This window comes from Gobio gobio (genome assembly GCF_949357685.1).
Source record: "Gobio gobio genome assembly, chromosome: 25".
Classification (NCBI taxonomy): Eukaryota; Metazoa; Chordata; class Actinopteri; order Cypriniformes; family Gobionidae; genus Gobio; species Gobio gobio.
The window spans coordinates 15943852-16088030 of NC_137121.1; the positions used below are offsets into that span (position 1 = coordinate 15943852).

General features: G+C 37.5%; 3 protein-coding genes across 5 annotated transcripts in view; 2 read left to right on the forward strand and 1 right to left on the reverse strand.

Annotated features, from left to right (window-relative positions):
- Positions 1 to 20206: 20206 nt before the first annotated feature.
- Positions 20207 to 23394, forward strand: dbx1b (developing brain homeobox 1b; the record flags this gene model as incomplete). Its single annotated transcript, XM_079810027.1, has 4 exons — positions 20207 to 20564; positions 20725 to 20826; positions 22163 to 22365; positions 22459 to 23394. 4 exons carry the CDS (start codon positions 20207 to 20209, stop codon positions 22744 to 22746), a joined length of 951 nt encoding a protein of 316 aa, XP_079666153.1. The 3' UTR covers positions 22747 to 23394.
- Positions 23389 to 107511, reverse strand: nav2b (neuron navigator 2b). 3 transcript variants are annotated; one of them, XM_079810024.1, is made up of 39 exons: positions 106914 to 107511; positions 101453 to 101570; positions 100923 to 100975; positions 99559 to 99631; positions 99230 to 99476; positions 96376 to 96444; positions 95899 to 96038; positions 88309 to 89263; positions 88105 to 88214; positions 83645 to 83756; positions 81022 to 81372; positions 71898 to 72020; positions 49468 to 49597; positions 46196 to 46487; positions 43910 to 44549; positions 41913 to 42296; positions 41640 to 41705; positions 40814 to 40965; positions 40200 to 40376; positions 38091 to 38143; positions 37462 to 37485; positions 37007 to 37081; positions 33806 to 33889; positions 33507 to 33627; positions 33251 to 33417; positions 30575 to 30747; positions 29782 to 29856; positions 29077 to 29230; positions 28808 to 28955; positions 28621 to 28718; positions 28441 to 28536; positions 28178 to 28346; positions 27856 to 28091; positions 27506 to 27660; positions 27321 to 27392; positions 25948 to 26144; positions 25708 to 25826; positions 25417 to 25620; positions 23389 to 25316 (listed from the first exon to the last, which is right to left on the reverse strand). In XM_079810024.1, the coding sequence occupies exons 1-39, from the start codon at positions 107142 to 107144 to the stop codon at positions 25191 to 25193; spliced, it is 6969 nt and encodes a 2322-aa protein (XP_079666150.1). In that variant the 5' UTR covers positions 107145 to 107511; the 3' UTR covers positions 23389 to 25190. The 3 variants fall into 3 exon arrangements, with proteins under 3 accessions (XP_079666150.1, XP_079666151.1, XP_079666152.1); XM_079810025.1 differs by lacking the exon at positions 29782 to 29856; XM_079810026.1 differs by lacking the exons at positions 29782 to 29856; positions 41640 to 41705.
- A 32030-nt stretch (positions 107512 to 139541) lies between these two features.
- The window catches only part of mpped2 (metallophosphoesterase domain containing 2b), a 20571-nt gene continuing 15933 nt past the window's right edge, over positions 139542 to 144179 (forward strand). Inside the window, exons 1-3 of the mRNA XM_079809379.1 lie at positions 139542 to 139856; positions 141720 to 141932; positions 143749 to 143930. Coding sequence (XP_079665505.1) covers positions 141805 to 141932; positions 143749 to 143930 — 310 coding nt within the window. The 5' untranslated portion in view covers positions 139542 to 139856; positions 141720 to 141804. The remainder of the gene's footprint in view (positions 139857 to 141719; positions 141933 to 143748; positions 143931 to 144179) is intronic.

Consider the following 144179-nt stretch of genomic DNA (forward strand, 5'->3'; position numbering starts at 1 on the left):
TCTTTTCCAAGCAAGAATTTCAGTGAATAATGACTCAAATTTGAGTTTTTACATCACACGTTGCTTCAGAAGAAGAATATAGCAAGTTGTATGGGACACTTTTATGATGTTTTTTCTCCTTTTTGGAGCTTGACAGCTTCAGTCCCTTCCACTTTTATTATATGAATATCTCTTTTTGTGTTTAATATTTTTAATATTATTTTAGTATTAGTAATATTTTGTAAACAAAGTGTTACATTATGTTTTTGCGCAAACAAAGCACTCGTGTCACTTCATAAAATTGAGGTTAAATCACTGGAGTCACATGGATTACTTTTATGATGTCTTTACTACTTTACTGGGGCTTAAGTGGTAGTTGTGTAGGGTGTCATATGGGTTTGGAGCAGCATAATTGTGAGTAAATTATGACATAATTCCTTTTTGAGTGAATTATCATTTACAAAAAAAATCTTAATGTTGCTCTCTCATTTGTAAATTAATTTATAAAATTATAAATGTATCAAAAAACAATAATAAATTGAACTCAAAATTGATTTAAATGCATGCATTTATTTATACATTTCTAAAAATATATAAATATTTTAAATTAGTGAGCATATTTCTGCTTGTTTGGTTTATGTGCTGAAACCTTAAACAAAGGCTTTTTTCATTAGCTCTTGCTGCTCACTTCAGATTCTCCGTGACTTCAGTCAAGTGAAGTTACTACCTCCGTTTTTTTAATATACTGCACTTCTTGCCCTCGTGAACCTGTTGAGAGCCTCTGAAAGGGACCTGAGGAGTGCTACTGGTCCCTGAAAATAGTGCTGACTGTCGGGCCGAAAGGGGGAGAGTCTGTTTTTATTCAGTGCCTAAGATAACAGCATACAGAATGATAGACTTCTCTGAATTGTTTGTTCCTCTCGCCCATTGTTCTTCCCTCCATTCAATGAGTCTCTTAGCCGCACTTGAGGGGGGCCGTCACAGGTAGGAAGGCAACTGAGCTTATTCCCAGCACATGCTTGATTGCCTCCTTATAGACTCTCACTCTCAAGGCTCTGAAAGGCCTTGGCGGCCTGGTGAATAAACTACTGCTCGCTTCCATAAACTTTTTCTCCTCCCGAATTTTCCGAGGATGTGAGCAGAGGAGCTCAGAGCCAGGCTCGGGGGAAGCGTCTGAAAAGGGAGTCTGTTTGAGAATCAAAGCCCTCTGGGTCCACCCTCTCTGCACACGCACAAAGGACGAGGGTGCAACAGACCCTGCCCACCGAAGAGCAAACTTCTTGTTTGCACCACCGCAGGTATGGCCTGTTAAACCACGTAGCGAAACTAACATAGTCATGAACAAAATATCTAAATGTGCTTTATTTCTTGATGACATTGGTTCTTACTAACTATTGTGCTTCTGTTGGCAATCTGATAGTGGATGAAGCTTGAATGAAGATCTCATTTTACATTCAATTAGCTCTGAACGTATACATATGAGAAGCTGTACAATGAGTGATTGTCGAAATCAGTCCGTCTTGACTGTCTTGTCTACTTCCTGTGAATTGTTCTTCCCTTGTTAATGAGGAGAGACTAACAGTGGAACATGCTGGGCTTTAGTACAAGATCTTTAACTACTTTAAAGACATGTTAACTATTACCACCAACGTCAAAGGGTTTTAAGCTAACAAGACAATGCGGATGCCGACAGACGCGCTTTTACAGAACACATGAAAGGGATTGAGTCATGTCATGCCAAAGAGTTAGACAAAGAAATCACATCAAATCTTATGTAAAAAGAACAACACTTGCATAATAGCAGTTTTGGACCTTAAACTGATTGATTTGCTCAAAAACAAAAGCGATCAGAGAAAAAGCAATCCGCCTTTTTTTGACTAAAATCATAGAATCACTTTGAAATCTGAAAATATTGTTGCCATTCCGACTTGGCACCTTCTGGACTTAAAGGGTTAGTTCACCGAAAAATAAAAATTCTGTCATTAATTACTTACCCTCATGTCGTTCGACACCCGTAAGACCTTTGTTCAGCTTCGGAACACAAATTAAGATATTTTTGTTGAAATCCGATGGCTCAGAAAGGCCTCCATTGGCAGCAACGAAATTTACACTCACGAGGTACTAAAGACATCGTTACAAAGTCCATCTCACTACAGTCATTCTACAATCATTTTATGAAGCGACGAGAATAGTTTTTGTGTGGCAAAAAAATCAAAATAACGACTTTATTCAACAAGTTTCGGTCTCCCGCCTAGGCCTTTGATGTGAACTCACGAAGCACCACGACACATGCGCGAGAATATCACGTAGAGCCGGCGTTCCAACACATGACCCGGAAGCGAGGAGCTTAGTTTACAAGCAGAGGAAGACGCGCTGTATCTAAGCTGTTGAATTCTATTTTGATCGTGCTTTAGGTCTTGCCATAGTGCTCAAAATGGTGCTAAAGTGTGCATTTCCTGGATGCCCGAACCGCCGACTCTACGTGATATTCTCGCGCATGTGTCGTGGTGCTTCGTGAGTTCACGTCAAAGGCCTAGGCGGAAGACAGAAACTTGTTGAATAAAGTCGTTATTTTGATTTTTTTTTCCGCACAAAAACTTCTCGTCGCTTCATAAAATTATTGTAGAATGACTGTAGTGAGATGGACTTTGTAACGACGTCTTTAGTACCTCGTGAGTGTAAATTTCGTTGCTGCCAATGGAGGCCTTTCTGAGCAATCGGGTTTCAACAAAAATATCTTAATTTGTGTTCCGAAGATGAACAAAGGTCTTATGGGTGTCAAACAACATGAGGGTAAGTAATTAATGACAGAATTTTCATTTTTGGGTGAACTGAGCTTTGGTTGTGGCCACATATTTAAAGTGATCAGACTTACTTAGTGGCATAATGAATGAAATCTTAGTGAGAGAATGAAAGCAGTAGTTTGAACGCTTATAAAAAATCTATAAGCTGACTAATAACTGTTGTAATGTATCCACATGTAGGATATTGATTTCTGACACGTGCATGTTCTTCACCTGTGTTGTAAAGATGTCCATGAGAACATTTTAAGTGGGTTTGATTGACTGTCTTTGAGATGGAATAGACTCTACTTAAACATTGTCTTTGGTCTGTGTTTAGCTGTTGGACTGTGACCTCTCCATCTGTTCAGGCTAGTCTGGCCATTATTTAGACACTAGCTTCTTTCATATACAGGATACACTCTGTCCTCAATCAGTGAAGAATTTGAGTTTAACTCTATGCATGATGTTAAATTAAAGCAGATTTGTAAATCAGTTAAACTGACTTTGTACAACATAGGTATACTTACTACCTTAACATTTAACTTAATTATTTAAATGGAGAGAAACTGTGCTTGTTTCTGATTTGTCAATTATGACATTGCGCATTCAGTCACAGGTGTGTTCAGGTGCATTGTTGGCGCGTTGCTATCTTGAGGCAATTTTTTTTATGTTGCTTGGAGTTGGCATACAAAAACAGCTTGATAGATAGTTAGATATATAGATGTCACACACAAAACTTGCACACAGTGCGCAATGAGCTCCTTTTCGCGTCTTGTTGTGCTTGAAAATTTAAATGATCAAGGCTTGTTGCTTTCTCATTTGTAAATTAATTTATAAAATTTTAAATGTATAAAAACAATAATAAATTTAACAAACATTTTCTCAAATCTAAGGTCCCTATCATACACCCGGCGCAATGCGACGCCATGGGCGTGCTGGTCTGAAAACGAGGTGTGTTCTGGTGCATTGTTATTGTGTTGCTATTTTGAGGCAACTGAAAACGACTGCGCCATTGACCAACAAAAACCTGGTCTAAAGTCAAATAGCGCAGTATTTTTTGTGTTATTTAAAGGGAGTGTTAGTAATGTTAGTAATATTCGCCTATATAGGCGTGTGCACAACGCGTGTACACTCTGCTTATTACACACACAGGGACGCGCAGCAGCACACAAACTTTTTTAAATATTCAAAATAGAAGGACTCCTCTCTGGAGAAGCGTTCAATCTTTCGGCTCGCAAATTCCGCCATGGTGCAAACACAACTGGCTTTTAAAGGGAATGGGAGATGAGACTCTGATTGGTTTATTGCATGTTACGGCCAAAACACACCCATGACTCATTAAGAGGCTAGGTACAATCCTTTTGGACCATGCGCCTGGCGCGCCGACCATTTTTTCCGTTCTATATGAGGCCATTTTTTTTATGTTGTTTGGCATGCAAAAACAGCTTGATAGATAGTTAGATATATAGATGTCACACACAAAACTTGCACACAGTGCGCAATGAGCTCCTTTTCACGTCTTCTTGCGCTTGAAAATTTAAATGATCAAGGCTTAAACTTTCTTTTTACAAGTTTTCTGAAATGTAATGTTTAGATATTCAAATGAGTCATTATCTAATTAAATATGCACTCATTTGCATAGATTTCTAAAACAAAAATCTGAACATTGGATAAAGCAGGTTCAAAATAATTTTTTGACATATTAGAGTCACAGATTTTTACAGTGGGGATTTTGGATATCTCCTTTTATCACTACATAAATCAGAAAATACTGTCAACAGTCAGAAAAAAATAAAAACATTTTTAGGAATAAAATAAATAAAATGTGGAGTGAAGTGGAGATTCATGGCTCAGTGTAGAGGAAAAAAACGAATTTTAAGAAAACGTCCCTTTAAAGAAACAAAAAGATAAAAATAGGTAACGCAAATACAGACGCAAATAGATGACGTGCAATAAAAGATACACTTAAAAGTGTATTTTGGTTGTTTTCTTTTCACCACATAAAAACAGATTGACAGGTGCATGAAAAAACTGTGTTTTTGCCTTTAGTGTAACGCCTTAAGTGGTGTATTGCTTTAATTGAACACACACACTCACACCTTAATGAAATTTATACTTGTGAAAGCACTTCCAACATGATTCATCGCTAAATGACACCGAAGACCACACCGGACCGGACCATGGTGTACAATGACTGACAGCCTGAAGAGTGACATCATGAACCTGGAAACCCCAAGCAGTGGCCAAATCCCCTCAAGATCACAGGTTCCCTCTGCTTTAAAGCCACTGTTTATAATCTGACTTATCACTGAGTCACTCAGGGTTGATGCAGAAGATTAGGAAAAAATCTCAAAGAAATATGAGAGAGCAGCTTTTCATGCCTTTTGTTGGTGGCCTTGACCCCATGTGTCTTCCCAGTCGAGAGAAACTATAAGCTTAGATCAAGGAAAACATTAAAGGGAGAGAGCGCGAGAGAATAAGAAGTAAATGTATTCATAAAATCAGTAGGCCTCTGGGAATGGGATTTATGTTGCGCAAGCTGTTACCTTTCCTTATGGGAACCTGTTTAAGTTGTCTAAGTGAGAGAAGCACTGACGAAATGTGAACAGAAATGTTTTTGTGTTGTTGCTGAATGTAAAGCATAACGCAAAAAGAGAAGTTTCGGAAGGAATTCTTTTCTGTCCCATCTGGAGCGACGCTTAATGGATAGCGGATCCCCCCACATACACCCCCCCAAACCCCATCTCATTCAAGTGAAGTTGTCCATTAATTAATCTCTATGTTTTTCTCTCCAAACACTTCTTCTGTGGTTTCTCTCTCCTTTCATGGTCGTTTTACACACACACTCGTGAGCAGCACTATGGGAAAGAAAGCCCTATAGTCAGGCACAAGTGTCTTAATTAAGGCAGAGAATCGCAAGCAGGCTCAGCTTATTTGGGATTCCTTTCTTGCATGCCGAAAGAAGCCAAGGAGAAGTGTGAAGTTGCACTTTAAGTTCAGCTTGTTTGCCGCTGCCAGTATAAGGTCTTAATAGATACAATGACTTGGAGAGGTTTTCAAATTAAAACTGGCAAGACCCCTCCACTGCCCATGCCATTCACTCTCATTATTTCCAATATGAGGAGCTGAAAGGGAGAAGAATACAGCATCTTCAAAGTCCCCCTTCAAATAACCCTTGTTGGTAATTAACGGTGTGGATAGGTATCGTCATGGAGAGCCGAGGGTGAAGGTTCTGGGTGTCTGAGTCTCTCATTTCAATCGCTGTGAATTAAATACTGTTTCATTTCTCAAGGAAGCTTTCCAGCCTTTCTAGAAATCTGACAATTGTTGTGGAATTAATGAGCGGAGCTCAGGAAGACTGACAGCACTGCCTCTGAATATGCATATTGCTCAGAGGTTGCTTTTTCGTAGCTCATGAGATCTGAAATCGTCAGTTATGTTTCATTTTGGTATATTGTAAAGGGTAGTTCACTCAAAAATGAAAATTCTGTCATTAATTACTCACCCTCACGTCGTTCCAAACCCATGAGACTTTCGTTCATCTTCAGAACACAAATGAAGATCTTTTTAATGAAATCTGAGAGCTTTCTGCCCCTCCATTGACAGCTTACGCAACTACCATTTTCAAGCCCCAGAAAGATAGTAAAGACATAAAAAAAAATAATACAGTGACTCCAGTGGTTTAATATTTTGTGGTACATTATGTTGTTTGTGCAAACAAAAAACTCGTGTCGCTTCATAAAATTGAGGTTAAACCATGGATTATTTTAATGATGTCTTTACTACCTTTCTGGGGCTTGAAAGTGGTAGTTGCGTAGGCTGTCAATGGAGGGACAGAAAGCTCTCAGATTTTATTAAAAAGATCTTCATTTGTGTTCCAAAGAGGAACAAATGCCTTACGGTTTTGGAACAAGAAGAGGGTGAGTAATTATTAATGACAGAATTTACATTTTTGGGTGAACTAACCCTAAGTATATTTCATTAAAATTAAAAACGGATACAAATAGAGATTTTTCAGTAGAGAGTTATACATTTATTGTGAATGTCATGGATTAGATCATTTGAATTTATTGAAAGGATAGCCACTTGAGATGGGGGTCCTAAAAACACAAACAAAATATTGGAATATTTGGAAATCTTGGAAGAGTTTGACGAGAAATGTTTGAGTTCATACTGGGTTTTTGACAAGTTTAAGGTTTGTTATCTTGGTGAATCTAAGCACAGTTTAAGACGTTGTTAAGATATTAAAACTCTGGAGGAGTCACATGTGGGAATATTTCTCAGGAGAAAATCCTGAGAAACAACAAGAGACCTAAGATTTATTTTGCTTATTTTTTTATTTGATTTACTCCTAATTTAATTGCATTGTTGTCTCTGAGAAATAATTAAGATATTAAAGACATTTCTGATACCGGTTGATATGTTTGTATTCAGTACACTGCCGGTCCAAATTTTGGAATAATTACGATGTTTTCATGTTTTTGAAAGAAGTCTCTTATGCTGCATTTATTTGATCAAAATACAGAAAAAACAATAATTGTGAAATATCAGTTTAAAATACCTTTTTTTTCTATTTTAAAATCTACTGTGATGCAAAGCTGAACTTCCAGCAGCTTCAGTCTTTAGTGTCACATGATGAAATCATTCTAAATGCTGATTTTGTATATATTTATATAATTATTAGTACTATATCATTATTTGATCATGATCTCACTTGTTTCAACCAGAATCCTGCTTAATATTGCATGTTACTTGAAGAGTTTACATTTCTTCTCAAAACAACAGTTTCTCTAAAAACAGTCTAATAGTCTTGTGGCCAAGTCTTTGGACGTAACTTGGCTCAATGTCTATTAAGAATACTGTTCTCTCTGAGACGACGCCCCTGAATTCATCCTCATTTTCACTCATCTTTTCAAACTGCCCCTTTTGTTCAAATCAAGAGATGGGAGAAACCATCAGTATGTAAATTGCATGCTCATATGAGATTTGCTCATGCTCATGTCTATTGAGCCACCCTTTCCATTCCCAGATTTATCCCTAAAAAAAGAGAAACAATTATTTGGATGACAAAAGAGTGGGGGGTAACGACCTGAACGCACGCAAGAGAAATCACATTTGTGGGGGAATTACAGAATAATTACACATATGCCCGGATTGCCAGCATTCATGGGCTCTGACAATATTTTAAGGATTAGAGATGTTAGTGGCGCGGCCCTCTGCCAGAGAAGGAGCTCGCAGATGCATTCAAATGCAAAAGCATACCGTTAGGAGGGGGTAATGCCGTCTGTCTGTACCGCTCGATACACTTTTGTGAAGGGCGTCCCATCCAACAGATTCGGCCACTTGATGCCCAGATCTGCTCTCAGAGAAGGAGTAGTTAACAAAGACAGACAGCCTCTTTAGGATGAAAGTAATTATCTTGAAGCTGATAAAAGTACTGCTTGACTGAAGCCTGAAAACTATAGCATATTTTTGTTTGAACATAATCCTAAAAGTTGAATGCATGACATGGAACAGTTTGATTTGGAGTGAGAAAAAAAAAAAAAAAAACATTGAAAAGATGGCGTGTTTTGCTGATTTCCAATGTCCTAAATCAATGGAAAGGCCGAAAAAGTAAAATTAATATTCCAGGTTCAACTCAAGTTGACTGCATTTGTGGCATAATATTAACCACCACACAAAATAATCTTATTTTCTTTAAAAATGCAACAATGGAGGTTACAGTGATGATGAAAGTGAATGAGGCCAATTTATGGGGGATTTAAAAGCAGAAATGTGAAGCTTATTTTATAAAAGCTCCTAAATTATTATTATCCATTAACATGTACACTACTGGTCAAAAGTTTGGAAACATTAATGTTTTTTAATGTTTTTGAAAGTAGTCTCTTAATCTCACCAAGGCTAGTTAATGTAAATTGTAATAATATTTCACAGTATTACTGTTTTTACTGTATTTTTGATCAAATAAATGCAGCCTTGGTGAGATTAAGAGACTACTTTCAAAAACATAAAAAAAACCTTTCTTAATGTTTTGAACCGTTTGACCAGTCGTGTATATTATTTAAGCTGTAAAGCGGTTTGAATCATGTTTAGTAATTTTAAGAGTTTTAGTGTTTATGACGTTAACAAAGTTATAAAATTGGATATAACTTCACACAGAAAAGGTTAGTAAGGGATTTTTATCACACTTACATCATGATAAATTGCATATTGTGTAGGTCTTGTGGATATACAATTGAAATGGTGAGTATTGTAATGTTTTTGGATCCATTCACTTCCATTGTAAGTGTCTCATTGTAACCCAGATTTTTTTTTTCAGTGGCAAATCCACAAATGCCTAACTTGTATTAACACCCGAATATTCCTTTAAGGCTGATAATAATCACTATTTGTATTTACACCCAAAACCTTTTTTTTTTAAACAAGATATGACTTTTCAAAGTTTTTAAAGCTGCAAGCAGCAGTATCTTCTCTGTACGGTCCATGAAATTTCCTCATTGTTGATGTTTAGACATGGAAATGTAAGGCATTCATGGGAACTAAAGCCATGAAAAATGGATGAAATTACAGTCTGTTCGGGTGAAAGGGCCAGAGCAGGCGAAGCACAAAGGCAGATATTCTGGTGTTAAAAGTCTGGTGGCTCTCTAACAGGTGAAGGCCTCCAGTGTGTGGCGACGGCACGTGAATGTGACCGGACAACAGGCGTCCTGCTGGGAAACCACAAAGAGGGAGCAAACACCATAACCACCAAGACACTGAGCGCATCAAGTGCCGGCTTTCACTCTCGCCTAACCTTTGGACTTCTTCAAGTGTTACAGATATGGCACATTTTGGCAAACCAGTAACAGCCAATGGGAGATGAATGACCAGTGAACGCTTTCATTTGCAGAGACCCCTTTTCAACAGGGGCTAATATGCGGAGAGCAGGCATTGCTTGGGAATAGCCACAAGTTCCTCTTTGCTTTTTATCTCTCTGTGTGTGCATGTGTGTGTGACGGCAACCCTTGAGAAATCTGATTTGGGGCCCTCACTGAAAGGAAGACAGGTTGAGCGTGTGTTATAATCTTAGAGAAGGTATGGTGAACATGACACGGCTCTCAAACTGAGAGCAAAACATGCAAGTGATTGCTTTCTAAAGAGGACTGTTTGTTTTTTGTCTAATTTGTTGTCTGTACTTTTGTTTCAGATCTGTTACTTGGAAAAGGATATATAGTAATATGATCATATACAATGAATGATATAATCTAAGAAGTTCTTAGAAATGTATTCAATGTATTCATGTTGATTTCATAAAATAAAATACAACACACAAAAAAACCCCACAATTTTCTATAACAGATTTTATGACTTAATTATCATGGTGTAACTATCATGTAAAGTATTAAGTATTATAATATTTTATGTTCACTTTGAATACATATGTGTAAGCAATCATTATTTTGAAACATTTTTAACATATTTTTATGGTACTTTTTTTTTGTTTTCAATATGAAATTTTGAGTCGTTTTTTTAAATCTCCTTTAAATGGGTTATTTTTTTTATGTCTTTGGCACAACAACAAAATGGCTTACTGTGTGTTGGTGGCAGCATGCTGACTTTAATTTGGCAGACAAAATTGGTCTATACATTTTAAATAAATGTCATATATTTAACATATATTGCAGCTATAATATTAATTATAGCCTGACTTTTTAAAATAATTTTAATTAGACTTTTTTTATTTTAATTAGACTTTTTTTTCTACAGTCTCAGACAGTTATACCACCTAGACATATATTAATTCAAGATTTAATTTAGAAATTGAAAACATGTTCATTACAGGACATGTAAAAAAAAAACCCTGATGATATTGGGAATGAAATTAAGGTATGTCAGTATATCTACAGTAATGCTATAACTTGGTACCATCAAACTTCATGTTGCGTTTCTCTGATGTTGCAAATAACATGCTCTTCTTGTCTTCTAACAGAGTGTCTGTCTAACATAGACATGTCTTTACTGATGGCCTGAGCTCGGCATCACAGACAGCTGCACAAAAAGTCTCTCCGTACCGACTCAAAACATCAGTGGGGAGGGGAAGAGACTTTCTGGCCTCTTAGAGGCAGCCTCTTGAAGTCGGGTCCGACAGTCAACTTGGGGTGTTGATTAGTAACCCCCTGCCAGAGGACGAGCTCGCGTGCCTGCACCATTCGCCACCTCCGGTCGAGGTCTCCAGCATGCCACCCTTTTGAGAGCAAGTCAAACTGCGGCCTGAAATGCTGCGGAGAATAAAAGTCCCCTGTGCAGCGGTAGACATCCAGCAGACTCCCATTCAAGCTCTCGACCTCCATGAAAACGGCAAAATCAGAAACGAAACTTTCGAACTCCGCATCCCGTTCGACTGCAGGAGAATGGCGGGCTTCCATTTTCACAACTCCCCCCACTGATCCTTTTGTTCTCACTGTGGCCCTAATAGTCTTTAGATTTCGCTTTGACCCAGCAAGGGTTATACGCTGAAAGAGTCCCTTTTGTCCCTAGTCTTGAGAATGATAAGGAAAAAGGGAAACATAGTCAATAAAATTCCAAAATAAAATCCAAAAAAGAACAAAATGACAAATCTTTTAATATGAAGGCACAAAAAAAGGGTGTGTATGATTATTACCATCCTTGAGTTTGCTGATGAATACGCATTTCCTCAATTACAAGTTATCGGCTTAATGGCTGTCCTCAGCATATAAAAATATACAGGAGGATCTATGTTTTATTCAAAATCAGATTTATTATCTGGATAAGAAAGGGTCCCATAAAAATGTTAGGACGGCCATTGAGAGTCCCCTGGCCCTTTGTGAGTGGGACCCCTCCTCATCTGAAGAAGGAATGATTTCATGACTGACTGAGAATGAAGAACAGCCTCAGTTCTCAAGTGACTATTTTCCTGACTCTCTCTCTCACTCTCTCTCTAAGCAGTAACACCTACATTGTATGCAGAGAGACAGAAAGCATTGAATGGCCTCAAAAAGAAACCCCATTCACTTCAAGGCAGCTGGGCAGGCCAAGTGTTCAGCCGGCCTCTTTACTCATGGATGGGTTTTTGTGCAAAGCTTGAGGAGAGGCCTCCAGCGCTCCTTCTTTAAGGAAAAGAAAGACAATAAATTTGTCTTGTGAGCATTACTACTGCTCAGTTATTCCACATTATACTGTAGCCAATTTACAGTTTTATACTTTTCCTGTGGCCTTTTTGGTTGATTTGACCTCATTTTCAGCAATGCACTTCCAGGGGCTTGAATAAGTGCCAGTCTTAAAAGAGGGTCTTTTGAATGTATAGGGGGTCAAAGGTCTCGCAGGAATGTATAGATCCTTACAGCCATCAGTCTTGACCATCAGTGGACAGCAGAAAATAACACTGAGTCCGGAGTGGCTGTTCACTTTATGAAGTCCCCTCAGAAAAGAAGAATTGAGGTCCCTCTTTGGCCTTTTTTCCTGTTCTTTTCTTTCTCTACCTCCACTTTTAAAGCATTGTGCTTCTCTTGGCTTCTGTCTTCTTTCACCTATGGAATCTTGTTTCCGCCTCAATTACAAAAGGTAATTGTGAGATAAAGTTTAAAATAAGAACTAAAGTCACACAGTGAGATAAAAAGTCAATGCTATGATAAATTACAATTGCTATTTGGAGTTAAGAAGTCAAACTGCAAAATATAACATCACATTATGAGATATAACGATGCAATTATTAGACACTAAGTTACTGGGAACTATAAAGTCAAACTTGGAAGACATAAAGTCACAATTGCTATTGCTAGATATAAAGTCATATTTTAAGATATGAAGTTGCAATGAGAAAATTGCACAATTGCAAAATAAACATTTACACTGAGATAATATTGAAGTCGCTCAATTGGAAGATGTAAAGTCGTTCTATAAAAAGTCAAATTGCGATGTCGCAATTGATATTACGAGAAAAAAGTCACTGTTATGACAAACAAAGTTGCAATTGAGAGTTACAAAGTCCCAACTGGAAGTCAAAAGTCACAATTGGAAGACAAAGTCACCTTGTGAGATATAAAAGCCAGAATTATAAGAAAAAAGTCGCAACTCGCAAGTACCTCGTTTTCTTTAAGGCGGAAATAGACTTAGATATTTACCACATTTGGAGGGAGAGATTAAAGAGAAGTCGATAGTATACACAAGGACATCCAGGGAATTTCTCACTGTAGACATCTTTAAAGACTGATTCTACAAAACCAGTTCTGTAATATCATTTCCTCTTGTACACTTAACCAGGATCCAGCTACGGGAGTGATTTGAGTCAAGTACACACCTGTTGCTGCCACATTCTCTCTCCATAAGGAATTATTTCTTGTGGAGATTAACATTCATCTGTCCTGCACACATCTCCGCACTTTCTGAAGAAGTGGCTTTAACTTTGATGTGTGCCAGAAACACGGCTTTTGGGGTACCGAAAGCTTGTTAGTCTGAGCTTTCTTTGGGCCCGAGAGGTGGGAGGCCAATATTGCGCACCTCTTCAGGAAGTGTGCACTGAAAGCATAGAGCAGTGGGGATTCCGGCTGGATTCCATAGGACCAGCAGGCTCCGCCACTGGCATTATCTGCTCTGGGCAGGAGATCCCAGGCCAGAGAACCCCCACTGGTACTTCCCCATGCCTTTCAACCCCACGGCCTGCAGCACACAGAGAGGAGATTAGGATTAATCTCAGGTCCGACATGCTGATATTAACACCACCTCTCCCACCCTTCGCTCTCCGAAGGAAGAAGGAATACCGTTGCATCTGTTTTTGGAAGTTGAGGGTGGTGAACACATGAAAGTCTAGGACATGGATTATGCCATGTTCTAGAAAATGGAGAGCGGTTCAAAGGTCTGGCTTTATCCAAGAATGAGGATGGGGAATCATTCTTACACCAGTCAAAGTGGTGTCTAGTTCATGATGAATATTTAAACTCAGGGTTGGTTTTTAAAGCACTATGATCCAGTAACTTGTATGTTTTCCTCAAGACTTCTTTGTCCCATCTGTCTTTAGACCTTAGAAGGATTGAGGATTGAAATCTGCGCGTTTACTTTAGCATCATCCAGTATTTATACGATTTCTTTACCTTTTAGCGATACCTGTACGTACTACACAAAATAAAGGTTCTTCAGTGGTTCTTTGGAGCAACTTTTTGAGAACGATTTCATAAGCATGTTGGTTTCTGGGTTATTTAAAGAGGATAACACTTTAGTATGGGGAACACATATTCACTATTAACTATGACTTTTGCCTCAATAAACTCCTAATTTACTTCTTATTGATAGTTAGTAGGTAGTTTTTGCGGCGTTTAAGTTTAAGGGATGGAGAATAAGGCAGAATAAGAATCAGAATAAGGCCTTAATATGTGCTTTATAAGTACTAATAAACAGCCAATAACCTAGTAATTTGCAATCTAATAAGAAACTAGTTAAAAGTGAGAATTGAAGCCTAAAATAAAGCGTTACCAAAAGTTTTTTGTGGAACCAAAACTGGTTGCTTTTGGTTCTATTTTTAAGAGTGTGGTCGTTCATAAAAAGAAGGGGATTTTTTTAAAGTGATTATTACAATTTTGTTTTATAAAAAAATTCAAATGTAATCCAAAGAATATGTAATTACAGTTCAAATGAGGGCTCAACAAAAGAGAGATTAAAAAACCTGAAACGTAAAAAAAAGTCTACAACGAAATTCCATTCAAAATCACCACCGTGTGAGAGTGCACGTCATTTAAGGCGAATTACACCACTGTAGCACATTCGCTTTGTTGTCCGACTCGACATATTGCTCCAGCAGTGGGAAAAAAGCTAAATGTCATAGTCTAACTTCTTCTCACCCATACCCCTGTTTGCTTATCCCTGTGAGAAAACCCACTCCTTCACAATGTACACGTTTATTTCGCACATTAGCGTACATTTCCCCCCTTTTAAGGCCTGGCCAGGGAGAAGAGCAGGAAAAGGACCCACACACACACACACACACACAGCCAGGCATTGAAAAGGCAAAAGTTCTTTGCTATTATGCAAATATAGCAATCTGTAAATGGTTGAGTGAGAGTTATATTTGAATTAAATGAGGCTTTGCCTTTTCATAACGCTGAATTGCAAGCCAAAGTCTCAATACAGAATCCCCACGCCAAGGCCATGCATATTATGCATTTGACGAAATGTGAACTGACACAAATACCGTGGCTCACTTTCAATCCGATTACTCGGCTAAACCACATCAATACGAGCCAGCCAACGGGCGCTGGCGTCCCCCATTCAAGTGGCCAGCGAACAACCCCGGCTCCTCCTCAGTACACAAGCGCCTCGGCTACGTCTGCTTTGCCCCATGTTCAACTTATCAGGCGTACTCAATAGGACCCTTTCGACAAGGTTCTCTCCCCTGCTCTCTGAGTTCAGTTCTAAAACAAAGCTAAAGATTGTGCTGATGGGCTCAAACTCTCAACACCACCCTATACAAGCGTTTAGCGTTAAATAGGGAGTCCTCCCTCCAAGCACTGAATTTTTTTTGTCCCATTTTAAGCTCATTTAGTGGCTTTAACTATTATGAGCATGCATCAGCAAGAAAAATGGCACAGGTTAGCATGACCAAGGGTCATTTTATTTGCAGCATTGATTGCTTGTTAGCAACAAGCCCTTAATTTAAAGTGATCTTGACAACCACGAGGATTGTTCCTTTTTTCAGGCTGCATAGCAACGCTTGGGCTTCACCAGAAACACCATTTAACTAGGGCCATTTACAAGCTTTATTTAAAAAAACCTGCCAGGTGCTGAGGACTCTTGAAGAGATTTGCCGTAACTGTGAAACTTTATGAGATTAAAATGAGAAGAAAATACATTTGCTACATTGATAGCCTGAGCTCCCATGACCGATTTAAACCTAATGAACAGATTCTGAGATTTTTTTTTCATCTCAAAAGCTTGCTGTTTTCTTTTAAATGCACGGTCAATTACATTGATAGATTTTGTCTTGTAATGTATTTAAATAAAGTCTTATCTTTAAGAGAACAGAGGATGGTGATAAATATATTATCCATGAAAAAATAATAGATTTTTAATTTGGTTCCAGAATTGTCCAAGCAAATCAACCATCACAAACCCACACATTATTTTCATCATGCTTGTGTAAAAGCATTTAATGCAAACAATTTGTAAAGATTTGTTCTGAAATTAAAAATCATTTTCTTTCCTTTAAACAAAGGTGTAAAAGTTTTAAATTTATTGTATATCAGTTATTTTATATATATTAGTAATTTTGGATTTGGTGTAGCATTGTAAGTTTTCTTATAGTAATTTATACACTTCAGGTATTTTAGATGGTAATATCTTTAAGAGCATGAAGGTTTCTGCTCTTAAAGTTTCCTAGTGCTCACATTCAAATTGTTAATCCTGCTTATAGAAAGCCAAACTTTTTCGCAATTGAATTTTCATGTCATCTAAAGCATTTTATTTATATGGTGCCAACCCAGTCAAAACTAATTATAACATTATTACCAACATTACCATGTATAGCTTTTGTATTTCATGATGTAGACCTGTCTAAACAAGAATGTAACATTATTTAGGGAGTCACATTGGGTTTTTAGTTTATATTGAGTTCAGTGAATCAGTTCTGTGTAGCTAAAGACTTAAAGGTGGGCTAAGTAATGACGACAAGGACGCAGTTCAACAGACGCTTCACTTTAACTTACTGTCCATATCGTCAACATATCAGCATCAGAGTAGCCTATACATAATGTATGTATAGAGCACTTCCCGCTGGGGGCGAATTAGACAGTGTTTTTAGGGGGTCAGAGCGCTCTTATTGACGCTGTAGCACATCTTTTTAACGAACCAAAGATGATTCAGAAAGAAACGCTTCTGGGAGTTTACTGTTGCTGTAGTAACGAACACAAGCTTCACGCGCATCGTATCGACATAAACCGCACGCTCTCATTTCAGTGTTGTTTTTAAAGTTGTGGATATTTGAGCAAACCATTTGCTTCGTATGTTGTTTAACAACATTATGTTAACGTTAAAAACCTCTTAATTCAACTGAACTGTGCACGCGTATTTAAACTCTTTTTTAATTTTTTTTAGCATAATCCGTCCAATAAGTGGACGTCCTTGAAAGAGCAGTTAATTTAGGCTACTTTAATTTCTCAGGTGATGACCAATTTCATATGCGGCCAACATTACAACAATATTTTAATTGTTTGATCAAAATTATAGACAATTCAGTAGTCGCTGAATATTGGTGGAGACATGTTCCTATAGCGTCTCCAACTCACATGGAGAATTTGACTGAACTTCATTGTTAGAGCTGTTCCTAAAGCGTCTCTAGGTAAATTATATACGCCCTTGGTTGAAATGGTATAGAATTAATAATTATTTAACCCAAAACATGCTTCGAACCCAAATTAAGCCCAAGACTTAACAATGTCCTTCAAGTGAATGGACAAAAGTTCTCCTGTTGCGGATCTGAGGCTGCAGAGACATGTTGCGCTAAGGCGGTCCGACAGAACAGGTGTCTGACGCAAATCAAAACGCTTTGTGCTGAGGCTTGTGTTGGCTGCGGCGTTATGTTTAATGCAGAGTTAATATGAATTTAATGCTTGTCAATGCTTTTCTGTATTTTGGCTCTTGGTTAATCTCCTCAGTGTTCTGCCGGCCTCGGATCGAGAAACAGATGCTGGGCCAGTCTTAAAGGGGCTTGCACGAAGCGAAGGGACGGATTAAGGTGTTAAAACCAGACTCAAATGCAGCGTTAAAATTTGGTGTAAAAATAATAATCAATGATATTAAAAAATAATTTGCAACAGGCTATTATTACTCTGTAAAAACTACATTTACAATAAATAGTTGTGACTTAGCCTACCGTTCCTAACTGTCCTCGATTTAATTAGCATAGGCCTATATAATATTAATAGGCTATACCAAACTAGATACATTTCCGTTTATTTCCACCAATAAAATAACACAATTTAAATTTGACTGCGAACGTCTATAACAGTATAACAGCAACATATAGGCCTATTTTTTATACATTCGTTTTGTGTTAATAATAATGACATTTTTAAAAGTCTTGTAATCATTGCATTGCCATTTCACTAAGTTACTAATAGTCCAATAATAAAGAATTCTGATAATAAAATGAAACCAAATAATTTTCGATTGATGCTGTTGAGCTGCTCACGAAATGCAAGGAGAAATGTATGATCTCAGCGAGCCATTATGCAAAAGCGCGCGCGTCAATGTGTGCATGGAGGAGGGAAGGCACATTTATGTGGATATAATATCTTAGAAATGTGTCTTTAATGGGTTTAATTCAGCGCCCGACCAGCTGCACTCCCTCTATTTGGTAAAGAGAAAACAATCGTGCCATGGCTTGGAAAGCAAGCAGAAATTAGTTTCGGTCACCGAGGCTAAGCTATATTTCCTGCAAACCATCTGCTTGATAGGTACAATAGAGGGATTTTCAAGTGCAAGAAAAAGAATAAAGTGCTTTGAACGTGCAGAAGTCCTCTTGGGTTTTCTGAAGGTGATGAGGTGTCTTAATACGACTGCCCAGGGCGGTGCTAAAAACAACTGATGCAAATCTAACGGTCGCAGGCTATTATTTGGTCAAAAATAGGAATAATTACATGCTAATCACTCATGGTCCTGTTATTTGCGTGTTGATAGATTTTAATAGGCTACTTGTTTAAGCAGCAGAAAAGGCTGTCAACAAAATAGCATTTAGTTAAGAAAATGTCAATGTGATTCAAGTGATTGATAGATTGAAAATGATAGTAATTAATATAATAAAGAGACAACTATTATACATTCAGGGTTTATGTTTGCCAACATGAAAACATCAATAGAAAACTTGCAAAGCCAGGGATACTGGGCCGTAATGTGGGGAATTACATTTGTCCCAAAATTGCTTGCGCTATGCCACTCTACACACACAGCGATGCTCCCTCACAAAGACCTCTCTTCTTTTACGAAGATGGTTGCTAAGACTTCTTAAGATGGGCTAAGAGGGCTGTCGAGCTGATCCCGTTTGAAAAAAATCTGAAATATTTTCTAAAGACCCAGTATTACAATCCATTTGTGCGAAAGAGCAACGCCTGGCGCATAATTTCATGGAGATTTACTCGACGTGTCATCGCTCGGACTCACGCGGACTATATCTTCCCCTCGTCTTTTTTCCCTGTCCAAATCAAAGCGCACGAGTTGACTCCGCGGAGATAAATGTGAAGGTAGCTGCAAGAAAATGAATGGTTAGTGGGACAAATCCTGACAGAGAAGCGGTCAAACGCCATTAGTCACAGGTCTTAGCCCACAGGCCTCGGGATTCACCTCTTTTGGTGCATCTGACAGAAGAGAGCGTCTGTCCCAATAAAAGCCTCCTAGGAGAAATCCTTTTGTTCGCACCTTTTCTCGTTTTATAATATATTTTATCGGTAGGCGTTGGCCATTTCCCCCCGCGGTTCAGCAGCAAAACTTGAAAGGTTGTGCTTTACCATAGCACATTAAACCTTATCCACGTGTGGCGCAACATGTTCTCTGACCCAGCTCATCTCACAATAAAATTACTCTTTTTTTACTCTCAACTCAATGGAAGAAAATGTGTGTGACCTATGAAGCCCAGTCAACTATGGGTGAAAGTAATGTTGTCTAGTTTTGTTATTCAGGATCTATCTGAAAAGATGGCAATATACGTGGTTTGTATTATTTACTTATTGTACAAACAATGAAGTTTAAATTACGCCCAAAACTACATTTTAAAGGTTGTTTTATGATCATACACCAACTTTAACTTTTTTGTCATTCCTATTTGAGTTATCACATTTTCTTTTTTAATATGAAAAAAGGCACTAAATTGAAGTTTGAATAAGACTTAACAGGTTGTAGCACTATTTTACTTCGAAGTATTCAGTTAAACTGATTGTTAAAAGTTTTTTTTTGTTCTGTTACTGTTTTTTTCCCCCAGAGCCTGAGTTTCCTTTAATTTATAATTTGTCTCAAGATGTAGAATACCTAAAATAAACATTTCATTGCGTTTATAGGCAAAGAAGAAAAGTTTTGTTTTGTTTTTTTTGCAATCTTTGTAACAGCATGACTTTGATTACTATGACTAACTATTGAGAGCCTTATTTTTACTCGTAAAAGGCCGTTGTCTGTGGTTTGCTTGTGGTGTCTAATCCAATCCGAATTTCTTCTGTCCAATCAGGGCGCGCCGCCTCTAGAGTAAACGGAACTCACGTGGAGAATTTGGCTGAACTTCATTGTTAGAGCTGTCACCCATGAAAAGGCTTCTCCAGCGGTCCACTATAAAACCCCTGGAAGTGAGAGAGACGGACAAGAGCTCCTTCATTCTTCTTTCTTGGACTCTAATCTACGCAAGTCTCTGCAGTGAGAGCAGTAGCACGTGAATTCCTCGCTGTCATTTTCTTTAAAAAAAAAAAAAAAACGGTGCAATGATGTTGCCAAGTGTTATTGCGCCACCTGCTATGTATCCGAACTTTCTGCGGCCCTCGGCGGCTCTTTCCTTGCCTCCCACTTTACATTCGGCGTTCGCAGCGCACTCGAGTTTCCTGGTGGAGGACCTGTTGCGGATCAGCAGACCTGCCACCTTCATGCACAGGAGCATCCCGTCCCCATGTGCATCTCCTCCGGCCACAGGAGCCACAACTCTGAACAACTCCTCCGCTGTCCATATCGCCATGTCTACGTCTTTGCCAAAAAGATCAAGCTCTCCACAAACATCAATTTCCAACGATCCAAATTACTTGAAGTTTGGAGTCAATGCGATTCTCGGGTCAACCACACGAAACGGTAGGTTTCTCCTATGTTTATAACTTAACGTAATTGACTAATTTCTTAAATAGGCCTATTTTTGTTAGAAATTTGCGATGACAGTCATCATTTTGCCTACTTTTTTGTCACATTCAACTGCACTTCATTTAATTGATGTTCGCTTTATTTTGTGTCATAGTTTCACCACCACCTTCAGTGCATGGGATGACTGCGAAAACATTCCCGTTCCCATGTTTTGACGGCTCATTCCACCCATTCATCAGAGCATCATATTTCCCAGGTGGGTCAACTACACTATTCATTAAAAAAAAATCGCTGTGTCACTTCTTAATTCGGTCAAACTGATGGGCTTTCAGAATCTGCATCCAATGCTGGAATTTGTAGGACATTGTGGAATCAGTCTCGCTAATTTGATGCCCTATTTAGCAAACGCAGTGACTGCTGACATTTTGCACCGCTTCCCCTAATCCACAAATTAGCCGGAATTGTCATGGTCCCAATTTAAGGCGGGTCCACTCTCACAAGCAAACTGTTGGCTTCTCTTCATCGTTGCCTTTTCCCACCGAGCCAGTGTACTTAGTTACTGATTGGCAACAATGCTTTCAGCACCATGACCAATTGGTCAGCTCCCTCTGGGCAGCCACACACAGACCCGTCGTTGACTTGAGCATGCTGCTGATAGGCATTTACCAGTCATGGACTAATTCCCCTATTAGCTTCCATTCAGTGTTTCAATATTCTCACAAGACCACATAGCGTGTGGGGAGTCTTCACGGGATGACCCAGCATACGTTTTGGTCTCATGTAGCAGCATGGAAATGGCTTAACAGGGTGTAGTCTTAATTAGACTACTGTGTTTTCAAGTAGTAGCACTGTAAATGGACTGAATTTACTCTAAACAATTTAATGATTGCAACAACTGTATGTGTGTATGTTGTTCATCGCTAAATCTATTAGGTATACCTCAGAGAAACCCAATAAAAGTGGGTCTATTTTGCGTTAAGCTTCATGTCCATCACTCCAGTGAATGAGGGCTACAAATAGCCTTGTGGATCGTGCACTCATTCAGACCGACGATAATAGACTGATTCTTTTCACCGCGGTGTGAATACGTCAACAAAACAACTTGAGCAGTATGAATGGCTTTTCGTGTCCATTTAATGAAAATATTTGGGGGCAAACATAGTCCCCCGCCATCAGTATTCTCAAAATGTCCCTGGCATGCCGTTGTGTTTAGTTTTTAAGTGTAAATCTCTTTTGTGGCCGTAATATATGGCTTTAGTGGCCTGTCCTAAGCCTTTTTCAGTCAGTTCATTACTACACAATTACCGTCCACGCTTCATTAGCACCTCTATCTTTCACTGGAGCGCTCTGAATGACTGCTCGCCCTTGTTACCATACCAATGCTTTTGGGAACCAAGCAATGTGCTAATTAGCTTCCTCGTTCCGTATCACTCAAACGGGCTGGTTTAAAAAAACATTAAAGCCCAACGTTCATTCCACACCCAATGAATACTTCCTGTTTTTAGAAAAGCCCAATATTTGCTTATTTTGAGGGAAGCGTTGATACGGTCGACTTTTAAAATAAGCTCAGTTTGGTTTCTTTTTACTTATAGCCTCTTCCTCAGCAGTGCCCATTCCCGGTACTTTCGCTTGGCCACTCACAGCTCGAGGGAAGCCAAGGAGAGGAATGCTTCGACGGGCAGTGTTCTCCGACGTGCAGCGGAAAGCACTGGAAAAGATGTTTCAGAAACAGAAGTACATCAGCAAACCAGACAGAAAGAAATTGGCGTCGAAACTTGGCCTCAAAGACTCTCAGGTAAGCCAAAGCTGTCCAATATGTTTGTGTCATACCTTTGTGGATGTCTGAGGTAAAATAGTGGCTCATGTTGTGCTAACTCTTTGTTGTCAGGTAAAAATTTGGTTCCAAAACCGAAGAATGAAATGGCGCAATTCCAAAGAAAGAGAGCTTCTGTCGTCGGGAGGCTGCAGGGAACAGACATTACCGACGAAAATGAACCCCAATCCTGACCTGAGCGACGTTGGAAAAAAGTTCGAAAACGACGCGGGTCTGAGAGAAAGCCCGCGCGCGCCTATCTGTCACGAGCTCAACACAGATTTACATTTCCAGTCGCCTTCCATTTCAAGCAAGCACTCAGACTTCTCAGAATCAGAGGACGAGGAAATAACCGTGTCATAATCATTAAACAGACTATGTCATTTCCAATGAGTTATGTTTATGCACAAAACCGGAGAAAAACTGTCAGAAATGTTGTCTTGTTTGACACGGTGGCTGTGTGAACTTCATTGGAAAGCTTTCAGTTGAAGAGAGAATGTTGTAACCGCTGCGTTTTTGGCAGCTTGTATAGTGTTTTGTATGAATATTTTGTATGGAATTTTTATGCTAAGATTGTTATAATCTTTCTTAATGATTTGGGATACTTGTCTATAATCTTAAATACGTAGATGGCACATTTCTAACTTAAAAATCTTATATTATTTTGTATACTGTTTTTGTAAAAATGTATATAGGCATACATGTGGGGGAAAAAAATATTTTTACAAATTAAAAATCCAAAGCAAAATACCAAAATTTCATTTCCTTTCTGTGTTTGTCTGCCTTGAAATTAACATTTTATGTTATTTACATGGCCATACATATAGGCCTAATAATGAGATTTTTGCATAAATTGAAAAGATAATTTTTTTCTTAATTTACAAACAATATTTGTAAGTGTCTGGAGGCAGTCTGTTTCAACAAACTCCTTAAATTAAAAAGAAGTGATAAGACAAAATGGATCACATTTCCCAGTACATGGACTTCCAATAAAATAAATGAATCAATTTGACAACTTGTTTACTCCTTTCTCAACTTCTGTTGAGACAGCGACTGTTGAAAGCTTGCCACTGAATAACTGACAGAAACTGATATTTGAACAGGAAAATGATCACATTTATTCCAAAAAGGATCACATGCGATCACTAGACTGAAAAAGATAATTAAATGAACAATTTTAAAACCATTTCTCTTAAAGACTACACCAACAAACAAAATACAAGGGAAATATTTACAATAATATAGTACAACTGAAAATATACACAAATAAAATCAAACTCAAGTCTTATTTTTTTTTAAAGACCTGCCATTTATGTAAAATTAGACACTATTTGCCTCTTATTATTTTCATTTAAACTTTCAAATGGCTATATTCACACAAATGTTTTCACATGTAGATGTGTTTAAAGTGGGGGAAAAAAATCTTGGCAGTACTTGAAGCATAGCAAGATTATTTGGCGGGATAGAACACCGAAAAACACCAAAAGGAAAGAAATACTGTATAAGGTCTATTAAAAAGTTTTTTTTTCCAGAAAATTACATTTTGAGGGGGCAAAAAACCCTACATTTTCTAAGTGAACAAAATGCAATCTTTTAAATAAAGCATTTCCCAGTAATCCATTTGGACCTCATGCTAATGTTTGCCACATTAATACTGCTGAGGGGGCCACTAGACACGCTAGCCCTCGATTCAGACTAAAGCACATCACACAGACCCATGTGCCAGACCTTTTCAAATGTAAGTATAACTACCCCCCCAAGATCTTCAGTGCGCACAGACCTCAATGATGCACACAATAGAAGTTTCTAAAGTATTTTAGAAAAACATACTCTTAGACTGAACAAAAAGGACTCGCATTTTATTCAGTTTTCCTCAATTATTTGGAAAGAGGCTGGGAATAATTTATAAAAGTGAGGTCTGTTTTGGCTTCATTGTAAGTCTTCCTAACATTAACAGGGTTTCTTTGTATAATACCACCGTCTCTTGATGGATGTCTGTGATGGATGTTTTGTTTATTTAGATTGTTTGATAGAACTTTTTGTCATCAGAACCAAGTTCAGTAGTTGACTAAAGAGATTCTGCCATGAGGAAGTTAAATATTCTTTGAATATAACAATATTGCATAGAGATTATTGTACTACATTAAGAGGCACAAAATATTCTCCTGGCACATAATTTACAGTATTCACTTTGATATTTTCAATACTTTTCCAAACATCTCTTTATGATAAGAACAAGTTACCAAAACACTCTTTTGTTGCCAAAAAGCAACCACAATATAGCTCACATTACACTATATTTCTCTGTTAGGTCTCACAGATATAGTGCACCATTTGAAGGCAATAATGTCCTTGCATTATTTGTATTTGTAGAAAGTTAGAAATCAAGACATAAGCTAGCCCATTTCAACTTATTACACAAAAGTTGTAAGGCATTGTTATCAAGTTCAGCACCAAAGAAGTTCACTAGTGCATTTAAGTCAGGCAACATGAGATCCCATTAGAAAGTATTATATGAAAATAAACATGACTTGGCAACAGTGTTGAATTTGAACTAGGTTGTTCTCCTTATTGAACAGACTTATACCGCCATCTACAGTCCGTTTGGGGAAATGACGCTCTCTGAAGCTCTTGAGCATGTTTTTTTCTTACATTTCAGTTGCTGATTAGTGTCTTACTGTGCAATGGGGATTTTCAGGGTTTCCAGCACCCTGTTTTGCAGGTTACCAGCACCCTGTAGTTTCATAGAAAAGCCGGATGTGATATTACAAAGTCTCCATTTCGTAATTTAACATTTTAAAGTGTTTTCACAGTGTAGATTCTAGTGAAGAGTCCAGCATGTCATCTTGGTGACTGTTGCTGGTGGAATCACTATCGTAGCTCTCCGTTCCTGTGCAGTGGGCCGTCTCCTTCAGCCTCATTAACATATTCATCTGTGGTGATAGGAACTGTTTATTACAAAATATCAATACACACAGCCACATACATCCGAGATATTTGGGTTAATATGAATGAATACAGATTAAAACTCACCAGTGGGTCTTCTTCTGATTTTCCCTGAGCAGGCTGCTTGCCTGGGCTGACCTCCTGAGATATATTGTACCCGTCGAACCCTACGTCCTCTGGCCGAAGTCTTAGAAGGGAATGCCATTCATGTTGCTGTGGACTTGCCACCCAAGGGAAGCTCTCCATCACCCACTTCGCAGGGTCCTCCCATGCTGCCTTTCGTCCATACATCTGGAGATCACATGGGCATGTGCTCGTTTGCTTGCTTTAGCTCCTAGTACTGCAACAGATACTACATATCATGGAAGATTCCCTTACCTGTAGCCCTTCTCTCACAGCCTCCAGCATGTAAGGGATGATGGAGTAGTTCCACAGATCAGTGAACCACACTCTTGAGCCTTCTACATCCATTGGACAGGACAGGAAGAGCCGAGGTCCTGCGGTGATTTGATTTATATATTTATTTATTTCATTCTTAAATTATATAAACCATAGAAGGATTTGAGAAATTCTCAGGTTGGCATCTGGGTGATTGCGACTGGCTGTGGCCTCACTCACCTATTGTGACATCAGAAGAACTATGTGTTTCCAGAAAGCGGTTGAGATGATGCCAAACACATGGGATCCACTCTATAATTTTAACTAGCTCGCCGTTCCTCACACGACTGCTAATCTCGGTTTCTAGAAGCCTCCGCCGCAGGAATCGACCCAGAAAACCTTTCACTGGTTCAGTATGATTGGCACATAAAACCCATCTGAAATAAGAGAAAGAGTATAAGACCAGTTCCACCTTTATCCAAGCATAATAAGATCAAGCTAAATAAGCTTTGAGAAATGTGGGCCCTCTTGTGGAGACTTGGGATATAGTAACAAGCTAACTCCAGTTGTATATGCTTTATAATGAAAAAAGTTTAATTATTTTTTATGTGTGTGAAGATGAAAAAGGTTATTTTGATTATGTGTGTGTATATATATATATATATATATATATATATATATATATATATATATATATATATATATATATATATATATATATATATATAAAAATAATATTGCCAAAAGTATTGGGACACCCCTCCAAATAATTGAATTTGGGTGTTCCAATCACTTCCATGGCCAAAGATGTATAAAATCAAGCACCTAGGCATGCAGACAATGTCTTTGAGAGAATGGGTCGCTCTCAGGAGCTCAGTGAATTCAAGCGTGGTACCGTGATAGGTTGCTACCTGTGCAATAAATCCATTCGAGAAATTTCCTCACTACTAAATATTCCACGGCGAACTTTAAGTGGTATTATAACAAAGTGGAAGCAATTGGGAACAACAGCAACTCAGCCACGAAGTGGTAGGCCACGTAAAATAGCAGAGTGGGGTCAGCCCATGCTGAGGCGCACAGTGCGCAGAAGTCGCCAACTTTCTGCCAAAAATGGAGTGGTGTAAACCACGCCGGCACTGGACTCTAGAGCAGTGGAGACGTGTTCTCTGGAGTGACAAATCACGCTTCTCTGTCTGGTAATCTGAGCCTGGGTTTGGCAGTTGCCAGGAGAACGGTACTCGCATGACTGCATTGTGCAAAGTGTAAAGTTTGGTGGAGGGGGGATTATGGTGTGGGGGTTGTTTTTCAGGGGTTGGGCTTGGCCGGCCCCTTAGTTACAATGAAAGGAACTCTTAATGCTTCAGCATACCAAGATATTTAGAACAATTTCAAGCTCCCAACTTTGTGGGAACAGTTGGGGATGGCCCCTTCCTGTTCCAACATGACTGAGCACCAGTGCACAAAGCAAGGTCCATGGATGAGCAAGTTTCGTGTGGAGGAACTTGATTGGCCTGACCTCAACCCAATAGAACACTTAATATATAGTAAGTGCATAATAACATAATAATGCTAATACAATACAGCATCACACTGTAATCTGAATGGAATTATACCTGAAATTATGATGAAGATGCAGATTTGGAGTTTGTGATGGGGTTTGATTCATGGTTCCAATGATGTAAGGACTGTGAGAAAAGTACAATTCAATATAAATGAAATATATTGTGAAACATGAAAATATCTGCATTTTCACAGTTAGAATCATTCATTGATATTGACTGTTGTGTGTGTTGCTCACCACTCGTGGTTCTTGAAGTTGAGCAGGCCGTTGAAAATCTCGGCCAGTGAACTGACATGGTGAAGGTTATCCAGTATGAGTACCACAGGCATATCCACAGCTGGTTCACCGTTTTTACACTGGTCTGCCAGGTTTGACAAGTACTGCTTCAGCTCCTGTATAATACACATTGTGCCTTATTACAGGAATCTTCAAATTTACCACATGCTGAAAGCAAAACCCTGTTTTTTGTAGTGTTTCCAAAAAATGAAATGACTTAAATCAGCTTCCCACAATCTCCTACGGTTGACAATATAAATTGAGTAGCATATAAACCATATTCCATTATTTATTCAAGTAGCTTCGCTGACCTTAGTAGTTTTGTTATCAACATTGAAGGTGGCGATTGCTTGATGATCCAGCTGTTTTCCCTCTTTTCGGACCATACACTCGGCCAGTCTGCTGGCCAGAAAGCTCTTCCCTGTTCCAGAGGGCCCTGAAAAGATAATTCGCCTGTGCTCCTCAAGCTGAGAGATGTATCGCTGTAGAACCGGCTTTGGAATGAGTGTCTCGAACGCCAAACTGTCCTGACTGTTGTCAAACAAGTCTGTAGAGGGAGAGAGAGGGTTTGGATCATGAGAAAATGGCCAGAGACCTCTTTTGTCAATGTGTCATGTTTTCTTATAATCGTACCTTTCAACTTGACAGAGATGGTATCACTTTCTCCCACAAGATAACCGCAGGGTAGGAGTTCTGGTGTATCTACATCACTGGCGCGATGGATGTCTCCAATGCTGTACTCCATCACACTGTCAGTGTTCAAACCCAACTGTGTGACAGGATCTACGTAGATGATATATTCCTGTTGGAGTGACAGAAACGTGACGTGTGACTGTGTTGTGAAGACGTTTTTCAGCTCAAATGTCACTAAACTCTAAGCTAAGGAGTTTTTGTACCTTAAAAAGGCGCCTGACTACCCCATCTAGTACGTCCCATTTGGTTTTTCCACTGACACCAATGCAGCCCAGCAAGAACTGAGAAGGTCTACACTCCTGCCAAAAGCAACACAAAGAACTGCTTGAAGTGACACTGATGGGATCACTGGGTTATTTTTGCTGAAATGTTTTGACTTGTACCTCTTTCCACTCTGGATCATTCTCCAGACTGACCACAACCTTCACATGTTGTCCCTCTTTCCAGGAACTTCCATCTCCACTGTCTTCTAGCAACATATCTAAAAGCCAACAGAGAATTTCAATAGTTTATAACGCTAGGTTTCTTCGAAAAATACCATATTTCTTGACTTTGAAAAGTCTCATATACCTAAGCTGGTGGATTCTGTGAGGCTGAGTTGAGAGGAAAGGCCCACAGATGAAGGGGAGATGGACATCTTAGAAGGAGCTCTGCTACCGCTTCCCCGGCTCTCAATCTTTAATCTGTCATTTTCCACTTTCAGCCTTTCGATCTCAATCTATTAGAATAAAATTATGTTTTTGAAACCTCTACAAAATTAAGTAACATTGCATCAAAACATACTGAATGTAGAAGCAAGAATAAGCGCATTTAACAAATAAGTTTAAGCAGATGCTCACTTGCATGCGGTTCATGGATTCTCGTAGCTGGTCCAGTTGGTGGGCAGAGCTTAAAGCCTCCAATCGAATGTCTGTAAGTTTCATTTCTTTATCGCGCAGTTCACTCCGCAACTGCATGACTGTTTCAGCATCGCTGTCCATACATTCAGAAATCCTGTGAAAAACACATAAGTAAAATCAAACACAAAAAAGACAATACACAAGACTATAAAACTACTTTGAAATGCAACAGTGAAACAGAAAAACAAAACAAAAAAATCACATCAAAGCAAAACAAAAAATAAATAAAAAACAACACGCGCAAAATATAAAATAACATACAAAGAAATTAAAAAATAAAACAAAACACAACAAGAACAAGAAAGACCAAGAAATATATAAACAAAACAAAATACAAAACAAAACACCACAATAATTTACGATTAGTTTATTGTTTTGCGTTTTGGAAAAATCACAAACCATCAGAAAATGATTAACTGTGAAAGTGAATTTTCCATTAATGAACCGTGGGAGTAGTGAACGTAGAAATAGCAGCAATACTTCATTATTTATGAATCAGGGCACACAGTGTTTTAAAATTGGTCATTGCTCAAGATCAATAAATCCTGAAAGGCTAATCTAGGAGTCATTGGTTGAACATCTGTTCTTGGAACTGATTATCAGAGATTGAGAAATATTGGAATGATTTGTGCCATTCTCTTTTACCGTGCCAGTGAGGCAGACCTCTTGCTGCTACAGCCCCAGACAGGCCCGTGTGCAGGCAGGGAGGACAGTTGAGGACTATGAACATACACATATATCAACCATGAGAGAAACTCTGAGGGTGTTTATAAAGTGTTATATCCGACAGTGCCATCACATTGAGAGTTACTCAGTAGCGACATAAAATCTGGGGGTGTGTAACTTTTTAGTTTATAAAATGGGTGGTATTTTCCAAAAACACCATCTAGTCCTAGACTAAATCACATTGTAAATGGAGCTTGTCTATTATAAATCCTTCCTCCGTCCAAAACGAGACATGAGAAGTTTCCAGAAATATGCTACCCAAACCAAAATTGTTAACAGATTATTTTTATGGAAAAATAAGTAATAATAATACATTGATATTTATAACAAATAACTTAATTCCTAATAATATAAAATATTATTCATTATTTTTAAATAATAAATCATGAATTAAAAGAAATACATTTATAATAATAATAATAATAATAATAATAATAATAATAATAATAGCAATTACTAATAATAACAAACAGTAATAAATAATAATATCTATTAATTTTATTAATTTAATTTTAATGTAACACTCACTCCTAGATTAAATAAAAATAGAACAAGGAATTATGGTTTTAGTTTGGGTTCATTGTAAAACTATTCTTAACAGATTGTATTATTATTATAAAGAATAATAATAATAACAAAGAGTAATTAATGAATAAAATAAATGTATTATTATAATAATAAATTATCATTATTATTATTGTGAGGATCTTACAGTGAGTTGGAGTGGGAGTTGCGTATCATAGGAGAAGAAGCTGTCGAGCCACTATAGGGAAGTTTGGGTGAAGATGGCAGAGAAGAGTCCGTCATCTCTTCAATGTCCGAGTGAGAGGACGCTGATTTGGGAGACTTCTTCTTCCCGAACGCTTGTTTAAAGGAGCTCCGCAGCTGTGGAAGAAACAAATCTGTTACTATGATACTTTCATCACAATGTCTGTTAGTAGTTACAACCCTAAGAACTATCCCTTTAAAACATTCAAGGAATATAAAAGGTTATATTAAAGAGATATTTATCTCATCTTACCTCATAGACCTGTACCATGACATGAATGCAAAGGGGAAATCGGACAAAAAAACATTTAAACATCTTAGCTAAAATGTTAATCACTAAAATGTAGCTAAAATACTAATCGCTCTAACAGTTGGTAGAGTTTATTATAATCTGAAAATGTGTTTTGGATCCAGTCTACAACACATTCTGAAGGAGGGGAGATTACCTACATCACATAATAAATCCAGTGATAAAAACACTGGTGCCATCTCTAAAACCACACAACATCATCAACACTACAGCAAGGTTAGAATCACATACATAGTTATCAGGTGCTTTTCCTCCCCCAGATGATACAGCCTGAATACAAGAGGACAAATGATTTTATGATACTGATGACTGATATTTATTCTAAACTTTCAAGAAAAACAAAGCCATCAAATATCATCAACAACCCATAATTCTAATGGCCCATTCACACCAAGAACAATAACCACAAAGCAGTGCTGTCAAATCGATTAATCGCGATTAATCGCATCCAAAATAAAAGTTTGTTAAAGAGCACCTATCATGGCATTTAAAATGTTCCGAATATTGTTTTAGAAGTCCCCAACAACAGTTTTGCATGCATGCAATGACAAAAAAGACTTTAGTTTTCTTATAACATGCATTTATTTTTACCTGTTTTGACAGCGATTCTCAAATGATTCCTTTAGTGATTCACTTTTCAAAACCCCGCCTTTACGTGACGCTAATCTGCGGTGATTGGTCCGATGACCCAGTCAGTTGTGATTGGTATAGTCTGTGCAGATATTTTCGGAAACGGAACGCCCATCAAAGTCTTATAGTGACAGTAATTTGTTAATATGTGTCAGGAGTTATGAATATGAAAACCGCGTCTGTACCGTTTGATTGTAATATGAGCCTCAGCTGATCTCATTCATAAAAAAACTCCTCTATTCTCCTCACAAAGACTCACGACAAATCAACATCCCTCAGGGCTTTTAGTTCAAAAGTGTGCAGATGAGGAGACATATTGATAGACTCTCATATGTCTGTGTCAAATTTCTAAACAGAGGAGTATTTTTTATTCAATACTTCCTCAAAATGTGCAGATATAGCCTAATCATGAGCGATTGAGTCTCTTATGTGTTGTTTTCAATTCATACTGGCAGCCGGAGGGCGCTCTGTGCACATGTAATCCATATATGGTACAGACAGACGAAGAAGATACCATGTGCCATAATAGAAGTCCATAATAAAAGCTTCCTGAGATCGCGAAACATGCAAATAGAGACATTTGACGATTAAATAAACACACAATCGCGACGATGTATGGTTTGTCTTCAAGCCACTTAGTCTTCAAATGCTCATCCTTGGGCAGATGAAAAAAGTTTGCTTTTGAGTCGCACTTCAGAACACAGCGTCTCGTCGCCATGATGTTTTCTAGTTTTCACTGGCGTCTTGGAGCGCAATAAGTGGGCGTATCGTATTCAAATAACTTGACAAGTTGACGTCATCTAGTCAGAGAAAAAGCTTCGGTCTTCTAACGATTCTTAAAAATGACTCAGAGTCGACTCTTACTTTTGAAAGAAAATAACTATATATACGGTGTACTGTCATATTTAAAAAATTTGCAGGATGTTTTTGTTCACTTAGATCTATGTTACACACTACATGAAAGGTAAATTTCAAAATTCCATGATAGGTGCTCTTTAACATAATGTGTGTGTGTGCTGTGTATAATTATTATGAGTATATAAATACTGTATATACATTTATATAATTTATAATATAAAAATGTTGTGTGTGTGTGTGTTTATATATACACATAATAATTATACACAGTACACACACATATACATATACAGTATTATGTAAAGACAAACGTTTATTTTGGATGTGATTAATCGCGATTAATCGATTTGACAGTACTACTGCAAAGTTAACTATATCAGCGTCCACACCAACTCACAATGACATTCTGTTTTTAAGCACATTCTGGAGTTTTGTCGTTTGCCCCTATAAATGCTCGAGCTCTTTGAAGCAGGAAGGATTCTGATTGGCTGTCAATAATTTTATCGTTCATCAGCTGGAAAAAAAATTATTCTGAAAGTGATTCCAATGATATCAAATGATAGTTGTGATATGAAAACTATTTTTGAACTACATCGTCCTTGGCCACTTTTTCTTTCAATAAGTTTTCATCTTTCCTCCACCGCATAAAGACTGATGATGAAACATCAACAAATGAAACTTTTAAAAATGGTTAAATAATCCGATCTAGCATTGATCTAACTCCAAACAGCCTGTTTAGCCACGGAGAGAAGCATCTATTAGGAGAAAAGAAGATATTTTAGAAGAACTGTACGCATTGGATGGACAGGTTGGAACACTTACCCAGTTCTTCTTCTTCTTCTTGTTCTTAGCGTCAAGCTCCAGGTTGCTGCCGATGCTGGAGTGGCTGGTGGCGCTGGTCATGCTGGAGACGCTGTCCGAGGAAGGCTGCCTGTGGATCCGCAACTCCCGCTGGGACTGAGGCGACCCGCTGACAGAGTCTAGAGAAACTGAGGGAGAAAAAGAACAATAAAAATGAAGCATAGGCAATAAATGCGATATTGTTTATTTTATTGTACTAAAGACATTGAGAGCTCACCCTTGCGGTTTGTTAATATTGGGTCTGATGTGTTAATGACTCCATTGATGGTGGCTTGAGTCGCCGAGTTCTGCTTCTGAAGGAGCTCAATGGTCTTCCTCAAGTCATTCAGCTCTGTGTCCTGGAGATTAAACAATATTAAATGATAAAATACACCATATAAAATGCTATTTAGACTCTTTATGATGCTGTTTTCCTCATTGGGACATTCTCACATGGTACATTTTTTAGGTTAGAGTATCTTCATGAGGACATCGGATATTCACCTCCCCACAAAAAAACTGTTCTTTCTCACACACCTTCTGTTCTGCTGTCGTCGTCAGACTCTGCAGCCGGATGGTCATGTTTCCTAAACTCTGCTCAAAAGCCGCCACAAGGTGAGCCTGGGGACACACACAATTACATTTAAAAAGTAAATCAGTTTTATTTTAATAAGCAAAATGCCATAAATGGACAGAGACTCAAAGCAGTAGTAGAGTTAAACCAGATGTTGAGCAGTCAACTATAGTACGATCACATTTCTAGAAAAATGTGGGTTGCAGCCTGTCAGTAATGCATCTAAAAGTGCCAAATATGTCTGTGAGACTGGGCTCTGTGATAAAGACAAGCTGTGGCAAGAACTTGAGTTGTTAAGCAGAAGAAACGGGTAAAAGCTCCATTCATCTCCGGTGCCAATTTAAAGACTCACACCTAACGTAAACAAACCAGGAATAAAGCAAAAAAAAAAGCACCAAAAAAAAAAGAAATATCCTTTAAAACATGATATATTTTCAAATACAAATAATACCATTACAAAATAACTACTACTAATAAATAATACATATAACAAACAATTTTAGAAAATATATTACAATTATTTTTATATAATATAGTAGGTAAGGGTATTATGAAAAAAAAACAAAAAATTATATATATATTTAATTGATGTAATTGTATTATCTCTATCTCACTAGTAGTATTATATTATATTAAATCATATTATATTATTCAAAATAATAATAATTATTATTAGTAGTAGTATTTAATATTTTGTAGACACACACACACACAGACACAGACAGACACACGTATATATGGATGTGATGTGATGTTATGGATAAAATGTGTGTGTGTTTACAAAATATGAAATACTACTACTGCTACAACTAATTATTATTTTATTTTTAATAATATAATACGATTTAATATAATACTACTAGTGAGATAGAGTGTGATATTAAAAACATATACAAAACACATCCACAACTGCTATTTAATTAAACTTATGTGTTATGTATATGGAAAACCAAAAAAGTAATGTTCACTAAAGCACATACACAACAGCATGATAATTCATCAATATGAGTCACACAACCGGATCGGTTACACAACAAAAAAAGAAGAATCTCAAGAGCCCAAATCATCAATCAAAATCTTTAAAATAAACAAACAAAACAAACAGCTCATTAATTCTATAAAAAAGCATCAAAAAGAGACAAACAGAGCAGTCAAACCACGATCTTTAGCCCACCTCACTGAATTCTCGCTTCCTCCATTTACTCCCGCTACCGTGACTCTTGCGGTGTCTGAGGGGCTTTGGTTTAGTCCTCTCACAGACCCTCCTCAAAGATGGGTATTGATTCAGAGGCTGCCAAATAACTGCTCGAGTGGGGCTAGCTTTGCCAGTGAACATCTCTGGGGCGATGAACTGCGTGTGAACTGAGACACCGAGGACGACGTGTACCTTAGATTTCTGTTCAATTGTAGCCGCCAAAAATGAGCCACCACGCTCGTACACAACACAACAAGCATATCAACATGCAACATGAGCCGATAATCAAGGGAATGGAGATCTGGATGACTTCCATCGGAGGGAGTCGCAGGTTTGTGTTTGGGCATGTGCTGTTTCAAACATCAGATAACCTTCAACAAATCTTCCTCAAAGGGATTTTTATCGTCCAAGCAGAGTAGCAGTCGGTGCATTTGTGTGTAAAACTTTAATAAACACCTAGAAGTGCAAAAGCCTCCAGTTTTGTTTGCGAAGCCTGTATGAGAGCTGACGGATGGATAGGGGTTTTAGGATGTGACGATTCATTAGCTTGTGTAGGCCAAATGCGGGCTGTCATATTTGTTGTTATTGGGCAATTAATTCCACTTAAAGGTGCATGACACACATACACACAATCTTACTCAATACATTGCAAAACACTAGAAACAAAGATTAAATCACACCTTTACCAGCTGTTAAAGGTGTACAAATGTCAAGACTACACTACGGCACAAAATCCAACATGAACCAGTTCTGTAACTATCCACATCTTTGATAACACCATGATTTCTAAAACCATTTAAAAATTGCCACTGAGCATATATACACACAGATGAGCCAAAACTAATATGTTGTCCTCCGCATGCTGCCGAAACAGCGCAAACCCACTAAGGCATGGACCCATCATGTCCCCTGAAGGTGTCCTGTGGTATCTGGCACCAAGACACTAGCAACAGATCTTTTAAGTTCTGTAGGTTGCGAGGCAGAGTCGGTGTGGAACTTGTTGGTCCAGCACATCCCACAGATGCTCAATTAGATTGTGATCTAGGGAATTTGGAATCCAGGGCAACACCTTGAACTCTTCACCATGTTCCTCAAACCATTCCAGAACAATGTGTGCCGTGTGGAGGGTGCATTATCCTGCTGAAAGAGGACACTTCCACCAGGGACACCATTGTCATGACAGGGTGTACCTGGGTCTGCAACAATGTTTAGGTAGGTGGCACGTGTCAAATTCACATCCAAGTGAATGGCCGGACCCAGGGTTCCCCATCAGAACATTGTCCAGAGCATCACACTCCCTCCACCGGCTTGTCGTCATCCCATAGTACATCCTGTTGCCATCACTTTCCCAGGTAAACGGGGGACACGTACACGGCTGTCCATGTTATGTAAAAGAAATTGGGACTCATCGGACCAGGCAACCTTCTTCCATTGCTCCAAGGTCCAGTTCTGATGCTCGTGTGCCCATTGTAGGCGCTTTTCGACAGTGGACAGGGGTCATCATAGGCACTCTGATTGGTCTGGGCTAAGCAGCTCCATAAGAAGAAGTTCCTCCCATAACCATCATTAAAATGTTGTTCATTTTGTTTCAGTAGACCTTCTGTCGACTCAAACTTGATGGGATAGATTTTGTTGCCCTCGTGCATCGATGGGCCTTGGGCGCCTGACACCCTGTTGCCGTTTTGTGGTTTGTCCCTCCTCGCACTGTTCATACACTTTCTCCGCTGCTGACCATTACATCTCACAATGTGACTTTTTAACCAAATAAAAAAAAATCTGCTTTTTTTGTTTTTTATACTTTATCTCACATTCTACTTGCTTACATGTTTTTACACATATATGATGCTTGATGCTCAAAATCGAACACATTGAATATGAATGAAAACTGGTTGAAAGAAATAAGTGTTTCTGTGAGTACTGAAGGTGTATTGTGGGTTATCATGCTAAAACGACTGTCTAGTCTACTCACGTTTCCACTGAGCTGTGTTGTGAGAGCCGAGACCTTCTCCTGTGATGAGTCCAGTTCTCTCCGAAGCTTACGGATCTAAACACACATTAAAGTCAGTTATTCAAACACAAGTCATGCTGCTAGAAGCTGATCTCTGAAGCTAATGTGGAACCAGTTTGTGGTTTCTCATATAATAATGTGCTAAGGAGAGACTGGTCCTTGATCAGCATGAAAGAGAAACTTTGGTTGCAGACATAAAACACAGAGATTAAAGAGTAGATATCAAGGACAGTTACCATGAAGACCATCATGACAAACACAGACATTTTCAAAGGGGTTAAAAAGAGTTACATCAAAGTGTGTTTAAAATTACAAACCAGCTGAGAAAAACAGTGTTTTGGGCAGTCTACAGGCTCCCATGCGCCTCACACACTCAATAATTTACATTATAAGAAATGCAGGGATGCTGTTCTCACCTCTGTCTGAGCCTTTTCTTCAGGCTAGAGATGGAAAAGGAAGAAAACAAAGATTAATAGTTTGAAAAAGTGTTTGAGCATCCATGTAAAGAGAAGATACTTAAAGGGATAGTTCACCCAAAAATGAAAATGGTTTCATCATTTACTCACTCTTATGTTGAGTTTCTTTCTTCTGTTGAACACAAAAGAAGATATTTTAAAGAATGTTGGTAACCAGACAGGTTACCATTGACTTCCATAGTATTTCTTTCCCCTACTATGGAAGTCAATGGGGCCTGGGCCCATCAACTGTATGGTTACCATCATTCTTCAAAATATCTTTTTTAGTTCAGCAGAAGAAAAAAAAGTTTGGAAAAATGGGCGAGTAAATTATGACAGAATTGTCATTTTTGGGTGAACTATCTCTTTTTTTATTATTATTTCTTATTACTTGTCTTGTAATTTTTACATTTATGACCATAAACTATACTTGATACAACAGTGAAAAATGTACATACTTCTTCAAGTTTTGATAGCTAACTTACAAAGCTTAACTAACAAAAGCTAACAAAAGTATCGCAAGGCAGCCATGGCGTGAAATAACCATTAAACTTTAGCATTTAGCATCAATTCAAAATCTTTTGACTCACCGTAGAGTAAACTGACGATGTGCTAGAGACCAGAGACAAAGATGAGCCATGAACTGTGGAGAGAAGAAACTACAGTCAAAATAACTTCTACAGAGGCATGTGAGTCATTGCAAATCTAGCATGAAAAAGTAGCAGGATAAGCTTACACATGCTGAAACACCATGAAGTGCTTATCACTTTAGCAAACTATACCTTTATAGCCGTATATTTCTGATAAGGTATACTGTACATAAATGTTTTTCTTAACGTGTTGCCAAACAAAAAAAACTAGAAAGAACAAATAGGCTTGAAAAAACAAATGTACAGTGAAATCATTTGTGGATGAAAGGGTATTCAACGTGCCTTTGCGATACAAGGTTATAAATCCCCTTTACGGCATATTCACAAAGAATTATGAGTTTGTGTGTTCCTCTCATTGTATTTTCAAAATGAAAAAATAACTATGTCAAGAGGTACTTAAACTAAACTCCTTTGAGGTTGCAAAAAGGATCAGTGTTTATGACTAATCTTAAGGAACAAATGATTTCTTCACGCTCCAGAGAAGCGGCTAAAGAGGACGTCTTAACACAAAAAGCCTCACTGAACTGTGTGAACATCAGACTTTTTCAAGTTTTTTAAATCACTGAAGCCATTATATTATTTTACCTTAGAAAGACTTGCTGACTCTATTGTGGCAAGCAGGATGAGACAGAGAGCCGTGGGAATACCTGAGTATTGTTGTTGACCATGTCCATATCCATTTGTGAACACAGATTATAATTATTTTATTCAATAATAAATAATAAATTTACATGACTTTTTATCAAGTATATATGAGAATATTTCTATTAATTTAATTTTGATAACTGAATTGGCTACAATGATATTTTTTGAAATACCATTTTTCGGAGTACCACGTAAATTTCATTTGTATATGAGATTTACATGGTATATATACACCGATCAGGCATGACATTAAGACCTAATATTGTGTTGGTCCCCCTTTTGCTGCCAAAACAGCCCTGACCAACCTTTGCTCCCCACGTGCATCAATGAGCCCTGGCCGCCCATGACCCTGTTGATGGTTCACCACTGTTCCTTCCTTGGACCACTTTTGATAAATACTGACCACTGCAGACCAGGAACATCCCAGAAGAGCTGCAGTTTTGGAGATGCTCTGAGCCGTCTAGCCATCACAATTTGACCCTTGTCAAACTCGCTCAAATCCTTATGCTTGCCCATTTTTCCTGCTTCTAACACATCAACTTTGAGGACAAAATGTTCACTTGCCGCCTAATATATCCCACCCACTAACAGGTGCCGTGATGAAGAGATAATCAGTGTCATAATGTTATGCCTGATCGGTGTATATATATATATATATATATATATATATATATATATATATATATATATATATATATATATATATATATATATATATATATATATATATATATATATATATAAAATCCCATAATACCATGGTACCACAACAGCGCTTTTAGAGGTCTGCAGTGCACATTAATTTCAGTAAATACACATTTATTTAATGGTAAATAACTCTCTGAGCCAAGTTTTAAAATTTTAAGCCAATAAAAAACAGACTGGGCAAAACTGGGCATTGTATTGAGTTATGCATCATTGTGAACAGCAACTGTGTTCTTTTTACAAGCCTAAACACCACTGCTCATTGGCACATTGAAATCAACACCGTCACCACCTTAGAAAGACATGAATCATAAATACAGAAAGCAAAAGAGAGCCTTGGGACAAGTAGTGTTGAGCCAAGGCAGGCGAGTTAATCATCAAATCAACATTAACTATGGGGTGAAGGCTGCCAGGCCAACAAAGCCGCTCTTTGTTTGTTTATGCTTTGGCGCAAGTAAGTACACACGTTACAGCCTGACTTTGTCAAAAGCACTAACATTAATGACAACCTATCATTTAGTTATATTAGGTAACAGAACAATGCAGGTCTATTTGCTCTTTTCCAAAAACATGACGTTATGGATTGAGTTGTAATAATAAATTTTGATGGCAGACAGTAATCTTGCTATACACAACAAAAAGGTCAAACTCCACTACAACCAAAGTCTGTTCAATATAAGTATCATTCCGAAGTCTCACCTTCTTCCAGGCCCTCGCGGAACGATCCGGAGCTGCTCATAGTGCGGGTCTTTTCTTCCAGACTCATTGAGGAATTCCTCAGACGTGGGTCAATGTAGGGGTCATACGGGCCGTCGTGATTTCCCTGACCATTGGTCCCGCGCAAAGCTGCCATCTGCGAAGCTGTGGTGGGACTGCCTGGAGTGTCAACACAGGGATCAAGGTTAAAAAAGCAGTACGATGAAACCTAATGACACGAATGTGCATTCAAAGTTCACAGTAAGGGGGAGACTAGAAGTGATTTCAGTTGTTAAAGCATATGCAAGCCAATAAATTAAATTAGAAATCAATTAAAAGTGAGGATTCTAACATAAACTTACTCTTTTTTTTACTAGTAACTTTTTCTTATGGTTATGATACTCAGCTGCTGGTATTAGGTAATAATAATACTAAAATAATATAATATAAAAATATCTTATTTCTAAATATCTAACAATCTAACAATTAAAACCAATACCAATTACAACTGATAAAAAACCCCTAATATGGCCGATAACCAATATATAGTGCATCCCTATAATAAACCACAGAAGTAGCAGATAAGACACCAGTTACGCAAGTTTGCTTGTGTTTACCAAGTATGCTAAAGTTGAAACGTGCGCCGGAGGGCGAGCTGAGCGCAGAGGCAGGGGTGTAGGGGGTCGAATCTGAGAGCCCAACAGCTGGGGGGGAACACAGCCAATCACGGGCCTCCTCATGACCTCTGACCTGAGACACATGGGCATACCTGCAGGTTTAAAACAAGTGTACATGAGTTCGTGGACCAGAATGTTGTTTTTCCTCTTTCGCACGAAAGTTCTCATGAAAACAGCTCCAAGAAAAACGCCACAATGCCAGGAAAATCACTGTTATCTAATTTATGGTGGGTAACAGAAAACCACAGCCAAAAAACTCCACAGCTATGAACTGCCATATTTATTTGCATACTGCAATATTTAACCAGCAGGTACATATGAAATAAATACCATATTGTGTACTAAACAATTCAAAACTAAGTTAACACAAACTACACTGGCATACTATTAATATACCTGGTATACTATTGACATAATCAGGGCTCCTGTCCAGGGAGCCACAGGCTCATAAAATTTAGCATTTTGGAGATACATTAGATTTAGATTGACAAAATTAAAATATCTTTAATTACAAGTAACGGTCCACTGTCCATTTTGAATCAGGCAAAAAAATATACAAAAAAGTATCACTGACAGAGCAAGTCAGATTCAAACCGTTAACTCAGAGTCATTAAAAGAACCAGTTCAACCAGAGTCATTTGTTTGTGAATTGGTAAAACTGATTAACTCAGGTATATTTTAAATCACAGGACCTAATCACAAGGGCACACAAGCAAGACAAAAACACAAAGCAAAAGTGATCATTTGACCACACATATAGCTTTACCTGTCCTGTTTCCGTGGCAGAGTGTTGCGGGTAAATTTAGGGCTAGCAGAGGGGGAGGACTGAGGGCTAGAGGAGGGTACAGAGGCAGACAAAACAAAGAGAAGCAGATAAAAGTGACGGAAAAGGGAGAGGAGATAAAGAAATGATTAAAGAGGAGTACATGTAAAGGAAGGTAGATCATCAGTAGAGATAGCAACCCTATTATTCATTTCCCAAACAGCTGGAAGCATCATTTGTGTTGATGTTAGCATGGTTGAACCATTCAATTCTTACCTGTCTGAGAGGCCAGTTCTGGCACTGTTGGTCCGATTAAGACATAAACCTTCCTTTCCTGAGGAAACATCTATGATGTCACTACTGGTGTGGTTGGAGCTTTGAGAAGGGAAGCCCAATCCATCCCTGCCTCCCCAAGGAAAGAAAGCCGATCCTGGGCTGGAGGTCACAGAGGAAAGTGTTTGTTCTCCATGACCTCCAGAGGGCACCGTCAGGTTATCACTGTAAACTGGACCACTGCCTCCGCTGGCGACAGTTGGCGTCTCCAGAGACCCATTCTGTTGGATGGGCGTTGCATGGGGATTGGAGATGATGGTGGAGTTCTTCATGTACTCCATGGTGGTGACCGGAACTTGCTTATTGCAAGATTTGTTACCAAAGAGTCTGGGTGCAAAGGGGAAAGGGATTTAACAATGAGACAGAATCAAACATGTGACTAAAATGGTCACAAATGTGATCAAAAGTAAACATTTTGTAACAATAATTGAAAATATAGGTTTTGTCAGAGTAGAGTACTTGCATGCAGAAATGAACACAGCTATAATGTTCTTTTAGTGAGTCAGTAAAAAAGATTCATGAAACGGTCTCAAACTCACTTGTAAGATAGCGGTTTGAAAGAGATTTGATCAGTCAGAGAATCATTTATAGTGCAGGCATACAATGAAAGATTTTGAAGCAAATGAGTCTTGTGAACCATTTCTTTTTTTATGCGTCAGTCAAAAAGATTCATGAAACCGTCTCAAACTCACTTGTAAGTTAGCAGTTTGAATGAGATTTGATCAGTCAGAGAATCGTTTATAGTGTAGGCATACAATGAAAATTTTTGAAGCAAACAAGTCTTGTGAACCATTTCTTTTTTATGCGTCAGTCAAAAAGATTCATGAAACTGTATCAAAATCACATGCAAACTAGCTGTTTGAATCCGACTCAACCAGTAAGAGAATCGTTCATAGCATTGGTCGCGATGACCAATTTGAAAACAAATGACTCTTATGATTTTGTTTTCAATGCATCAGTCTAAGATTTACAAACTTGCTTGTGATTAGATTCACAGCTGTTAGTGAGTTCACAGTTGACTCCCTCACTGAATCATGAGTCAGTTTTCGGTTATTACAGATTCATAAAATTTTGTCATATGTATATTATAGGTTTGTAGGAATCATCCTATTTACAGACTGGTTGAAAACACGTAATTAAAAATACATTTTCAAAACAGAGTTCTGTTGTAATAAATAAATGGTATTAAAAAAACTGAAATATTCTACAAAAAATATTATTGGTTATGCTATTCATTAACAAAGTAAGCTCATTTTATTAGTCTTTTGTTGTTGGGTGTCCAATTCTTCTCCTGGTTTAGCCTCAGTCTTAATTAAACACATCTGAACCATTTAATAAAGTTCTTCAGGATCAGTAAAAACGTCCAAGAAAGTGTTTTGGGGCAGTTTGGAGCTAAACTCTGCAGGACATTGGCCCTCCAGGAGCAAGACACCCCTGATCTTCACAAAAGAAAATATGAGATAAGGAAAGTCTGGCTTCTCTGATTTTTCTTATTACTTCATGGACTGATATGGTCAGATAGCATCAGTCTATCTGTAGTCTGGTTCTACTAACTAGGAGAGCAATCAGTCAAAGCTAGCAAGCTAATCAGCTAAAACAAACACTAGCTTCTTGGTCTGTGCCATGTCTTACAGAAACATCAAGAAGCCCTAAGAAAATGCACTTGTGGTGGCCTGAAGACGCCTTTCAAGCCTCAGAATCTCAACCAACATCAAATCGCTCAGATAAACAATGAGTTCTGTGAACACCGTCCAGCACCCAAGGAGGAGAATATTCTGGAACTCACACAACACAGCTGAGAACTGCTGTGTAAATATTTAAGGGATCTAAAATGGTGCTTTCATCCACATCAAGTAGAAATCATGCTTTGCAAAATACATTTTTCATCAACAGTCTGTCAAGTCTTCATAGGCGAAACTCTGTGAATGTCGAGAACTTACCTACGAAGGGTTGGCGAGGACATTTCTGAATACTTTCCTCCTGCTTGTCTTCCAGCTTGGCACTGAGTTGGCATCCCTGTCTGGGTAGTTGCGCTGGTCTTAAGTACCTGGCTCTCCACATCGGAAAATATACCCTTCTCTCGGTCCGTCTGGTTAGTAGTTCCCATTGGGGACTTGACTAAGTTGCGACTCTTAGGGTTGGGAAGTGTGGCAGTACCCTTATTGCAAAAATTAGCATCAAGGCTCGAGATGTTAGTGCGGTTAGAAAAGCGAGCAGTGCCGGTACGACTAGGCCTGGGTAAACTGCGATACTGAAGAGTCGTCCGAGCACTTGGAGGAAGGTATCCATCATCAAGGGCCGTCTGCCGACATACAATTCGACTCCCAGAAAACCCGACGGATTTAGGTAACTTGCCCACTGTAGCAGAGCCGCTAGTTACCACAGCACCACTCGCGGTTATTGTCGCCATTGCGCCCGGAGCCTTCTTGAAGCCAAAAGTACTGGTTGGGGTGCGTGTGGTTGAATTGAGGGGAGGTTTCTTGGTGTCATCGACGTTTGTGGAATGGGTGCCGTTGGAGCGGCCTTTCTCCGACACCTTGGCGTCGTCGGTCTTGCTTGTGGGATGATCCACGACACGGACTGTCAAGCACAAAATGAAATCATGTTTTCAACAGTTTTGATTACAGTAGCACAGTCCATGTCATGACTCGTCTGAACAGAAGCCTTAGCAATGGTGCACAGCATCACACATTAGACAATGTAGGTGTTATAGTGCACTGTGATCTGTGATCAGATCAGAGATTTCTTTTGCAGTCATCAAGAAACCACATGAAAACAAAGACATAGCTCAGTCAGTGTTTGTATTGTTAACTAAACTATTTTTTTTTTTAAAGTTAATTGAAATAAAGCTGAAATAAATTACAAATATACTATTAAAAAAATAAATATGTTGCCTTGGCTACTCACTGAAATAAAATAAGTGTAAGTTGAAGTACTAAAATTGCTAAAATGAATTTTTTTTTTTAAAAAGGTAAATAGAAATATTAAAAAAATATATATATAAATGACGAAAACATATAGCAATATCCTTAAAACAAACAAAACTTAAAAAGAAAACTAAAAATATAAACATCAAAATGTGAATTAACTTTAATAGTATATAAATAACACTGGACTAGATTTTATTTAGCCTCAATTCTCCGTCATTCTTATTCTCTAGCTCTGTGAGCATATGAAAAAAACTTAAAGGGTTAGTTCACCCAAAAATGGGTGCCATGAATGGGTGTCAAAAATTCTGTCATTAATTACTCACCCTCATGTCGTTTGACACCCGTCAGGCCTCCATTCATCTTCGGAACAGAAATGAAGATATTTTAGTTGAAATCTGATGGCTCTGAAAGGCCTCCATTGGTACAATGGCAAGGTTCACTATCAAGACCCTTAAAAGGTACTAAAGACGTCGTTACAAAGTCCATCTCACTACAGTGATTCTAAAATAACTTTATGAATCGGTGATAATAGTTATTGTGCGCAAAAAAACCCTAAATAACGACTTACATAGTGATGACGATTTCAAAACACGGCATCATGAAGCTTCGAAGCGTTATGAATCAGTGAGTCGAATCAGCAGTTTGAATCGGCAAATTTCAGCAGTTTGGCGGTTTGATACGCGATCCGAATCATGATTCGGCTCGCTGATTCATAGCGCTTCGAAGCTTCATGATGCCGTGTTTTGAAATCGTCATCACTATGTAAGTCGTTATTTAGGGTTTTTTTGCGCACAATAACTATTATCACCGATTCATAAAGTTATTTTAGAATCACTGTAGTGAACCGTGCATTGTGCCAATGGAGGCCTTTCAGAGCCATCAGATTTCAACTAAAATATCTTCATTTCTGTTCCGAAGATGAACGGAGGTCTTACAGGTGTCCAACGACATGAGGGTAAGTAATTAATGACAGAATTTTCATTTTTGGGTGAACTAACCCTTTAAATAAATGTTTATATTTTAGTAATTTTTAAAGGATCAAATCAACCGAAAAAGAAAATTCTGTCCATTTATTCACCATCATGTCAATCCAAATCTTTATGACTTGTATTCTTCTGTGGAGCACAAAGGGAGATATTTTGAAAAATGCCTCATTGTTTTTTGTCCCTACATTCCCAGAATGGACAAAACTGTTGAAATGTTCTTTAAATTATCTTTTGTGTTCCATAGAAGAAAGAAGACATACAGGTTATGCTAATTGCGACATCCATGCAACATCACCGTCTGAACTATTACCATGTGTCTTGAGTGCGCTGCAGTTTGTAGGTGTTGTTGCCTTCGTCCGTGGGGAGGTGACGCCCACCTGGGCGGTCGTTCCCCGCCTCCAAGAGCCCGTCTGCGAGATGGTAGGTGTCTTGCGACCCATCAAGCTCCGTTCTGTTTCATCTGAGAACTCTCTGAGGTTCCATTTGGTTGTGGTCTCCATTTTGATGCCACCGTTAGAGCCGCCTTCTGAACGTTTAAGGTCGCGGTTCGACCAGTTGGGGTTGTGTTTCACGGCAGAGTGCTTCTCTGCATCTGTCTGGAGCTGCGGGAGAGAAAACTAAATCATTAGTCACAAAGAAATGTTCTGGTCTTCGAACCTCAGAGAATATAAATCTGTTCTTTGCAAATCAGTAAAATCAATATCTATGGTTAGTGTACCAGACGGGCTGGTCTGAGTATTTCAGATACTGCTGATCTACTGGGATTTTCACACACAACCATCTCTAGGGTTTACAGAGAAACAGAGAAAATATCCAGTGAGCAAAAATGCCTTTTTGATGCTAGAGGTCAGAGGAGAATGGCCAGACTGGTTTGAGCTGATAGAAAGGCAACCGTAACTCAAATATCCACATCAAATCTTGAAGCAGATGGACCAGAGCAGCAGAAGACACACCGGTGCCACTCCTGTCAGCTAAGAACAAGAAACTGAGGCTACAATTCACACGGCTCACCAAAATTGGAAAATAGAGGATTGGATGTCATTGCCTGGTGTGATAGTCTAGATTTCTGCAGCGACATTCAGATGGTGGAGTCAGAATTTGGTGTAAACAACATGAAAGCATGGATCTTCTGTTGCCTACTTCTAGCGGGAATACACGGCATGTCAAAAAACTAAAATCATCTCAAACCGGTTCATGTCAATATGGACCAAAATCTCTGAGGAATGTTTCCAACACCTTGATGAATCCATGCTAAGAAGAATTAAGGCAGAATTAAGACAAAAAGGGGGTCCGATCTGGTACTAGTAAGGTGTATCTAATAAAGTGGCCAGTGAAAAAAGTAAATTATTTTAAAAGACATTATGTTTAAACATATAAGTTCTCTCATTTTTGGAAGGGGGTCTCTAACAAGGGGATCATCTTATTGGAGAGACCTTTGCATGAAAAACGAAATAAAAAGTCTCTGGACTGATATATTAAATAATGTCTGAGATGCAATATCCACCGGCAGCTAATTTGCGTCTCATTTATTCAGTAACACAATCAACAATCATCATAAAATCTGATTATGAGAGACATAAGAGCCAACTCGATCATTACAGAACTTGACCTTCTACAATGTAGCCAAGATGACATCACCCCCTTTTAGAAAGTCCGTTGTTCAGCTGCTACTGAAAATCCTCATAAAAAATTATTGCCAGGGAAAGAATGTTAATAGCCTCCAGTTGTTATCAGGCCAATTCCAAAACATTGTTATCTCAACGCCGATACATTAAATCCTTCCTCCACTCCAGCCCGAAGAATGAGGGGAGACTATATAGGGAAAAAGTACAAGGGTGTGGAAGTGAAAGGTGGCAGATATTTGGCTTCAGATGCACTTTTGAGTCACGGCTCTAAACTCTTTGAATTTGAAATCGTGTAACCAACTAAAACCCTAAAAAAGATTTTCATTACAACATTTCTCGTTTTCATTTAGGCCACGTTCACACAACAGCAGGATATGGTTGTCAGTCCTAGTATTTGAGTCCTTAATATGGTTACGTTCACACACATTTCAGTTATTTATGGGAGTGACAAAGGCATTCTATAATCAAACCTACACCTGTACATTCAAACCCACGCTGTGTGGGTTGAGTATGAGCTGTGTGTCAACTGAAGGTTCTAGATCAGCACTATTCTCCACGAGAACTGCTCCCATTAGTGACTCAAATGCTCTGCTCTCCACCCAGACATAAAAGCTGCTGTCGGTTAATGAAGATTTGACGGATGAACCAAGTCGTGTCAAAAGTGATAAGACTTCCGTTTTATGGACTTCACCATCTTTGATATCAATTTGGTCAGTGTCTCTAGAATATGAATATGGGTGTGACTCCCGTTGCACGTTCATACAGACAGCCGTTTTCGAGACGCTACTGTAAGTTGCTGTTTGAACGTGACATTTCGAGACTCACACCTGTAAGTCAATGCAGTTGTCAATCCCAAAAAACTGACAGGTTGAACATAGCCTTAGTTTAATTTCATGAATTTCATAAATGTAACATTTAAAGACCAACACCAATCCACGAACCGAGAAGCCACAGGTGTGGACAAATTTATTGGCAATTTGGCACACAACCCAGAGTGCCACGTCTGGATTTACAGAGCTCATCTTGTTAGAACAGGCTAGACAGACGCGGTATCTTAGCTTTCCTGTACTGGTCCATTTGTTCAGCATATGTTAACCTGCTTTGAGCTTTGTTAAGATGATCAATCACCGGGGCAGAGTTGAGTCAGTCTGCTGACTCATACTCACAAAGACTGCACACAGCGGGTGCAGGCCAATTCTGATAAGGGCCCACCAATGTTTCATTGAATCAAAAGGGACAATGAAGCAACATAACCGCTCCCAAAGCAGTGCTATAAATGTGCAGGCCTGTTTTTGATTGCAAGTAATGATGAACAGAGATGTGAATACAATTAAGGGATTCTTTAACAGTTCAACAAGATATTTATTAGACTACTAGATTTCCCTGGGTGTCTTCAAAGTCAGACACTTTTATGCCCCAGCGGACAGATTTCAAAGTTTTATATAAAGGTTTACAATGCATTTATTATTTATATTAACTATCAAGTACAAAAGAGTTCAAAATTAAGTGAAAAGAATATCTATGAATAAAAAATAAAAATAAAAAAAATAAGTTATATTAAAACAGTAGAGAAACAGTAATTACTAAATAGATTTATATTAAATTAATATTAAATAGATTTCTATTTACTATTGTTCCATACATTGTTCTATACATTTATATAAAATTATTTATTTATATAATATATAAAAAATATATATAAAATACATTTATTATAATATAATATAATTAATAGAATATATAATTTGACTCTCTCTCTCTCTCTCTATATATATATATATATATATATATATATATATATATATATATATATATATATAGAACGATAGATGGATATAGACATTATAATGGTAATGCTTTTTTAAGTGCTCTGTTGTTCCCCATGTGAAGTTCTACAGATGTTTCTGATTCTGTAGACCACGAGGCTCTGAAGTTGCCTTTGGTATCAATGACTGACCTGTTCATCTACGTCTCTGTGTGGGACAGATGGGGTGTTGACGTAGGAGCTAAGGGACGAGCTGGTGTTGAGGTCATCCGTGTCCAAGGTGTCACTGATCCCGCTGCTGACTGAGCTGCTGTCGTCCCAACTGAGAACAAAGAGGAAAGAGAGAGGAACTGTTTATTCTCAAAATTTCTGAGAAACATGATATCAATATAGTGAAAGGAAGACTGCGAGAAATAAAACAGAATACATGGATTCATAACGTTCAGCGTAATATGGAAAATGTGGACGTAAAGATTCGGAATGGAAGGAAAGGTAAGCAAAAACAACATCTGTGGAGAGTCATGAAGTCTGCACCGGGACAGTGAGAGCATAAAAGCCTGCATTCCCATCATGCTTGAGACATTAGGCGCGTCTCTCTGCTCCTCAAAACTTGTTTTAATTAGCTCTGCGCCTCAAATTCTCAGTGCGCTCTGCTTTGCTATCCCCCCACAAAATCCATTAGGATGCTCAGCAGGACTCAACCAAAATCATGTGGACCAAAGACACTACTGGATAAAGAGAAAACCTAGTTGCGAGCGTTGTTTGAATGCAGTGGATTGTACAATTTATTGTAAAAACGGACAGTAATAGAATTAACAATTGTGCTATTGTAGCTCAAATCAGGCTAAAAAAAGTCCATATTTTTTAACTGTCCTAAAATCTGACAGAATCAACAGTAATTCAAGAGCAACAGCAATTTTAGCTTAAATATGGCAGAAAAGCTTTAGTTTTCTTTCTTTCCCCCCCAAATTTGACAATAACAGAACCATCCATTTTGCTTCTTTAGCTCAAATCATGCAAAAAGGGTTATTATTTATATGTGAGTGTGATATGGCACAACTACGAGTGCGATATTGCTAATAACATATATAAAACATACTTTACCTCACATGAATAAAAGCTTTATTTGTATATTTTACAAAGTCAGACAATAACAGAATCATGCATTTTGATCATTTATTTCAAATGAGGCTAAAAATCCAAGTTGGTGAAGCTAGTATCACACGATCATAAGACTTTGAGAGAAAGACAAAATGACAATTGCTGATATGAATGTAATTGTGGGTGTGTAAACAGGAATTCGCTCCATGCTAGTTGCTAAATCCAAACACAGACTGCCCAAACTCCCACAAGCCACCAGTTTAGGCCACTCCAACCTTGAGTGATGCTAAAAGAGCTAGCTTTATCAACACTGTGTGGCAACAAAACGTCTTATCAACACCTAAGATACCGCCTAATCCTCCTCATTTCTCAGGATCATTCAGGCAAACAAAACCAGCCCATAAGCTCATTCACAGACAGCCATGAATCAAGACAGGCGTGTGTTCAAACAACCACCACAGTCCTGACGTCCTGCGAAAGAGCTGAATAGATACTTGTTTTGATATGAGCAAAGACCCCATAGCTCACGTCTGTCATAACTGACTCGACATAACTGGCGTGGAAGGACGTCTGTGGTTCCTGTTTTAATGAGCTGTGAGAAAGTTGGTCCCATTGGAGCTATTTGTCACTAAAGGCTCTCTCACACACTGTGCTAATGTGTTTGTCTGCTTGCACGTCTCTGCTTAAATGATCTGCTTCATTCATCATTTGCCATATGCTGTCATATGCTATAGATGGCGAATGCAAACAAACACCAAAAAGCCCCCAAAATGGAAAGAAAACAGACATGATTGAGTCACTTCTTCCTTTTTAAAGACGCCATGAAATCCAAACCAACTTTTTGTGGATTTTAGGGCATTTCGTTTATCTGAAGCTAGTGCCCTGCTTAAAGCTGACACAAATAATTATTTTCAAAGTCTTTGTCTTCTAAGGAAATCTAGCAAAATATAAAAATTTTGTTAGTATATTAAACAGTATTAATATTCATTTTGAATATACAATAAATATTAGTTAATTATTGATAATATTAAAATTATTTTGAGATTTTTTAGAATATTTTAAATAGCATTAATAGATAAGATTATTATAATGAGATCACCTATATTAATATTACATGTTAATTTAATATTCATTAAATATTAATTTACTACTAATAATAATATTCAATTATTCATAAAATATTTTTATTAGATTATTTTTATTCTAGCTTGAGAATATTTTTTAAAAACCTTGATACTTTTTTTCTTCATTACATAGAATGAGAACCATCTGCAACTGACTAGTAAACGTAAAAAAGGGGAAAACTATATTAAAAAGTAAATATGAAAATAAGGCCAAAAGGCCATAACTTAAGGCAGCGGCTATTTGCACTAAATGCAAATAGCAATAGAGGCTATTTACACCAAGTGTTAATAGCAACTAGATTCTATTTACACTCAGTGAAAATAACATTTTCTTATTGATAGATGATATTTACGCTAAGTGCAAATAGCTGTAGATGCTATTTACTAAGTGAAGTTGATATATTCTATTTACACCATATAGCAGTTATTTGCAATATGTGTAAATAGTAATTACATGTAATTTATATTTTATTTTGACAGATACATACTATTTGCACCTCAGTATTGTTGTACATTAACAGGATGCAATTATAACTTAGAGTGTAAAGATTATATTTATTAAAATAATTAAATGGATGCCACCTTAATGGGACAATAAAAGCCCTCCCTACACCTACCCTGCCCAATAAATGCTTTTATTATAATTAAACATTTCGTTAGGCACTTTATTTCCACATTTAGAACATTTTCTTAATTTTTATTGAAAGTAAATGCATTTCTGGTGTGATTTGTGATGAGAAAGGAGATAAGAACAAACGCTGCAAAAGGCGGATTCGAACCCAGTCAATCGCGTCAAAATCAAGATCCATTAGCCATACGCTTTACTGATTGCGCTACTGAAGAAGCCATTAAGCATTATTTTAAATCTTGTTTGTCCCAACCAGGCATTGTTAGGCGGAGTTAGTGCAAATAGCACTTGCCAACAAGGCACGCTATTTGCACTTGGTGTGAACTTAAAGGGATAGTTCACCCAAAAATGAAAATCACCTCATGATTTACTCATCCTCATGTCACCCAAGGTGTATATGACATTCTTCTTTCAGACGAATACAATCGGAGTTATATTAAAAAATGTCCTGGCTCTTCCAAGTTTTATAAGGGCAATAAATGGCAGATAAAAATTTGAAGCCCAAAAAAAGTGCATCAATCCATTATAAAAGTACTCCATATGGCTCCGGGAGATTAATAAAGGCCTTCCGAAGCAAATTGATGGGTTTGTGTAAGAAAAATATCCATATTTAAAACTTTATAAAGTAAAATATCTAGCTTCTGGCAGACCGCCTTCAGTATTCAACTTTTTTTTTTTAAGTGTAACTGCCGCAACGATGATGTCGGACATAGCGTATGCGTTTTGAACTGCGAGAGGCGTTACACTTTCTTCGTAAATTGAATACGGAAGGCGGTCCGCCGGAAGCTAGATATTTTTCTTTATAACATATTAAATATGGATATTTTTCTTACACAAATCCGTAGATTCACTTCAGAAGGCCTTTATTAAACCCCGGAGCCGCGCTGAGTACTTTTATAATGGATGGATGCGCTGTTTTAGGTTTCAAATTCCTAGGCTGCCTTTCACTGCCATTATAATGCTTGGATTAGCCAGGACATTTTTTTAATATAACTCTTATTGTATTCATCTGAAAGAAGAATGCCATATACACCTAAAATGGCTTGCGGGTGAGTAAAATATGGGATCATTTTCATTTTTTGGGTGAATTATCCCTTTAAGAAAAAGGTTGTATTGCAAAAGTTATACTACAAGTTTTCTTATAATATACAAGTTTTGTATACTACAAGAATTCATGCTTTAAATATGTTGTTTTGAATAAATGAGGTCAGCCTGACCAACTCCTATACAATTTTGTCACATTTTTTTAAGTTGCACCACAGAATAGGTCAACATTCAATTTCCTTGTTGACCAGCATGTCAACCTCTCTGATCTTCACAACAACAAAACAAAGTTCTGCAAAAGTTCCACACAATACTTCTCACATGAAAGCGAGAGAAAGAGAGGGTGTGGGTGGCATAGAGGGTAGAGGTGGGTCAGAAAGTGCTACTTCTATACACGTTCAAAGAATTTATTCCTCTCTTTCTTTCTTTCCAATATAATCCAAAGACATTCCTCCCCTTGCTTTGCCCAAGTGCAAACCAGCCCAAAATAGAAGGGGAGTGTGCAAAATATTGCTTCTGAACCCTTTAGAAAGAGGCATGGAATTCAAACAAAGGAATGTTCTGAAGTGCCAGCAAGAAAATAAACATTTTGAATAAATTAAAAGCACAAAACAGAACTGTTGCTAAAGAGTGACTACACCCACTCAGAGGAAAATATTACGGCTCATCATTTCATATTCTCAATTAAAATAAGATGTACAGAGACATTAATGTGAATAACATCACAGATAATTTGCTACTGGACAAATTTTATGAAATCTGGTATCATTGCTTTTAAAACGCTATATGTGAGATTTGTGAGACATAAGTGAAATTACAACATCAAACCAAAATAAGAATGCAAAACGACCATGAACATTATTTTGATAAAAAAGTATAGTGCATACATCTCATACACTATTTACCAGGTCTTCTAGAGCCAATGAACAAACCATTCTGAATGATTCGTTCACAAATGACTCAGTTCTTGAATTCAAATCACTGATCACAGCTTACTGGAGATGAAGGTTATATATGAATTATTTTAATTTGGTCTGTTTCTAACCTTAAGTTATCAAATGGCTTTAGAGTAGGCCTACTTAGAATATAGCAAATGGGTTGTGTGGACAACTTTTATGATTCTTTAGGATACTTTCATGGTGATTTTGAGTGCTTTTTGAGGCTTGATATCTGCAGCATTCATTGATATTGCATTGAAAAGAGCAGACAAAAAGTCATGGTGATTAAACAAATCCCAATTGCAGTCTAGGAGAAACAACTGAGAAATTAAAGAGGCAAATCATACAGTCAAATCTCCACCTGTCATAAACAGAAACCCGCCTGAGATGCTTTGAATAAAAACGGCAGAAACCTTCTTTCTGTCTGACCTGCTTTCTTTTTCCACCCACAATCCCTCACCACCAACACAGACAACATTCACCAGTAATCCAAAACTAATATTATGAATTGGCACATTTAATGAATTAGCAATGACAGAGGACGCAGGTGTGACGCGACCGAGTGCAAACCGCCCCAAAACAACCTGTCATCTATCCCACCATAGTCAAACACGCGCGTACGCGCATGCAGAAACACCGGCACCCATCCCCTCCCCCGTCTGGGACATTAGGTTAGTGTCAAGCCCCAAAGAAGTAAAAGCATATAGGGGGGTTGATCCACAGGGCAGGAAATTGTTTTTTTTTTCTAAAGACCTGTTATTAGAAGAGCAGTGCGGAGTTGTGAGCTACAGCTTGACTGCACACACCGCCCTGTCCTGTTTGCTTTGGGTGGCCTATCAATTAGTTCTGCAAGGATACCCATCTCTACAGCAACCCCAGCCCTGTTGCCAGGCATTGCGAGAGATCAGGAAAGGTACTTTAACCAGGAACAGCAAGAAAGTGTATGGGTCATTGACAAACATGTTGCTTTGAGAAAAATTTTCATGTTTAATTGTTATGGTGCTGGCAACTAGTTTTTTTTATCTGAAATGAATGAAAAAGTTACAGTACTGTTCAAAAGGTTTGGAATTGGTAAGATTTTTTTTGGAATTGGAAGACTTTTATGCTCACCAAGGCTGCATTTATTTAATCAAAAATGCAGTAAAAACAGTAATATTGTGAAATAATTTACAATTAAAAATATCTGTTTGTTTTATTTTAATACACTTGTAATGAAAAGGTGAATTTTCAGCAGCCATCCCTCCAGTCTTTAGTGTCATTTCTTACTATTATCAATGTGGAAAACAGTTGTTCTGCTTAATATTTTTGTGAAAACTGTGATGTTTTTTCAGGATTCTTTGATGGATAGAAATTTGAAAAGAACAGAATTTATTTGAAATAGAAATCTTTTGTGACATTTTAAATGTCTTCACTGTCATTTTTGATGCATCCTTGCTGAATACAAGTATTCATTTTATTTTTAAATCTTACCGACCACAAACATTTTAATGGAAATGCGTTTAAATAAAGTTAAAGACAAAGCTGCGACAGTGTCCTAAATTCTGAGGTTGTCAATACCTGAAAAAAGCAAGGAAGACATTTCTTGACACAGATCACAGTCCTCACCTTTCATACTGAGTTACAAAATACATAAATCATACTGGAAATTGTGGCTTAAATGGCGATTTCTGAGTATACTGTATACAATTAAACAAGATGACAACCATTATCATACACATTTGCAGTCAAAATCCAATTCTTAATCAGTATATTATTTGTTTAAAACCTTAAAAAATGCACCTAAGAAACAAAATAGCATCAATAGCTTTTTTTTGGCATTAAAATATTCAGCCTGTATTAAATGTTTATTTCATTTTATAGAAATAAAAAAAATCTATTTAAGATCAGTAAAGTGGTCTAACCACACACCTTTCTTTCACACTCAGGCACTCACACAAAAACAGTCCCACGTGGCAAAGCAACTTTCCACCCCATAAATCCTCAAACAAAGAAAATTCCTCCTCTCTACCTCAGAGTGTCGGAGCCAGGCTGCAGAATTCCCTGGCAAGAGCCTGATCCCGGGACAGCCGGCGCGAGCCCGCTAAAGTTTGGCTGGGTGGCAGGCAGCTTCATGAGTAAACCTCCACTGCACTCCTTCCCTCATTCTGCCTCTCACTGCTCTGAGAGAGAGACTGATTCTCCACGCACACACACACGCACACACACATACACAAAGCCAGCAGCCAACCACAAGCTGAGGGGAGCGGCTTTACCAACTAAAGGAATGGTAATCTGATCACAAAGCAGTCTTTAAGCCCGGCAGGACTTCAAAAGGTGATGCCTGTTGACTCTATAAACTGGTCTCAGAACAGAGCTGGATTAGAAAGAATGTCAAGATGTTAATTAAGTTCAATTATTCATGTGTAATGAGCTAACGCTTGAAAGCAAATTGGGTTTTCAAGTGGTAGAAAAACCTGCTGATAATATATATCAGGAACATGTTTTAAATGACCAACTGAATACTCACAAATCAGATTTTTCTTCTTAGTCAAATAAACACAAATGAGGCAATTGTTGACAAACAGTAAAGTGTATAGATCTATAGAATTATTGTGAACAGAAGTGGTCAACTTATGCGTTTAAATGGCCAATGCGGATACCAAGATCTAGAAGAGACCATATAATATAATATGGAAAAAAATGGAACAAAAAGAAAGATATTTTGATTTTGTTTTGAACCCCACTGACTTTCATTGTAGAGACAAAACAGTTCTTCAAAATATCTTCTTTTATGTTCCACAGAAAAAGAAACGTTGGGAGATATTTTATTTTAATATTATTTATATTATACTATAGAGTGTATTTATGTTTTAAATTAGCTTTTATATTTATTATTATTTCAAGTTTAAGTTTTAGTAGTTTTATTTGGTGCATTTGTATTAATTCCTTTAAAAACTATATTTCTATATAGCTTTCATTTATTTTCATTTAAGTTTTAGTCATTTTAGTACTTCAACTTATTTCAGTTATAGTTGCCAAGGCAATATTTTTCATTTTAATGTGGGTTAAAGTTTTTCATCTAATATTTATGTTTATATTTTATTCCAGCACTATTTCAATGATCACAAATGATTTTCAATAGTTTTCTTTTTAGTTAACAATAACTGATGGCGAAATAAGCAAACATGTTTTCAAAAGTTTGTCTATCCTCTCAGCAGGACAGGTTTGACAGTCACCGTCTTCACACGAGTCAGATCTGGACATCTGCGTTGCGTCGTAAATGCCAGGTGACCTTACAGGTTTGAGGCAAGGCAGGTTCCTACACGAAATGTGTTCGTGTGTATGTTAAAAGTGTGTGTGTAGGTGTGTGAAGGAGTAGGCTAATCTTCTTAAGCACACCATCTTTTGTGATAAGTTACGGCTTAAGTGTGTTTTTACAGCTTGGAAGCATAGTCCACCGCGATAAGAGTGTGGGAATCTATTTTCGGTTTACAGTTCTGTCTGGGGTTCAGCGTGTGGCTAGCTTGTGGCTATAAGGTACAAAGTCAATAAGTGACTAACCTACAGACTTCACCAAACCCAGCCAATTAGTTCATTCCATAATGCTTCACGTTCTCATGCCCTGTTGCTTACAAAAGTTTTTTAAGGGTCACATCCCATAGTTAAAGGTCAAGCTGCCTTAATCCTTAGCGGAAAGATCCTGCTAACCGACAAAGCGACATAAGATGCAATTTTGTTGCGTTTACCAAGACCTGGCCTCGAACATTGGCACAAAACTTTGTGGGCAAACGAGACCATATATATGTAGCAACTGAGCTGTTTTTGTATACACAAATCTATAAAAACACACGCGCTAAAACCATTAAAAGTGCAAATAAACATCTAAAAATCTTTAGGAATGCATTATATATATATTGTGAGTGACTGTGACAAGAGGTTTCTGCCTTCATAGAGCAGTTTTGAGTGTGTGACTTTGTATAATAACACAGAGGCAGACAGAAAGAGAGAGAGAGAGATTCCAGCCCTCGTGCCCAAACCTTTGCCGCCAGACGTTTGTAATGACAGAGCTGCTAGTGAGCATGAGGAATTCTGAGTAGTTCCTTTCTCCATCCTGTCCACATTCTCTCTCTTCTCTTCAACATGAACTAAACATATAACAAGACGACAACTTTTCAGCTCTCAAACGTCAGTTGTTGTGACTCTGCGGTTCCCTAGAAATCAGCCCAGACCATGATTTGCATTGTTTTGAATATGGAAAAAAGAAATGTGTGCCAAGGCAAAGCACCTTGCAACAACAGCATACTAGATTTGCAAAATACAAGTGATAAAACATGTCATAAAAACCAATCGGCTATGTGACGCAGCAATGATAGAACAAGATTGAAGTATTTGAAAATACAGTAAAACGGTAATGTTGTGACGTTTTATTACAGAATGAAATGACTGTTTTTACTATTTTAATATATTTAATGTATTCCTCTGATGGATCATTACTCCAGTCTTCCGTGTTCATCCTTCAAAAATAATTCTAATATCATGATTTGGTGCTAAAATGGCTGCTTAATATTTTTGGGAAACAGTGAATACTTTTTTAGGATTCTTTGATGAACAGAAAGCTCAAGTACATTTATTTGAAATAGAAATATGTTGTAACATTTTAAATAGCTTTGCTGTAGTGTGTTTACACGTTGTTTAAATAGAAATAATATGCTATTTGTATAAAGGGGAAATTGCATGAGCAATGGTGGGTAGTTAGTGAAAACCGGCTTTGCCAACAAGGCTGAATATTTGAATTTTAAATGAACTACAAAAAAAGTAGAATTAGAATAAGAAATTAGAAATCAGTTCTCACCTCAAAAATGCTGCAAAAAATCATTAACATGAGATAGATAGAGAAGATAGAGAAAAGCTTTATTGTTGCTATATGGTCGATAGAGAAAAGCTTTATTGTTGTTATATGCGTCTGTAGGGGCCAAGATGACACCAGGAGCATGACTATTTCTCTATTGTTGTCCTCTTTCCTTCCTGTGTTTCCATCCCTCTTTTTCACTTCTATGTGTTCTTCTGTTGCAAATACACGTCACACTGAAACAACACAAATATTCTTTTGTTCTCGTTCTCTCACTTCCACTCACATGATGGTAGACAAAAGCTGTCATTTGCATTTTCTCTAAACTATAAATTCTCATATGAAATACCTCTACAAAATAAGACCATTACAATATTGATAGCTCATACTACAGCTTAATAGATAGATAGATTCTCCTTCTCTTTCTCTCTCTCACAAACACACACACACACACTATGGGGGATGGGGGTCCTGTGTGTTGATGGATATCCTCCTCCCTCTGTCTTTGAGTCTGTTTCTCTGTTTCTTTTCTTTTCTCTGTCCCTCCATCTCCTACTTCCTGTTCTCCAGCCACATTTGCATGTGAATGGGCTGCCGGGTGTGATGGCTGTGACGAGTGATTAAGAACATTGTCTCAAGCATCCAATTAGCACTGTTAAAAGGTGCGATTCCTCCACACAAGAACAATCGCATTGTCCATGTGAACACTTTCACACGTGGAGTTCAGGATCTACCACGCTGCAAAACTTTTCTCAATTTGTAATGTAATATTTGTAATATGTGTGTAATATTTAACACACTTCACAAAGAATGGAATATATTTTCCTTCTCTTTGTATTTTTATGTCAATATGGTACAAGATTATCCTATTCAAATCAATGTGATAAATGAGTTAGGTCAAACGTAATCTAAAAGTAATCCAAAAGTAGTCCGATTATATTACCTTAAATGTGTAATGTAATGGATTATGTTACTAACTACAATAACTTGTCATTTCAAATCAGTAACCGACCACAATTTGTAAGTAATCCCTGGATATATAGTTCAAAAGATAAATCGCTCAAAATATAAAAGAACCTCAGAGTCTACAACACAAATATAATGATAACGGCACCGAGAAACAATATCGTTGGAAGCACTTTCGGAAAAAAAAATTCAGCTGATGATTGATAAAAACATTGACAGATAATCAGAATCCTTCACAGACTTAGTGCATTTAAAGCAGCAGATGACAAAACTGTAGCACGCTTAGAATAAACAGAATGATATTGTCCGTTGGTTTGGATGCTCATACAGTTTACGTTATATCTTTATAGTTCTTGGTGTGACTTGGCCTTTAAAAGTGTTTGAGCAACTTCTGAGCAATTCAGCTTTACTCTGAATAAAATGTCAAACAATAATGCTATGTCAACAGCTACAATACCATAATTCCTGAATGGTACCATCCAGCAACGTACATCTCCATCAGATGAGAAACCACTAAGCATTGGCTGCCAGTCGTGTGTTGTATGTATAGACTGTGGTAAAGGAAGTAGCTGTTTCCTCAGATGTGAGATAAGAGCTCTGCCTCTCTTGTCCCATCCATTCGACTGTTTGGAGAGGGGTCCACGCTGATGTGACCACGCTAAGCCCCCCTTCAGAGCCCATGCTCACCCGTCCTAAACCACAGAGGAAGCAGTTCCCTCTCCATATCGCTTTCTCTATCAATACCATACGTGTCAAGGGCAAATGGACGGATGTTCTTTTGCATCCTCGATTCAACCTAAAACAACAAATCAATAAATTTCTTGCATTTAAAACATTTGCCTTGAATTTTCCCAAAAGATAGAGTTTCCAAAATTTCCGCCTCAACACGCCAATAAAATATAATTGCACGGGTGGCGACTTAAGCTGCTTAAAAGCGAAAGAATGCTTCACATGCTGTCATTGAGCGTGTCCTGAGGGCTTAAGGTGAAAGAACCAGACTTACACTCATTGCAGTTTTGGCGATGGATGGGGTTAATGACTTAAGCGTAACAGATGACAATAGACCGAGTCTGCTTTTCCCTTTGTGCAGGAATTCTGCAGGCAAACCTGAAAATTAATGGGTTTCGCTCATGTTACCAACTTACCAATAAAAGACCAGTAATTTTCAATGGCTATTTGCCAATGTGAATGTAAAGTATGATCAAATTGGGCCACACATGCTTAAAGATGTTTTGTGAAGGCATATTGTAGTTTTTTTGTGAACAATTCAGCCATGAATTTGTTTTAAAGGATACATAACACAGAGTTTCTGCCAATCTCATGCTAATCTTGAGTACCTATAGAGTAGTATTGCATCCTTCATATCGGTCTTTAGTTTTATCAGATTTTAAAAGACAGATATGCTGTACCGATTCTTTCCGAAAACAGCACTCATGAAGGTGTGCAATGGGTGGGGCTGAAGAGTCAAGAGCACCCACACACCCACATATACATCATACACCATGAAATTATCCCTGGATAACTTTTTCGATTCACTATACGTTTGTGTTGTTTACATTATATGCACTTACGCGCCGATTGGCAACAAAACACAGACATTTGATGCGGTTTCACTCACCGCCTGTGGTTTCGACTCATGACCGGGAACAAACAAACACACTTGCAGAACTCCGTTGCTGCTCCGGAAAAACAAACTGCATCCACTGTTCCCTTAACGCTGGATTATTTGGGAAGCTGAGCAACGTTATCTTTCCCTCACAGCCAAAAACACACTTCTTTAGTGACATTGTTGATTTTGTGGTCTAAAAACCAAATGACAGCGCTGCCAACAGCTATCGTAACCCGAACGAAGCTCGTTGATGGGCACGCTCTTGCTCTCGCTCTGGTTGATGTGCGCACGCGCTCAACTGGGAGAAGTGCCCATAGTCAAGTCAAGTCAACTTTATTTATATAGTGCTTTTAACAATGCAGATTGTTTCAAAGCAGCTTCACAGTGTTAAACAGGAAAATAATGCAACAGAATTTTATTCAACCGTATAGCCGTTCCGGAGAAAAACGGTGATGTCATCATTAGTTCATTTCAATTTTCATACAGTGACAATGTGGGCTTTAGATCAGTAACTAGATCAGTAATTTAGTTTATATGGTTAATTTAGTTTAATAATTAGATTTATTTGGATATTTAGTTGAAAATGTATTGTCCCCAACTGAGCAAGCCAAGCCAGAGGCGACAGTGGCAAGGAAACCAAAACCCCATCAGGTGACCTAATGGAGTAAAATAAAACTTGGGAGAAACCAGGCTCAGTCGGGGGGCCAGTTCTCCTCTGGCCAATTAACAAACAGCATATGATTATTATTCTGGCAACTTTACAGGTCAGAGGTCATAATAAATCTGAATATTCGAAAGATCGGAGGCAACATGCCGGAGACGGGTTTACTGAGGATGCTGTATTGATTAAAGGGATAGTTCACCCAAAAATGAAAATTCTGACATTATCATTTACTCACCCTCAAGTTGTTCCAAAACTGTATAAGTTTCTTTGTTCTGCTGAACACAAAAGAAGATATTTTGAAGAATGTTTGTAACAAAGCAGATAGAGCAACCATTGACTACCATAGTAGGGGGGAAAAATACTATGGTAGTCAATGATTTTTGGGTGAACTATCCCTTTAAACAATTATTAAATTGCAATATTCGAAAGATTCGGAGTCATCACGCCGGAGACGGATTTATTGAGGATCCTGTATTGATGAAACAATTATTAAAGTGCAATATTCGAAAGATCTGAGGCAACACGCCGGAGACGGGTTTATTGAGGATGCCGTATTGATTAAACAATTATTAAAGTGCAATATTCGAAAGATCGGAGGCAACATGCCGGAGATGGGTTTATTGAGGATGACATATCGATATAACGATTTAACATATCGACATACAAGGAATTCCGCCCTTTGTTACTTCATACAGGGCCATCCTCAAAAAAAAAACTTTCAGAAACGTATTCGAAGCCTGAAGGAGTGTTTAGCATGAGAATCCAACTCTTTAACAGTGTAAATAAGTCAGAATGCATGAAATAGCATTAGTCCCCCCCTTTACATTTTTTTAAAAAACTTTTTAATGTTTAATCAAAATGTTATAACTGAATATTTTGGCAAAAATTAAAGACTTTGCTCTGGTGTCATATGAAAAGATGAAAACGAATCAACCACCAATGCATAGAACCATGTCCCGTCTTACTTTTCTTTTTCTTTCTGATAATCTGATACACTCGGATCATCACAACTTTAAAGGTCCCATGGCATGGCATTTTTCTATTTTTTTATAATGTTTCCTGAGGTGTACTTATATTGTTAGTATGATTTTTACATCATAAAATGTCATAATTTAGAAATAAAAGGCATTTTTTCTATACTGCTGTTTGCCCTGTGGCTGAAGGCCCTGTTACAAGAGGCGTGTCTGCTGTGAGACTTCAGTAAAAACGCCCACTGTTGTGATTGGTTGACATCTTTGCATTTGATATGAGCGGAGGGGGCGTGGTTTAACGGGGTCTACGAGGCACGAGCAGGCACGAGCTGCTGCCAGAGAGACGGATGGACCGGAGTTCACTTCACATCAGTTCTGTCAGTCTCAGTTCAGTGAACTGTTTTAGTTACTGCATATACTTCAGGTTATTAGTCTATTTCTAGTCGGAGGGGCTGTCACTCATGTCAGAAAGTTAGTAACTTTAGTAAATTATGGATTAGCGCTGACTAGAACGATTCAGTCCGATTTGGTGAACTGATTCAGTTCACTAAAAAGAACCGGTTCAAAAGAAAGATCGTTCGCGAACCGGACATCACTAATGTACCAGAGACGGAGCTCAGCGATTGCTAACAAAGTTATTTATAGTAACTACTGAGTTATGAGAGCGCTGTCAGTCAGCGCGAGTTTATTGTGTTTGTATCTGAGAGTTCTGAATAAACACGAGTCCCAGTCACGCCGAGTCCGTCTTCATCAGTATTCTACCAACTTTGTAACACATGCAAAGTACCATTACAGCTGTCGAGATGAACGAGTTACGAGTAAGTGTTGATAATACCATTATTTTTAGATATGTTCCTATCATATGTAAAGCGTCAGTGACGCGCATTGAGTACACAGCGCAAACAAAGACACAACAGCAGTAATCGAATGTAATCCAGTTTATTGTGGGAATAGCTGGCTAGCCTAGCCGGATACCCTCACGCTTACCCCCCTTCTGCTTAATCTCGCGCCGCGTTTGGTGCCTCCGCTGTGGGCCAGATGCAGTACTGGGGGTCGGGGATGTTGGAGGCCGACCAGCCAGTGCAGCCCGAGCCTCGGCGTGTGTAAGGTTTATCTCTAAAGATGTGACTCTGCTGATGTTGAGCAGAAACGACTGTATGCACATTGTAGAACAGATAGATGCGACGAGGACGTACAAAAACACTGACTCACAAGATAGAAAACACGAAAACACCGCTCTGTCGGGAGAGAGAGAAGCCGCAGCGTGTGCACGAATAATAAATAATTGGCTACACATAAGAAATCACTGATCACAGATCAGAAGGTACTGAAAAAAGACTTCTGTTTTCATTTGTACATCCAAACACTGAGAAACTGCCAGCGTTCACTCGTTCACAAGCAATGATCTATCGAGCGTTTGCATGGGCGTGCTAGATTCTCTGGGTGGGGGAAAGGGAGGTAACCGTTCCTGCTTGGACGTCAAACCAGGAGACTTCAGGATTGGCTCGTCTGGCCTGTCATTTTCTCAAAGGCAGAGAAAGACAGCCAGAACTCAGGTTTACACCGATCAACATTTCTATCCACTTGGGGACAATATTCAGGCTAGGGGAACTCATATTAATGTTGAAAAACCTCATAAAATGAAAATTTCATGCCATGGGACCTTTAAAGGGGCTATATGCGTTTTTCTGAAATTTAAACTCGCGACTGACACCTGTGGCCAAAAAATAGAACTGCTCTTATTTTCTGCTCGCGCTCGCAGCGGTGGTGACGTCACATCCGCAGACAGCGCGGGAAAAACCTACCCGCCAGAAAATAGGAAAAATAGGATACAGGCTTATAGGTGCACCCACTGTGAGCGGACAAGGTGTCAGTATGCTCATCAGGAGATGTTTGAGTCATAAATGGTAAAATAAAAAGGCTATTGTTACGTTTATTTTGGGGAAAAAGTTGCATATAGCCCCTTTAAGAGAAAAGTTGAAAAAAATATATATATTTAAAATTAATTTATATTTATAAATTAATAAATTAACAAATATTTATAAAAAAATATATAATAAAATTAATAAATACATAAAATATTAAAACATAATTGTACAAAATAAAAAACTGAGAATGAAGCAAATAAAATCAAATACAAAAACAAAACCCTTCAATACAAGATAAAACAAACTCAGAAAAAAAATCTCTGCAAAACAAAATCCAACAAACTCAGAAAAACAAAAACAAACAAACAAATAAAGAGGAAAAAAAGTAGTGAAACAAAAATCTGACCAAACAAACAGCTATATTCAGGTTATGTAAAGCGTTAACACTCAATCAGAAGTGTAATAATAATAAACGGCAGGTATAGTTACTGGACACACAAAACTACAAATTCACACAAACTCACACACAAATCCAAAGAGACTTCAGCAATCATCCTCAATAGCACACTTACTTCACTGCCTCGTACAAGCTTTAGACCAGTCTGTCATGTCCAATGTGTTCAATTCTCTCCGTCCATTTCTATCTGGCACTCTACAGGTACAGCAGATCACAGGGACACATATCAGATCCCTGAGAACCAGACACACCAATGCTATTGAAGATCCTAATCAGTCTCAGCCACAACACTAGAGCCACTGCGCTGCTACTGCCGAGTCGGTGTGTGTGGTGAGGGGCAGAGGGTGCGAGGGAAGCGTGAAAGCGGAGAGATTTTTTTCAGCCCTCCCATGAACTTAATTACTGTACAGTACCTGCTGGGCTTGCTTGTTAGCAAGAAGGCAAGTTGCCAGCTCATCTCTTTTAGAGAGCACATTTGTTAGGCGGAAGGTCTTGTAGCACTGAAGACTTACGGTCAAATCCAATAGGCAGAAACATTAGTTTATCATCAACAGCCAAACAACACAAACCAACAAAACTGCTGTCTAGAAATATCAGCCAATCAAGACAATTATGTTGACACCTACGAACAATGAGAGGAAAAAGAAAGCAGCACATTCAATTCCATGTAAATGCCTTTGGAAAAATATTCTAAGGTTGCAATGCAATCATAAATCAAATATTGCCTAAAGGGGACATATCATTTTACTGTTCTAGACAAACTCACACGCACAGCTCCTTTCTGGGAGATGTATTGAGTATTCACAATACAGTTGCAATGACTTTAAATGGACAGAATACTGAATTTGCACACTATATTTGCGACAATTAGATAGACAATTAATACATTTATATGAATCAGTTAAAACTGTTTACACCACTACTCAAAAAAAGTGTCTGTGTGCCTTTTTCATATATTAAAAAGTTTCTGTAAAAATACATTTAGGTAATTTTAGTGTTTTATTTTAAACTAGATTTTTTTAACTGTATTTTACTTCTTGAATTTAATATTTTGAATTTACTCTGTAATAATGGTTTCTCACAGGAAAAAAAGAAGTTTCAGTTCAAATGCATAAATATCAAGATAAATTTCTAATATCGTCAAAAGGCTGAAATATGTATTAATGTATATAATTTTTTTTATATATTATAAGAAAAAAGTATAAAAGAACAAAAATATCACAAACAATATAAAGTACATAAAATGCACAAAAAAGTAATATAAAATTTTACTTTTTTAATAATGGCTTTTCTATTTTATTATAAAAAAAAAAGATTTAAGATCAAATACATAAAGATCAAAATAAATGTATAATATAGTCAAAAGTCTTAAATGCACATTCAAATATATTATATGAATTGTTCAGCTATATTTCCCAGCACTAGTTTGAGGTCATAACCATGACACCATTAACATATGACCCTGTTTACATATTAATGTCTATTTTGTATTCAGCAACTTAGCCCACCCTGATGAATGAAAGTGTCAAGCAATGGTAGACAGAGGTTAGACAATCATAACATATAGGTCAATTACATACAGAAGCTTTAAAAGTACAGTAGCGAAAACTGATCTGACTGAAAGCTTGATCCGGTTTAGAGCACATAGCATACCAAAGGCATTCATATGCATTGAAATGAAGGACAGAAACCCACTGACCCACAAATGTGGGTCCTCTGTGTGTGGGTGTGGATTTGACCAGGTCTCTCCTTTCAGTCCAGATGTGGTCCCCAAGCCCCTTTCTCCAGGGCGAGACGCCCGGATCACGTTTCAGAGCCGTGTTTGAACTGCCTTGGCCAAATTACACAGTCAAACACAATGTAGCAGTCATCGCGGACCAGAAAAAACGGACATCCCTCCACCGGCAGGAAACTACACGGGGATTCAGATCCCACATGCTTGAGATAACTGTCTTTTCTGAGGGTGTGTCTGTATGTCTATGTAAAAGTACAGGGAGGTCCTATTTCCTATATCACAAACAACGCAGGTGCGACATGCATAAAATATGTATAATATGCAAGTAGATCAAGAAAAAATAAAAAAGCTACTTTAATGACAGTTAAATATATACTATACTATATACACCGATCAGGCATAACATTATGACCACTGATAGGTGAAGTGAATAACACTGATTATCTCTTCATCATGGCACCTGTTAGTGGGTTAGATATATTAGGCAGCAAGTGAACATTTTGTCCTCAAAGTTGATGTGTTAGAAGCAGGAAAAATGGGCCAGCGTAAGGATTTGAGCGAGTTTGACAAGGGCCAAATTGTGATGGCTAGACGACTGGGTCAAAACATCTCCAAAACTGCAGCTCTTGTGGGGTTTTCCTGGTCTGCAGTGGTCAGTATCTATCAAAAGTGGTCCAAGGAAGGAACAGTGGTGAACAGGTAACAGGGTCATGGTCAGCCAAGGCTCGTTGATGCACGTGGGGAGTGAAGGCTGGCCTGTGTGGTCCGGTAAAACAGACGAGCTACTGTAGCTCAAATTACTCAAGAAGTTAATGCTGGTTCTGATAGAAAGGTGTCAGAATACAGTGCATCTCAGTTTGTTGCGTATGGGGCGGCATAGCCGCAGACCAGTCAAGGTGCCCATGCTGACCCCTGTCCACCGCCAAAAGTGGATGCACTATGGGAAGAAGGCAAGCCAGCGGAGGCAGTGTGGTGCTTTGGGCAATGTTCTCCTGGGAAACCATGGGTCCTGCCATCCATGTGGATGTTACTTTGACACGTACTGCCTACCTAACCATTGTTGCAGACCATGTACACCCTTTCATGGAAAAGAAAAGAAAACACTAAAAACTAAAATCATTAACTTTAAAACACAATCAAAGCTTCAAAAAAACTGGAAAAAACGGGACCTTTAAAATATATTCAAATAGCAAACAGTAATTTTTAAATTGTAATAATATTTCACAATATTATTGTTTTTTTTGTTGTTGTATTTTTAATCTAATAAAAGCATCCTTAGTAAGCATGAGAGACTTGTGATATCTCTTCAGAAGACTTGGATTAAACCCACTTGATTCATACTGATTACTGATACGATGTGTTGAAAATATTGAATAGCTAGACTTTCAATGGATGGACAAAAAATTATGAGATATTATTAAAAATATCTATATGGCAGTTTTTCCCCATGGTATCGAAAATGGTATCCAATATCAATATGTTTCAAGGTATCGTATCAAAATGTGAGTATTGTAAAACTAGCAAACTTATGCGACTAGGTATACTAATCATAGCAAATTATCAACAAGATATAATTTATTATCTGCAAAACAAAGAAGAATCATCAGCTGCAAAGGATCACCAAACTATCAAAGCGAGAGTTTGGCTTGTGATCTGATCACAGGAGTGTCGACTGAATTTACAGTACAGCGCAAATTAATCAAAATAATCTTTAACAGCATCCACATAATCCAACTCCAAAACCAACATGGCTCCCTTCACGATGGAATTTAAGCAGCTCTCAGAGGGATGCTTCACTAAAGTTCGCACCGCCTCATCTTTCTTCACTGACCGGGACTTTGTTTTGGCAGATTTGATGACAAAGCAAGTCAAAATAACGTGAGCCAAAAGATTTAATGCTTTTTTTTACACCAGCTGCTGTTGGAGAAAGAATTCCCAAATTATACATGACATCAAGCATTTTCAGTAAGAAAGAGGACAAAAAAGGAATTCCCATTGGATTCTCGCCATTCCTGCCCTCCAGCTACATTTCATTAGGTCTTAGATCATCCCTCTTTCACCTGTATCAATCTGGGCACTAAGACGATATCTTGACAGGTACTGGGCACAGAATCCTGCAAACACACCTGGCTGGGCTCAAGAAAATGACCTTATTTGGAAAACCATGGATCTTACAAAGCTTGTCTGTAGGTCATCAATCCTACTCGGACTCATTTTCTGCCAAGATTTTGATCGAAAGCCATTTTATCTGTGAGATGTTCTGCACTGACTTCATCAAGGAAAGTTGAGTCTTGAAGAGTCAGACTTTTCATTGCAGACAATGTACGGTCCACTTTGCAGGACGGGACTGTTTGACCATAATGTCAATGACCAATCAGAGTTCATGCAAACACGACAATTCTCTCAACATTTACTCACCCTCAAGTCTATACAGACGCTCTTCTAAGTAACGCAAAAAAGATATTTGAAAGGCAATAAAGTGCAACAGTGACTGCCAAGTATTTTTGTTAGGGGTGTAACAATACCCTCATGTCACGATTCAATACATATCACGATACTGAACTCACGATATGATATCATTGCGATACTCCTATTGCGACATATGGTAGAAGGTTAATAAAAAATACTACATTTGGTATTAAATAGCTGCGGCTCAGAGGCTTGCTCCAAACACTTTTCGTTGCAGTGTACTTGTACATGTGTAATGACTATAAACTTGAATCTAATCAAATCTGAATCGAATCTAATTATTCATTATATTCAACACTATATATAGTAGTTTAATGTAGTACTGACACTAAAATTCTGTAAACTTTAATTTTTCTCACGCAGCAATTTTCATTTTGGGTAAACTATACCCAATATATATTGTCACTATCCACAATACATTTTATTGCGATATATTGTGACATGATATATTGTTACACCCCTAATTTTTGCATTCATTTTTTAAAATGGTTTTAATAAAAGTCTTTGTAAAAGAGTTCTAAGCAATAACCAAACCAACCAGGTACGAGGTAAATCCCAAAATTACAAACTTTTATTAGAAGCAAAAAAGAACTCGAAAATTGGACAAAAATGACAAGACTGTACAAGACTGTGTACTTCAACGAGGGAAAATCCCATGAAGCATTGCAAATGACAATCAAATAAAAAAATTATGTAGCATAACGAGGGATTTATAAGCTAGTTTTGTACACCACAAGCGTGACTTTGTGCCATATTGTACCAGATAAAAGCATTTCAAAACAAACTTCCTGGTTAAACATTCAAACACACTAGTGTGATCAATTGTACAGTATATTTTTACTTTTTATCGAATATTGCCAAAATTACCCACAAATTATGCTTTTTTTGGGGTCAAAATTTGGTGCATAAGCTCAGATAATAGAGGCCTAATAAATGCAAAACTTGTACTAATTGAAAGAAAAGTTGACTAAAAATATTCAATCCAATATTTGGTGATAATATATACTGACAAAGTTATAAGCAATTTTTTGTAGGCCATTGACAAAAAGATTAAATCCAATATTTGGTGATAATATAGACCAATGAGAAATTTATAAGCAATTTTTTGTAGGCCGGTCATTTTTGTCTGAGAACAAGTGTAACCAGGTGGTGAAACAAATTTTTTTTTAAATCTCAAATTTTGGGGGAAATAGTTATACCCTAGATGAGTAAAGTCAGTGAGTTTTAGTCCAAAGTTTTAATGTTAACTAGCTTTTTCGGGAAAAAGAAAATACTCTCCGGGTCAAAATGATCCAAACACAACATGAGGGTTAAAGGTTTTTAACTTATAATAAAAAAAAAACACTTCCCCTGTGGAACCTGACTTTTGAACTCTTTGGGGTCCAAAACAACATTGGACAAAAGAAACACAGGCATCTTATTTTTGTGTTCCACAGAAAATACACGTTTTGACAACATGACATGCATGAATGACCCATTGGCAGCCTATGATGATCACTAATAAAGACTCTTATGAAGGAATAAGGAAAATTCAGCCTTTTTCTTTGTTTCTGAGGCTTCTTTAAGATCCAATCCTAACATCAGTCATTCCAGTTGCACATTCTTGCAACATCTACTTACCTCCCCACCCACTGCTTTTCACTTTCAATTCTTACAAATCCTCTTATGTATTTGTTTTCTATCTCTACATTTTTCATTTCCCCTTTCAAGCTGACAATTCAGCCATTTAAAGTCATCTTTCTTTTCTTAACTAATGAGTCATCAGACAAATGTAATAATAAATATGCCATCCACTGTCAGTTCAGAATGTGTTTAGTAAAAACACAGACGGTTTTACATGTTCACAGACAGTGTTGTTGCGCTTGGGGAGAGACAGCGCAAACACTGAGGGATGTGGGACGTTAAACAGCCGTAGGGCTTGCAGGATGGCACAAAGGCACACCGAATGCAAGAACACATGCACACACGTATAAAGAAATGGATGTATGTCTAAACTGATCCATTAGCTGTTGCCTTTGGCACTCACGAAGACAATGACTACTCTCTTCCTTTGTAAGGAAACAAAGGCAACTCTGTTGCCCATCTGAAATGCACCGGTCTGACTACCGAACATCCTGTGGCGATCTACACTCAGGACTACTGATCATAAGAAACAGAAAAAATGAGAGTCTACAGGGTGAGTTAGTGCAGGTAATGCAAAGGTGAAAGGTTAAGTCCTACCTATCAGTGTCATCTTGACTCTTGGGATTAAAGTGGTGAACAGTCCCTCTCATGGCATTCATTCCATCCGAAACCCGGTTAACCCTCCGGGAGTACGGGTTGAGACCTCCGTCAGTCATGTAGCTGCAGACACACACACACACACAAATGCTAGTTTAACACACACAATATAAACAAGACGCAGCTGCAGGTCTGTTAATGGAGCAAGAACAGGCGGTCTTGTGAAACACTGCAGTTAAATATGTAGCGAGACGCATTAACAAAAAGATATTTTACATGATGTTGCCCACCGTCTGATGATCTATACTTCTAAGGCTCCTTTGACAGCATTTTGTGTCTGCACGTCCACATTCATAACAAATGAATTCAATTATCTCTTCAAACAGCGCAAAGACAAACGTTTGTCAATGTCTAGAGATATCAGCCACAGGAAAAACCAGTTTTACTACATGTGGTGGAAACGCATAGGTAGAGAAGTGCCATGTTAGAAGATCTTGCCATGGATCGTACAGAAAGGATATAGACACATACACTATATTTGAAATAGAACCTTTTTTAACATTATAAATGTCTTTACTGTCACTTTTGATCAATTTAATGCATCCTTGAATAAATGTATTAATTTCTTTAAGTTAAAAAAATAAATACAAAGTATTCTTACTGACCCAAAACTTTTGAACCGGTTGTACAATGTTGCAAAAGCTTTCCATTTCAGATAAATACTGTACTTTTGAACTTTCTATCATCAAAGAATCCTAAACAAAAAGTTTTACAAAACTGTTTTCAACATTGATAATAATCATAAATATTTCTTGAGCAGGAAATCATCATATTAGAATGATTTGTGAAGGATCATGTGACACTGAAGACTGGAGTGATGGAATAAAGCTTTGCATCACAGAAATTACATTATAAAATATATTCAAATAGAAAACATTATTTTACATTTTAATAATATTTCACAATATTACTGTTTTTTTTTGTACTTTTAATAAAATAAATGCAGCCTTGGTGAGCATAGAGACTTCTAAAAACATTTAAAATCTTACAGATCAAAAACTTTTGAATGGCAGTGTGTATATATATATATATATATATATATATATATATATATATATATATATGGGGAGATTTCAGACCATACAGAAAATGATATGAAGAAAGATCACAAATCACATATTGTTTTAATTAATTACAGATTTTCAGGGGGGTGATCAGTGTTGTTTAGTACTATTGGTATACTATTATAGTTTTTGATAATAGGTTTATTTTTTTTTAATTATTTTCATACAAGTTTTATCTTATTCAAAGTCTTGGTAATTTTGTTGTGTGTTGTAATTTGTATTACAATTTTTTTTTTTTTTTTTTTTATATGTCAATATAGCTTTCATTAAGTTTTAGTTTATTTTCTTTTAGGTTCTTCAACTTAAACTAAACGAAAATGAGAAATGTTGCCTTGACAACTAGCTGAAATATATTTTATTTTATTTCAAGTAATATTTTTTATGGTTTTGGTTTTAGTTAATAATAACCATGGCCGAGATGATTGGCATCTCAATAATTATGGTCTAGCAATTGCTATGGAAGATTCCATTTTATAACAAGCCATATTCCTCAAAGCCAATGTTTATACGAGTAAAAAATATAATATATAAGATTTGAATTTTTACAAACCCATACAAACATTGCATTTAAAAAAAAAAAATTAAATACACATCAAATATTATGACCATACATTTATCTCTGATAAGTTCCAGATGAAACCTCACACAGTATAACTATCAATATGAACTTTACAAACTTCTTTGGCTAGTATGAAACTCAATTCAAAAACAGTTAGTTTAACACCAACAAAACCATAACCAGTATGCAACTCAAAATATTCACTCACCTCACTAAAGGTCACAAACTAGGACTGCGACAATAATGGTTGGTTTCACATGACCATGTCTGTTGACTGTTGAGGTGTGCGCTTATGTGTTTATGTTCTTACTGTAAGCACCTATCTGTGTTCTTAATATCCCTAAGGACACACTGCATTGAGAAGTGAGGAGAGAGAGAAAATAAGACAGATTGTGGGTTGGACTGCAGGCAGAAGTGGACAGGTGAGCTGTGTGGGACAGTGTGTTTTAACCCGAGGCACAAGGTGGATGAGTGTTTACTCTGAGCCATTTAAGTGGATGTTCTACAGGTTCTCAAAGGACAGTCATTTGCCCTTTGGTGACAAGCAATATGAACCAAACACCAAACACTTAAAACTACAGCAGGGGGAGAGCAGCGCTGATAACAGGCTGATCTAATACCAGATAAGCTTGATGATTCTGGTTAATATGATTTTTGTTTACTGTACAACAGGTACATCTCATGCAGATAGACAGAACTACTACAACTAATACGGAATGACACCTTGTTTGCACGGTTAAAAAAAAATTAGAGACAAATATCTGGTTGCAAGAAGTCTTATATTTTAAATATATTCTACATTTTAATATATTTAGCTAAATAATCTAAGTAATAACTAATAATCCATAATAAATTACAATATCAGATCTCTGCTTAAAATGGGCGTGATTTAGTTTGGGTTGTGAGGTTTGCAGATGGTGACGACACAGCATTTTAATAGACACACATCCTTAAGCTTGAGCCCTCATTTCCTGCTGTGAAGCAATCACACGCTGAGTCAGGTGACTGCGTTTCATCATCTGGGCGGCTGACTAACCTGCTGGGCAGGTGGGAAATTTCCAAACAGCATACGCCACACTAATGATTTATGTTTTTCAGTTCAGGTAATTAAATAAATGAATCATCAGGTGTGATTCAGCTCAGAAAGATCAGAAGACAGGAAATATGAATTTCGCAATCCTGTGGGTGATCAATCATAATTTTCAAAATCATTTCAAAGATTTTGCAACTAGTACAGCAAAAATATTGAAATGGGCTTTTCTTTTTGTATTAAACCACAAAACTGACATAACCGTTTTAGTAGATTTATGTGACCATTTAACATTGATTAAATTGATTAAAAGTAATTTTATTTTAGTATGTACTCTGTAGCCTGCAGCAATTGTCTTACCATGGTACATGAATTTGGTAAATAAATAATACCATGGTACACATCAAAGTACCACCATTTGATACCATCACTGAACTGTACAAGCATTATACTTAGAGGTTATCGGTGATCGTGAATAAGGTCTGTTTACATGTTATAACTGGACAATATTTTCTATGCCTCATTGACAGGTGCGTTACTGGGCACATTTGAGATCAACGGCTTCTGTTTAACTTTCGTTACTGAGAAACAGAGTACAAAAAGTTAAACACTCTGTCCAACGGAGTTATTCATTTGCCCTGACCTGATAACCCTGCTACAAGTCATTCAACAGCAGTGACAGACAATGTATAATCAAACAAAAACCTGGTGTTAAGGGTTGAAAACCCGCTTTAAAAGAACAAAAATATTAGTTTCTATCTTTCATCAAAATGTAATAACTTTCTGTCTATAGTGTCTGTTGACATAACCAAGGATGATTAGGCAAGGAAAAATAAATAAAAACTGGCAGGAAAAAATAAATGTTTTTACAACAATAAAATTGCATCTACATTTCAATCTAACCCAATGGATAAAATCAGTTCCCTTCCTTTATGCTTTTCTACAAAATATTCAGTACTCAGTTAAAAGTTATTCAAAATAAAAAAACACCTCAATCAAATCTTAAATGGATAAAATCAGTACTTGTCCTTCAAATTCTTACAAAATATTCTGTCCTACAAATTCTTACAAAATATTCTGTAAAATGTTAATACAATGAAATAAAGCGTTACAAATATTTAATGCAATTAACGCAGTATCCGTTTTTTCTATCATCCTTTGGCTAGCGTTACAACATATGATCACGCTCTTATTTATGCAAATGCTTTTAAACCGTTCAAGCGCGACAAGACGAAAGAGAACGCGCTGTCTGTGAATGTCCTGTCTATGTGACACACACACACACACGATGCACAGAAAGACGCTCGCCAGAATCGAGTTCTCTTTCGTGCTTGAATGACTTAAAGTCTTGAAACGAACTTAAAGAGTTAGAAAATGAGATGCGCATCAGATCCACGTCATGTGCAACAACTGCAGATCTTAAAGCAACAGCAGCCTAATAATCCAGTTTCTGTGATGTCTGTCATTAATGTTAATCAAAGAACAAAGGTTACAAAGAAAATTGTAGCTTTAATAAGGATTAATCTATATTTAATTGATAATTTATGCAGTTAAGAAAGGCGTTTGATAACTTTATTTAATTTCTGCATATGCCAGGCAGGAAGGCCACAGGTAAATATGACATTTATCAGTAATTGTTTTAAATTCACTTAATTAAAAGCGATTTTTTAAAGCCTAATAAAGGTTGAAATTGATAGCATTCAATTATACTGTAACGTTGAATGTCTATCATTAATGTTTAAAAGAAATCTATTTCATAGCGATATCAGTTCCGACTAGGCCTGTCGCGATAGTCAATAAATCAATTAATCGCACGATACAAAAAATGAGCTTGATAATTTTTCCGGCCGCGATAATTTCCAGCATCCGTTTTTATATCCATTTTTGCGGAGCGTTACATTATATGATGATGCTCTTGTGTAAATGCTTGTAAGCGCGATAAGACACAAGAGAATGCGCTGTATGTCAATGTCCTGTCTGTGTGGCTGCGTCTCATGTCAGCTAATCGAGGGACACACTGACACACACACACACTCGACGCACAGACAGACTTGCGTCAGTCTCCTGCTCACATAGAGTTCTCTTTTGTTCATGAACAAACAATAACAACAACACAGAGAATTTTGAGTATTCTCATATTAGGAGTCTTAAATTAGTTAAATAACGTCTTAAATTAACTTAAAGAGTTGTGAGGAAATAAGATACGCGTGAAATCCGCATCATGTTCGGCAGCGGCTGTTCTTAAAGTGACAGGAGCACGGATGATGCCTGTCATTAATGTTCATCAATGAACAACGGGAACAGAGGAAAGTGTAGTTTTAATGATGATTAATCTACATTTAATTTATTATTTATGCAGTTAAGAAAGGTGTTTGATAACTATTACATTTCGGTATATGTCTGACAGGGAAGGCACAGGTAAAAATAGCATTTATTATAATGAGGTTATGTAAAGATTGTTTTAAGTTCACTTAAATTAAAAGTTGTTTTTTTAAAGCCTAATAAATGTTGAAATTGGTAGCTTTCCGTTATACTAATATAATGTCATTAATGTTTCATAGAGACATCAGTGATACTGATATTCATAAAAACATGACAATACAACACGCTTAAAATATGCAAAATGCATGTTTAAAGTAACTGAAATTATTACAATATCAAAACATTAAAAACGTATTAATCGTGATTAATTACAGAATTTTTTTAAATTAATTAGTTAATTTTTTTTTATCGATTCCCAGCACTGCCTAAAACACAATCATCCGTTGCAGTTTTCCCAGCTGTTGGACAGAGTCCATTGCTTTTTTTGTTTTGGTTGTTTTGTTCATTTATTGTGGATATTTAAAATGCTAAAACTGATATTTAAAAATGTTTTCAGTGTTAAATAGTCTTTAGAAATAACAGTTTATTGATCTTTGAAAAGGTGTCTGCATTATTATGCCATTATCATTATTTTAGATGAAAATGGTCTCAGAACGACAATATTATCGTTTATCGCAATAATTTCTTGGCCAATTTATCGTTCAGCTAAATTTGTTATCGTGACAGGCCTAGTACCGACATTAGTATCAGTGATACTGGCCTTCATTCATAAAAGATGCCATTACAACAAATATTTAAGTCTTTATGTTGTTTCTACAATAATTTGGAGAGCAACTGTGAAATTATTAAAAACTCCAATGTTTTTAATCATGATTAGTTACAGATTTTTTTTTGATTAATTAGTTATTTTTTTAATCGATTGATAGCACTAGAAATATATATAAAAATCACAACCACCACAATTCAATCTCAGTGAATAAAATCAACATATCATCTCCCTACATAATCTCCCACAAAACCTTCTTTAAATGCCCTTTGTGTAGTCTTTATCCGATTATTCGAACATGCAACTACGGTGGTACTGAGATAAGCTAGTAAAAAGACACTAATCCAAAGCAAGACATCAGGTTTTAGAAACAGAATTTGCTGTAAGTACCCAATGTTGACTGCGTTTCAAAATCTATCCATATATGGTCTCCGTAATTGGGCTTAAAAGCTTTCCAACTATGATCAAATGTCTCACAAAGATTTTCTTGTGGTGACAGAATCACTCTACTGGAATTCAGCAGTGAGCAGAAGGAATATGAGAATCCAATAAAAGGTGTCTGTCTGATTCCTGTTTGAACAGGACTAGAGAAAGATTATGCACGAAAACTTCTGCATCTGCTGTGTTTGTGCATTTAGTCGCATTTCTAAATTTGGAAGTGACCTCATATCTCTACCAATGGGTCAAAAGGTTGCAGATTTTTCCATGAAAACTCAGCTAAATGCATCTCTGCGAGGTAAATGCAAGCACTCGTTCTCTTTGTGCCCCAAGTATTCATATATATTCACCCTCTCTCAGGATTCAACCATGAATATTTCCCATGACCCTTGACTCCCATCCTCTTACCACAGGCTACATGTTGCGTTTTCATGTCTTACTGACAGACAGCGGAATGAACAGCTGATAACAGACATATTAACAAAATAACTGCTAACATGAAAGAGCTATTGATTTTATCTTACAGCAGTGGGACTCTAATGCACATTTATGTCAGTAGCTACTGAAAGCTGCATGCAGAAGAAGGCGAGCTAAGGATGTGATTGCATGGTCCAAAACAAAGCCAAGAGCCAAGAAACAAAGCCATCTAAACATACTGTAATTTGCATGTTGCCACAAACCACACCAGTACACCAGGAACTTTGAGCATGCAGGCAAAAACTGGCAGAGCTATAGTGTGCGGCACAATGAAAGAGTGAAGTGCATAAAGAAAGCTGGATCGGCGTTACATGATTACATGCTAAAGAGCTGTGGCTAACCGCTCATGGGACACAGTAGGAATTCAGTGCAGGGCGCATCGAGTGCACTTGCACCAACACTGCATCTTTAGATATATAGCGCTAAACGGACATTATAACTTGTTAAAAAGATAAATTGCACATTTTTGTAGCTATCAAAATGTAGCTTATTTAAAAAAGTTTATTTGATTGATTGAAAATTCATTGATTATAACATTTTAGTTTGGAAGTGACAAAATAAACTAGTCAAAAAGGACTAACTAAAGAGCGCCACTCAGAGGCAGATGCTAAGAGATGCATTCTTACCTGTATGATTCCTGTATCAAGTCTTACAGAAATTGTGTTTATTTATATATATATATATATATATATATATATATATATATATATATATATATATATATATATATATATATATATATATATATATATATATATATATATATATATATATAAATATATATATATATATATAGGGAGTGCAGAATTATTAGGCACGTTGATTTTCTGATCATATTTTTTTTTCAGGCACATTTGACCAATTCCGAACCACAGTAATCCTAATAACTACTATTGATTTAGTATTTAATAATGTATAAGTGATATATAATTGTTCATGAAGGCTGGAAATGAAAATCACCTTATATTCAGGTGTGCAGAATTATTAGGCATGTTTTCTTTTACAGATAAATTGAGCCAAAAAAGAGATTTAACTCAGACTGAAAAGTCAAAAAGTATTAAATGCCCATGAGAAGGATGCAATACTAATGCAATACTAGACATTGCAGTTAAGGCGTGACCATTGGACAGTGAAATGCTCGTTGGGTCAGCAGGGTCAGACAAAAACAGGTGGTGAAGAAAAGACACCTGTTAACCGCCCTTTAGTCTCCAGTGCCACCATTTTCCAGAGCTTCAACCTACCTGGAGTCTCCAGAAGTGCAAGGTGTCAGGATCTCAGAGACTTCAGTTAGGTAAAGAATCCTAAAAAATGACCCCCACTAGATAAGAATCATAAGCTGAAGTGTTGTAAAATACATGAAGAAGGTTTTTTTATAGGCTTTATGGACAGATATGTTGAGAGTGACTCTTGAAGGACCAGCTATATATATATATATATATATATATATATATATATATATATATATATATATATATATATATATATATATATATATATATATATATATACACACACATATATATATATATATATATACATACATACATACATACATACATACATACATACATATACATATATATATATATATATATATATATATATATATATATATATATATATATATACATATAGAAATAGAAATGATTGTAAATGAGCATAAGCCGTGTACGGTTCGCCATTCTTACATCTAGCTACCGCTCAGGCAGTTTGGCGTAACTTTGCCTGGAACGCTACAAAGTCATGAGTCGTGGTTTGAAGTCGTAACTTACGGGCTCAAAAACCTGCCTGGAACACAGCATTAGTCCTGTCATCCTCCGTTTCCCTCCCTGTCCTAGGTTACAAATGGTTTGATTAAGTTGTCACAAGTGTTTCACGTTTCTGTGATTGGTTTATACGGTGCGTTAAAGGGATAATTCACCCAAAAATGATTTGATTTACTCGCCCTCAAGTCATCCTAGGTGCATATGACATTCTTCTTTCAGACGAATACAATCAGAGTTATATTAAAAAATGTCCTGGCTCTTCCAAGTATTATAATGGCAGTGAATGTCAGCCCAAAATTTGAAAGCCAAAAAATTGTATCCATCCATTATAAAAGTACTCCACACGGCTCTGGGGGGTTAATAAAGGCCTTCTGAAGTGAATCGATGGGTTTTTGTAAGAAAAATATCCATATTTAATACATTATAAAGAAAAATATCTATCTCTTGGCGGACTGGCTTTCATATTCAACTTACGAAGAAAGTGTAACGCCTCTCGCAGTTCAAAATGCTTACTCTACGTCCGATGTCAATGTCTCGCCAGTTACGCTTTTTTCAGCTTGAAAGCTGATGTTTCATCTATAAATAGTAATGCCCATGAAACATTTGAACACTTTTGCAAACACACCATCAAAGCAAACTCACCCACTGGAGACACCATCCACCCTCATGCTCTTTCCCAGGACGTCACCATCACTCATGTACCCTGCCGTTTCCATGGCGACGCCCTCAGGCTCCTCCACCTTCTCTGAGAGTTCAAGGCCGCAGACGACTGTGTTGTGTGTGCAGGTCTGATGCCTGTGTGTGTGCCGTCCACAGCCACTGCCGTGGTGGACGAACGTGTTTCCTGAAGAGGGGGCATCACCAGCTTGTAGGCGAGGGCTGGATGAGCCCAGCCGCCATGGCAGTGCAGAAGCAGGGCGGGAACTGAGGGCAAGCAGGGCCCTCTCATTGATCTCTGTGGTTACTGTGCTGTCGAAGGTTGTCTCGAGGGTGCTGGTAGGTAGTCAGACAGAAAAAAATAAGTTAATGACATAATCATAAACTATAAGTCAAAATCTTATGGGATATTTGTCACTTTGACACAGCTGGGAATGTAAAAATACTGTTGTATCAAATTTTTTAAATGTTATGCTGACCATTTTTTGATACTCATTTTTGGAGTTTGTCCCCATTCATTTTCATTCCATGGAAAAAAACAACAGGTTCATTCTCAAAAATGTACAAAAGTTTTGAATTATGTTCTTCTATAAAATCAGCTTTTTTGTTAACATCTAAACTTTGTTCTTTATTTTATTTCAATTAATGAAAAAAGTGTAACATCACTGACAATACCATGTGACAAATGAATTTAAGATGGTGATCAAACCAGTGATGACATATTTATATTATATTTGTATTGATTTTGTTTGCACACTTGTTAGACCTAGTACATAATGCTTAACACCTATTCTTAACCTAAACAATGTAAGCGTCACAGAAGAGGTTTACAAGGAAAAAAAAGTTTTCAGTCAACTGACAAAATCTGTTTTTTGTGTGCGCAAAAAAATATAGTCAAATAGTTTTTTATTATTGGATAAAGTGTTACATCATAACTGAATGTTGTCCCCCTCAATGAAAAGGGACCAGTGTTATTTTGGTATTTTGTATTTGCCATTATAGTATTTACTAATATTTTAAATTGGCTTTTATGTTTTTGGTTTTCATTTAATTTGAGTAATTCTGTTATGTGCTCTTGTGTTTTTTTTATATATATTTATATTCAGCTTTAAATTACATTTATTTCAGTTTTAGTTTTACTTATTTTATTTTAACTTAAGTTAGTGCCAATATTTTGTTTTTAATATTTTTTACGTAATTTTTTTTAATTTCAGCTTTATTTCAATTAAAGGTGCAGTGTGTGAATTTTAGCGGCATCTAGTGGTGAGGTAGTGAATTGCATCCCCCAATGCTCACCCCTCCCTTTCGGAGCACATAGAGAAGCTACGGATAGAGCGGAGAGTGACTAGCGCTCTGTAGAGTATTTTGTCCATTTAGGGCTACTGTAGAAACATGGCGGCGCAAAATGCCGATTTCACTGTAAGGGGACCCGCGCTGTATGTAGATAGAAATGGCTCATTAAGTAAGTTCTTTATCCTCCACTGTAAACATAGTTATGTATAATATATTGAATTTCTGTCAATAGATCTTCATAAATACTACACACTGAATTATTTTAAATTCTTGTAGTTTTAGTTAACAATAACAACAATGCAAGAGACTTGTCTGACACCATATTAAAGCGTGGACATTCTTCTTCTTCTTCAAAAAAAGAAAAAGAAAGTTGTTTCACAAAAGAAAAGTAAACAATACAGGTTTGGAATGACATGAAGATGAGTCAATGATGACACCTGTCATTTTGGGGTAAACTATACCTTTAAGAAGTTTGAAAGAAAGAGTGCAGGCAAAAAGCAGCATTGAGTTCCTGGCAAAATTTTGCATCCTGTCGGGACAGGATTTCTTTGGGATATTAAAACAAGCTTTTTATGCAGTGTTAGCAGGCAGTAGGTGGCCCCCAGCCGATTTCACGGCCAGCTTTTATACCCTAGAAGGCCGAGACGCGTATCAAACTGATCACGGCAAAGACAAAAACCCGGCACCCCCAAATGAGCTCCTAATGCCAATCAAAATGTCTTCCTCAAAGCCATTTAGAGTTTAACAGTTCGCAAACCCCCAGAGATAAAAGGGTTCACACACCCGGGAACAATGGGGTGCTTTCTGAACTGTGCTGTGATCTCAGTGCCCAGTCATTATTAATGTCATGTTGTACTTCAACCCTACTGAATTGAAGTCATTTAGAGTCTGAACATGAACTGACACCAAAAAAAAAGTGCAGTAAGAAGCGGCTACCACTAGCGGTTTTGGGTTGATCGCCAGTTCGCCACAAAAAATAATTTGGACTCTAACCTCATTTCCTTTAAAAAAGCACAAATGAAGGTAACAAAGAAACACTTCTTATGAAGCTTATAATCCTATAAAAGAACGCAGAATAATTCTCCAGTTTAAACTTCTGTCAATTTTAACGTTTACGGATTGGCCCCATTTGCTTCAATTGTAAGAGCCTCACTGTAACCCTTTGCTTTTTTAAAAAGAACTCAGAACATTCCTTTAAGATAAGTAATATTTGTGAATAGATAATTAAACCTAACTTTTATTTGTCAGGCAGAAACATACACAAAATAATAAATATATGACAAAAAATAAACAACACACATCACACTGTTTTTACCTGTGACTGATATGTGTCGTCCCCCTCAAACTGGACATGGTTTCTTCTAGGTTTTGCCTCAGATCAGCAATGTTTTTCGCAGTACGCAGCCTCTTGGTTTCGGAGTCCTCACCTGAGGAAACCAGACTCATCACCATCACCACAGACTGCAAACAGCTGCACCATAATTCTAAGGCATGTCCAAACACACACATTCACACACCTAAAATGCTTCAGAAATGCAGCTAAAACCTTGAGAATCATGGGATAATATAAATGAAGCAACTCCAAACTCTGTATTAGCATCACGGCACTAACTCAGCCCCTTTTGGTCATGAAGTTAAATCTCCTAGCGTTCTGTAAAAGACCTTTTTGTTTTCTTGCACCAGTGTTAACGTACGAAACGTTAGCCAACCTCTGCTTAAAAATAAACACGCAGTGTATGCCGTAGGTGAGAAGGGATTTGGCCGCTTGGATTAACGGCTGTTTACTGATCATGAGGGGTCCACAAGGGGCTCAGAAGGTACAGAGCAGACTCACACGTGATGTAAAACGTGTAAAAGAATAAGTGGTGTGGTAAAGTACATTCCTAGAGGCTGTAAAAACAACAAACAACCTCTTTCAGAACTGCTCGCTGAGGCTAATGCTAAATCTTTGTTTGCCTTTTTGGTAAAAAAAAGACTAACTTCCTCTCAAACTGCTTCAAAAAGAGATTTAGTTTGGCTTTATTTGCTAAGATATCTGATGGGATGAAAGTTCATTATGCAACAAGTAGGTTATGCAGTGAATTTTCAATACAAGGGGCGCTAATGGACATTAGCGTAAAGGTCAATTTGCAGTCTTTCAAGTCAACTGCTGTCATGGCCGATTTCTGCCAAGCAGGGTAATTATCGTTAACAAAAACTAAAACAATAAAACATTCAAATTAGTACATTAAATGAAATAAAAAAATATAGCCTACTGTACATAAAAAAAATGAGATGTTGCCTTGGAATAAATAATCTATATCTAAAACTAAAACTTAACTATATAGAAATTAAAAATTAAAATATTAACAAAAACCATAATTAGGGATGCACGATATCAACCACCATATTGGTATCAGCCGACATTTGTTAATGTTATCGGTCCGATAAGAAAATTTGTCCGATATCTTATGCTGATAAATAATGGATGCACTGCATGCCCTGCTGGTTTTAAATTGTTTGAAATATGATTGGAATTACTTCAAAAAGGAAAATAATTTTAAAACTTACACTGGTTCAAACTACTCTACTGTGTAAGTTTGATTTATTTTGAAGTGCTTGGGACATGGCTTCTAATGGTGAGACTGTGTGGAGAGAATGGAGAGATTTTTGTAATCAGGCTCTCAGAAATCATATAAAAATTGATACCGAACTGTTTCGGTACAGGTTAACAGTCGGCTTGTTTTAAACGCAGAACACACTTCAACCCTAGTTCCCACTCGAACATAAGTGTTTAGTCCATTTCCTCACGAAATTCAACCGATAAATGCCGTTTTGACGCTATTTAATGTGACCACTGATCACTCACGCGACAATTCAAGCGGGCGCGGGTGAACGCGATCATCTCTTCCAAAAGAATAAACATGAATTAATATCTTAAGGTATGTTATTGAGGATACACTTACTGAAACGTATCATATGTCGTGTAATCGCTCAATCAGTGTTTCAACCGCGGAAAGACGTCAAACAGCTTGTAAACAATGTCACGCGGCAGCATCACATTTACCTCAGAAGTCACACAGCTGTTAGTTCACTAGAGAAATAAACTCTTTCACTAAATATATGCACTATATTAGCCTATATTTTAATTATAGGCTACTTCACCTGTTAGTGATGTCTTGATTATTCAATGTATGTTTAGATAAATCTATCATGAAAATGACAGCCAGTGTGTATAAATGATTATATTTCAAAAACGAATTGGAGAAAAAACATAATTTTATAATTAGATTTAGGAGTTAACGCAAAAACTGCCTTACGGGACGCTTACATGTTTGCACACAATGTGTTATTTGAGTGTTGATTAAATCTAAACATGAATCAGCTGAATCTAGGCTCATAGTTTGGGCTCTGTTGTTAACCTTTAATATTACAGTAATGTGTGAGTAAGGGCTCCCTATATAGTTTACAGCATTATCTTTTTTTACAGCAAACTTTTAGTTATAATTGAATTCATTTAAGGACAGACACTTTTTTTTCTTCAGTAAACTACTGTTTTATAAAAATAAATAAAAAGCAATTTTTGTAAAACTGCTGTACCGAACCGTGACTTCAAAACCGAGATACGTACCTAACCTTCAGTTTTCTGTACGTTACACCTCTAATAAAAATGTATCGGCCAATATATATCGGTTTTTGGCTTTCAAATATAAAGAATTATCTGTATCGGCCAAAATGTTCATATCGGTGCATCCCTAACCATAATAGTATATCAATGAAACTTTAAAATAACACTGTTGCTAAGAAGAAGAAAAAAACTGAATAAAGTTAAAGGAACAGATTTGCTGGAGCTGTAGCCTAGCAGTTAATGCACACGATTATAATTTCCAAAGGGACACTATAGCATCTATTATCGAAAACATCATCCTGTACAGTCAGTTTTCTCTTTCAAGCCAACAATGGCAGACTTCTAAGAAAAAAAAATCACTGAAGAAAAACGTTAATGTTTTTGGTAAGATAAAAACGTGCCAGAGATGTGACTTTACAGTTAGTACACATGCTAATAGGAAAAGTCACAAGTCCATGTCTCCTCTCGTTACCATCTTCATCAATAAAAAGTGACAAAAAAGCCCCCAAAAATGGATAATAAAGACGTCAGGTGTGTTAAATACCTCCTAGGTAGCTTTTTAAAACAGATCAAGTCGTCCAACAGACATCTACTCACTTTCATGCTTCTCACACATATCCAACATGGTTAGAAGGATCTCCTTATTAACACGAGCAATTCCATCCCACACACACGAGTGCAAATGCAGCTGATATACACAGCTGAATGTGTTGAGCTCCCCTTCATTCAAACCACTTGGTCGAGTGTGTTCAGCCAACCATTTAGATGATGTTGGAGGTCCTCCACAACTGTCTATACCCCAGAACCGGTCCTTTCTCCTGAGACTGGAGCAGTCTTCTAAGTCCAAGATGTCCCCATAAGAACCAGCTCTTGTTCCTTCAGTTCGTAGAGGAGATGCCAACTGACAATGACATTCTGCCTGGTCCATTGAGAAGAAGATTCATTTAGGTCTTCTTCCAGTGGTACAGGACTTCACAGAGCTACTAATGTCCCACGCTTTTTCTGGTGGCAACGTGTCCCTGACTCCTACGCTTCTATTAAGACGGATAAATGGTCTGTCTGACACATTCAGAGTTGTTTTCCCAGATAATGTGCCGATTGATTCGTGAAAGAAGCTCTTGTGACGGCGGTCCTGCCTTATTCCTTTCCTCCATGGAATAGAGAGTGGAAATTAGAATACAGCTCTCATGTCTACACCAGCCCAGGGAACTTCCCCTGTGGAGAAGAGCTTTCTCTCTACACAAAGTTCTGACAGACTGAGAAAGGACACACACACACTAATACACTCAGACGCACACATGCTGGTAGGCCTTGGCAACTCCTTGACATTCATAGCCTTTTACATGCAGATGAGTGCTGTTTTGTTTTCTTGTTCACCCTCAGACAGGTCTGACATTGGCCTCAAAGTTCGGAAAACACTGCTCACTTATTCATAAATAATCAGTGTTGTTTTATACAAAGACACAGTAAATGACCTTGTCCTGACTAGGCATTAGAGTTGGGGAGTAGCTAACCAAAAGTGGAAACTAAAATGTTTAGTAGAGTGATAGACTGTTTTGAAACAGTTTTTCCCATACAGCATTGTAACATGGTAAGAATGTCAGCATTTTTTTTCCTCACATGGTTTCCTGAGCAAGCGGAATTAACAAACAAGCCGGTCTAAACGCGATGTCTGATAAGCAAACAGTTAAATGATTCCAATGATTTGCTAAAATTATTCACTATGAAACGCTAAAATGATTCGCTATGAATCTATGAGTAACAAATTATTTGCTATGATTTTGCGTAATGGTGCAATTCACTAAAATGATTCACTATGAAACCATAAAGTGATTCGCTATGAAGTGCTATTAATCACCACAAAAGATTTGCTATGAGTAACATAATGGTGCAATACACTAAAATGACTCACTATGAATCACTGTGAATCAATACAATGACTCAGTATCACTAACGAATTCACTTGTGGTCCTGAGTGGCTGTCTCTGCGAGGCATTTGATGTCATTTTTGTATCAAAATATTTGCTTAAACAGTTATTAGTCAGGTTATTTTGCATGTTTTCTAGTTATATTATTTTCAGTTTCAAAGTAGCTACCCCGACACTGCTATTTGCAACTCAAGTTTTTTCTGTCCTTACTCTCAGTGTCATTATGCTCATAATGCTTACCTGTCAGGTTCTCAAGAGAAGTATGGAGGGATTTTCTGCACAGGCCCGTTGGTTCTCTCCATCCCCCCACTCCTGCCACTAGCCAAGTCTTATCAATTTCAGTTTGAGACCTACATAGAGACAGGACAAAGTACTAGTTCAGAGCCAAATAGAGTCTTATGGAGTATGTAGGATAACACATCACAGAACCAACAAAAGTGTTACCTGTACATGAATGGGGCGACGGTGGCCATGTTGGGATGGTTGTATTGTTGCTGGAGCTGGAGCTGTGGAAGTTGCACACTGACCGTATTGCTGGCTGTTGAGTTTGTCTGCGCACCAAGAGTGAGATCTTGAGAACTTTTCCCATCTGAAAATGCTAAGCTAGACGTAGAGCTGTAGTTTCTGCTGTCTTTCTGCCCTTTATGCACAGACAGACCTCCTATCTTTCCGTTCCGTAACCGTTCTCCCTCCGCAACACAAGGGGGTGACGCTACATTCTTATTTGCACCTGAACCCTTTCCTCCTTGGCTTGGTTTGGGAATTCCACTCATGGCTGATTTTGCATTGTCTTTCTTTGCTTTGTTTCCTTTGGGAACAGCCTTCTTAGACTCTTGTCCATCAGTTTTTGTGTCTCCTTTAAGGTGTTCGGGTTCTGTAACATGTAGCTGTTTGAGCTTTTCTTTCTCTTTAGGCTTTGACTTCTCTTTAACTTTTTCAGATGCTTTTGCAGAGGTTATTTTTGGTGCCAAAGCCTTTCCGAGCGTCAACTGTGCAATGCCTTTCAGCGCTAACTTGGGACTTGAGTTACCAGAACTGCTGGGGGTGACAGGCCGCTGGTTTCCAGGGTGGATGGGGCAAATCTGGCCGCCTTCTGGTTCAACAACATCCACGTCATCTGTACTAACAACCTTGGAGGCTTTGGAACCCGTTTTACTGTTGAAGAGCTTGAGCTTTTCCAGCATGGACTTCTGGGTAATCACCTTTGGGGGAACCTCAAGAGAATCTGGAGCTGGTTGTTTAACCGTGACCATGGAGGATGTAGCAGTGTGCTTAGCGCTGAGTGACTTGCTTCTCCAGGGTTTAGAGGTGGTAGTTGTGGTGCTGGTGCAGCTGGGTGGAGGAATGGAAGAGCTGATTGGTCCATGATCAACCATTATTGGTGAGGGGGTTGTTTTCTCTGTAAATTCAAGAAGAAATATAACATTTTATAAGCTCTTCATCACAACCGCTTTTGTACTTTGCACTTTTGTACATTCTTACACAAGTTGTACAAGTACACATCCATATTTTCTCTAATTTCCATTTATTTAATTCTGTGAGATTTATATTGAATCTGAATAAAGATTATTTGTACTTAATGAAATTTAATTTATATATTTATACAAATTGTAAAATAGTATTGTAAATTAAGACTAAATTAATAAAAGAAAATATACTGTAACACTTTAGTTTAGGGTCCAATTCTCACTATTAACTAGTTGCTTATTAGCATGTATATGACATTGGCTGTTTACTTATAAAGCACATATTACTGCCTTATTCTGCATGACCATATTCTACATCCCTTAATCCTACCAATACCTAAGCTTAACAACTACCTTACTACGCAATATTAGTGTGACGCAATATTATATATATACAGTGAGGAAAATAAGTATTTGAACACCCTGCTATTTTGCAAGTTCTCCCACTTAGAAATCATGGAGGGGTCTGAAATTGTCATCGTAGGTACATGTCCACTGTGAGAGACATAATCTAAAAAAAAAATCCATAAATCACAATGTATGATTTTTTTTACTATTTATTTGTATGATACAGCTGCAAATAAATATTTGAACACCTGTCTATCAGCTAGAATTCTGACCCTCAAAGACCAGTTAGTCTGCCTTTAAAATGTCCACCTCCACTCCATATATTATCCTAAATTAGATGCACCTGTTTGTGGTTGTTAGCTGCATAAAGACACCTGTCCACCCCATACAATCAGTAAGAATTCAACTACTAACATGGCCAAGACCAAAGAGCTGTCCAAAGACACTAGAGACAAAATTGTACACCTTCACAAGGCTGGAAAGGGCTACGGGGAAATTGCCAAGCAACTTGGTGAAAAAAGGTCCACTGTTGGAGCAATCATTAGAAAATGGAAGAAGCTAAATATGACTCCCTCGGACTGGGGCTCCATGCAAGATCTCACCTCGTGGGGTCTCAATGATCCTAAGAAAGGTGAGAAATCAGCCCAGAACTACACGGGAGGAGCTGGTCAATGACCTGAAAAGAGCTGGGACCACCGTTTCCAAGGTTACTCTTGGTAATACACTAAGACGTCATGGTTTGAAATCATGCATGGCACGGAAGGTTCCCCTGCTTAAACCAGCACATGTCCAGGCCCGTCTTAAGTTTGCCAAATGACCATTTGGATGATCCAGAGGAGTCATGGGAGAAAGTCATGTGGTCAGATAAGACTAAAATAGAACTTTTTGGTCATAATTCCACTAAACGTGTTTGGAGGAAGAAGAATGATGAGTACCATCCCAAGAACACCATCCCTGCTGTGAAGCATGGGGGTGGTAGCATCATGCTTCGGGGGTGTTCTGGACATGGGACAGGACGACTGCACTGTATTAAGGAGAGGATGACCGGGGCCATGTATTGCGAGATTTTGTATCATACAAATAAATAGTTAAAAAAATCATACATTGGTGATTTCTGGATTTTTTTTTTATAGATTATGTCTCTCACAGTGGACATGCACCTACGATGACAATTTTAGACCCCTCCATGATTTCTAAGTGGGAGAACTTGCAAAATAGCAGGGTGTTCAAATACTTATTTTCCTCACTGTATACAGGGTTTTTCCTGCATTGAAAATTTTTTGGCGGCCGCCAAAACAAATTTGTCCCGCCAAAGCCTAATTTGATGAGTTATTGTGATTTATGAATGATGTAGAATATGCTGCGCTTGTGACTGAGAGAACGATCAGAGAGCTCCTCCCCCGCGCACACTCTCTGGGTCTTCAAAATAATCACTGTTTTAGATATCTTATATTTCATATTAATCCAAATCAAAAGGTCGGAAGACCGAAACCATGTTGCACGTGGCACATTCGGACAATTTTTTCCTAGAATTACCGCTGGGTGTGAATTGCGCTCAAAAAACGTTGACTCTTTTCTGACCAGCTGACATAAAGCATACTTTCAATAAATGGGAAACAAATTATATTCAGTTATGAAGTGTTTTCTGTGTGTTGGTATCTTTCGCGATGTTCTAACAGATGGGATTTGCACACAACGCGTCTGCTAATGTCCGATTCGCGACCTGTATGACTCCTTTGAACCGAATCATTTTAACGACTGGTTAGAACAGTGTTTCCCAACCGGGGTGCCGTCTGACGAGAGCAGGGGTGCCGTGTAAAAGTCCGTCAAATAATTCTCTCTTTGTAAACTTTATTCAATGCATGCGAGTGCTGCCATATGTTCGAATATGACCAGTCATTTTCGCCGTCATCACCCGGGTGTAGTGCCAGAAGACGCGAATGAGAAGTCGCGCGCGCTGTGAGAAAATTTGTCTCTGTGCGCTCATCCGAAAGCGCACAAACACGTCTCACAGCGCGCAAATATTGAGTTCTCTTTCAAGTCTTGCTCTTGAACTTACAAACTCACACAAAAAGTATGTCAACATGTCCATCTTGATGAGTTTCCCAGCAGACATAGTCTGCCTTAAGTAAACTTTATACAGTCGAGAAAGGCGACGCATATCCATGCATTAGAGGGGCAGTTTAATGTTTAATGTCAAACAACAAAAGACAAGGACATCACTCACTGCTCTTGATTAAAATGCTTTTGTAAGTTTAATAGGATTAATCTTTAATTTATACACTCAAATATGCAATGTTATTTTACATTTGCTCAATTTCTGTACCTGAAAACTAATGTTAGACGTTGCTGAAAAACCTGAAAAGCATAGTTTATTTTATTAGTAGCCTCTTTGCTCAATAGTATTTATTTTTGCTGCTGCTTGTATTTAAATTATTTGTTCTTATCATTTTCTTTATTTTTATTTGACAGTAGTCCTTTTTTCCCTGAACATAGCAAATACTGAACCGTACCGAAACCGTGATACAAACCGAACCATGAGCAATCTGTACCGTTACACCCCTAGCATAAAGTATGCAAACATTTTCAAAGGGTGCCATGACTGAAAAAAGGTTGGGAAACACTGGGCTAGAACAACTGATCTGTCCAACACTGAACTAACAAATCAGTTTATTAATTTACTCAGAACGCATGCATCTGAAATGAGAACACAAGTGTGCTTATCCAATTTAGCAAGAGTGGATAGTAAGAATTATTTTTAATTATCAACAGCATTTCAGCTTATTTCTGTTGACAATGTGTAGTAAAATAAATAGCCTACAATCATTTAGACTGGAGTGAGGTGAAACCAGAACAAAGTTGTTATTATTAGCTAGCTGATGATGATTTGATTATATACCAAAACAATTATCTGTAAATAGTGTAAAAAATGAGGAACAAAAGAAACCAACATCGATGTATCATACATACATACAGATCATACATAATATGAGATATCAAAATAAGATGATCAAAAGTATAGCATTTTTTAAATGTATTGTCAGTAATGCGCTCGCAGATCACGCGTGTGTGTGTGTGTGTGTGTGTGTGTGTGTGTCAACCACCACCGAAGACCATTTTTGACCCACATACACACACACACATATACATACACACACACACACACACACACACACACACACACACACACACACACACACACACACACACACACACACACACACACACACACACACACACACACACACACACACACACACACACACACACACACACACACACACACACACACACACACATATGCATTGCTTTGTGTCAATTTTTGTACATTCAACTACTGTAACAGGCAATTGGCCAAGTAGGGAGGACAAAAAGTCACTCTGGCACAGAGAAAGTGGGTCAAATCTTTCAAACGCTAGCAAGTGCAGTCAAGCTGTTTCACATAGACATTAGCAAGTGTGACGCCCGTGGGAGTTTGAAAATATGAGCACATTGGATGAAGTGCTGAGAAAAGGAAGCATGAGCTATGAAGATAAATATTTGAAGTATGTGAAGTAATGTATTAATATTTATTTTTGAGATCCAGGGTCTTTTCTCTATAACGGTTAGCAAAGGAGACTGACTGTGGAGCATCTCATGACATTTGAGATACGAGTGAAGAAACTGATTATTTGATTAAATATAAAAACAAACCATTTCCAAGGCACATTTTAATGTGCTTTGCTTTCTGTCATAATACTAATGCAAAAAACATAAATAAAAATGGACAAATTATTATTATTATTATCATTAGATACAGTGCATAATATTAGCATATATAATTAGCCTGAATTGCATGAAAATTCAGTATGTTATGAAACCAAACTCTTGCAAAGTCCAAGTAAACATTTGAAACGTTTTATTTGACCTGATCAGTCACTCTCTTTCACTATTTCCCCGTTTCCCTGATTTAATTTCCCTGCACTGCTAAACTGGTGGTTGCCCTTGTATGCATTTAATTATTCAATTATTTACTAGCCTGTTGCATAAAAACTTAGTTTAGCGGTGCTTACCTTACAGGCGATCGAAGCAAAATTCATAACATTCATCTTCCTTGCATGTCTTCCTAGCCATTTGATCTCACTGTATATAAAGCTCTGTCACATTATCATTGACTTTTCTCTGCACTGGTTTTGCCACAAGTACACTAATTAGAGCTGAACCAGTGAGCAGTAAACGCCTCATCAACATACCAGATCCAGCAGTGTGCAGCTAAGAGTCCACACGAACCACACACAAACACCAATGCATGCATGCACACTCACAGACATGTACATCATGCATAAGCAAATTAGAAAAATACTTCATATGGTTTTATGAATATGGCTTGAATACAAAAATTCCACATATCATCAGTCACTCAACTACGTAACATGTTCTCACTTGGTAAGGCAGGCTTGGTGTGCAAACCAAGCCCGCCATAATGAAACAACAGCATGCCAAAAATGTGTCAACAACATGCAAAATGTGAACATTCAGAGATTGAACAAATCAAGGGAGGCTGGTTTGGATCACTCGTTGCAAGCAAGAAAAATGTTCAAATGAAAATGCTGAAAATGTTTTATTCAAAATATTTTGTAGAACTTTAAGTGACAAGTTGTCAAATAACAGCTGGTTCCAAAATTGAATACAACTATCAAGTTGTCTTTATGGTCAAAAAGGCTCATAAATTACCATAAAAGTACCATGAAGTACAAGTCCATTTACTTGTGTGCTTTTTCCAACTTTTTGACGCCATGCGATAACTTAGCATGATGAACATGCTAAATTCTCTTCATTATCCACTTAATTTTTTTCAGAGCTTAAAGGGATAGTTCACACTAAAATGAAAATACTGTAATTAATTACTCACCGTTCCAAACCTGTAAGACTTTCATTCATCTTCGAAACACAAATGAAGAATTTTTGTTATTTCTGTCCCTATATTGTCAGTCTAGGCAACTACCACTTTGTAACTGTTGTATGAACTGAGTTCATAAACTAATCCATATAAATTGAGCAGTTTAGTCCAAATTTTCTGAAGAGACATGATCGCTTTATAACAGATTAATTTAGGCGTTAATTCACATATAAACATCAACTCATACATCAGTTATGGTAAACTGAAGCTCAAGCATTTTCGCTTGACACGCAAGAACCAATGAGGTTCATTCTCGAGTTACGCAGCACGGTTGAGCCTCCAGAAGAACCAATGAGGTTCATTCTCGTGGTTCATTCTGGTGTTACGCAGCACGTTTGAGCTTCCAGAATAACCATTGAGGTTTGTTCTCATGCGTCAAGTAGGTAGCTTGAGCTTCTGTTCATGTTTGCTGAATAAAAATGTATTTAAAAGTCTAAATTCAATCTGTTCATCATATAAAGCGATTGTGGATCTTCAGAAAAATTGGACTAAAGTGCTCAATTCATATGGATTAGTTTTACAATCTCTTTTTCTCTTTTTAGTTGTACAAACTTTTTAAAGCGTCAAAATGGTAGTTGTGTAGCTGCCAATGGAAGGACAGAAATCACTAAGATTTCATAAAAAAAAAAAATCTTTAAACATTTTTTTTAAAAATTTAATTAACTGAAATTATGTTTCGAAGATGAACGAAAGTCTTACGGGTTTGGAACGACATGAGGGTGAGTAAATGATGACAAAAACTATTTTCAATTTTGGGTGGACTATCCCTTTAAGACAGCTTGGACATTCTTCTAAGTAGCTTCTTTTTTGGTTCTATTTTAATTTCTGGGGGAAAGTACTTTTTGAGAAATATGTTACCAGTTTTAGTTTCTGAAAATAATAATAATATAGTTTTTTAATAATATATTTAAAAAATAACTTGGTTATATAAATTGTTTTTTTGACCAACAATACCAATACCAATTTGAGCAAGGAAAAGTAAGATAAATTTATAGAACAATTTCTAGAACCATTTTTTCACAGGTAATTATAGTAAAAAATAATACTGGAATAAAGCCTGCCGATTCCATGGGTGGTGTGGCCTTATGGTTAAAAATCTGGGTTAAAGGTTATAAGTTCGAATACCTCAAAGAGTTTTTTTTTTTTTCAGGATGATTTTTCTCGAAATCTCTCGGATATGCATGCTTGAATAACAGTTTTTGCTAAATGCCTGCTTACATACTCTTGCATAACCCGCATGGAAAATTCTCTAGATTGTGTAAATGAGTGTGATTAACTCACCTCTTTCATGAGCGCAGGGAGATATTGACGGCTTTAATCGGTCACATTGGTTGAAGCTTTGGCTGCGTCTGTTGGTGTTTGAAATTCGTGGTTTACTCTCTCCAACCGTTCCAGCCGCCCTCACAGAGGGGCTCTGAAGCCTGACAAAGAGTTCAGTCAGAACAAACTCAACCTTTCTCTTTAAACAATAACTATTTATGCTGCAAAAACTCAAGACTGGAGTGACAATTATATAAATAAACCTCAGTGACCTTTTTATATTAAAGTCCACATCTGATCATATGAACGAGAACAAAATGACTATTGAAGGGGATTCACATGTTTTTTGGCCTGAGGAAACAAGATAGGGTTGTGTAGAATTACAAGATCACCAGTAGATGGTGCTGTTGTGTAGTAATTAACTAGGAGGACAAGGGGATGTAAATCAGGCACATCGTGATGTTTTCAAGGGTGGACATAGAAATGTGGAAAGCTGACCTAGAGTTCTTTTTCTGAGCAATTGAGAGTCTCACAGCGTTTTTCTGATCGGAGCCTTGTGATGGATGACTTCAAGATCAAGAGAAAAACAAAAGAGAAAGAAAAAGGGATGAATTAAAGAGTTCGAGAAATAACCAGTGTTATTGTTAACTAAAACAAAAATGATTAAAAATGTGTTTGTTAATTGAAATAAAGCTGAAATAAAAGAACATATTTCTAATATTACTAATATAACTAATATTTCATATTAGATGAACAACTTTAACTAAAAAAGCTTACATAAAAAATGTTGCCTTGGCAATTAACCAAAATAAAATAAGTTAAATTTATAAACTAATCCATTACATTGAAATTAAAGTAAATGAAAGCTAAACAGAAATATATAAAAAAGAATAATAATACATTTACAAAACCACATAAAATTAAACAAAAATCCAAGTTCAAAATCAAAGCTCACTCAAAATATAAAAAAATACTACAATAGTATATAAATAATACTAAAATAACACTGGAAATAACAGAAGAGGCACATAAACAGAGGGCATAAAAAGTTACAGGAGGAAGAAAAAGAGGAGCAGTATAAGAGCATCTGAAACTAACAAACTGAATGGGATCAAATTGACAAAATGTAATATGTTTGCATCTATGGGTGCTTTCACACTGGTAGTTTAGTTGGAACTCACGGTTCGCATGAAAAATTTGAAGAATTGGTATGTGAAAGCGGTCATGTGGACCTGGGTACCGAACCCGAGACCACCTGAAGGTGGGCTGAGTTCGGTTGCACTTGAACTGTGGCGCAATTCACATGAATGCAAAAGCAACACGGACTTGAGTGCTCACTTGTTCAGGAAGTAAAGTAACCTGTATATGCGTTTTAGCCGATGTATTTAGTTCAATAAATCACATGTAAGGGATGATAGTGTTGATGATTTACCTTGGAAACGACTCGAGAGTGAAAGAGTATATTTGTGCTAATGATGGGAGAAACAAAGCTTTTCAAAGCTTCGAATCAATTGAACCAATTGTTTCGAAGTGTTTGAAACACCACAACGCTGGTGACCCCTGCTGGTCAGAACAGTGGAAATGCAACAAAACTCAGGCCAAACATGCATTAAAACACCTTTTACAAACTCATTGCAAATGTTTTATTGAAGGAAAAATCTATCCAATGCAATTAATTAATCATCTAATACCTGTATAATATGTGCTCTATTGTCAATTTTTAGGGCTTGTTTTGTTTGTTCCATGGATGGCTCAGCTAAACAGGCCAATAAGAGACTATTAACTACGATTATTCCTTTTAATTATACTAATGTCAAATTAAAACGTCTACAAATGTATAAAACTGATCAGAGAAACAGTTGACTGAACAAAGCCTCGTTTACTGAAATTAGTACCCCTTTTCCACCAAAGCAGAGCCAGAGCTAGATCGGAGCCAGAGCCTAGTTTCAAATCGGTTCTTTGTGTTTCCACACCCAAAGCCCTGGCTCCGAGCCAGGAAAAGTGGTTCTTAAGTAGCACCAAAACATTGCTGGGCTAGAACAGGGCTAGAAGTAAGAACCGATTCCGTCAGGCGCTGGGGGCGGGGTCAACAAGACCAACACAAACTAGAGATCCGCCATTGTTGAAATAGCAGCTAATGGAGCTAACAGCTGCTGCTCGTTTGTAATCTCCGTCTATACAAATTACGGCGAACTACATGAATGCGTTGGATTCGCTGTGTTTGCGTTGTGTTTTGATGCCGATGTAGGATCGTAAAGCCATGTGAATCAATAGTAACGCAACGTTTGCATTGTTGATGGAAGGCTTGTTTGCAGCGGTGCAGAGACCGATCGCCGTATGATAACCAGTCCAGCGAGAGCACATGACTCCTTATGCTTTTGATTCACTCATGCGTTTTTATATCATATGTGGATCGGTCTGGCAAGCGCTGATGCGCCTCGAACAAGCCTGGTGTGTGTGTGTGTGTGTGTGTTTCCCCGCAGGGTTGCCAGGTTTTCACAACAAACCCGCCCAATTGCTACTCAAAACAAGCCCAATCGCGTTCCAGGGGGGATTCCCCAGTAAAAATCACATTTGGGGGTAAAATATGTGTTTTTTGGCATGGTTGCCTACTAAAATTCGCAATATGGGTCTAAATATCACATAATTGGGGTCGCTTCATCCCGTGGACATGAAAAAACAGCCCGCGGCAAAACCACGGACTTGGCAACATTGCCGCTGCCTCGCTAGCTTTGCTGAGAGAGATGAGACGTATACAGTGACGTAAGACCTGGCTCTGTTGTGGCTCTCAGCCCGTGGAAAAGCAAACGGTTCTTAGAAAGCTCCACAGTCGAACCAACTATGAACTGGGACTAGCTCTGGCTCTGAATTAGCTCTAGCACTGCCTTGGTGGAAAAGGGGTACATGTGACTTTGGCAGTTTGATACACGCTCTGAACCACTGATTCAAAACAAAAGATTCGTAAAGGTTTTGAAGCTTCATGAAGCAGTGTTTCCAAATCGCCCATCACTAGCAAGTGCAATCAGGGCAGCGGCAAATTAATGGCAATCCTTTTTGCAAGCAGCAGAAAGCCGCCTTCATGTGACGCAAATACAGTAAACCCAAGTGTTGTTTTCTCAGCTGTGCATAATAGCACCGAATGAATAAAAAAACACAATATATTGACCATTGACCGCATTCTGTTTTCTATCATGCGGCGTGCAAATTTTTGGTGACATAAGATGGATGCAAATAAAACCAGACTAACGCTGCGGGGGGCGCCGGGAACAATCGCGCTTGGAATCGTTCAATCCAGCTCATATGTTGTCTGTCAATGAAAAAGCTATACAGTAGATGAGTTGGAGAATAATACCTGGACTGCAGCTCTGTCTGTGTTTTCTGTGCACATGGGGAGGAGGTGTAGTGTTGCTGGATAGGAGAAGGACAGGGAGAGATACAGGGAGAAGTGTGAGGAAGCAGGGCAGGACTGGCGCATCGGTGGGCCTGGTTGTTCTGGAGAATCTGGACATTGCTGGAGGCCTGTTTCAAAGTCTGCTGCCTGAAGCGCGACAGAATGAAGAAAAGGCCTAAAATGGCTTTCAGATTGCCATTGCGGATCTCTGTGGTTTGGCAGAAAAAGAAAAGAATCTTGTTGACATGTTGTTTCAAATATTAATGAGCATTAGTTAAAAGTCCACTCACCTTCGGCACAAAGTCCCTTTATGTTCACTCCTTTAGCAGCCAGGAAGCTCAGACAGGCATCAATGTTCTCAATCTGTTTGAGAGAGAAACACAGACATAAATCAAGAGCTTGCTGTGGAAAATCGAGTCTAATAACCCACTTTTAAATAGCCCCTCGGAAAATGTGACCCCACCACGGCCGGTTTGCACACTACACGCAGGTGTACAGAAACATAACCAAACAGATGGTGCTCAATAGGGTAGATTTGGTAGCTTTACAACCCTGTGGGTCCGTCCTGCGGTGTTCCTGTGACATTACAATGTATATCATGACCACTGGCGAGATGACAGACTACAGCATGCTGGTTAACACCAGGATTTTAAGGTCAACAGGACCTGCAATTGTCATCCCTGAGGTTGTTTCTTAAAGGGACAGTTTAACAACAATGAAAATTATATTGTATACTCACCCTCATTTGCAGTCATGTTTATTTGACTTAAATGGAAGATTTTCAATGAATAGGAATTTTAGTGTGTTCCTCAAACAAAACCTTATAATATAGAGCACATGCCGTATGGACTACTTTTATGGTGCTAATTGAAATAAAGCTGATTAAAATCAAGCTAAAAATTTAAAATGAAATACAAATATTAAGATAAAAAAAATAGAAATGCTGTCTTAGCAACTAACTTAAACAAAATAAGTTGAAATACTACAATTAAAAAAAAATTAAATGAAAATAAATTTAAGATAAATAGAAAAGAAAAAAATTACAAAAGCACAAAATTAAAAAAAAATTTATTACTAAAACTAAAAATTTACATTTTAAATGAAAAAGGTAATTTAAAGTCTTAATAAATACTAAAACAGTAAAAATACTAAAAAATAACATTGGAAATAACACAGAACTGTTGGTCACACACTGTTAAGTCAGAAATGGAAATGAAAGGTTAATAATTGGAAATGTTGATGGCCTAAAAAGATCAAGAGAATAAAAAGAAAAGCATCTTTAAAAGCATCTGAAACGGTAACTAATTGAATGGGATAAATGTACAGATTTAATTTCTTTAAATCTTTACCCTTAAATGCATGAATGTTTCGCAAAACATTACATATTCGGGTCTTCAGCGACCATAATATAAAACTTGGAAGGTTTCAATTTGAGCAGATGACATCATCACTGTCATCATCAGAGCTCATATTCATGATCTCTACCATATTCTCAAAACTATAATTTTCAACGTCTTCAAAATTTTGATCACTGACAGTTTCTTCACCAGATCCACCACCAAGTGACAGTAATATTTGATTGTGAGTTTGACAGGTTTGTTTCTTTTCCCATCACGTAGGACAGAAATGACGATAAACCAATTTTGAGTCTTACCATTTGAGAGCGACTCTCTGGGAATCCGTTGATATCGGCAATCTTCTCGTTTGCTGAATGAAAAAGAAAAAAAACCAGAGGCACTGAATTAAAGTAACACCCTTTTATACCTGCTAGTTGGTTTTATGAGCACATCATCCACTTGGTGTGGTCTTCAGGCTTTTGTATTTGTAATAGGAATGAGAATAGGAATGCGTATCGTCCTCTTTCATACATTTATTACATTTTGGCTTAATAAAATGTTCACAACTCAGTTTGTAGCCTCATAAACCATCCACAAATTGGCCCTTTTCAGAAACTGATCTCATAAAACAGCTTCAGAACACATTCAAAATAACAAAGGTGGTGAGTTTTCTTGATACTTGTGTGTCCATTTCTTTCCCAGTCCTCCTCCTCTACCTACTCATTATGGTTAGATTTACTGGTATGGTGGAGCAAAATTGTAGGTTTTATGTATTAATTTTTTCTGGAGGAAGAAGAGGGGTTTGTTGAAGTATGGAAAATGATTTTTTTTATATCTTTAATCTTACCTACAACCTGAATGATTTCTGCCAACAAAACGCCATCGGCAACATCCTGTTGGAGGTCTTTAATCAGGCGTGTGTGTCCGGACTTGGCGAGGTAGTGGTTGGCCCAATCTGTATAAATCTATTCATCCAAAGAAAAATAGAGAGAGACCGAATGAGGAAAAGGCACTTAACATCTAACTCCGGGTTTAGAGCTTACATGGATGAAAGACAAATGCCACATTGTGGTCCATCAGCTACCATTTAAATATATAGTGTAGACAGGGAAATTTCCAAGAAAATTAATTTAAGAAAGCTGTCAAAAGGGTCTTTTTTTCCTGACTGGAATATCAGGTTGTCCATCTAATTAAAAAAAAATATATAGATAATATCTATTTATATAACACAAAAAGTGATAAACAATTTAAACAGTTGTCTGCTATCTTCGGGAACATATTTGATTATTTACCATTTTAATCCAATTATTTTGCCGACAAGAAATAGCAAAAATGTGTAAATTGTGTAAAAAATAAAAACGTTTTTGTATTTATTTGAATAAATATTTTTAAATGTTTTAAAAAAACATATAAACATGGCAGTTTGATGAAAAATATTATTGTTAAATATTTTTATATTTTACATATAATATAGTATATATATTTAAAACATATGCACAAATATACATGAAAAATGGTCACATATAATATTTGTTGTTATTATTTGAATACATATTTAAAGAAATAATTTAATTAAAACATAGATATTTATAAATTGGAAAAAAGTAGCAGTCTGAAAAAAAGTTTGGTTGTTATTGGATCTTTTACTACTATCAAAAATTGTACATCAAGTTAGGCACATTGTATTGTGCGATACTAAATTAATTGGGTATGTTTTATGGTAAACATACTGCAAAATTAGCATGTGTAATATAGTCCTATGCAATTCCAAACATGCCTGATGCCTTTCTATTTTCTTCATAATCATCATGCAACTACAAAAAGTGAGCATTGGGAGGCAGCACAGTCTCAATAGGCCACTAGTCTCTGACTACCAGTAGTACAGAGGTCAGAAATGAAGGGCTGTAGGTGTTTTGTTGCTGGTCTAGTTATGTCTAAATGGGTCTACATGGTACAAAAGAACTGGTGTGACTGCACATCATGCAGATCAGAGCCAAGCATGGGCCATTTAAAACTGGAGCCACTGCTGGTTTTAATACAGAGACTCCTTGTGAGTTCTGCGGGGGGCTGTTTGTATTTCTGCCCACAGAGCCAGGAGAACCGCTCCACCCCTTCACTATAAACAAAACCTCTAGGCTGCGGTGGACAGCATGTGGGAATAATAATCCTGAATAATAAAAACATAGGGGAAGAGGTATGCGTAACCAGGTTCCATGTTAACATGAAAACGCATTACGTGGTTAACGCAATAACATTAAAACAAATCAGCCTTTAGCCATCATGTTCTGTTTGGTGTCTAAAAGACCCCACAGTCATTTTAATAGCTTAAACATATAGGTTAATACTTTTTCTATTCTTATGAGAACTGTTAAAACATGTCCCAACATAAATCAACCTCATGTCAATCTCAACAAAAAAAATGAGGGTTAAGATTCAAGATTAAAAGTGTTTTGATGGTCAATGGACTAAAAACCAATGATATTTTAGTATTATTTATATACTATTATATGATACTATTAATATATTATTTATTCATATTTATTTTATATTTGAGTAATTTTGTTATATGCTTCTGTAATTTGTATTCGTTTCGTTATAATAAAATAAGTATTTTTAAGTATAAAAATTAAAAACTAGTAAAATAAATAAATAATTATAATTAGTATTAAACTGATTTATTTGTATTTGTTTTAGTAAACTTATTTCAGTTCAGCCCAATTCAGCAACAATGTTCATTTTACTTTCAGTTGAAGGTTTTCATCTAATATTTTTATTTTATTTTATTATTTAAGCTTTATTTCAATAACTGAAACATATTTTTTTAATAGCGGACTACAATAACAATTCAAAAAAACAAAAAACAAGATACTTCCAAAAAAAAAAAATAGTAGTACCAACTTATATTACCATGGTTTTGTTGGACTTTTACCCATGCTAATGTCATTTGAAGTATCACAGACTTGTAAATACAAAATTTAAATATGAATACCAAATCAAAGTTCATCACCAATCTATGGTACCGCCAAATCACTTTTCTTAAAACAGAGCAAACATGCCACATTGCATTTCTCCATTTAAGGTTCAAGATCAAGTTTTTAAAGATCAGCTCAATAAAACCCGAGCAATTCAATTTGTGCAGGACCATTTAGAAAGCAAAAAGTGGTCCCTAACTTATATAATGGACTTTCCATTCCTTGTCTTTTATGGTAATTCCTATAATTTCCAAAATACATGACTAAAAGCAGATATTTAACAAACTAGTAACTGCAATCGTCACGTTGTTTTACAAGGCAGTCAACCGTGTCTGAAATGGCTCACATCAACACTGTCCCAAAAACACATTCAGTGCCATTTTCGTTAATGTGAAGCATTTTCCAGCTTCCTGGCCAGAACAAAGAGGGACAGAGGTGCAGTGTGAGGGCATAGTAGTATATTAGTACCAGTGTTTGCGAAAGAGTGCCCACTATTGGCCTCTGGGATTGGTGTGTGTGGCGTCCCGTCCATATGGCCAAATGCCCACCTGCAGTGCGGCTCACCGCCACTAATGGAGCACTGTAGTAAAACCTCCATGACCGTGTCTATGTGTGCGTGTGCACTGTAATTACAGGCCAACTGGCTGAGCTTTTCATTCTACCCCGCCACATGAAGAACTTGGCTCTTCGCTGCCTTCAAAGCTCTACTGAACGTATGAAGCTATATAAACACATGTACGCATACACACATAGACATAAACTTACACACCGCTGCCGTGGACCAAAGGAAGAATATTGCGACTTTTCATAGGCAATTTGCTTTAACCAGGTCAGCAGGATCTATTCTTACAAAGCATAATATTTTTAACATGTACATGTATAAACACATGAGCTTTCAACGGGAAGCTCTACAAACAGTAGTCACAATGGTGGTAATGTGGCCAGAGAGAAACTGTTTTGAAGACATGAATACCATCCCCACAGTTGTTGTAGGTCAAGTCATGGTGGAATTTGGGCACAATGCAAAGACAAGCATTACTCGGCAAAGCTTGAACTTCAACATGACAAAAACATTTTGCAGATACAAATACATGGCCTTTTCGGTTCATTATATTCCATAAACACAATTAGCACCATGCATGGAAGCCTGTTTCCACCATAGACTAAAAAATAACTGTTAGGTTTTTGTACAAAGTTATTTTATGAGATATAAAGTTACAATTACAAGAAACAAAACATCATTGTTAGATATAAAATCACACTGTAAGGTTTAAAGTCGCAATTGTGAGATATAGTGATATTGCGAGAAATATAAGAAACAGTCACAATTATGAGATAAAAAATGTACAAGAAAATGTGTAGTTTTGAGATATAAATTACAAGAAACAAATTTGGAATTGTGAGATATAAAGTCACATTGCGCGATATAAAGTTGCAATTACGAGAAACAAAACATCATTGTGAGATCTAGTCACTGTGAGAAAGGAGATGTAAAGTCACAATTGTGGCAAAATTAGCCCGACAAGCCAGACCCACATCAAGATGTTGGGTCTGGGAACACACCACTGGCAGGGCTCAATCCGAGGGGGCGGGATAAACGGTTGTCTTTCAAATTCCCTCTGCACGCAATAGGATAGCACTACAACCAACCAGAGCAACGAAGAAGGTGAAGCGGAGCTATTACATAGAATAAACTTTCGCCGTATCCGCTATCCGGTCGGTAAAACTCCAAACACATCGTCCTTTCTTAAGAATGATTTCAGTGCCGTTCTTTTTTCTTTCCTCAAAGATAAACTTATCTCCAAGTCTTCCGGAGTCGCGGCCAAAGCCGATTCGAAAGGCCACTGTTCGCAAGCTTCTTTGTTTACAAGTAGCACGCGAAACCGCCACAACTCTGCCATCATTATGTTAAGCCCGCCCACAGACTCTATAAACGATGTGATTGGCCTGACTAGAGTTAGTTTTTTCCAGCTCGCAAGCCAACGGAGAGTCGCTAGACGCCCTGACTGCAAATTAGATTTGCTGCCGCTAGGGTGCGTCTAGATTTCTAGGCTAATATAAAGTAGCAATCATGAGAAACAGTCGCAAATGTCAGATCTAAAGTAGCAATTACAAGAAACAAAGTCGTAATTTTGATATAAAGTCACATTGCGAGATATAAAGTTGCAAATATGAGAAACAGTCCCAATTATGATGTAAAAAAAAAAGTAATTTGTAAAAGAAATTTGTAGTTTTTAGATATAAATTACAATAAACAAAGTCACATTGCGAGATATAAAGTTGCAATTATGAGAAACAAAACATCATTGTGAGATATAGCACTGTGATAAAGGAGATGCAAAGTCACAATTGTGACAAAGTTGCAATTGTGAGATATAGTCACATTGCAAGATATAAAGTCACAATTATGAGAAACAGCCGCAAATGTCATATCTAAAAGTCGCAATTACAGGAAAAAGTCGCAATTGTGAGATATAAAGTCACACTGAGAGATATAAAGTTGCAATTACAAGAAACAAAACATTGTGAGATATAGTCACTGTGTGAGAGGATATTTAAAGTCCCATTTGTGAGATATAAAGTTGCAATTATGAGAAACAAAGTCGTAGTTGCGAGATATAAAGACGCAAATATGAGAAACAGTCGCAAATGTCAGATTACACAGCAATTACAAGAAACAAAGTCATAATTGTGATATAACGTTACATTGCGAGATAGTCTCAATTATGAGATAATTTTTTTAGTTTTGAGATATAGAGTAGCAATTACAAGAAACTGTTGTAATTGTGTGATATAGTTACACATTGTGAAATATAAAGTTGCAATTACGAGAAACAAGTCACACTGCAGATATAAAATTGCAAGTATAAAAATAGTTGCAATTGTTAAATAAAAAGTTACAAAAAATATGAACTTTTAACAAAGAAGCCATTACAAGACACAGTCATAATTGTGAGATATAACATGATATTGCGAAATATAGTCGCAATTACGAGAAAATTCACACCGCAAGATATAAAGTCGCAACTCTCAAGTATGAGAAAAGTCACAATTCTGAGATATAAAGTTGACATCATGAGAAACAAAGTCGTCAAAAAAAAACGCCCTGTTGTAGTCTATGATATTTTTGATAGGGTCTTTTAAAGGGTGCAAGACCATCTATAAAATAAGTACTATAAAGATGAAATGAGCAACAAGTCTCTGACCTAGTGGTCAATGCACAAGTATAAAACTGTCTGTGTGGAATCAAACTATCCATACAAGGAAGATCATCTATTAGAACAAGAATCAATGCAACCACAAAGCCACACACAAATTAAACATCAGTGTTCCAACCTGAGGGTCTCCTGATGTTTCTTTGGCATTCTGGTACTTTTTCTGTAAAGTCGCAGTGCCTTGACTTTGCTGTCTGAAGATGGGAGCCTTCAAGGGGATGAGGCTGGGCTGCATGGGCTTCAGAGGTCCATTCTGTTGGGTCGCCACTCTAGCTGGAATGGGTAACGCGGTACCATGCACAGGTTTGGGCAATCCCGACTTCATCTTGGAGGCAACTAGAATAGCAGGCATCTTCTTATCCGTTTACATTCAACCACGCACACGCTGGCACAAAGTTGTCTGGTTGCAGAGGCACAAGGCTCGGAGCAACCGCACACGCTGACTTAACAGCTGGATCAATGCAGTGGGAAGTGTGTCCACAAACTCACATTCATGCAGCACTGGAAAGCTTGGCAGCACGCAGACGTCTTGCTAAACCTTCTAATAATGTGATTTTCCCATGACAATCAGCCAAATCCTTCCCCGTCATCAGCATCTTCAGTGTTCTTCTCGTCCAATGAAGCTGTACTCCATATTCGACTTGAGATCTGGACTCCGCCCGCCACCTGCTCCTAGTTCCACAGCAGCGAGGAGTCGCCCAATATAGCCCAGCGCAGCCGCTGCTGAGAAGCGGACACTCTCTGGCAAGCAGAAATCACAGATAAGTGGGAAGGCGGGATGCAATTTGTTGTCAGAGCAGAAGAAACCTACAGTTTGTACATGGAAGTGTAACCAGCCTCCAGATGCAGTGGCAGCAAGGCATGACTCTTGAGCTTGAGACGGATTAACAAGCCATTAGCAAGACAGCAGATGTGTCTTATGGGAAAATGCAACGCTAACACCCCAGGGAGACAGCCTAATCAGCCATAATGTCACCCTTCTCGCCAATGCACCAGAAAAATGAATAATTAGCAAGCAAAGAAGAAAAGTCTTGCTTTAGTTTGCGTCTATAAAAAAATGTTCATGCCACAAACCCTGAAATATGATTTTATATATATATATATATATATATATTAAAAGGCAGCTGCATTTATACTGTGGGAAAATAAAAATATTATAAATTTAGAAAATACAAAAAAATATTATCTGGAAAATATTGATTTGACAATGTATCTTTTTTCTACCAACTATTAAAGTAAATTAATAAGATAATTGTGATTAATGTCATGATTTTCACAGCAACATTTTTAAAGTGTAAAAACTATATATAAAAATAATTATAACATATACATATACATATATTTTTAAATATTTAAATAAAATTTAAAAAACTTTTAAAATAAATATAACTATTATAAAATAATAAATATATACAAATAATATGTATAAATAATCAGATTTTTACAATATATTCTAATATTTAAATAAAATGTAAAGATATAAAAAAACTAATATATGTTATAATAAATAATTATGATAAAAAAAAAATTCTCTGAACTTTTCAAGTGACCCCATTTTGAAAACCCCTCTCACTATAATTATGTTCCAAAAAAATCCAAATGGATACTTTTTAACAATCTGGCTGTGCGATTATAACTAACTACAAGTACAACTAATTGAGGCAAATGGTAAGGGGAATTGTTTGTTCTTGTTGTCATCTCAACAAAGCAATTTAACCACTGTGAAAAACATCTATTAGGCACGATTAAATCAGTAAAAGACCAGAACTGCATTGAAGCCTAAGCATTTTCACTTGCATTTAAAATTTTGTATGCGGTTTTACCATGATTGAAATGTTAGGTCTCATTCACCCTGTTTTTCGGAAGTCGCTGAATTCCCATGCCTGGTTGCGTTTCTAACAGCATGCTGAGAGAGGGAGTGTTTGGTTATTCACGCAGCCCGAGCCGAGGCTTTGGGAGGATGAAATTCTGTTGGAGCAGCAGTTTTGCGTGTCTGCAGATTGAACCCAATAATCCCTGTGGGGACGAGTCAAACCCATTGCCTCTCTGAAGCCTGGCACTGATGCATTGTTTCCTCCGAGAGAGAGAGAACCACTGTCCACTGACTCTGAAAACTATACTGAATGTGCAAAACTGGAGATGATGCCAGTCCAACACGATTCTGAAAAACTGAAACATTAACTACTACCCAACAGATATGTGTCAGCCAATGTTTTCTTATGAATTTGAGATAAACAGAGCAATGAAAATGGGTATCTCAACAGGTGCAAAAGAGACATTACTCAACCACCAAACCCTCTATTCGTCTTCCAATGGTTAAACAAACCGATATTTTTGCACCGATATTGGCGTGTTGGACTTGGATTCTCATTATACTCATTTCAGATCATTAAAACAGCACTGGGAATCAAGCAGAGGACACAGTAATAAACCTACCACAGGAATGGTGGGTGGTAGGTGCAGGTTGCTAGGTTGAGGCTTTGGTAAACACACATGTGCAACCACAACACGCAGCATGGGATCAGTTTTACAGACCCATCTTGTTAAACTGGATTTGATCATTGAACCCACAAGAATACTCCTTGAAGGCAAATTGCTTTTGGATGGCAACAATCTAGAGCGGTAGTACATGCCCAATCTATTTCACCCACATTTCATTTTTTAAAACGAGTCCTTAAAGGGGCTATACGTAGAATTCAGAAACCCTTGTTATTAGCACCACTGGTGGCCATTAAGTGAACTGCAGCCAGCAACTTATTGCTTGTGCTCGCACTCATGCACACGTTCACCCACCGGCATCATGTCGACAGATGAAGTAATTCAATTACACTGTTGACAGGCTTTCATAGACAAGTTTCGTTACAAGCTGTTCACACATTGGCAATTAAAAAAAGTGTGGGATGGATGGATGGATGGAAAAACTACACTAATTTTAAAAATACTAAACTAAAACTAATTTTAAAAATACAAAAATTAAACAAAATTGAAAGACATGCTAAAAATAAAATGGAAACTAATTTCAAAACAATACTGTAACAAGTAATCACATTTCTTCTGCTTTATATCCTCCATCTTGAAGTCATTTTCTACAATTCAATCTCTATGAAAGATATATATAGCCTGCCTTAAAATCTTTCCGAAATGAGGTATCATAAACAACACCTTCTGGACAGCTATGATAGCTTAAAATGCTCCTCGTGTAGGCAGCTCACTGGATCGTGGAACAGCAAATGATCGTATTTTCTCTTTAAGACCAGAGAAAGCCTGTGCACACCACAGGGGGTCATCTGACGCTGACTGTCCAGTTCATTAACAACTCTTTCACCGAAGTTAGCCTTTAAACAGAGCCCAAGAGAAGCAGCTTATTCCATATGGTCACTTGTTGTAAGTGGACATCTGCCCACTTCACACTCAATATGTTTCTGCGGACAGAGCGTGCCAGGTAACTTCTTAGGTCAGAGTTACCTTAAACTGTAAGGACAGGTCGACAAAACGCTGGTCTTGGGATGGACAATGAACCTGCTGAACCTATTGGGCCAATCATACACCTGGCACAATGCGGCGCCAGGCGCAATGCGAGTGGTTTTTGCCAGCTTCAGCCCGACACAGTTATCATTTTCACGTCCAGCGCCGCATTGTTTAACTAGCACTCACACCCATCAGTTCACCCATGGGTGTGCTGGTCTGAAAACGAGGTGTGTTCAGGCGCATTGTTGGCGCATTGCTATTTTGAGGCAACTGAAAATTACAATTTTTTGGGGTTATTTAAAGGGAGTGTTAGTAATATGCACTTATAGGGGGCGGGGGGGGGGGGGGGTGTTCACTCTTTCCGCTCTTCCTCTTCACTCTGATTGGTTTATTATACATTATGCCCAAAACATGACTCATTAAGAGACTAGGTGCAACCCTTTTTGGACCATGCGCCTGATGCGCAGACGTTTTTTTATGCCGTTAAGCTGCGGCACGTGCTTCAGACCATGCGCTAAGATCGTTAAAATAGGGCCCATTGTGTTTAGCATTAGCCTTTTACAAGTGTGAAACTAGTCATTTATCACCATGCTACACTCTTAAAAATAAAGGTTCTTTAAATGGTATCGATTAGTGGTTCAATGTATCACAAAACTCATGGTTCAGATCATATTATGGTTTTTGTCATGGGTCGGATAATTTTTTGGATGGGGGGGTTATTTGCTCTATTTTGGAACAAAATAATAGTTCTAATGAAAGCCACAGCAGAATTGCAACACAGTGGTGTTTCGTGAACGAATCTGCGGCTTTGAACGAATCAAAAACAAATCATTGAATCAAAGTTATTGATTCAATGATTCATAAAAAAAAATACAGCTACTTGCTTCGTTACTGAATGAATGACTTCCGCATTAAGACAGTGACTTACCGCCACCTACTGCCGGTTTTAGTTTAATATTTCACAGAATCACTTCGTTTTTATTATCATTGCAAATTTCTGTATTGAATTTATTTTTTTATTTAAAACATTATTAAATCATATAAAGGTATTTATAAAGGTAAAAAAGTGCACTGTCAATTTAGGGGGCAAATGTTGTCCCTTAATGGAAAAGATGTGAGTGGAAGAGAGGGGGTACTACTGCAGAAGGATGGTAAATGCCTCAGGGGGTACTCCGCGCTAAAAAGTTTGGGAACCACTGACTTAAGACATAACTGACTTACGAGAATACCTGTATTTTGACAATTTTGTGTTTATGTGTTCAAGCGCAAGGAGATGCAAAATCAATTTGGAGTTTAAGCGCTATCTGAAACGCGCCTCTTTGGGTGTGTGTAGCTGTGTGTACGTAACATCGCACGAGTACCAAATTGAGTTCTCTTTTGATTCAATCACTTGAATGTGTAAACTGGCAAGACAAAACACATATGCAAATGATAAACTTTCACTCTATGATGGATAAACTTTTCAATTAATCAATTTATGTGCCGAACCGTGGGGCCTGGTCTGTACGGATCACGGATCAACTACAATCCGTTTAACCCTTAGTATCGATTAAGAAACTTTAGCATCCATGGAAATTTTTTCCATTGCACAAAAGGTTATTTATAGTGAAAAAAGGTTCACTCTAAGACAAAATGGTTCTTTTAAGAATCAATGAAAGGTTCTTTGGCCAAGCAAAACTGGTTCTTCTATGGCATCACTCACGAAAATACATTTTTGGAACAATTTGAACCAGAGGGCATCAATGGACCGTATCAGACAAAAGTGTGTGCAGGATGTGAAACAGACACACCACTTCAGCAAATCTCCACAGTGCTGGACAGTCACATGACTATCAGCTACACTCTTGCTGACCGTAACACAATCACGTCCGAATCCAAAATCACACAGGCACTTTAAGGTACAGCTTCATGCACACATGGACACACACACTCCCATTCCTGTTAATGATTCGGACAAAAAAACAAAACAAATAATTCTCCAACTTTTTTGCATCATGCTGTATATATGCTGTCCACAACGGATCAGCACAAAACAGTATATTGAGGCATATTCTGCAATACTGTCCAATAAACCGAGAGCATGGCCAAATGTCAGCTGCACATCGACAGTGGCAAGCTTCTGCTGAACAGGATGCAGACCTGGAGATAGCGATACACTATCAGGAGAATGACTGTTTCAACCTATTCAAAGACGTGCCTATTCAGAGACATAATGTTTCTTTTATTTCAAAAAAAGATTACTATACTTAACAATGTTAATAGTTTTGCCATATTTTGCCAATTTGTAGGGGACCAAAGAACATTCACTTTTTACAGTTTTTTACAATCGCTATTACAATTTTTTCAATACTTTTAACAAATTTCCTAAACTCTTAACGCAGTTAGCACAACATCTGTCTGTGTACGCTATACAATTAACACATTTATTGTTGCTTTTACACAAAATGCATACAGTTAACACAAATGTAAAATGCTTGAACTTCTTATACACACAAGCTCAACCAATACCAAAACAATGGATTTTTACTGCCAAATTTACCAATGCTTTACCACTGTATGTCAGAACAGATAACACTGTGTTCTAACCCCTAACCTTATAGGCTAAAGTAAAAGTGAACCGCTGTTTATATTGAGAATTGAAACACAAATACATCCCCTGTTTTTTATTCCAGTTACTGAGAAACAGCTGAGTGAAGTTATGCAAATATATAAATCCCAGCTAGGAATTGTTCAGGTGTTGATGTTCTTTCACATGACCATAGTATACAGTAAAAGAGGACATCTTTGGGCTGATCTTGTGTGGAAAAGGAATATAGAGCAACACAAAGAAAGTAAGAAAATGCCTTTATGAGGGAGAGGAAGATGAGGACCAGGACAAGGGAGAGGAATGGGACAAGAGCAAGGGAGAGGAATGCCTGGACATGAGCAAGGGAGAGGAATGCCTGGACATGGGCAAGGTAGAGATTGAGGAGGGTGAATGCATGGTGACATTCAAAGAAGGGCCAGAATTAGGGTAACTGATGAAATAAGAGCTACTATCATATACCATGTCATAAACCACAGGCTATCAGAGGGGCTGGTGAACGAGTACTGCCAAATATCAGCCGGGACACAGTGGCATCCATTATCCAGATTTTTTTCCAGAAACCAACAGGTATGATATTGTATAAGGGCTTCTCCTTCTGCAAAGTGTAAATACTTTTACCATGTATTTCAGTGACTGTATGCCTCTGGTCTCTAATATGTAACTGTATTTTGTCCCTCTAAGGATTCAACATCTACCTCCCTCAGGGGGCAGAGGAAAGCTCCTAAATGAAGAACAGGAACTTGCTATTGTCAACATAGTGATTGCTGATAATGAAATAAAACTGAAGGGCATTCTAAAAATCTACTCTGAGATGGGTTATTCATTTTTTGTATTGAATTTCTGCAGCAAAAGAAACAAAATGCATGCATTTACTAAACCCAACAAAACACAAATGTGGAGAGTCTTCAAACGACACACAATCTATGATCAATAAAATATACAGTCTATTGTATAAGGGCAGACCGGACACAAAAAATAATGCCGTTTCTGTAATTCCATCTAGTGTTAGTGTTATTATAACATTGTGCTATGATTGACTAAATGTTTCTGTTGGAAGAGAACATGTGTTAGTGTATTGTTGTAGTGTGTTATTTTATTTAGAAAATAAGTGTTAGAGTTTAGTTTACAATGTGTGATTTTGAACATGAAATTAACCGTTTTGCCAATTGTGTGATGTAGGTGTGGTGGTGCGTTAAGAGTTTAGGAAATTTGTTAAAAGTGTCGTAGAGTCATAGCGATTGTAAAAAACTGTAAACTATTCAAAAATAATATTTTAGCAACTGCACTGTTATGAATTCACAAAACAACATACCATAATAATGCTGTTATATTATAAATTCATGAAAATAGCATTACCGTTTAAAAGTTTGGGGTCAGCAAAGAAATTTAAATGCAAGGACATTAATCAAAAGTACCGGTAACAGTAAATACATGTGTAAAGTTACTAAAGATTTCTATTTCAAATAAATGCTGCTCTTTTGAAATGTATATTCCAAGAATCTTGAAAAAAAAACTAAAAAACATCATGGTTTCCATAAAAATATTAAGTAGCACAACTGATTTCAACATTGATAAAATGTTTAAGAAAGAGTCATAGAATGTTTGCAAGAAATGTTTCTTGAGCAGCAAATCCTCATATTAGAATGATTTCTGAAGGATCATGTGACACTGAAGACTGTAGTTGCATCACAGGAATGAATTACATTTTAAAATATAATAAGATAGAAAACGGTTATTTTAAATTGTAATTATTTTTCACAATATTACTGTTTGTACTGTATTTTTGACCAAATAAATGAAGCCTTAATGAGCATAAGAGACTTCTTTCAACATTCAATCTTAAAATCTTACCAACCTTAAACTTTTGAATGGTAGTATAGCTTTGAAAGTGTTCCTTAGATCTTATTCTACTGAAATATATTGTATTCTCCTAAAGTAGATATTTTAAAGGTACAGGATGCAGACCTGTAATAATTTAATGAATTTTAAAGATGTGGTCACCAGCAAAAAATGGTTTGACCTAGTAAACTCAGGGTCATAATGGAGGTCTATTCCACCCCAGGTATTTCCTTTCACAAGCTATAGTGAGAGGCAGCAGACAGACTCTTGGCAATGCAGTTTATTCCACTTTTCCAAGCCAATGATTAGATTACAGTTTGCGTGCCCAGTCAGCAAACAATCTTGTTACTGGCTTATATGCTGGGCTCGGTGACAGGAAGATCACACCTTCTGCGGGATCACAGCTAAATACACTGCCATTCATGTCAAATGTCACCAGTGGTGATACAATGTTCATGTAAATAACCGTTCAAGCAATAAATACCCTCTAAAGGTATATTTCAATCACAAATTAAATGTGGGTGAGTAAATGAGCAATTGATCCTTTGGATTGCCATTCAGCAAGAGCCTTTTCGATAATTTCGTAAATGCTCCGTTTCACAAAACAGTTCAAATGGAGACGAAGAAAAAGGACAAAGGAGGCGTCTCAGCTGTCACAAGGTGTTTCCAAAGTAAACTAATGTGTTGTTTTGCTCAGAATCAAACACAGAAGGTCACACCGTCACACCACCTGCTTCTGAATCCTCTTAACACAACCACAACCAATCTCCTGCTCAGTCTGCAGTCAGCAGTGATAGCAACATTCACAAACTGCTGATAGCATAAGGGCTTTAGTGACATATCACACAAGATTAGCATCTTAGCCTAATGCTTATTACGCTGTTAGCATGCACACCCGAGCCTCGCTAGCAGCTGGAGGTTGAATATGTGAAAACATCGCTTGCTTGTTGTGATGAGCTTTAAAACAAACTGGAACTTATGAACTTCAACTACGCAATATATCGAAATATGCATATAGCAAGGGCACGCAATATCTGAATGATTTTAATATGCTACTTCAACATTGTGAAAAGTGTCCGTTTTAGGTTGATGCAAATAGGAGAGAATAGACTGAGCACATGACTGTTACTTATGTGACTTGCTTGACGTTTAAAAGAGTTATTAAACGCAATAACTTGCGAAAAACAACTCCTTGCAGTCCCGGGCTGTCTGACACACACACACACACACCGAAACATGTGCACAAGCCGTTCTTTTTTTCGTGTCTTGTTACACACTCAAACTGTCAAAATCAAATGTGTCAAAATGGCTGTCTTGATGAGTATTCATGTAAACACAGTCCGTTATGCTTTAAGTGAAAGATATCAGTTGGGAAAGAAATAGATTTTACACACTTAAAGCAATATCGTATCGCATATCGAATATCGCATTATTTAACAAGGATATCGCATGTTTCTTCAATAACGCACAGCCCTAACATCAACCTTGAAAAACCATATTCATTATGAAAATGTTATTAAATGACTTGTGTTTATCATTTTTAAACTAATACTGTTATTTATAATTAACCATTTATTACTATTGTAAATGTATTACTAATGTAAATAATGTATTATTATTATTATTATTAGTAGTAGAAGTAGTAGTAGTAGTAGTAGTAGTACTACTACTACTATTATTAAAACTATAACTACTAATTATTTAAAAAATGTATCAACTAATATTGTTATTATTTTAAATAATAAATTAGCATTATTTTATTATTATTAAAATAATTTTAAGTAATTATGTATCACTATTTATTATTTTAAATATTACATTAGTATTACTTTAAATAATTAAATTATAAAACATTTATAAGTGTTATTTTTAATTAACTATTTATTATTACATTAAATAATTTAATAAAATAAATTATTAATAGTGTTATTAAATAATACCTTTACAATTATAAATAACAGCTATTTATTATGTGATAAATTATTAAATCATTAAATATATAATTATTATTATTGGATTTAACACATTTGTAATTATAAATTATTAAAACTATGTATTATTAAATGTAGATCAATTATTATTACTTAATTATTCTAAATATTAATAGACCAATCTGATATTAATTAACCAATATAAAAGGTTAGAATAATAAACGTTAAAAACATATAACTTTTTTTAAATATATCGAACCGATTATCAGTCCATCTCTAATGAATAAGTTGCAAAATATCAGAATAATTATGTTTTCGCATGAAATCTTAATTTCTGAGGAAGTTTGTCCACTTTGATGCAGCTGATCGTGAAACATAATTAAAAAAATTACAAAAATAAAATTAATATATTATAATATTTAATAAAAAACATATAAATGATTTATAAAGTAGCAAATAAGATATCTAGCATAAAACGGCATAATCTAATGAAAATCCATACCACAAGTATCTCTACCAGACCAAGTTACCTAACAGACCATCCACTACCACTCATAGAGTATGCAATACTCATCAATACACATACACTGTGCCATTTAAAAGGAATGGGAGAAGTTACTCAACTGAAATCAATCTTTATGGTTCACAACACTTCTACACGTCCCGAATGGCCTTCCTTCCTAAGCTAGGAGGTCAAAGCCTTGGGCAGTGCTGCTTGAACAGAAAAAACATGGTGGTATAAATAGAAGGTGATAGAGAAGAGAATCACAGTGGCACAAGACGCGAGACACCGTTGGCCTGGAGGAAGCAAACGTGTGAAACAGGAACACACACGGAACAATGCCTCCGATAAGACAAGAGGTGTCTGAGGGATTCGAGATTGTGCTCTTCTCACTCCCATCGGAGAGCAATACGAGATAAATAGTTGCTTTTTCAAGTGAAAGGAGCAATGCTGAAAGCTTAAGCATTCTCAGAAACTTCTAGAAACGAATACACCACTTAGAAGTTCTCCAAATTGTCTCATTTAGGTGGTTTGAATTAGAGGAAAGGAAGAACACATGTTAAATCAATTGCCTACAGAGCCAGATAGAAATAAAAACAAACCATCCGATTAATGTCATATTTGGGGCTGTTCAATTGTAGACTCCTTCGCTGCCAAATCCTCATGGCTTTGATATTTGGTCAAACACACACCCGATTCTAGACTCCGCAGTCCAACTTAACGCTAATTGCAGGAAACACACAAAAACCCAAAAACACGTCAATCTATGTGTGATGTCACTCATGCCCAAAAACTTCTGAGCTCATGGCAAAATGAACCAGAATATACCAGCCTACACGCAACCACTGGGACAAATTAAGTCAGGAACTACTTTAGGAAGTACGTTTACAAGCGTCTAGTGAGTTAGCGGTGGGATTAACGCATAAATGTGGCAATGATTCCAGAATACAGCAAGAAGTAAAAAAGTAACTTGATTTTTACATAGCAAAACTGACCACTACAATGATAGAGTGTTGCAAAATTAAACAAATGAATAAAAATATGTTTACATAATATATGTGTTTATAGTGTGTACCGTGTATAATAAATATGTATAAATACACACATATGCATGTATTTAAGAAAAATATGTTATATTTATATATAAAAAAATTATATTTATATATAAAACACATTATATAAATATACAGTGTATATATATATATATATATATATATATATATATATATATATATATATATATATATATATATATATATATATATATATATATGCAAATATTTCTTAAATATGAATGTGTGTGTATTTATATATACATAATAATTATACAGTACACACACATATATTATGTAAACACAAAATGTTATTTTGGATGTGATTAATCGCGGTTAATTGATTACCCAGCACTAATAAATACAGATAAAGGCTGGGTCACTCCTTCAACATCTTTATGATATTGTGATATGTTTGTAACATTTTAAAATTCAGGCAGAAATTGTAGATTTAGAAATTATAGAATATTAAGAACAATTTCAAATTTATATAAGTTAATATCAGAAAAACATTTGAAAAATAAATAAAATCTAAGCACACTTAAATTTGAAAAACTATAGATATCATCTTCTCTTGAAATGCAATGAAGTGGTAATTTCCAACTCCTAATGAGTTAGCAGGTTAACCCCTATTATTTTAGCCTTTGATTTTTTTTTTTTACTATGAACCCAAACCTTATGTGTAAGCTTTATTAGTTTCTGTAGTGCATACAAATAAACAAAAAAAAATCTGACATAATCTGATGCTATTTAAAATCAGTCATAGAGAATAATCATTACATTGTGCAATTTGCAGCAGTGCTGCCACCTATTGTTATACTGACCGTATTACAGCAAAGGGCAGTAAATGAACAGTTCAAATACCATACAAGACAGCAAAATGTTCTTATGCTCACATGAAGACATCAATATTTCACTTTTGCAAGGGAATATACTTTGGATTTGTACTGCAAGTGCTTTGCTTCGCTGAAAATTAAAGAATGCAAATGCAAAATAAAATCCATGTGCATAAATGTTAGTGATCCGACATGCTCACACCAAACACACTGATGTAAGTGAACTACTCACTCGCTGTGAAACTATTCAATTGAATTCCATCTGGGGGTCTTTGAGAGGCTTGTGTTCAGCCGCCCCTTACTCTGATTGTGAGGCCTTTCTGAGACTTCATCTATTATTTAGAGAAGCAAAGCCATGGATGGGGGAGGTTTGCCCTTTGAAAACGCACCACTGCCATGAGGTGGTCTTCACACCCTCAGTCCCAGTCACTTACTTATTAAAAAGCCACATTCTCGTTTCTCCACAAGGAAAGATGGAGGACGAATGGATGAATTAGGGTAAAAATTCAGCTTCCAAACACTTCTCAAGCTACATTCTACCACCCAAACCCCCTATAATTTAAAGAAGACCTGTCGACAGACGATAGATAGCTAGATAGATAGCTAGCTTTTCGAAAACTGCAGCTCTCGTGGGGTGTTCCCGGTCTGCAGTGGTCAGTCAGTATATATCAAAAGTTGTCCAAGGAAGGAATAGTGGTGAACCGGCGACAGGGTCATGGTCAGCCAAGGCTCATTGATGCACATGGGGAGCAAAGGCTGGCCCGTATGGTCCGATCAAACAGACGACCTACTGTAGATCAAATTGCTCAAGAAGTTAATGCTGGTTCTGATAGAAAGGTGTCAGAACACACAGTGCATCGCAGTTTGTTGCGTATGGGGCTGCATAGCCGCAGACCAGTCAGGGTGCCCATGCTGACCCCTGTCCACCACCAAAAGCGCCAACAGTGGACACGTGAGCATCAGAACTGGACAACGGAGCAATGGAAGAAGGTGGCCTGGTCTGATGAATCACATTTTCTTTTACATCACGAGGATGGCCGGGTCTGTGTGTGTCGCTTACCTGGGGAACACATGGCACCAGGATGCACTATGGGAAGAAGGCGGGCCGGCGGAGGCAGTGTGATGCTTTGGGCAATGTTCTGCTGGGAAACCTTGGGTCCTGCCATCCATGTGGATGTTACTTTTACATGTACCACCTACCTAAGCATTTTTGCAGACCATGTACAGCCTCACATGGAAACTGTATTCCCTGGTGGCTGTGGCCTCTTTCAGCAGGATAATGCGCCCTCCACAAAGCAAAAATGGTTCAGGAATGGTTTGAGGAGCACAACGAGTTTGAGGTGTTGACTTGGCCTCCAGATTCCCCAGATCTCAATCCAATTGAGCATCTGTGGGATGTGCTAAACAAACAAGTCCGATCCATGGAGGCCCCACCTCGCAACTTACAGGACTTAAAGGATCTGCTGCTAACATCTTTGTGCCGGCCTTCAGGGGTCTAGTGGAGTCCATGCCTGGACGGGTCAGGGCTTTTTTGGCAGCAAAAGGGGGACCAACACAATATTATATCATAATGTTATGCCTGATCGGTGTATATTAGTTGGGTAGTTTGAAAAAACACCTTATTTAATTTTTCCTTATTACATTTAGGGTGAATTCAGGTAAATCAGGCCACTTTTGATATGACCAAAGTAGCCACATTCACCTGAATTCACCCTAAACTTATCTACATGCATCTGATCTTATCCAGTGTGCTTCAATAGCATACAAAGAAACCGGGCTAAGAGACTATAGCAAAGCCAAATGCAGAGTTAAAAGGAAAGAAAACTCAGCTGCCCGAGTCTATCAGAACACCAGTCATCTCCCATCACATCACAGGGGCCATTTACAGTACACTGTGCCACTGAGCTTCCAGCTCAAAGGAAGGACAAAAAGAAATAGAACGGAAATTGGCTGGGGTACGGGATCTGCTAAGAAAGACTAGGTATTTCCTTATCATGAAATATCCCTATCTTAAATTCCAATGGATTTCAGACAGACATAACATGTCTATCATAAAAATGTTTCCCGTAAAGGTGCAGCGATGCACTGATAAGTATCGCAGTAGTATCAGTTCTGCTTTTTTAAACTCCAGGGGATTGTGAAGTGTGCAATAAATACAATTACATTTAAAATCAGGATGCAATATTTTCCATTTGATGTGAAACAAATACAGAGAATGTTATCCAATGGCACAGCAAGAGAGGACGATGTTCAAGCATAAAAATTTAAAGAAACAGTTCATGCTGTTAATGAATTATGAATTTGGGACAGTCTGTTTCACGAGAGCACGACGCATGCTGTGTTGACGCGAGAGCAGACGCTGTTGCGTGAACGCACATTGGAGATCAATATATTGTAAATATAGTGGCAAATTATGTTTTTTGGGAGTTTTTTGCGCAAACAAAGCACTTGCGCTGCTTCAAAAAAATGAGGTTAAACCACTGGAGTCACATGGATTACTTTATGTCTTTACTACCTTCCAGAGCTTGAAAGTGGTAGTTGCGTAAGCTGTCAATGGAGGGACAGAAATATCTGAGATTTCATTCAAAATCATTCATTTCACTTCATTTGTGTTCCAAAGATGAACGGAAGTAATGAATGACATAATTTTTATTTTTGTGTGAATTAACCCCTCTAGACAGTGAGCTTGCTGGCGATTTTCGATGTGTATAAAACATACAAAATGCTCTAAAATATTATTTATATATGTAAATATGCACTACTTTAATGATGGTGTATGTTGTGGAAAAAAAACAGATGAAGAATACCAGTCACCGCAGCAATCGTTCTCCCCTTCGCTACAGTTTATGGCATGCCCAACTCAGAAACTTGGGTATCAAAATAATCTCATTCCCAGTAAATACAATTTGAGAGGGAGTTCATGTCCAATTTCCTATTAGGAAACTCATATTTAAAGGGATAGTTCAACCAAAAATTTAAATTAGCTCATGATTTACCCACCCTCAAGTCATTCTACGTGTGTACATGACATTCTTTTTTCAGACGAATACAATCAGAGTTATATTAAAAAATCTTCCAAGCTTTATAATGGCAGTGAATGGCTGTTTCTGTTTTGAAGTCCATAAAAGTGGATCTATCCATCATAAAAAAAAAAACACCTCACCCCTCCGGGGGTTAATAAAGGCCTTCTGAAGCGAAGCGTTTGTGTAAGAAAAATATTGTACGTGCATCACGAGAGAATGGCGTTCCAGCGTATGACTGGAAGCTAATGATTACAGTTTGTAAAGTTTTAAATATGGATATTTTTCTCACACAAACCACTTCAGAAGGCCTTTATTAGCCACGGGGAGCCGTGTGGAGCAGTTTTATGATGGATAGATGCACTTTTATGGACTTCAAATTCGAAACCGAAATAGCCATTCACTGCTTTTATAAAGCTTAGAAGAGCCAGGACATTTTTTTATTTAATATAATTCCGATTGTATTCATCTGAAAGAAGAATGTCATATACACCTAGGATGACAAGAGGGTGAGTAAATCATGGGCTTATTTTAATTTTGGGGTGAACTATGCCTTTGAGATAGTTCCTCTGCACCAGAGCCATAGAAAAAGAGAGTGTGCATGAGATACACTGGAATGAACGGGGTTCAATGCTGGAACTATTGGTCGCTCCATGACACGCTTTACTTCCGCATTCCTCCGTTCCTATGGAAGTCTCGTAACTGTTTTTCAACAGCTCTACTCTGCTGCACATGCCCGCTGCTAGTGTGTTGCGAGAATTGGCTGCACAAGCCGCCAACATCTAAACATCTGCGTTGGTGGTATAGTGGTGAGCATAGCTGCCTTCCAAGCAGTTGACCCGGGTTCGATTCCCGGCCAACGCATTACCTTTTGAATTTATAAATGCAAGTTCATTGTGAATTTGAACACTGACCAATCGTGAGCCGCTGTAAAAGTCTGTTTGAAAGCCCAGGAAGATTTCAGAAAAAAACATACATTGGCAGCGGAGCGGATGGTACATTTTCTGAGAGAAACAATCACACAAGAAACAGAACCTTAAAACGTGACAAAACAACCCTGTCAATAGAATAGTAAACTAGGACTGAACAGTGCATTCATCTTTGCATTGCAATGCTGTTTTTACTCATCTTAACGCAACCGAATACAAGAAAAAATTCTAAAATAGCACCTGCACACTTTATGTTGCTACAACAGTTCACCAACGTTAATATTAAGTAGCTTACATTTCAGAATTCAGACACAATATCGCCTGCTGGCCTACTAGCTCTTGTCAACTCCGTCCAACGCCACACGAGAACTAATGAATCAGTGATTCAATTCAAACACTTAGTTGGTTACTAAGCGTGCGTCTCAATCAGCTCCGTAGTTCAGTTGTCAGGGCACAGATCAGGACATAAATCAATGGGCTGATTCCCTGAACAGTGTCCTGACTACTGAACTAGGGAGCTGATTGAGACGCACCCTAAATCAGTCTGAATTAATCGGAGTGAATGACTTAGCTAATGTCTCACTCACAGTCGGCTTGTTCCTAATGCTGCCTTCGAAAATCGATCAGATGAAGGTATCTCAGGAGACAGGAAGTGAAGCTAACATTAGAATCGGACGTGCCTTGATGCCTTCCTGCCTTGAAATGTGTCCTCCGAAGGCAGCATTTTGCAGGTTTCGGACGCTGCCTAAATGTTTCTGAACAATCAGTTGACTTAATGATTCAATAATTCACTGACACTTGAGTCGTTTTTGAATGAATCAGTGTTTCTGAACGAATCGATTGAATGAATGAATAAAAGACAGTCACTTGTCTCCACCTACTGGTGAACGGCGATCAGCCGAACGAATTTTAGGACCAGGCAGTTGTATAATAATACTGTAGGCTACATTTTGTGCTGTAATGTTTTTTGTGTCAAACACCCTTCAAACTTAAAATTAAATAATTATAACATTTTAATTAATTATAACATTTGTTTATTTGTAATAATGAGCTGGCTGGCTGACTGTTATTTTGATTGTCAATTGTTTGTACTCTTGTACTAGTACATTGTGAAGTGACCTTGGGTTCTTAAAAGGCGCTATAAAAAATAAACATATTATTATTATTATTATTATTATTATTATTATTATTATTATTATTATTATTATTATTATTAATTCCTGTAATTATTCATAGTGTGGCTTAACCTAATGCACCTATTGGTTCAACAAGTTTACTTGTACAAATATTCAACCTTCAGTACTCAATGATTAATAGTGAAAATGTGTCAGAATTTAATATGAACATATACGCTGGACCACGTTCTCTGTTTTTAAGTACAGGTGAACCAACAACTGAAAAATTGTGCATTGAAAAACTCAAAAGACATGAAAGCAAACCAGAAATGTTGATCTTCACCCCAGTGTAACCTGATTGGGTGAGTGCCTGGAATATAAAGCTAAATCAGAACAGCTCACATGTGCATCAAACAGACTCACAGCAAAGTTTAGCGAAAAGAACTTTAGCTTTGCTAGTCAGTCAGGCCAGTAGAGCCTAATGTCTACTGGCAAGCTCGTCTTCATTGAGAAGGAGGACTTTGGACAATTCTTCGTTCCTCACGGCCCCTATAAAGTGATTAGATTCCGTGTCAGTGGAACCAGTTAATGGTGATGACAGGGCTAACAGTGAATTAACACACAAGTCCACAGGCCGAGCTCAGCTCGGTCGTGAAAGAAAAGCATTCAGAGGGGGGTGACTGAGAGGACTTCAACAATTTAATCTGGATTTATGTTGCAGACCTCAGTGGAAATTCTGCTGGAAAACCACACACACACACACACCGATATAAACGGTTGCTGGAGAAGACCTGCATACATAAAATCAACATCTCGTTTTAATTCAGAAAAATGGGGTATGCCAAGGGTTTGAGAACAACCTGTTCTTTGTTGAACTGTCAAGCCATGACACCCTTATTGTCATAATGAATGTGCAGCTGCACTGCAGGTGAACTGAGCAAACACTCGTTCTTTATTGGCCACAGAAGGAGGGGAAATCTGAAGTTGAACGTTTCAACATTCTACAAGGAATAAGAACATGCCAGTATGCAGTAACCCTAAAAAAGTATTCTGACATAAAAGCTATGCTCAATAATATTAGCAATTTCATTGCATGCCATTTGCATTAGATATTAAAATATTTAAAGGGGTGATGAATTGAGAAATCAACTGAGCCTTTGGTATATAAAAGTTAATCGTGATATAAGAATATCCTGTAAGTTTCAGAGCTGAAAACGTCCTTGTTAGTCAAAGAAAAGCTTTTATAGACATCAGGCCCAGAAAACGCGAGCTCTCACAATATGTCGACCATTGAGGACACAGAAGCACCGCCTCAAGCTCGCCCACCGACTCGTGGAGCTAAACATGCCGGTTCCAGCTCACGTGCGTAAGACATTGCGTTTGTTCGCTTCATTTCACCGCGGAATCGATTGTAAACAAGATACAGGTCGAAACTAGATTTGCAGACATATTGAGATTAAAACACAATGCTGTGCCTTCTATTTTGGATCCGACAGGAACTGTGCAACACACTTATGTGAGTAAAACATGTTTTTTTATATGTGTTAGTACTGCATTGTTACAGGTCGTTTGATATATATCGATTACATACCTTAGCACGCTGTCACAGGCTGGAGAAGGTGTTATTGGTTCATTCGTGATCAGACTCGTACTTGTAATACACCAGCTCACAAAGCCCCGGGGCTATGTGTTTTTCAGACGGGCTATCACCGGCCTGCCGACGGGCTGTAGGGAAATAACATTCCTTTCTTGCGCGCGCACGTGTGTGTGTGTGTGTACGGTTCGTGGTTATATTCACTGATGATCGAGCGAAATGATACAGAAATAACATTCCAATCAATCGCGGGTGGATGAGAGATGAATCATTGTGTTTGTTTGATAAATACATTTTTGCGAGCCCTGGCTGTGGGCTGGAAGATTCATTCCGGTTGCCGTTTGCCACACGCTGTCACTGACAGGGGAGCAGAAGCTCATTAAATATGCAAATATTATCCAATCCTAGCCGTGGTCGTTTACTTCCAAGTCTTCAGTGCGGTACGCCCATCAAAACCGAACATTTTTCAGAGAGCCTCAAAACCAAGGCACAAAATAGCCTATTACTTATTCATTGTGATGTTTTTTAATGTAAACATTTCTGTAAATTAATTTCTGAATTAAAATTAATATAGATATTTTTAGGGCATATAAAATCAGGGTAGTACTGTCCACCAAAGTTTATATATACAGTCGAACCAAAATGTATTCAGACACCTTCAATATTTTCTCACATTATCACAGATTATTTGCTATAGTTTAGAAAATATGACAAGAACTCAGAGTTAAACTGTGTCAGAACAAATTCATCTTGATAATGTCAGATAACTTGGATAGAAAGGTAATGGATAACAATCAACCAATCAGCTGTCAGCTGTTAAGTTTAAGTACACAATTAGATAATACCCATTTAGGTCAACCAATAACCAAGCAAAGCTTCATTTTGTTCAGTCTGTGGTGTAAAAGGTCACATTAGCAATTAAAGAAAAAACACTTAAGCAGAACATGGTCAGGTCAAAGTGTCTGAATAATTTTGGGCCCAAATTTTTTTTTATCAATTTTACTGGTAGTCCACTGTATGAAGAATTTCTGGGTATAATATGTCAGTGTTTACTTTATTTTGCTATCCTCACTTACATAAATGAACTTTAGTGTCCTGCACCCGCTAGTAAAAAATTATATCTGGTGTCTGAATAATTTTTGGTTTGACTGTATATATATATATATATATACATATATACAATTTTTGAAGTAACACTTGCTGCTAATCATAAGCCTAGTTCATCCAGACAATTAGCCAGGCATACATCAGGAGGGTTTTGAGCCTGATTCTTTATGATGTTTAAGTTCCTACGAGGGCCTCTAGGTCTGTCTAACACCCAGCAAATCATTAGATCTAATCACCCTCACTTATCATGGCAAATTAACTAATGTTTTTGACAGTTAACATGGAATGTGGCTTCTTCAAAGCTTGAGCATGGATGCGGTGCCCCAGCTGTTCGAATATGGGCATCTGGGGTACGAGTGTCAATAGAAACACTCCACACTCTAAAGACCATATGGATGACGTGCTGCTTGAACACTCACTTTAATTTATTCTAAGCACACGTGTTTTGGAATATTCAGTGAACGAAGGCTCGGAAATTACCATTCATGTGGAAACTACTAAGTACTTGTATTTGTAATTGTTTATGAAAAGGATAGTTCACCCAAAAAAAAATCACAATTCTGTCATCATTTACTCACCCTCATGTTGTTCAAAAACTTTTTCTTCTTCTTCTGGAACACAAATGAAGATATTTTGAAAAATGTGTGTTGGATCCCATTTACTTCAATTGAAAAAGTTCTTCAAAATATCATCTTTTGTGTTCTACTGAAGAAAGAGTGGGAAAGTCATGGGATTGGGTAAAATAAGTCTTCAATTTAAAAGTTGCTTTTCCATCTTCAAGCATTCTTGAATGAGACAAATGTGGTCTTAAAGAAATAACCCTCTTTTCCAAACGTCCACCTTGCGAGCAAAACAGGCAAGGAGATTTCAAAGATGTTTTTGCATCAAATACAAAATATAGCTATGAATTTTTCGACAATGTGAATAAAATATGCTGAACTTACTTTTTTCTGGTCTTCGAGAGCATGGGTGACAGTCTTCCTCTTCAGCTGGAGCTGCTGTTGCTGGTGAAGCTGGTGATGGGGACAGAGGTTTTGGCACGTCTCTGAGCCTACCTCCATTATATCGGAAACCCCGGGGCTCCCAACCAAATCTACACTCCGAATCGTGCGAGATATTCCGGGATCCTTCCTCGATCAAGATGTTCCCCCTTATCAGACATTAAATTTGGTCATTAAAGCTACAATCAAACGAGGGGCTTTCCTAACCTTCATTTGGCTGCTCCGCAATGGATTGGTCCAGCACAACCAGAGATGGAGGAGCTGCAGACACTGATCTTTGGTTCATGATCCCAAATGAGGAGTAATGGAACTTGCTGGGGGGCCGAGGGTGGCTCAGTCAATCCTAGAAGGTTCGTTTTTCTCCAGCGATGCACGAGTGAGCATCTCAAGTCACGTTTCATATTAGCCATAGAGCTGTCATGTTGGAGATCCTCTGCCACCTAGAGTCACGCATGGATTGAGAAGGGTGTGTGTGTGTGTCTTAGAGAGTGGGGAAAGGAGAGAGGAAAGTAAAGGTACATGTGTCAGAAACTGGTCTGTACAACTTAACATCTCTCATGGCAACAACTTTTGAAAAGGATGAGTTTTGACACACTTTAGAAACCTTTAAATTTTTTTCAATTTCAGTGCAACTGAGTAGACATGCAAGTTCATTTGCATTAGGCTAAATTCACTAATTAATTCATTTCACTAAATCACTTTAAGCAAATCGTTTGCACCTTACACTCTGCAAGACCGTTTTAGATTTTACAGTCCCTTGCAATATCTTAACCCAGGCAGCAATTTTATAACAGAAAACTAGAAAAAGTAGACACAGAAAGGAAATTACCTCAGTATGATACTCCATTTGGTTTACAAAAACGGTGGAACTCTTCTTTCGGGTGTTGCATGCGGAACCGGCTGGGAAAGTAGCGGTGTTGTTAATGACGTCATGGCCATACCAAAAGAACCCCCCCCCCCCCCCCCCCCCAATCCCACCCCGTCTATCAGCAGCGTTCATCGTTGCCATGGGAACTTTGTTAGTGAAGAATTTGTACGCCATCTAGAGGAGCCAATCACTCGCACATTCACACAAGGAGATTGTGGCTGGTTTTACTTCACATTTTTTATTCTTGTGAATATTGCCCAGGGGAGATTTTGTATTGACTAGGGAAAAAATCTACTGAACTTTTCCATCGTTACTACTCATAAAAATACACACAAATGTGAAACAAATCATTTCAGCCAAAAAAGTAACAACAAAAATATAACGCCATTATTTTGTATTTAGATCTATCTATCTATCTATCTATCTATCTATCTATCTATCTATCTATCTATCTATCTATCTATCTATCTATCTATCTATCTATCTATCTATCTATCTATCTATCTATCTATCTATCTATCTATCTATCTATCTATCTATCTATCTATCTATCTATCTATCTATCTATCTATCTATCTATCTATCTATCTATCTATCTATCTATCTATCTATCTATCATTTTCTTAATTTTTTGTTTTGTTTTATTTTTTGTAATCATTGTGTGGCATTCATGCTATAACAGCAAGAGGCGCCAGAGAGCTAAAACAGACATCATAATACAATATAGAACGCCCATACGTCGGAGAAACACACACACACACACACACACACACACACACACACACACACACACACACACACACACACACACACACACACACACACACACACACACACACACACATGCATGTGTGTTGATTCACTTTCTTTGTGGGGATTCTCCATAGACGTAGGCCTAATGGTTTTTATACTGTACAAACTGTATTCTATATTCTATCCCCTTACACTAACTCATCACGGAAAACTTTGTGCATTTTTACATTAAAAAAAAAAAAAAAATCTGTATGATTTAGGCCTATACGTTTTTTCCCTCACGGGGACCACAATTTAGGTCCCCACGGTGACACGAGTTCCCACGAGTCAGTGTGCATTCAGCGATAGAAATGTACCCACAACAACCCAACAGTTGACTCGAGTCTTACATTTTTAAATATCAAACAAAACAATAACTTGTAAATAAATAAATAAATAAATAATGAAAGATAATTTGTTACTGGATACAATTCTCTTTAATAAATAATAATATCAAATACTGTTATCTCATTCGGGTGCTGCTAATTACACAGATATATGAGTAAACTTTATTTTTAATTAAGCTCAGCAACAGCCGCTTTCAGGGCTGTTAATGGGATTTGGGTCATCATCACTCTGATTAAGGGTTTAATTTGTGGATTACAGTCTGAAGACAGAGAGGAGGTGTCATGTTTGCTCATGGCTTTCTGAAGATCCATCATCTGTGATCTTGAGCATGACTCCTCTATTCAGATCTGCCTCAATTCTACAGAATTAGTTGGACTGTGTGATCAGATGGCCTAAAATCCCACATAATAAATATTCACATCCTTGTCCTTAGTTTCAGGCCGACAGGATTTCATGGGTTATGAATGTCTAAACCTTAAATCATCATCATCCTTAACATTAAAATTATTCAACATTAAATTAAATATTCATTTAACATTAAATATATATTAATAATTATGTGTGTTTTCAGACCACATAAAGAATTTTTTTATTTTTTATTATTATGAAATCTCATCTTAAGCCCTGTAAAAAAAGTAACACTTAAAATAGCTACAAACCTGCACAATATCTAGCGAAAATGCAGTATTCAAAAGCTATATTTGGCACAGCAATTGTATGGGGTCTTTTGTTAGCTGCATTGTTGTTAACACTTTAAGACAACAGGAGATGAGACAGATTCACTCCCTTTAGCCAAAAGGAAAGCACCAAGAAAAAAATATACTGATTTGTATGCAAATATACCTGCTCACTCATGTACTGTATACAAGACATGACAGTTCAGTTGTAGTCTCTGATGGACTGCCCATCCGACTCAATTTCCTACCTGCAGTCTAATACTGTAGAATTATGGAAATGTTGAGGAAGGTAATATCAGGGATTGAAAGAGATAGGTTACAGCATCTGTGCTCAATACCAAGCATCTAAAGCAACTGTATTGGCTACTGTACTTGTATAACCGTGACCAGATATCGTTTTCATTCGTTTCATGTTAAATTTATACTGATTTGCCCAGTGATGTGAATAAACAAGAATTTACACATATAAATGCAGTTACTTTGTATATTTTTGCTCTGCCAAAGAAAAAAGTTGTAAACAAAGCAAGAAACCGTCATGCGTAATCGTCATGTTTTGTTCCTGAATTAATCTGTGTTTTGAACGAGACATTTGAGTAAATAAATGATTATAAAAAAATATAATAAATTATTTTATTATAATAAATGATTTCAGTGAATCATTAAGACAGTCATTGTTTAATTCTCGAATTTTGCACGAATAAGCTGAGTGAAGGATTCAGTGACCCACCCTTACATGTTAAGTTCCCAAATGAATCATTGTCTTGAACGTATCAGTTGAGCAAATAATTAAATGACTCACTCACACAGACAGTCACTTGTTTCATTCCTGAATGAACCATTGGCTGCATCCGAAATCGCATACTTCTCTATTTATAGTAGACGAAAAAATATGTGACAAAAGAAGTATGTCCGAATTCACAGTACTCATAAAAGAGTACTCGGGTGATAGCCTGACGTCGTCATACTCAGATTCTAGTTAGAATATGAGTCTGATGCTGCTCTATTGGGCTGTGATTATGGGGGCATGTTTCAACCGAACCAGGAAAGAAAATACTCGGATGACCTACTACTTCCAGAAAGATTCTGAAGTGTGCATATGATGGACACTTTACTATCCCATAAGGCCACGGGAGAGGATTTGTGAATGGCAGAGACGTAACTGACACTGGTCACATGATAATGACAACATGGAATGTAGTACTACTAGAACATACTTTTTAGCACTCACAAAGTAAGTACTTCAAATTACTAAATACTCGGATGACCTACTACTTCCAGAAAGATTCTGAAGTGTGCATATGATGGACACTTTACTATCCCATAAGGCCACGGGAGAGGATTTGTGAATGGCAGAGACGTAACTGACACTGGTCACATGATAATGACAACATGGAATGTAGTACTACTAGAACATACTTTTTAGCACTCACAAAGTAAGTACTTCAAAATAAGTACATACTCAAGAGAATATGCAATTTCAGATGCAGCCAGCCATTGTTTTGAATGGATTGTTTGAATTAATTAATTGATGACATTCACTTGGCGCCACCTACTGGCGTAACAATGTAACCTGCAGAAAGATTGAGTCAGGCCCCGTACACATGGAGACACGTTTAACTGCATACGGAAAATTTGAAAATTTTTCGTCCGTTTCGTTTTGGGAGCCTGAGACCGCTATTTTTTTAAAACACACCCTTGCGTTTTCGTGTGTACAGCAAATCCGTATATTTTGTGAAACGATGACGTCATCACTCCACGCCTCGACCCTAGTCAGACACAGCATGTGCATGCTCCAAGGCTGAATCCGAAATCGTCCCCTATACCCTTAAATAGGCAATAGGGCACTATTTGAAGGGACAGTCATTTGTAGTGGTGTCCGAAACCATAGTGGACATTATTGAGTGCACTCATTCTATCCCACATTGCACCGCAATAACAAGTGTACAGCCGATCAACGGCTGTCCGAATTTGCCCACCTGTTTTCATTCACTCCTTCAAGTGAACTGTATTAGTAGACTAAAGTAGGGAATAGTGAATGTGGGTTTAGGGGGCGAATTCGGATTCAGCCAAAGTCTTTTTCTCCGTTTTAAGTGTATCTCTGTGACAGAATTACAGCGCCACATACTGGTCTGTCATGTATTTGGTTTCAGTGGTTTCGTGTGTACACAGATATTTCTTGATACGAGGGGGGAAAAAGATTGGATAGGGAAAGCTCTGGCTTCGTGTGGATGTGGCATCAGTCTTTCTGAAACAAAACAAGTAGAGTGATATAGGAACAGTGTTGCTGGAATACATATTAGCTCTCTTGGAGATTTGATAACCAGAATTGTTGTATAATGAGGAACAGAGGCTATAGATTGTTTGTTATTGCTTGAGGCAAAACTCCAAGACTGTCATCAAACTTCTTATTTTGCAGCGGGAAAACAAATGCACCCTTTCTTTTGTTTCATTCCATTGAAATTCACGAGGCCACTTTGAGCGACGGAGGCCGAGGAGGATGGTCATTAAATCTGTCCTGTTATCGTTGTTTTTATGACACAGGAAGAGAGTTTGTCACTGATGCGAAATTGAATACCATAATTCCTCAAACAAAGCTCCTGTCTGTGCTGTCAGCGAGTAACGACGAGGCAGTTCATTCGCTGCTTCGCCAATGTGAGCACATAATAACCCGACAGTTGTCAGCGGCGGCCGGAAATTTATGACACAAAAAGATGCATATCATTGCAGTAATCTCTGCTGCTTTGCTAGCTCCCCACTTGAAACACATATTAGAAGTGTGGCATTAAAATTCATGAAATTTCTCTGTGGTCCTAAACCCATGCGATCTGGAGGTATGTGTGACATGGGACTGATAGTGTTTAATAGAATTCAGTTCTTTCATTTGAACAAGTAGTAAGTACGTCTGTCCTTTGTGGAAGACTGCAAGAATTGTAACCTTTGATAAACCTGCTTTGGCAACATCAGTGATTGATGACAGAAGAATTAATTGAATCAGAGATTGAGAGAGACAGAGGTCCTGAGATGACAGGAAGGGTGGGAACGAGGTTGAGGTCTAAATAAGGTCTTTACCGAGACACATGACATAGCCTCTCTCTGTAGCCCATGGAAACAAGTCAGTGTATCACAGCGTTCAGGACAAGGTGATAGCAAGGCCAGAGAAACACAAATCAATACTTCATTTGCTGGGCAAGATTTACTTTCCGTTGTCCTATCAAACCTATCAGTTGTTGTGAAAAAAGGAGAAAATCGGAATTGGTGAAAAACTCCTTTTAAGACCTTTAATTTTCCCAAGACCTGATAAATGTCAGAGAGGGCACAGGCCCATTATAAGTCAAGGCACATTTGTGAGGTCAGGCCCTGTATAAGTTTAAACTCCATTTTTACATCTCTGCGAACACTGTCTTTTTGAGAAAGAACATTTAATGCAATTCATATGAAAGTTGTTTTGCTAATTGCTTGATTTAATTGAGAAAGGGGAAAAGAGCCAAAACTCTGATTTGTACTCTGATGAGTATCCTACTTAATGTAACCCATTAGTTTCATCTTTAGGAGATGATTCTTCTGAACTGCGGTAGCTGTCACAGTTTAAAGCTGATGTGTTCATGAAAATGTATTTTTTACATTTTCTGAAGAAAATGTGAGTGGTCATTTTCAGGTGGTTGCCAGGACGTAATGGTTGCCAGAGTTTTGCTTTGCATTTTATTCAGTGCAAAGCCAGCACTATGCTGGGGCGTTGTAAAGGTTGCTAGGGTGTTGTTATGCAGTTGCTAAGGTGTTCTAGCTGGTTGCTAGGGTGTTGCTTCATGGCTGCTAAGCGGTTCTGTGTGGCTTCTATAGAGAGTTCCTATGTGGTTTATTGGGGGTTCTTTTTTGTTGCTAGAATGTCACTTATTTGCTTTATACTTTTAAAAGAAATGGTGAGTGGTGCTCATCAGTGCAAAATCCAACACTATTCTAAGTTGTTGTAAGTGGTTGCTAAGGTGTTCCGGGTGTTTGCTAGGGTGTTTCTAGGTGGTTGCTTTACACTTTCTGAAGAAATGGTGAGTGGTAATTGAAAGTGCAAAAGCTGACACTATGCTAGGTTGTTGTGAGTGGTTGCTAAGGTGTTACTATGCATAAGCTAGGGTGTTCTGGGTAGTTGTTAGGATGTTTCTAGGTGGTTGCTTGAATGTTCTGGGTTGTTGCCAGGGTATTGGTTGCTGTACACTTTCTGAAGAAACAGTAAGTGGTGCTTGTCAGTGCATAAGCTGACACTAGGTTGTTGTGAGTAGTTGCTACACTCTAAAAAAAAGGTTCTATATGGCACCAAAAATGGTTCTTGGCTCGTAATCATAGTGGAACCTTTTTAAGTGCTATATAGCACCAATTTTGTTGCTTCAGTGGTTCTTCAGCGGTTCTTCAGAGGTTCTTCACCTCTTCTTTGACTAAGGTGCTATATAGCACCGCTAACTATGGTGCTATATAGCACCGCTACCATATACAGAACATGTTAAGATATGGTGCTATATAGCACCAAAAGTGGTTCCTCTATGATTACGACGAAGAACCATTTTTGGTGCCATATAGAACCTTTTTTTTAGAGTGTAGGGTGTTCTGGGTGGTTATTAGGACGTTTCTAGGTGGTTACATGAGTGTTCTGGGTAGTTGTTAGGGTGTTGCTAAGTGGTTGCTTTACTCTTTCTGAAGAAATTGTGAGTGGTGCTTGAAAGTGCAAAAGCGCACACTATCCTAGGTTGTTGTGAGTGGTTGCTACGGTGTTGCTATGCAGATGCTAGTGTGTTCTGGTAGTTGTTAGGGTCTTGCTAGGTGGATGCTAGAATGTTCTGGGTTGTTGCTAGGGCATTGCTATGTGGTTGCTGTACACTTTCTTAAAAAAAATGTGAGTGAATCTTGTCACGCAAAAGCCGGCACTATGCTAGGTTGTTTTGAGTGGTTGCTAAGGTGTTGCTATGCAGATGCTAGGGTGTTCTGGGTAGTTAGGGTGTTGCTAGATGGTTGCAGTACACCTTTTAAAGAAATTGTGAGTGAATCAAAAGCCAGCATGCTAGGGGTTGTGAGTGGAATGTTTTAATGCAGTTTCTAAGGTATGATAGGTGGTTGTGTTCTGGTAGTAAAGGACTCCTAATCCTAGGTATGAGCAATCATTGTCTTTGAAATAGCTAACATTTTGCAAAGCAAGTGGCACAAGGGATGTGTCTGGTATCTGAAAGCAGCACCAATACATGCAGTAATGTGAGAAAAGCTTGAGGGAATCTCTTCTAATGATTAGTTAACTTCAAAATCAATTTGCAATCCTACTTTGTTACACAGCCAATGTAAACAGCACCCACTGTACATGGCAGTTCAATCAGTGATTGGTGTATGTCCTTTATCAATAACTGCACATCTCAGTTCGACCATTATAGTTCTTATAACCCCTTGATAAATAATACAGTATACATCCTGTTGTTTTGACATATGCTGAGAATGCACATTTACTATTGACTACATGTCATTTGCAAAGACTGACAGCTGCGCTGGAGAAAAGCCCCCTCTTTCCTTATGCGTTGGAATAGCCGCGTGCCCCATTATTATACTCCTCAATCCTCCTGTAATTATTGAAAAGGTCAAAGGGCACCAGGCCTTCCTCCTCCAAGGGGGTTACACTGTGTGCCGGAGTTCCAAAGGTCCAGGAAGTGACAGTGCCATGTCACCTTTGACATATTGACAAATATTCCTGTTCATGAAAGACGCATAAACTGGGTTAGCTGGGTTGTGCAATCAATATCAAACTCTACAGTCAATGACAGACATACATTCCCATTTTATATTTAGCATTATTATGAGTCAAATAAACCAGGCTGGCCAATTTACCCATAAATGTATCACTCTCTCATATTACACCATCTACATATTTATTTAATTTTAACCCCAAATATTCCAAATATTCACAATTAATTGTTTGAATCAGCTGCTGTCTTATAATTGAAATGAATGTGTCACTGTCAGAGAAGACAGTCCAAAGAAGTGCGGACCTTCACCCCCCTCACTAATTACCCCAGCCGCCCAGAGTCAATTCACTTCATAATGATTCCTGGCAAGCTGCTGCAATTGTGAGAACTCTGCAGGGGACAGCAAATGCCCAGTGACCACTGCCGAGGCCCCAAACCCCACTGCATTATGTGGAATTAGTGTGTATTGATTCATCCTTTCTACATTATGGATTTGTTCCCTTATTCATTACTTTGGAGGTCAGCTAACGGTCATCTTTTTAAAAAGGGATTCGTTTTACTGTACTGTACTTTGTGTGTGGTTTTTGCTGCTGGAAAATATATTTGAATATTGTCTTTAATGAATACTTCGTAAAGTCAATATGCAATCCAAGTTCTTTTTGATTTGCAAGAATAAATAAAAATGTATTGACAATTACTTTTTAGATTTTTTGCTGTGGCCATATATACAGTCAAACCAAACATTATTCAGATACCAGAAATATATTTTGTTTTACTAGTGGGTGCAGGACACTTTAGTTCATTTATGTAAGTGAGGATAGCAAAATAAAGTAAACTGTGACATATTATACCCAAAAATTCTTCATACAGTGGACTACCAGTAAAATTGATAACAATTTGGGACCAAAATTATTCAGACACTTTGACCTGACCATGTTTTGCTTAAGTATATTTTTCTTTAATTGCTAACGTGACCTTTTACACCACAGACTGAACAAAATGAAGCTTTGCTTGGTTATTGGTTGACCTAAATTGGTATTATCTAATTGTGTACTTAAATTTAACAGCTGACAGCTGATTGGTGGATTGTAATCCATTACATACCTTTCTATCAAAGTTATCTGACATTATCAAGATGAATTTGTTCCGACACAGTTTAACTCTGAGTTCTTGTCATATTTTATTACCATTTTCTAAACTATAGGTTATAGCGAATAAACTGTGAGAATTTTGGTTGGACTGTACACTATATTATTTATTAAATAACAATAAATAAATAATAATCATCAAGGCCGATTGAAATATTGCAGTTTATAAAAAAAAAAAAAAAAATAGTATTATGATTTTACATTCATCTTTAAAGCTCTTTTAAACATACAACAGAGAATCCGAGCAGCACAACATCATAAACACTATATGCTCTATATGGTACATCGCCTGAGGGAGAATCATCCCGACATGAGAGGATTTGATCTTGATCCATCCCTTGAGAACATTTATCATATTTTATCACCTTAAAAGGCTTAGCCATGAATATGCACAACAAAGGCGCCTAATATTGCAATAGAACCAACCAAAACACCCACCAGCACATCCACAATCCCACATACACCAATACAACTGAATGGAAAACAGCAGTAATGATCTGACGCTCGCTCTCCTGTGCTGAACAGACAAGAGAGCAGTGCTGGTGATGCCAGGCTCTGTCAGTATAGAGCCGTATGACAGAAGGCACGGAAGCCTGAACAGCCTGGTTGCCATGGAAGTGAAATTCTCTTTCAGCTTGCTTTCCCTGCCTCCCTCACCCACTGTTCTTCAAAGAATGTCTCTTCTCTCACACACATGCATACACAATAATGACAACCGTGCCCATGCAAGAACAAATTTAAGGTTTCAGGATGTGCATGCAAGCATGTAGGTTTGATCTCTTTTACTCAGCAGTGCCACTACATTCATTAAACAATTCAATAAATAAACAGTATTCAATTTGTATAGTATTTCAAAGTGAATCTCATCTGTATCATAAAGAAAATGAGAAATAAAGTGAAATTTAAATGAAGTATAAATAAAGTGAAATAAAATAACTGGTTCCAACTGTAGGTAACATAAGAAGGGTATTATGTTTCTATTCTACAAGCATAACTGCAATGATTTATAAATAAGCAAACTTTCAAATCAGTTTGATATGTGACTGGATGCCCAAGGCTGATGTGAAATGCTCAGTTCTGTATGCAGCATTCTATGAGCTTGCAGTTGTCCAATGTTTTTTTTAATTTAAATTTTTTAGCCAGTAAGGAGTCTGTTGCAGTATCCCTGCTGGTAATGAAAAATGAGTTGCCTAAAGCTTTGTAATGTTGACACAGCCGCTGCCCTTATCAACCAGATGTCAGCTCTGCTTTTATGAACTCTGTAAACTGATGACGATTTATTAGCGATAACAATTAATTTAGTGATAAGTGAAAGGTAACTGTGCTAGACCGTGTCTTTGCAAGCTGCAAGGAAAAAAAAAAGTTTTTACATTTTTAAAGTTGCCATGAAACGGAAGTTGCAATAGTCTTTTCTTTCCCGTTGCGACGTGTATCCGAGTAAAAAGGCTTCTCGAACAAGAAAAAATGTAGGGAGGGACTTGATTTTGTCCGTCGGGGATTGGAGGGTTGTGGTTTGCTACTGCTGTGATGTCATGTGAGTGACAGTTTGCCCCGCCCTCGTGCCAGTAAACACATCATCAGAGAAGAGATGTCGTTGCAAGAGGGAGGGCAAGTTATTTGATTAAGAAATACAGGGGCACAGGAATTAAAAATATCATAATGATGTGCATTGATAAATCATTTATAACAAAAACGGCAATGTTCCATAAAAAATAGGAATTGTCAATATTGATATCACGGTGACTTTAAGGCTGTTAAAGGGATATTTCACTCAAGAATTAAAATGGTTGAACACAAAAGAAGATATTCTGAAGAATGTTGGTAACCAGACAGTTGACGGCACACCCATTGTAGGAAAAAATACTATGGAAGTCTTTTTTTACATTTTTGGGTGAACTATCCCTTTAATGTGTTAAAATAATACATATGTTTAACATAGGGAATTGTAAGGCACTATTATTTGTTTTGGAACAATGCTAATTGCAAAAAATGTTCTACAAATTGGAACTTTTTTTTTATCATAAATTATTATATATGTTGGCCTATTTGAAAACCTTTGTGCTAGACCATAAAGCCAAACTGATATATGGACCAGCTCTTGCTTATAAAAATATAAAGATTTTACCTTAATGACAGTCTATCTTTATTATAAAATATATGCAAATAGCACTGTCAAATTCATTGGCTGTCTGACCTATCGCGTGCGCTTCCGGTGAAAGGTGCTACCCAATGGCTGTCCTTGTTTTTACCCCTCGACTCCACTGCTGTGCTCTCTGACCCCAGTGGCAGCTACCGCTCATTGCACTCCTCTCTCGGGCTCCCCCTCTTCCTACATCGAGGCTGTTCTCTCTCTTCTGTCTCCCTCCTTCCTCGTCTGTCGCATTTCAGTGAGAGTGCTAGTGGAGAGAGACCCCGGGGGTCGAAGGTTCTGCCCTGGCCGCCGCGACCTCAACCCCTCTCGGCTTCAGAAATATCCGATGACCGTCGTCTTTGACACATCAGCGGACAACCCCCGAGCGCTTTTGGGCCAAAAGAGAAGGTACACACAAGTCGCTTTTGAAGAAGAGCGCTAGGGGAAAAAATAGCGAGGCACAAAGCGGTAATGGGTTAGAGGTGGCTGGTTGTCATGTTCGAGGGAAATCGGTTAGAATTGCCTCGGATACATTATAACATTTTTACACCAGCGCAGGGGACACATTATAACATTTTCGTAGCGATACATTGTAACATTTTCGCGCCGTCAAGTTTCTTTCACCTTCATAGCTCGGTATCTGAATAAAGGAATTATGTGGAAAGCGGTATATTTATTGATTATTATGTGCTTAGGATTACTCGTGCCTTGCTTTGTGCACAAATTATACGTTATTTATGCTATATGAATGAACGGTTTTGATTTTGCTGCCTTATAGTAAGAAGAACAGATTTTGCATTACCACCAGTACAATGAAATATAGACTTTCCTCGTGCAGTCTGACGCCAGTTCAGAAGCTTGGCTTTTGTTGACAGATAATTATGGAGTCAGAGGCTGCCAGCTCACCTCGAGCTGTTGGTCATAAGTGTTATTAATGTGACCGGTCTGAAGTCGTCCAGGGAGGGTGAGTAAAGTTCAAGTTTATGGCAAAAGGTTAGCCAGAGACTGTGTGTGTGTGTGCGCGCGTTTGTTTGTGAGGCGGTGCTGCTGAACAAAATAAATGGATGCAGGTAACAATGAGGGAGATTTTTTCCTTAAAGCTGTCTTGGGTGTTTTTAATTATCTGCAAAACGTATTAACACGAATTAAGAACGATAAATAGACATTCATAGATTAATTTTTAAACAATGAATTGAGCTTTTGTCTTTGTTGGCAGCATTGTGGGAAAGGTGCATTTGACAGTTTGAAAATCATGTTGAAAGAACAACAGGAAGCAGAGCTGAGGTTCTCAGCCAGGGGGAAAATTATGAAGAATAAGTTATGTAAGGGATAATATACAGTTAAATTGTCATTATAACAAAATACACCCTGACAGGATGGTTAGGACGCAACGCTAAGTGCAACACATTTTATTATATATATGTTTCTTATATAAAAATTCATGTTGCTTCATATCACATTTAGCACAATGTAACACATTTTGTTCTATTTTAAGTTGTCTGATATTCAGCTCTTCGTTTCTTACCGGTTCTTTATTCTTCCAAGTAATTTTTGGGACTCCTGATCTTCTCGATTTTTACTACACTATCAATTTTATGGTGAGCATAAAACCTTTGATAGATGGCCAAGGTTATATGCTCGCCATAAAATGAATACTTCAGTTAAATTTTCGCTTGTGTTGATATGAAAAGAACTTAATTAGGCAAACTTAATATATATATAAACAAATTAGATTTACATAAACTGATATAATACTTCCCTTGTGAAAATGTACACCTCTAAAGGGATATGGTGATGGGGAAAAATGATATGTCAATGTTCTTGTGTTTGCTTGCAAAACTTTAGTGTTTTACGCAAAGTATTGCGTTCCCTCTTGAAACTTTGATTTTTTCTACCAGCTAATTTTATGTCAAGCACCAAAGTTTCTTGGTGCAACGCAAAGGTTTTTCTTTCTTTCACAAATGCAAATTTCTTGTGCAAATTTTATTTCTCCAGCCATCTCATCTTTTCCGTATGTCCACTTTGGTGCTCCGAAAATGTATCGCTGAACTCTCACTTTTATGTTTTTTTGTATAATATTTTTTCAATATAATATAGAATAGATCAGTAGCAGCATATATAAGACAATTTCTACCAAAAATTAATAGATTAAACTTGCCTTGAGATCAGATTACTGAATATATTGTTTATACTGCCTCAGTAACTTCTTTTTTAATTCTGTTTGTATTTGCATCATTAACCTTTTGCATCTTGGTGTATGTGGTGACTCAGATCCAAGCCTTGGGACTAAAGGATGCTTGCTCACCGGATCTGCACTGTACCACTGTGACCTGCTCATGCCCCAACCAGAGGTGCCATGGCTCGCAGAATATCCTCCCAGGGGAAGGTCACCATCTCCGTGGATGAGTACAGCTCCAACCCGACCCAGGCCTTCACCCACTACAATATCAACCAGAGCCGCTTCCAGCCCCCTCACGTCCACATGTGAGTGTCTGTGTACAGTGTTCCTGTAACTGAAACATTGATTTAATTGATTGATTGAAGAGAGAACAGAATGCTGACAGAGAGGACATCTGGCCGCTTTTGTCTCATCTCACGCTGCCAGGTGATCAGAGGCTCCTGCGGCTTCACTTCTGTTGTAATGAATTAAAGTGACCTTTTTAACTTAATATTTGTTGCAGATTAGGCATTTTAATGAGATTTTAAATTAATGAAATTCTTCGTTTTTTGTTCTTTTAGACTGAACGCAAGAACCATAGACACATAAACATTTTAGGTTATGTATAGGGCTGTGTTGAAACCAATTCACCAATTCTGAATCGATTTTCATATTAATTTCTAAAGATCGATCCGTAAGTCAGAGGATCGATTTAATAATAGGCCTACATTTTCCCCGTGAATTTTAATTTGCCGCGTCAATTAATTCACACATTCGCGCGAGGTGGAAGGACATTAAAACAACGAACATGGTATCTTTGAAAACTCCAGAAACGCTAAAAGCTGCGATCTGGCAGATTGTGGTTTCTCTTGATTTCAGGCGTTTATCCTCCGAAGCCGTATGGTACGGATGGCGGGTTTGGTGATTCCCTGGATGTTATCGCGCAAAACTTTACGGTGACGCTTAGCGCCTCCTTTACCTTTGCGATCTTAATGTCAATTCTTAATGTCATTTTTAATAATACATCAGGTTCGCGTCTAAATAATTGGTCTACTGCTGCTGATATCTGCGTCCTCTGTCGTCTACACCAGTGCAAGTTTGTGAAAGCAGTTGTATCAACACTCTAGAAGGGGGATTGTTCTTTGCAACCATCAATACTCCATTAATTTGCAGTTGAATGTCTATAATAATAGTACCAATATGTTGCATAACTACAGTCCTGTAATTCAGGTAACAGCTGGAAAAAAATGCTTTCTTAAAAAACACTTATCTAAAGCTCGAAGATCGGATCAGATCGGATCGAATCGAATCGAATAATGATAATCGATTCAAGATCTTGAGAATCGGAATCGAATCGATTCTTGAAATTTGAATCGAAACCCAGCCCTAGTTATGTATATATCAAACCAATACATGTAAATTTTTCCCAGCATTAAAGCAGTTGCGCCTAAATTTCTTGTAATCGTAATAAAGATGTTAAGGCTAAAACAGTGTAAGACTGTTATTAACCAGAAGAAGGTCAAAGGTTAGTTGAGTTGATTAGCTCTTTAACAATAGCTCTTTGACCTCAGGGTCAGAGCTCACCTCTAAAGAAACCTGATTATTGACTGATGCTGATGATGGCATAATGAGACCTGGTGCAGATACTAAAGAACGGAGCAGCCTGATTAGCCGAGCCTTTGCTGCTTTAATGGTACAATGCAATTAAGGCACATCAGCACAAGCAAAAGGGATCGACCAGGATGCATGTGCCATTGAATTGCTTTTAGCTTAAGTGTGGAAGAAACGTCTACTTGTCGTTAAATTCTATTATGTAACCCAATGCGATGTACTTTGTACAGATGTGCAGTACAAAGCAATTTATAAGCGCAATATATGGCAATAGTGCTGGGAAAACAGTTAGACTATGATATAATATATAAAGAGCTCAAAAAGGGGATCTTCACTTACACTTTCAGTTCACTTACATTTATTTGCAAACCTGTTCGACTTTCCCCATTCAACCAAAGATGTTTTGGACCCCATTGACTTACATTGAATGGACATTCTTTGGTATTTTTTCTTAATTCGCTAATAAATGTAATCTGTACATATAACAAACAAATATTCCTTCAGAAACAAACACACTCTTAATTTCCACAGGGTAGAGCCACTTCCCTACGATGCGCCGAAGCCCGTGGGTCATACGCGCTTCGTCTGCGTCTCAGACACACACTCGAGGACAGATGGAATCCAGATGCCTTTTGGTGACGTGTTGCTTCACACGGGCGACTTTACTGAGCTCGGCCTGCCGTCTGAAGTGAAGAAGTTTAATGACTGGTTAGGTAAGTGAGCAAAACCAGTCCTGTCGCCTTTGCTGACAAGAGCTTCCCCTACTGTCACAACACAAACTCTGAAACAAAAGGTCAATATTAATGATACTGTTTAAGTCACTTCTACCAAAAATGGAAGAATTGAAAACAAAAGTGGTTCATTTATGAACTGAAAAGCTGTGCTGTTTAGGGTTTGTTTTAACTGCAAAGGAGTTTTCCATTTAGCAATCGCAAATCTCTGCAGTGCCCTATTTTAAGATT

Coding starts and splice junctions, on each gene's coding strand:
- nav2b (XM_079810024.1), bottom strand. CDS start 107,144: ATGCCTGCTATTCTAGTTGCCTCCAAGATGAAGTCGGGATTGCCCAAA. Junction 41,706..41,912: donor AGAACTGGCCTCTCAGACAG/GTAAGAATTGAA, acceptor ACCCTCCTCTAG/CCCTCAGTCCTCCCCCTCTG. Junction 38,144..40,199: donor CCGCGAGGGCCTGGAAGAAG/GTGAGACTTCGG, acceptor TTCTCTCCACAG/TTCATGGCTCATCTTTGTCT.